This window comes from Meles meles, chromosome 19, assembly GCF_922984935.1.
Source record: "Meles meles chromosome 19, mMelMel3.1 paternal haplotype, whole genome shotgun sequence".
NCBI classification, from domain to species: Eukaryota; Metazoa; Chordata; class Mammalia; order Carnivora; family Mustelidae; genus Meles; species Meles meles.
Genome location: NC_060084.1, coordinates 44,264,688 through 44,404,192, shown reverse-complemented (window position 1 = coordinate 44,404,192; position 139,505 = coordinate 44,264,688). Strand labels below are relative to the sequence as shown.

Here is a 139,505-nt window from a genome sequence, read left to right as displayed (position 1 = left end):
CAGAGGTGCTGGTGTTTGATGCAACGCGCTCTCCTTGCACAGCCAAGTATCTGGTATGCACTTCGGTAAACTATGGGGATAGAGTAAGGTGTCTGGCCTATGGGCAGTCCCATTTGGGTATGGGCCTAGCAGGACTGATGTTCTGTGGGCATGACAGTGGCATTGTGAGAATCCTCTCCCACTATAGCTGTGCCCGAACAGAAAAGACTGTTCACTCTGGGGCAGTTTTGGCACTGTCTACCTTGGAAGGTCGCCAGGAAATCTCCTTACTCTGTTCCTATGGCATGGATGATACTATATACCTGACAGAAGCTGTGCTTCAGAAGAACAAGGTAGTCCTGCAGCCCATAAGCAAAATTCTCTGTGCTTGCCCCCTAACACACGTGATCCTCTTGCCAGGTTCTGTGGGTGCCATCACTGAGAACCACTGCTGGCATCTCTGGCACTACCAAGATTTTCCCAAATCCTTAGAAGCAAAACAAATGTCTGTGGGAGACAAAGGGACAAAATGCCTGCACCAGTGTGACATCACTTCATTTGATGTCTGCCTTTCCCTGAAACTTTTTGTCACAGGGGGCATTGATGGCTCAGTCCGGATCTGGGATTTCCATGGTAGACTCTTAACTGAGTTGGATTCAGCATTGCATTTTGGCCCACTCTGTTTTGCCAATAATCGGGGGTGACATGCTTTTGACCTTCAACCAGAGTCTTTATCTGGTATCCTGCTTAAAATTGCTTCCTCCTGCTCAGCTGATACACTTAGCTATCCTAAGCAATGTAGATGATATACAAGAAGTCCCTAAACCCTTCCTTCCTAGCTTCTTCTTTTCTTTTGAAAATGTATTTGTACCCAGATTTGTCTACCTTGGACAAGGGTTGAAGAAATTACAGGGGCTAGAGGTCCTTGTTAACAAACGGGTCATTGCCTTTGATAATACAGTGCCCCATGTTGTAGAGGAAGAGAGACATATGTCCGCTGTGATTCAAATGGGACCCAAATCACACTTTTTGGAGGACAAGGATGTTACTTTTGACCCCAAGCATAATCATCCCCGACCCATCGTTCCTGCTCAGTTACAGCTTGCTGGCTGGGATGGATTGAACGCCTACCATATATTATGTCACTTCTTTGGTAAAGGGCGGCAATGGCCCTTTGCTCCTGATGGCTACATCCCCAACTCAGTTATCCGGGCCCGCCTTTGGCCTGAAGGTACCCCAATCTTTTTACGCTATGATCTCTACCGAGATATAGACTGGGACATGACCAAACTTGTCAAACACCAGACACTATCACCTATGCCTCTACTAGAAGAGAACATCTCAATGAGAAGAGAGAGAGATAAATCCACGAAACGGAAAAGAAATTTCTGTGATGTTCTAGTAAGCCTGAAAAACCAAAATTGGACAGAAAGAAAATTTGATGAAGGAATTATAAATAACTTAATTGAGACCATCCTCAGCCTCACAATTTACTGTTCTGTAGACCAATATAAGACATACATTAGTGTCCTGGCACAAATTTTTGCCACATATCAAGTATCTCCAAGATATTGCTCTGAGGCTTCCTGTCGCCTGATGGAAGATATAGTTCATCCCAATCCATGCATCCGTGAGCTAGCCTGGGAGGGGCTGGAGAGGCTAGGTGTCCTAAGCCATCTCTTTGCTGTTCCACTGGCTATGGGATTGATGGACAGTGATGAAAGGGTGCGGGCTAAGGCCTTATATCTTCTAGTAAGAGTCACAGGCATCCAAACTAAGACTATGCTGGTAAGCCTGCTGAAGAAACAAGATACTTTAGAAGAAATGCAGTAAGTTGGTAGTGGCTTTCACCCTTTTGTTTCTTCTAGTTCCTAACCTTTTTTTCTTACTCTATTTTTATACAACTTATCCTCTTTCTTCACAATTCTCTTTCTATTCTTTTCCTCCCACTATGTTCTTTGTTTCTATTTGCTTTTTTCCCCCGGTGCTTGCCCCTCTCCTTCTAACCATTGATTAGCCTGACTGTCACTTCTTCACTTCCTTAAGGTCCACAAATCTTCCAACCAAAAAAGCATCTTGGGGGTACCTGGGTGGCTCAGTGGGTTAAAACCTCTGCCTTCAGCTCAGGTCATGATCCCAGGGTCCTGGGATCAAGCCCCACATCAGGCTCTCTGCTCGGCAGGGAGCTTGCATCCCCCCACCCTCTGCCTGCCTCTCTGCCTACTTGTGATTTCTGTCAAATAAACACATAAAATCTGCAAAAAATCGTCTTGTATCTGGCAGCTCTATTCCTTGATATTTTCGATTCTTTCTTCTTTACCCATCCTTTACTTCAGACTACTCTGTCCTAAATGGCTACTTTATCCCTGTCTCTTCAACTGGAATTTCTCCTCCTCCTCTTCCCTGTCTCTCTCCCTTCTTCACTCCTTATCTTCCTCCTCCTCCAAATCTTGTTTTGTCACTGGCTTGGTGTCATACTTCTTTTCTCTTGACTTTTATAGGCGGGAATTTATTGGAGAAACCTCTCTGGACCAGCTGCTGGGGATCCAAGCTAAAGATATCCAGTGCCTGCTTACTCAGGTGGAGCAGCAGCTAAATGAAAACCTGACCTTGTCATATAGAGACCAACAACCTACTTTTTATTTAGACATAGCAATGGATGGTAAACCTGAGACCCTTGTCAAACAAATAGTCATACCTGAAGAGATCACCAAAGAAAAGAAAAGAAAGACATATGTTCAAGCAAAGAGAAAAGAACTTAGTATGTATGGGGTATATTTGGGTCGCACCTCAGGGCACCAAAAGACAGGGTCAATAGGGCAGGGTATCTAAAATGACACTAGTGGGAACATAATTACATAGAGATATTGTTCCCAAAAACAACCCTTCTGGGAAAGAAACACATATATCACAACAAATACCAAGGTTTACTTCCTTAGGATATGGAAGCTGGGATGAAATGGCAAGAATTTCTGTACCATAAAGCCTCAGCCCCCTTTGCCTTTATACTTCTTATGGGTGTTCATTGGACTAGATAATAAAAAGGATATCACTCAGAACTTCTGTTTTTTCTTACCTATTTTTCTCCCAATGTCTCTGCAGTTAAAAATGACCTGAGAGTTTCCAGAAAGCCAAGACAGACAGAATCTATACAATTTAGCTCTATGTCGGTGCCTTCAAAGGATGAAGGTGAACAAAGAGAGGCCAGGAAATCAGAGCAGGTTGACACCCAGGATGTTGCCTTAGAGCCTGAACTGCCATTAAGTACTTTCAGCCCAGCCAAATCGCAAAAGGATCCTGAATCAGAGGAGGTTGTGATGGAAACCACAGAAGAAAGAGCCCACATGGAGGTGACAGAAGTTATGAAGGCCATAGGTCAACATGGCATGAAAGATTATGGAGAGGTGTTCCCTGAGGTGGAAAGACACAAACGTGTGAGTAGGCTTTGGAAAAGGGCACTGGAAAAAAGCCGTGAAAACGTAGCTGCAAAGTTGAAACAGGAGAAAGACTTGAAGGTCAATTTAAAGACAACTGTAGAAGAGCCCAAGGAAAAAGTCACACAGGTTACTGAACAAGAAAAAGATCCAAGGAAGAAACATGGAAAGAGTGGCCGAGGTTTGGCTGGTACACCTGGACGCACGGGTAGATCAGATACCAGATCTTGGAGGGATGATATTTGCTATCTTGTCACCTCAAGGATAGCAAGTTCCCATCCAGGAATGTTAAGGGATCTGGGACAAGAATTGGTCGACTTGGCTCAGATGATGCTTGCTCCCCGAAAGCCCAGTTGGGAACTCTTCCAAGAGATCTGCCCCCTTCTAAAAGACTCATCAGAATTGGATGAACAAGTAGTAGAAGAACCATCCATTATAACCGAAAAGGCAGATATAGATGTTGTCGAGGAAGAAGGGACAGAATTGAGAGGACAAAGGGGCAAAAAAGGATTAACAAAGTACAAGGCAAAGAAGAAAAAGAGAGTTTCTTTCTTAGATAAACTAGTCTTAGAGAAAAGGAAATTTAAAAAAGAAGCAAGGAAACTAACCAGGCAAGAAGGGAAAACAGCCAAGGAAAAAAGGAAACTGAGTACACCAGAGAAGAAATTAATGCAGGGAAAGGAGAAACTGACCCATCAGGAAGAAAAAATAGCGTGGGAGGAAAAAACAGTAGGTTCCCCACAAAACCAATTAACCCAGGAAGAGGAGAAGTTACTCTTAGGAGAAAAGAAAGGGACTAGAAAAGGGGGAAAACTAAGGAAAAGAAAAAGAGTGACGTGGGAGGCGAGGGAGGCAGGGGTAAGTGGGACTTGGAGAAGGGGTAAGTGGGATTTGGAGAGGATTATGACGGCCCACGAACAAGGCACGTGGCCCCAGGAAGAGGGATTGTCTATCTGGGGACAGAGGAAATTGTCCCAGGAAGAGGAAGAGCTGGATGAGGAAGAGGAGGGGCTGGGTGAGGAGGAGGAGGAGCTGGGTGAGGAAGAGGAGGAGCTGGGTGAGGAAGAGGAGGAACCTTGTGAGGAAGAGGAGGAGATGGGTGAGAAAGAAGAGGAACCTTGTGAGGAAGAGGAGGAGCTGGGTGAGAAAGAAGAGGAGCTGGGTGAAGAAGAGAAAGAGCTGGGTGAGAAACAGGAGCAGCTGGCAGAGGAAGAGGAGCAGCCAGGTGAAGAAGAGAAGGAACCAGGTATGGAAGAGGAGGAACTGGTCTGGGATGTAGAGGAACCAATACTGTACTTAAAGAAACAAGTTAAAGACAGGAAGAAGAAGTCCCACAAAGAGAAGAAATACATACAGGATATGGAGAAACATGTTGAGGAAAGGCGTAAATTGGCCCAGAAAGAAAAACATTTGTCTAGTGAAGAGGAGGGACTGTCTGTGGAAGAAGAAAAACGGGCATCAGGAAGGGGCAGCTTGGCAGAGCAAGAAATTAAAATGACTCCAGAAGAGAAGAAATGGTCAGAAAAGGAGAAAAAAGTGGCCTCTAAAAAGAAACAAATCCAAGAAAAGAAAAAACAAGTTGGGAAACAGGAGAAAGAAGATCAGACTAAGAAAGAAGAGGAAGAAGCCAAGGACAGACGGTTAGCCCAGAAAAGAAAGAAACTGGGCCTAGAAGAAGAAGAAAATCTCGTGGAAAAGGAGAGAAGGGCCCATAAAGAGGAGGAAACAACCAAGAAAAAGAGGCAATGGGCCTGGGGAAAGAAGAGAGCAGAATTAGGAGAGGAGGAAAAAGCTGGAGAAATGCAGAAGTGGTCCCCAGAAGAAAAGAAACAGGCCTGGAAAGACAAGAAACAGGAGGAGAAAGAGGAGAGATTGGCTCGAAAAGTGAAGAAACAGACTGAGGGAAAAAAACAACAGGCCAGAGAAAAAATGAAACTAATCCCAGAAGAGGAAAAAAAGATAGAGGAAATTGAGACAGTGTTCCTTGCCAAAGAGAAACAAGCTAAGAAAGAGGTGGAATGGGTTGGAAAAGATAAGAAATCCATTGGTGATAAAGACAAGACCCATGAAAAAGAGCAACTAGCCCTAGAAGAACAGAAACAGGCCCAGGAGGAGAGAATATGGGGTCAGAAAGAGGAGGAAGATAGTGATCAAAGAAAACAATCGGCCTGGGAAAAAGAGAAGTTGTCTGTAGAAGAGGAGGAACACACTAGTGAAATGCAGAAAACATCCCAGGAAAAAGAGGAAAAGGCACTGAAGAAAAGACTGACCCAGAAAGACAGTAAACCTACTAAAGAAGAGAGGTATGTTGATAAGAAAGAAAAGGCAGTAGCCAGGAAGGGAATCGGCATAACTAAGAGAAAGAAAAAAACTGAGGAAGAGAGGGAAATTATGAAAGAAGAGGAACTGTCCCAGGAAGAGAGGGTACCCACCTATGACATTAGGACCAAGGAGATGGGTGTTGCAAAGAAAAAAAGGAAACGAACCAAAGAGGAGAAAACACAGGCAATGAGGAAACTGGATGTGGAGAAAGGGATTCGTTCTGGAAAAAAAGAGGCTAGTTCCATGTTAAAAGATATAAGGAAGAGAGAGAGTTACCTGTTGAGGATCCTATCTAAAATGGTTAGAGAAAGCAGTATAGTACCCCTGGAAGAAACAGAAATATCTGAGGAAGAGAGATCTTCTATGATGGGGAAGAGTGGAGTGGATGGCCAGAAGTGGGAATTCTTTAAGGAACAGAGTGAAATAATGAAACAAGAGAAGGAGCTGGATCAGGAAGAGAGAAAAGTAGATGATGACAGACTGGCCACCAAAGAGAAAACACTGACTGATGGAGAGAGCTTAGAGGAGAACCAAAGGTTTTTAGAGAAAGTCCAGGAAAAGATACTATTAGATAAAGCCCAGATAGAGAATATATTAAAGGAAGTCCAGGAACAAAATCTGTTAGGAAAAAAGCAGCTTAAGAAACTTTTAAGGAGAATTAAGAGGGATAAACCAGAAAAAACTCAGCTAAAGTACTTATTAGAGGATATCAGAGATACTCTGTTTGAAGGCTTATCTGAGAGTTTGATTGAGGAAATAAAGGAAGGTTCAACAAAGAAGGGGAAAGAGGAGGAGAGCATCACTGAGGAAGGAGAAGAGGAAGAAATTTTGCCCAGGAGAGAGAAAGGGAAATATTTGATTAGGAAGAAGAAAAAGAAGGCAAGCCTGAGTGAAGATGAATTGGAGGAGAACTTGGCTAAGAAGCATAAGAAAGAGAGTTCAACCCAAAGAAGGAAAAAGGAAAAGAGGTTGACTCAAGAGAAAGAGAGGCTGAGTAAGAAGAAAAAGGAGAGCCCACATGAGGAGGAAGAGAGGCTGATGGAGGGGGAGGAGGAGGAGGAGGAGGAGAGGCTGAGTGAGGAGAAGAGACTGAGTGAGGGGGAGAGCCTGAGTGAGGGGGAAGAAGAAAGTCTAAGTGAGGAGGAGGAGGAGAGCCTGAATGAGGAGGAGGAGAGCCTGAGTGAGGAGGAGAGCCTGAGTGAGGAGGAGGAGGAGGAGAGCCTAAGTGAGGAGGAGGAGGAGGAGAGCCTAAGTGAGGAGGAGGAGGAGGAGAGCCTGAGTGAGGAAGAGGAGGAGAGCCTGAGTGAGGAAGAGGAAGAGAGGCTGAGTGAGGAGGAGGAGAGGCTGAGTGAGGAGGAGGAGGAGAGCCTGAGGGAGGAGGAGAAGGAGAGCCTGAGGGAGGAGAGCCTGAGGGAGGAGGAGAGCCTGAGGGAGGAGGAGGAGGAAAGCCTGAGGGAGGAGGAAGGAGAAGAGGAGGAAATGGAGAAGATAGAGAAAAGAGAGAAGGAGGAGGAGAAAAAGGAGGAAAGGCAGAAGGATGTGGAGAGCAGATATATGGAGGTGATATGCTCAGAAGAGAGAGTATTGAAAACGGAGCTCTCCAAGAAAGATGTGAGCTTATCAGAAGATAAGGCTCTTGTTGAGAAAAGGGAGGGTACAACGAGAAGGGAAATGCCTTTTAAGAAAGAAAGATTGCTTGATGGAAAGAGAGATCCCACACTTATGGATAAGGTCATGTGGCCAACAGTTCTGAAGAGTCCTTTCAAAATACCCCTTCCAGTACCATTGGAAAAAAAGAGAATGCCCCTGGAAGTGTTGGGGGTTCATATGGATTTGGAAGAACAGGAAAGTAAACATCTTGGAGCACATCCTATGACAAGTTCTTGGGGAAGACAAGAGAATGTGCTCTTGGAGAAAGCCAGAGGTATGGAAATAGGCTTAGAGATCCAGATCCCGGAAGGCCTCCGCAGGCCAGAGTCCCACTTACCTGATATTATCATGAAATCACAGAAACCAGAACGTTGGCCCAAAGGTGACAGGTGGAAGTGGTTCTTTAAGTATCAGGATACCCTAGTGAGTAAAACTGAGGGCCAGGCCCCAGGGCCAGTCCCAGCCCCATCCCTTACTTCTATACCAGCTGAAAGACCATGCTACTCAGAAGCGAGCTTCTCAGGTGAGGACTGGATTAACAATGCTTTAATAAGACTGGAAGCAGGAGAGAAGCTTTCCAGGGACAGTTTCCTTAGACTGCACCAGCTCCTCAGAGGCTTTACTGCAAAGGGATACTCGAAATGGATGCCTCTGTGCAATCTTAAAGCCATTGCTGAACACCTCAAGCAGAACCTCATGGTAAGTCACACAGACACACCACAACAACATAAGGATGTTTTGAGTCCAGTGCATTTAAAAGTGATCCCTCCAATTAGAAGAAAAGAAAAACACAGCCAGCTAGAGCCATTCCCTATCATTGAACCAGTGTTCCCATCAGCTACCAGGAGGTCTCAAACCCCAGCAGCTCTCAGTTGGCATCTCTTAGCAGAGTCCTATAGGAAGAAGCAGGCACAACAATTATCCTGTGCTGTTAAGGAGACACCGCACCTTTATCCAATCAGAAAGGATGTTCCCACAACTGTCTATCCCTCTGTCGATAAAAAATCCCTGGACTTGATACTCCAGAAGGAGTTCCAGGTCTTAAGCGGTAAGGAAGAACTTCCCAAATTTCACAAGGCAAAGAGGGAATTTTTGTCCCTCAAGGCACTGCCCATAACTTCACCAGTGTTGGCATCAACCACCAAGAGGACTGGAGTCCCAAAGGCTATAAAGTGGCATCTTTTAGGAGAACCTTACAGGAGTGCACGTGTACGGCAGCTATCCAACGCTCTCAAAGAGATGGACATGAAGCCCTTTTACCCTGCTGCCAGAGAGATTTTCACAGGTGCCCATGCCTCTGTGGACAAACAAACCCTAGCATTGATGTTCCAGAAGGACCTCAAGGCTTTAAAGAGAAAAGACAGGCCCCTCACAATGCCCAAGTTGAAGAAGGCACAGTCCATCCCTAAAAAAAAGGAAGAGGTGCCCCAATGGAAGACATTTGTGGCAGTGTATCATGTTTTGCGGATGTTGCAGCAACACTATGCAAAAGACAGCGCTACTTGGATGGAACAGTTTTACCAACTCATGGATCTGTACCAGTTTAAGTCCCCCCAAATCCAGAGGCTTCTACTAGAGTTGTTGCAGAGAGAGGAATTCCAGCCCCAAGAGACCATGTTCAAAAAGTCACTGAAAACTCAGGAGCTGGTACTTGGTGAACGGTTGTTCTGTGGCCTGTTTTGTGGTCATTCCCATGCCCCTGCAGGTCCTCTCAAGTTCCATAATGTTGTTCCTCTGCCTGGGAAGAGCAGGGTGCACACTATCCAACCTGCGGGCATCGCTCAGTATGGATTCCTAGAACTTGCCTGGAAAAACCTACCACAAGTCAATTCTTACATTGTTGAGGGGCAGCCCAACATTCCTACTCCTACTCTATGATTTGGCCTAACATTAGGACTTTGTGGTCGTGGTGGGAAATAAGCCTGGTCATGGATTTTAAGCCTCCTCTTAAGGAGGAGGTGGGGCTAGACAAGGACTTGTACCAATTCAGTTCCAGAAACCTGCTACCTTGTACTGAATAAAAAGACATTTCTCATTGGTAACAAATATTTTGGCTTAAATCTTTTCCTCCCCAACCCTAGAATCCCCGTTAAAAGTTGATAGAGAAAACAGATAACCTCTGTCCTAACAGGGCCAATTGTTTTTCCTTTTTTAAAAGATTTTGTCAGATTTTTATTTATTTGTGAGAGAGCACACAAGCAGGGGAAGCGGCAGGCAGAGCAGGCAGAGCTGGCAGAGGGAGAAGCAGTCTCCCCGCTGAGCAAGGAGCCCGATGCAGGGCTCGATTCCTGGGCCCTGGGATCATGACCTGAGCCAAAGGCAGCCGTTTAACTGATTGAGCTACTCAGGCTTCCCCCAGTTGTTTTTTCAGTCAGTGGGGTACATCCTTTGGATGGTAGGGGCCAGCATTTGATCAACTTTTGATAGAAAATCTGTCCTTGAGCTCTTTTTCTTAATAGTTCCTTCCTCAAAGGTTCCTAGGGGGAGAGTGGTGCAGTTGGGCTTTTATTTATTTAGCATTAATCTGAGAGGAAGCAGAGAAGTCCTGTAATTTTGCCCCTTCACAAACTTTGATCTGAAGTTCCTGGATGTCTCTAAACCTCAGTGTTCTCATCTACATAATGTGGAAAGAGAGGGAAAAGAGTGTGAGCTACTGGAGAAAAACGTCCCAGCTATGTATTCACAAGAAAAAGACTGCGCCCTGACTCAAACACGGATGATTTAATCTTGGACTTATCACTTAACCTCTTGGAACATTTTCCCCCATTTATAAAGTGGGAATAATAATAATCTCAGCCAGTTTTGCCTCTCAGGTAAAAGGGTTGGTAAACTATAAATGTTCACAAAACGGAGCAGTAAATTTAAAGCTATTTAAAAAAAAAAAAGAATGCCAACTTTGAATTTGGAAGAACTCTCATTCCTGTTCTTTTTTTCCTGCCATTTATTAGCTCCTTAACATCTTAGCTTTTGGTTTCCTCAAAGTCAAACGGTGATAATGGTGCCAATCTCAACAAAACACTTAACACAATTTCTGGAATATAGTTCTTTGTTTCTAATGGGTAGCTATTTTAAAGGGAGATCTTAAGTGTGTAGATGAAAATAAGAGGTCTAAGATTCAAGTAGGATTTGAATCCCTGCCTTTCAATTTGATATGTAATCTTGAGCCAGTGATTTCACTTCTCTAAGCCTCAGGTATTGTTTTGTTTTGTTAAATTTTCAATTGTTTATTCTAATCCTCAGCTTTATCATATGCAAAAGAGGCTCATTGAGAGGTCCAAATGAGATTTTGGGTATGCCTATTTTAGTGTACTGGGAACACAGGAAAGGAGCTGAAGTCTAGAGGAGGAATCTGGGACCTCAGGGGAGTTTGAGGGTACCTTGGGAGAGGGAACAGAGCTCAAGGAGAGAGTCTGCAAGAGCAAGAGAGGAGCTAGAGCTTGAAGGAGGTGTTTGGAAGCCCAAGAGAAGATCTTGGGCATCAGAAATCAAGACTCTTGAGGGAGGTGACAAATTCTGAAGAAAAAAAAGTTTGGTAGCCCAGGAGATCAGAAGCTTGGGAGTATTGAGAAGAAACCGGGGAGCAGGAGACAGATCTCAGGGGAGAGGTCTGAGAACCAAAGGGAACAGATGGAGTTGACAGTGTACAGAGGCTCATAAGTTCTGGGAACAAACCCCGTGCTCAACAAAGGCATAAGAGAGAAGAGCAGAAGAAGCAGACTTTGTAGTTAGAAGAGCCAGGGAGCCCTTGAAGGAGGAGCCAGAGCGTAGGGGAGATGGCTGTAAGCTTAAGACAGAAGCCTGAGTGCAAGCAGAAGGGTTTAGGAGAAAAGGGAAGAACCAAAACTTTGAGAAGCCTGTGAGCTTCCAGAGAAGGAGCTAGAACCCAAAGAAGCAGTCTGCAAGGTCAGAATAAGCTGAGTAAGTCTAAAGATTTCAAACATACACATATATGAGGTAATTCCCTCATGTAAAATCATAATACACACACACACACACACACACAGAGAGAGAGAGAGAGAGAGAGGCTGCCTCTGGTTCCTGCTAATATTTGGTCTTGGACCCTTTTTTCTGACACAGAACTCCTAAATCCCTTGGAATCTCCTGGGAGATAGAGTGTCTTTTGTTCTAATGTGGTGACTCTTGGTGGACTCCTAGAAAGGGGCTGGTCACTAGGACCAAGCCATGTATAAAGGCTTGGAACTTTCAGCCACAACTCCCATCCTCTAAATAAAGGCTGGAGATTGAGTTAATGATCAATCTACATGATGAAGCCTCCATCACGAAGCTCCATGATGAAGCATGGGGTGTGGGGAGCTTCCAAGTTGGTGAACACATTTGTGACAGAGGGTGGTGCACCCCAACTCCACGTGACATAAGCTCCTGCATTTAGGACCCTCCCACACCTCACCCTACCTATTTATCTGGCTGTTCATCTGTATGCTTTAAAATATCTTTTGTAATAAACCAGCGATAGTAAGTAAACTGTTTTCTTTTGTTGTATGAGCTGTTGTAGCATATTATTAAATCTGAGGAGGAGATTGTGGGAGCCGCCTGCAAATTTTATCCAAGTCAGACAGCTCTGGGTAACCTGGGTACCAAAGATCTCTGATTAGGGTCTGAAGTGGAGCACAGTCTTGTGGGACTGAACCCTTAACTGGTGAGATCTGTGCCCACTCTAGTGTCATAATTGAATCGAATTACAGGACACCAAGTTCATATTGGAGAATTAGTCTGTGTGTGGGGAAAACCCCACATATCTGATGTCAAATGTGTTGTGTGAGTAAAGGCAAACCAATGAGTTTTTCCTAGACAACACCCCTCCATCAACTAGCTCCTCAAATAGCCTATTTCCAGAAGAGGGAAAAACAAGATGAAAGGTATTAAATCATGTTTAGTTTGAGGAAAACTGTTAATAATTAGTTTACTATAAGGTCTGTTACAGCAGGAAGGTGAAGAAATTTGTTTTTCTTTAACACTAGGGAGTTTTGCCAAGCTTTTTACAATCCCAGAAACAAGAGAACTATAAAGAAGAAATGGAGCTTGACTTATTTACATCAACAGATACAATTTTTAAAAAATTATTTTTAAATGTGGTAAATGATACATACAAAATTTGTTATTTTGGCCACTTTTAAGTATACAGCTTAGCGCATTAAATATATTGACATTGTTGTACAACCATCACCAGCATCTGTCCAGAGAACATTTTTCATCTTGCAAAACTAAAAATCTGTTCCCATTATATAATAACTCTCCATTTTCTCTACCCCCAACTCCTGGCACCTACCATTCTATTTTCTGTCTCTATGAATCTAAGTACCTCATATGAGTGGAAACTTAAAGTATTTGTCCTTTCGTGGCTTATTTCACTTAGCATAATGTCTATGTCTTCAGCGTTCCACTATGTGTTAGATGTGTCAGAATGTACTTCCTTTTTAAGATGCAATAATATTCCACTTTATGTATATACCACATTTTATCTATCCATTTATCTGTTGACAGGCACTTAGGTTGCTTCCACCTTTTGGCTATTATGAGTAATGCTGTTATGAACATGGGTGTATAAATTTCTCTACAAAATCTTTTTTTTCTCTACAAAATCTTAACATTTTTGGTGTGTATGTTCAGAAGTGGAATTGCTGTCTCATATGGTACTTTTTTTTTTAAGGAATTGTCAGTTGGAATAATTTTAATAATACCATTTGGATTCATTCTACTGATCGTTTTCTGACTTTATACAGTAATCTAAATGTGTTTCACAAACTTTGAAATAAAGTAGGAGGCTCCTTATGTGTATTTTAAGTTTTTATTATTTCATTGAGGTGTAATTAACATGCAATAAAAGGTAAAGATATTAAACTTCCAGTTCACCAAGTTTTGACAGTTGTATACACCCCTGTAAGAACCACTCAGACCAAGGTAAAGCATTTCCATATGGGCCTTTCCAGTTCTTTTGTGCCCATTTCCAGTTTTTCTCCAACTCCCTCCTGTCTTTAGTTTTTCCTGTTCTTGTACTTCATATAAATGCAATCATGAAGTATGTAGACTCCTTTTTGGGACTTATTTTGCTCAACATGTTTTTTGAGATGCATCTGTATTGTGTTTATCAATAGTTTGTTCTTTAGTTATTGTATGAACATACCAGATTTGTATATTCTCATGTTGATGGATATTTGAATTATCTCCAGGTAGAGGTATTATGAATGAGGCTGTTATGAACATTCTTGGACAACACTGTGAATATGTTTTCATTTCTCTTGGTATGTATATACTTCAGGATGAAATTTAGGTTTGGTTTATTTTATTTTATTTTATTTTATTTTATTTGAGAGAGAGACAGTGAGAGAGAACATGAGAGGGGAGGAGGTCAGAGGGAGAAGCAGACTCCCCTTGGAGCTGGGAGCCTGATGTGGGACTCGATCCTGGGACTCTGGGATCATGACCTGAGCCGAAGGCAGTTGCTTAACCAACTGAGCCACTCAGGTGCCCCAGTTTGGTTTTGTTTTTTAAAGATTTTAGTCATTTGAGAGAAAGAGAGTGAGTGAGAGAGAGAAAGAGAGAGCACGAGAAGGGGCGGGGTCAGAGGGAGAAGCAAACTCCCACTGAGCAGGAAGCCCAACATGGGACTCAATCTGGGACTCTAGGATCATGATCTGAGCTGAAGGCAGCCACTTAACTGAGTCACAGAAGAACCCCAAGTAATCTAGGTTCTTAAGAATATTTTCCCAAATATTTTCCCTGGGTAGTTCAGTCAATTAAGCATCAGACTCTTGATTTCAGCTCAAGTCATGATCTCAGGGTCTTGGGATTGAGCTCTGAGTCAGATTCTGCACTCAGCGTGGAGTCTGCTTCTCTCCTTCTCCCTCTGCCCCTCCCCTCACTCTTTCTCTCAAATAAACAAATCTGTTTTTTAAAGGCATATTTTCCCAAAGAGATTGTAACACTTTATACTCCCACAAGCCATATATGAGCATTCTAGTTTTGCCATATATTTGTCAACATTTCACATTGTGTATTTCTAGTGGACATAGATAATTTTAGTGGACATAGGTATTTCATTGTGATTTAATGCTGAAAAATTGTGTTGACCCCTTTTCTAGTGCTTATTGGCCATTTATGTATCATTTGTGAAGTGTCCGAGTCATTTGTCCCACACTCCCTTTATTTTATTTCTTTAAGATTTATTTATTTGAGAAGGAGAATAAGAGAGAGCGCGCTCTCGCACGAGAGGGGCAAGGGCAGAGGGAGAAGCAGATCCCTTGCTGAGCAGGAAGCCTGAGGCAGAGCTCAATCCTGGAACTCCAGATCATGACCTAAGCTGAAGGCAGTCACTCAACCAACTCAGCCACCCAGGTGTCCCCCACCACTCCTTTTAAATTGGGTTGTCTTTTTGATTTACAGATGTTCTTGTCTATTACCAATGTTTTTTGATGAGCAGATATTTTATATTTTGATGAAGTTCAACATACCCTATCTTCCCCCCCTTTTTTTTCTTTCCCCCTTTTTAAAAGATTTTATTAATTTGTGTGTGTGTGTGAGAGAGAGAGAGAGAGAGAGAGAGCGCACAAGTAGGGTGAAGGGCAGAGGGAGAAGCAGACTCCCCACTGAGCAGGAAGCCCGGATGTGGGACTCAATCCTGAGACTCCAGGGAGCTGAGCTGAAGGCAGACACTTAACCAGCAGAGCCACCCAGGTGCCCTCATTTCTTGTTTTATGGCTAGTGCATATGGTTAGTGTGTCCTGGTCAAGAAAACTTTCCTTTCTCCAGCCAAAGTGATAAAGATATCTCTGTTTTCTTCTAGACACCTTACTATTCTAGGTTTAACATTTAGGTCTATGATCCATCTCAAATTAATTATTGTGTATAGTGGAAGTAGACATCAAGGTTCAATCTTTTTTCCACAGAAATAGCTAAACTGTTTCAATAACATTTGCTAAAACTTTCCTTTCTCATTTAATTGTACTGGTTCCTTCAAAAATTGATAATAATTATTTCAGGACTCTGTATTCTGGTTCCATCAATGTATTTGTCTGTCCTTACATCAATGGCACAATATCTTGATTACTGTAGAAAGTGGTAGGATCCGGTAATGTTCGCCAATTTTGCTTTTCTTTTAAATAATATTTTGTCTCTTCTAGATCCTTTGTATTTCCATATAAATGTTCAAAACAACTAGTAATTTCTTCAAGGAAAGCTGATGGACGTTTTGGAAGGGGCTGCATTAATTTTAGGGATTTAGAAAGAATGGACATTTTAAGAATTTTTTTTTAATGACTTGGTCTTTTTTTTTTTTAAGATTTTATCCATTTATTCAACAGAGATCACAAGTAGGCAGAGAGGCAGGCAGAGAAAGAGGGGGAAACAGGCTCCCTGCTCAGCAGAGAGCCTGATGTGGGGCTCGATCCCAGGACCCTGAGATCATGACCTGAGCCGAAGGCAGAGGCTTAACCCACTGAGCCACCCAGGCGCCCCCATTTTAAGAATTTTGAACCTACCAATGAACATGTCATCTCTCCACTTGTTTAGGTCTCCTTTAATTTATCTTAAGAATAGTCAATCAGGCAGATTTAATCCTAATAAATTGATGGCTTTGATGTCATGGTAAATGGTATTGTTCATTTTCCAATCCTTTGTTGGTAGAATATAGAAATTCAACAGAATTTTGTATATCAACCTTAAATACTGTGAAGTTATAAACTCACTAATATTATTCTAAAAATATTCCATAAAGGGGCACCTGGGTGGCTCAGTGGGTTAAAGCCTCTGCTTTTGGCTTGGATCATGATCCCAAGGTCCTAGGATGGAGCCCCGTATTGGGCTCTTGGCTCAGCAAGGAGTCTGCCTCCTCCCTCTTTCTCTGCCTGCCTCTCTGCCTACTTGTGATCTCTGTCTGTCAAATAAATAAATAAAATCTTTTTAAAAATTCCATAGAGTTCTCTTCAAATGCAAACATGTTATTTGCAAATAAAAATTTTATATACATAAGCAGAGGCACCTGCTGTCAGTCAAGGCAGAAAGACCAATTTGGAGATTTGTCTTATACCCTTGTCCTACTGGTTTTCTGTTTTTTACTTAGCTACTCAGCTTTTTAAGACTTAAATTCTTCAATTTGTAATTGCCTTAAAAACACTTTACTTCATATTTTCTCATATTTATTATATTAGTGTCACACTGACTAGGACTTTCAATACAATGCTGAATACAAGTGGTGAGAATGGGTATCCTTATCTTATTCCCAACCTCAGGAGACCTGTTCCAAAGTTCACCATTGAATATGATGTTAGCTGTATGTTTTTCCCGCATTTTTTTTTATCAAGCTGAGGAAATTCCTTTCTATTTTTAGTGTGCTGAAAACTTCTATTATGAGCAGGTTGAATTTTTGTTGGTAAACTTTAATAGAAAAGTTGTGAAAATAGCACAGATTTTTCCCATCAATCCCACAACAGGTTTCCCCTATTGTTATCTTACATTATTATGGTACACTGGTCACAATTAATGAACCAATGTTAATACACTATAAAGTATTAATCTGCTAACTTTATTCAGATTTACTTAGTTTTAATCTAATATCCTTTTTTTCTGTTCCAGGATCCCATCTAGGACTCCATGTTACATTTAGTTGTCATATTCCTATAGGTTCCTCTGGCTGTGACAGTTTATCAACCTTTCCTTGCTTCTGATGACATTGGAAGTTTTTAAGGAATACTAGTTAGGAATTTTGCAAAATGTCCCTCAAATGAGACTGATCTGACATTTTTCTCATAATTATGGGTTAATGGGTTTTTGGGAGGAAAACAAGCAAAGCACCATTTTCATCAAATCATGTCAAGTATAATACTACCAGGATAAATTTTCACTGATGAAGTTAACTTGATCACCTAGCTAGGGTAGTGTATATCAGATTTCTCCATTGTAAAGTTACTCTTTTTTCCTCTTTCCAGACTGTGTTCTTTGGAATGAAGTCATTATGCACAGTCCACATGCAAGGATCGGAGAGTTATAATGCACCTCTTTAGTGGTGGAGTATCTATACACATTACTTTGAATTCTACTGGATGGAATATTTGCTTATTCACCCCCATTTATTTATTTACTAAATCATTTATTTACATCATGTATTTCTGTATATTTATAAATTGGGTTATAATCCAACATGATATTATGTATTTTGTTGCTTCAATTGTTCAGTGCTAGCGACTGGGAGCTTTTTCAGTTGGGTTGTGTATCCTTTGACTCACCCCCATCATTGTGGGCTTTTTAAAAACTGAGATATAGGGACCCCTGGGTGATTCAGTTGGTTGGGCTTCCAACTCTTGGTTCAACTCACGTCGTGATCTCATAGGTCCTGAGATCAAGCCCCACACTGGGCTCCATGTTCTGCAGGGAACTTACTTGAAGATTCTCTCCCTCTGCCCCTTCCCCCATCTGTGCATGTGCTCTTAAATAAAATTTGAGGTGTAACTGACATATACCATTGTATTGGTTTCAGGTATACACACAATGATTTATCTATATAATATTGTGAAATCATTACCAAATCAGTGTAACTAATATCCATCACCACACATAATTACAAAATTTCTTCCAGTGATGAGAACTTTAAAGATTTATTCTCTTAGCAACTTTCAAATATACAACACAACAATGTCAACTATAGCTATCATGCTGCACATTATTTCCCCACAACTTACTTATAACTGAAAGTTTGTACCTTTTGACTACCTTCATCATTTCATCCACTCCTGACTCCTTGTCTTGGACATCCACCAATTTGTTCTCTGTAAGTTTCTTTTATTCCACATAAAGTAAAAACACACAGTATTTGTCTTTCTCTGACTTACTTAGCATAGTGCCCTCAAAGTCTATCCATGTTGTTGCACATGGCAGTATTTCCTTCTTTGTGACTAAATAAAATTCTTCCTGTCTTTGTGTGTGTAACATTTTCTTTATCCATTCGTCTGTGGATGGACATCTAGGTTGTTTCCATGTCTACTACTACTACTACTACAATAATACTGCAGTGACCATGGTAGCGCAGTTATCTTTTCAAGATAGTGACTTTGTTTCCTTTGGTTAAATACCCAAAATGGAACTGCTGGATGGTAGTTTTTAATTTTTTGAGGAACCTCTTTACTGTTTTCCACAGGGGCTTCACCAATTTACATTTCCAACAACAGTGTACAAACAGTCCACACTCATGGATATTTCCCCAACATTTGTTATTTCTTGTCTTCATAATAGCCATACTAACAGGTGTGAAATCTCATTATAGTTTTGATTTGCATTGACCTGATGATTCATGATGTTGAGCACCTTTCCATGCACTTATTGGCCAATTATGTATCTTCCTTAGAAAAATGTCTATTCAGTTCCTCTGTCCATTTTTTTTTAAACTGAATTTTTCCTATTGTGAGTTCTTTGCATAACTGGGATATTAAACTCTTACAGATACATAATTTGCAAATGTTTTCTCCCATTCTGTAGGTTACCTTTCCATTTTGTTGGTTTCCTTTGCTTTGCAGATTTTTTTGTTTGATGATCCCACTTGTTTAGTTCTGCTTTTGTTGTCTTTGTGTGTCAAATCCAAAAAATCGTGAAGGCTAATGTCAAGAAGCATATCTCCTGTTTTCTTCTAGGAGTTTTATGGTTTCAAGTCTTTTTTTTTTTTAAGATTTTTATTTATTTATTTGACAGAGAGAAATCACAAGAGAGGCAGGCAGAGAGAGAGGAAGGGAAGCAGGCTCTCCGCTGAGCAGAGAGCCCGATGTGGGACTCGATCCCAGGACCCTGAGATCATGACCTGAGCTGAAGGCAGCGGCTTAACCCACTGAGCCACCCAGGCGCCCTATGGTTTCAAGTCTTATGTCAAGTCTTTAAGCCATTTTGAGTTGATTCTTGTGTAGAGTATAAGATCAGTTTCATTCTTTAGCATTTGGCTGTGCAGCTTCCCCAGCATCATTTATTAAAGAAACCTTCTTTTCCCCATTGTACATTCTTGGCTCCTTTGTCATAAATTAATTGAAGATATAGCATGGGATTATTTCTGGGCTCCATTCCATTCATCTATGTGTCTATTTTAATACCAATACCATACTGTTTTGATGGCTATATCTTTGTAATACATTGAAATCAGGAAGTGTGATGCCTACAACTTTGTTCTTCTTTCTCAAGATTGCTTTGGCTATTCAGTCTCTCGTGATTCAATACACATTTTAGGATTCTTTGTTCTATTTCTTTGAGAAATGCTATTAAAAATTTTAAAAGGATTGCACTGAATCTATAGATTACCTTAGGTAGTATAGACATTTAAACAGTATTAATTCTTCCAACAAATGAGCACAGAATATCTTTCATTTGTGTCTTCAATTCTTTCATCACTGTTTTATACTTTACAATATACAGGTCTTTCAGCTCCTTGGTTAAATTTATTCTTAGGTATTTTCTTTTTCATGCAATTGCAAATGGGATTGTTTTCTTAATTCCTTTCAGTTCATTATTCATGTATACAAACACAACTGATTTTTGTACATTACTAATTTCATTTAATAGTTCTAACACATTTTTGGTGGAGTCTTTAGGGTTTACTATACATGTCAGTTCAAGTAGAGACAGTTTTACTTCCTCCTTCCCAATTTGATTTTTCTTTTTCTTGCTTAATGATTCTAGCTAGGACTTACAGCACTATGTTGAATTAAATGGTGAGTGTGGGCACCTTTGTCTTATTTCTGATCTTAGAAAAAAAGCTTTCAGCTTTTCACTATTTGGCACATGTTAACTGTGGGTTTGTCATATATGGCTTTTATTAAGTTGAGGTATATTCCCTATATACCTACTTTGTTCAGGATTTTTATCATGAATGAATATTGACCTTTGTCAAATGCTTTTTCTGAATCTACTGAGATGATCATATGATTTTTTATTCTTCATTTTGTTAGTGTGGTGTATGACATTGATTTGTAGATGGTGAAGCATCCTTCCAATCTGGAATAAATCCCACTTGATCACTGGGTATGATCCCTTCAATGTATTGTTGAATTTGATTTGCTAGTATTGTGTTGAGGATTTTTGCATCCATGTTCATTAGGGATATTTGCCTATAATTTTCTTTTCTGGTAGCATCCTTGTCTGGTTTTGGTATCAGGGTAACACTGGCCTTGTAAAATAAGCTTGGAAATATTCCCTCCCATGTTTTGGAAGAGTTTGAGAAGGTGTTAAGTCTTTAAATGTTTGGCAACAATTTTTTTTTATTATTGCATAATCTGAGGATTCGTATGTTTCTTTAGTAGGAGGAAATTCTCAAATGTTAACATTCTTCTTATCTCCTCTCCCTCATTGACTCTATTGATTCTCTGGAACTCTGATTACAAATAGGTTGGCACTTCTCATTCAATGGTACTGCCTCTTGGCCTCTCGTAGTTTCTATCTCTGTACATCTAAATTATCTTCTCTTTAATTTCCTCTAAATGTTAAATTACCCCACCCTACCCAGGTATATAAAATCAGTTAACTGCTTTAAGGTGTGTCGTTTTTCAAACCTGTCTAGTATGTGTGGGTTTTTTTTTTTTTTAAGATTTTATTTATTCATCTGAGAGAGAGTACACAGCAGGGGGAGGGACAGAGGGAAAGGGAGAAGCAGACTCCCTGCTGATCAGGAAGCCCAATGCAGGGTTCAGTCCCAGGAACCCTGAGATCATGACCTGAGCTGAAGTCAGACACTCAACTGCCACCCAGGTGACACACCGTCTAGTGTTTTTTGTTTGTTTTGTTTTTTTAAAGATTTTATTTATTTGACAGATAAGAGATCACAAGTAGGCAGAGAGGCAGGCAGAGAGAGAGGAGGAAGCAGGCTCCCCGCTGAGCAGAGAGCCCGATGTGGGGCTCCATCCCAGGTCCTGGGATCATGACCTGAGCCAAAGGCAGAGGCTTTAACCCACTGAGCCACCCAGGCACCCCTGGTCTAGTGTTTTTAATAGTATTTGCTTTCCCCATTTTTTTTAAACTATATATTTCAATTATCATCTTAACAATAGTTACAGTATAATCTCCAAGTAGTAGTTCTGTTTCCTGATAGGAGTAAGCATGACCTGGAAATATTGGGAAATGAATGGGTAACAAAGCTGTAAAAATGTGTGGATTTTGGCCCTGAGACCCAAGAGGGAGTGCCACTAACATTATATGCAGAGAGGTAAGAGCAAAAATTATACTTGGAATACCAAGGAAGTAAATTCAGTCTCTTGCTCAGTCAGACTAAGCTGTACTCAAGAAATTCCTGGTCCTGATGTGGATCCCCAGAATCTTTCCTTGTAAGGGAAGCTGTGGGTCTCCTCTGTTAAAATTTTGAGGGAGAATGAGTATGGCATATGTAGGAAGGAGAGAACAGGGCTAATTTCTGTCTCCACTTCAGAGACTGGAATCCCTGGTGTTGAAGGAAAGGGTGGCTGTTATCCAGACTTGTTTAACATATTTTGGACTATAGAGGGGCTTTTTCAGATAAGTCAGTTTGGGAGATAAAAGTAAAGATTATTCTCTCATGAACCTAAAAATGTATGTATTTTTCACATTATGCACTGCCGAGGTTTCTGAAGAGGCTGAGATTTTACCCTATGTGATGGCTATTGAGCTGTCCTATTACAGTTTCATGAAAGCTGGCAGAAGACACGAGATTTCTGGTTGAAAACAGGACTTTACTCACAGGACACCAAGAAACTTGAGCTTCTTGTTTGTGTCAGTTCTCCATGTCCCCAAAGTCCCAGAGGCATGAAGCAGGTGGGCCTAGACAGATGCCTACCCACAAGGTGGTGGGTTATGTTACAGGTGAGGAACACTGAACCTGAGGAGCATGCTACTTTCTAGTAGCCTATGAACAAATCTCTTTTTCTAGAGTGAGACATTTTCTTATGCCTCAGATTTGCTTGCTGCAAGCACAACCCTGAGAATGTCCTGATAAAAAGTAGTTAGAGATCTGTGGTTTTGGTATACCCAGTGTATTAGTTTGTTAGCACCGCCATAACAAAATATCACTGACCAGGTGGCTTAAACAACAGAAATCAATTTTCTCACAGTTCTGAAAACTAGAAGTCCAAGATCAAGGTGCCAGAGTTGATTTCCTCTGATGATGTACTCTCTCTGGCTTGCAAATGACTGCCTTCTTGCTGTGTATTCACATGATCATGTCTCTGTGTGTCCAAATATCTTGTTATAAAACATCAGAGATTGGGTTAGAGCTCACGCTAAGGGTCCTTATTTTAACTTAATCACCTATTTTTTTAAAGATTTTATTTATTTGAGAGACACAGGAAGAGAGAGGCAGAGGGAGAGGGGGAAGCAGGCTCCCTGATGAGCAGGGAGCCTGATTTGGGGCTCAATCTCAGTATCCTGGGATCATGACCTGAGCCAAAGGCAGACACTTAACCGGCTGAGCCATCCAGGCACCCCTTAATCACTTCTTCAAAGGCCTTATCTCCAAATACAGTCATATTCTAAGGTAGTGGGGGTTAGGGCATTGTGATTTTTAAAATTTCTTTGGCAGAGAGGGACCACAATTCAGTTCAAAATACTCAGCAATAATATGCAGAATTGTTCATGGTCCAAGACAGATTCTCACCCAACATGCACATATATGAGAACAGTGCAGTGAATTTTCCTAAGCTAAACAATCTTTTGTAACCAGCACCCAGATTAACATCATTACCAGCACGTTCAAGTTTCCCTTTCATGATTTCCTCCAGTCACTACCTTTGAATGAAATCTCTGTCCTAATTTATTAGAGCATAAATTAGTTTCCCAATCTGTACTGTTAAAAACATAATTGAAATTATATATGACATAGTCCTTGGTATCTGGTTTCTTTTTCTTAACAACATTCTTCTTTGAGAGATTCATATACATTGCTGACTATAGTTTTAGAGGATTCATTGTCATTGCTGTATATTATTCTATTGTGTAAATATACCAAAATTTATCCATTCTACTATTAATGAACATTCAGGTAGTTTCCAACTTTAGACTCTACTACTATGAATATTCTAGTAGATCACTTTTGATAAATATATGCATGCTTTCATGGACTTCTGCAACTTGTCTGCCCACCTCAGAGATCTGCACAAAAAAGGAACCTTAAGGAATGATAAGCTATGATGATTTTGAAAGCTATATATCAGGCAAATTACTGATTTTACTTTTGCAAATCTGCTATACTGATATTTTTCAAGGACTGGTGTTACGGATGGAATGTTTGTGTTCCCAGCCCCAAAGTCATATGTTTAAGCCCTTATCCCAATGTGATGATATTTGGAGATGGGGCCTTTGAGAGGTAATTAGAATTAGGAGGGGGTCATGAGGGTAGGGTCCTCATAATGAGACTAGTACCCTCACAAGAGACACCAGAGACCTTGCTCTCTCTGCCATGTCAGAACATAGCAAGAAAGTGGCCATCTGCAACCTAGGGAGAGAGTACTTACCAGAAACCAAATTCATTGGCACCTGATTATGGTCTTCTAGCATCCAATACTGAAAAAATGAATTTCTGTTGTTTCAAGCCAGTCCGTGGTATTTTGTTATAGTAGCTCAAGCAGACTAACATAAATAGGAACATTTATTTTCTTTCATGAGACTTCCTATTTCGCCTTGTTCCACAAAGTAATGAGTGGCTCCAACAAGACAGTCGTGCATTTCCCTATCACATAAAAGACTGGAGAAACTATATGAATATGGCAAATATGTGCATATATATGCAAGCAACAGCATAAAGAAAAAGAAGAAAAGGAGTAAAGGGTCTGAGCAAAATGCTTTCAAGAAAGTTACCAAGAAACTGCTAGAAAATTCCAGTGTCAGCCTGTTGATTATAATTTGTTCTGTGGTTACACCCAGCAGCAATAAATGAAGTCTCTAATCTGAATGGTCTTACACCAGTTAGCAACTGGAATATTAGCTTAAAAGAGGAATATAATGAATTCTGCACAGGTTATAAATAAGACTGCTTACTATGGGAGCCAAAGATATAGTTTTAAGTTCAGCTAAATGCAGTTAAGTACAGTGGGACTCACTGATTTCCTGGAGACCATTACTGGTAGAACGATTTATTGAATTCAACCAAGATCGTGGAACTGAAGACATACAGGTTCACTTCCAGAGCGTCTGAAAAAAACATAGTCATCTTCTATTTCCCTCCCCAATTTCACATCTCATCACACAAAACCCAAACTCTGGTTTTCTAATGTTGTTCTCTAGCATATGGAGAGAGGCTGGTTCCCTGTCTTAGGGCAAAATTGAAAGCAAACAGACAAAAGGACAGGTCTAAACATCCATTTTCAGAAAGATGTAATGCTTTCAAGTCAGTGTAATGGGACTGCTACAGGTGAAGTTCCATTTAAGTAAAAAATGGCAATATTTTATTCTTAAAGATTTTATTTATTTGAGAGGGAGAAAGAGAGAGAGAGAGAAGGAGAACAAGTAGGGTGGAGCAGAGGGAGAGGGAGAAGCAGACTCCCTACAAAGCAGGGACAACCATGTGGAGTCTGAACCCAGAACCCTGGGATTAGAACCCGAGTCAAAGGCAAAAACTTAACCAACTCAGCCACCCAGGCACCCCAACAATAATATTTTAATAATCAGGCATAAAATAATAATATTAAAATGAGATGGTTAGAGAAAAGTTAATATAAAAATGTACAAAACAGTTATGATATAAACATGTATAATAAGTTACATATATTGTACTACTCACATCAGTAAGTTAGAGTGGTTTTAAAATTTTTTTATTTTTATTTTTTAAAGATTTATTTATTTGACAGAGAGAGAGAGAGAGAGATCACAAGTAGGCAGAGAGGCAGGCAGAGAGGGAGGGAGAAGCAGGCTCCCTGCTGAGCAGAGAGCCCGATGCGGGGCTCGATCAGGACCCTGAGATCATGACCCGAGTGGAAGGCAAGAGGCTTAACCCACTGAGCCACCCAGGTGTCCCAATAAGTTAGAGTGTTAATACAAACATGTACTTTTTTGCTCTCATCAGTTAATATCCGAGGAGTGAATGCCCCAGACTGCAAGTTTAGTTTGGTTTTGTTTAGCTAAGAGACCTGATTAATTTTTTTTTTTTTTCTATTTATTTATTTTTTTTTCAGCGTAACAGTATTCATTCTTTTTGCACAACACCCAGTGCTCCATGCAAAACGTGCCCTCCCCATCACCCACCACCTGTTCCCCCAACCTCCCACCCCTGACCCTTCAAAACCCTCAGGTTGTTTTTCAGAGTCCATAGTCTCTTATGGTTCGCCTCCCCTCCCCAATGTCCATAGCCCCCTCCCCCTCTCCCAATCCCACCTCCCCCCAGCAACCCCCAGTTTGTTTTGTGAGATTAAGAGTCATTTATGGTTTGTCTCCCTCCCAATCCCATCTTGTTTCATTTATTCTTCTCCTATCCCCCTACCCCCCCATGTTGCTTCTCCATCAAAATCCTTGAGGAGAATGCAGGCAGCAACCTCTTCGACCTCAGCCGCAGCAACATCTTCCTAGGAACAACGGGAAAGGCAAGGGAAGCAAGGGCGAAAATGAACTATTGGGATTTCATCAAGATCAAAAGCTTTTGCACAGCAAAGGAAACAGTTAACAAAACCAAAAGACAGCTGACAGAATGGGAGAAGATATTTGCAAACGACATATCAGATAAAGGGCTAGTATCCAAAATCTATAAGGAACTTAGCAAACTCAACACCCAAAGAACAAACAATCCAATCAAGAAATGGGCAGAGGACATGAACAGACATTTCTGCAAAGAAGACATCCAGATGGCCAACAGACACATGAAAAAGTGCTCCACGTCACATGAAAAAGTGCTCCACGTCACTCGGCATCAGGGAAATACAAATCAAAACCACAATGAGATATCACCTCACACCAGTCAGAATGGCTAAAATTAACAAGTCAGGAAATGACAGATGCTGGCGAGGATGTGGAGAAAGGGGAACCCTCCTCCACTGTTGGTGGGAATGCAAGCTGGTGCAACCACTCTGGAAAACAGCATGGAGGTTCCTCAAAATGTTGAAAATAGAACTACCCTATGACCCAGCAATTGCACTACTGGGTATTTACCCTAAAGATACAAACATAGTGATCCGAAGGGGCACGTGTACCCGAATGTTTATAGCAGCAATGTCTACAATAGCCAGACTATGGAAAGAACCTAGATGTCCATCAACAGATGAATGGATCAAGAAGATGTGGTATATATACACAATGGAATACTATGCAGCCATCAAAAGAAATGAAATCTTGCCATTTGCGACGACGTGGATGGAACTAGAGCGTATCATGCTTACTGATTAATTTTTTAAAAGATTTTATTTATTTATTTGACAAAGATCACAAGTAGGCAGAGAGGCAAGCAAAGAGAGAGAAGGGGAAGCTGGCTCCCTGAAGAGCAGAGAGACCAATGTGGGGCTCAATCCCAGAACCCTGAGATCATGACCCAAGCTGAAGGCTGAGGCTTAACCCACTGAGCCACCCAGGCACCCTGAGACCTGATTAATTTTTTAAAGATTTATTTATTTATTTGAGAAAGAGAGAATATCTGAGTGAGGGGAAGACAGAGGGAGAGAAAGAATCTTGAGCAGCCTCCCCACTAAGCACAGAGCCCAACATGGGGTTTGATCCCATAACCCTGAGATCATGACCTGAGGTGAAACCAAGAGTTGGATGCTCAAGTGACTGAGCCACCCAGGCGTCCCTTGATTTTTTTTTTTTAAGGTAGACTGTATGCCTTAAATGGGACTTGAACTCATGACCCTGAGATCAAGAGTTGTATGTTCTACTGACTGAGCCAGCCAGATACCCCCTCATCAGTTGTCTGTTTAGAAGGTGGTGAAGATATCCATTTCTTTTTGTTAATCTGTGTAAATAGGGAGAGAAATATAGGAATTCCAAGCAAGCATGAAAGCAATAACAATTGTACTAAGGGAAAAACGGATCAGCACCAGTGACCATGCAGAATAACCACACAGAAGGAGGTCCAAAAGGTCATCAGTATGAGGCATATCACAAATAATAACCAAACAGAGGATTCAATACCATTCCAAAAAGAAAAAAAACTGCTGAACGTCCTTAAGAGAATATATAACAACTAAATCATTCATCTCTTAGGAGTTGAAATATCTATCAATTATTTTGAAAAGAACTATTACTTTTAATAAGAAGCAAAACATTTTTTTTTAAAGATTTATTTATTTGACAGATAGAGATTACAAGTAGGCAGAGAGGTAGGCAGAGAGAGAGAGAGGAGGAAGCAGGCTCCCAGCCAAGCAGAGAGCCCGACGTGGGGCTCGATCCCAGGACCCTGGGATCATGACCTGAGCCGAAGGCAGAGGCTTTAACCCGCTGAGCCATCCAGGCGCCCCGAAGCAAAACATTTTTAAAAGCAAGTTGGCATGTTTAATATACTACATTATAGTATATTACGGGAGAGAAGTCACACAAAATTTTAGTTAATAAGAACTGATTATGCCTTAAATATCCTATAAGTTAATCACTCAATATTTACTATTAAAAGATACCCAAACCTTAAGCTGGTATAAGTTCAAATTGGAATGTTATAATGTTATACGATGTTAAAAGTTATCTCCATGGTAATCACAGAGAAAATAGCTTTAGAATACAAACAAAAATAAGTGACAAGGGAATTAAAATACTTCATTGCAAAATATCAACTAAACACAAAAGATGACAATAATGCAGAAAATGAGGAACAAACAATAAGGCAAATAGAAAACAAATAGCAAAATGACACAAATAAGTCCTTTATCAGTTATTGGTTTGGCAAAATGGATAAAAAAATTAATGAACTATACATGCTGTTTTTGACAAGAGACTCACTTTAGACTTACTAGAGACACAAACAAGTTGAAAGTGAAAGGCTGGGGATAAAGTATTCCATGCGAACAGTAACCAAAAGAAAGCCGTGATGCTAGAAATCAACTAGTCATAAAAATACAAATAGTTTATGACTCTGTTTACCGAGAACTGTCAAATCTTAGAGACAGAAAGTAGAATAACAGCAGCCAAGGGTTAGGGGGAGGTGGGAATAAGAAGTTATTGTTTAACGGTTATAGTTTCAGTTTTGCATGATGATGAATTCCAGAGACAGATGGTGGTGATGACTATACGATATGAATGTACTTAATACCACTGAATTGTACACTTAAAAATTTATGTTGAGAGTAAATTTTATTGTCTTAACACAAATTTTATATTATGTGTACTTTACCATGATTTGAAAACGTGTTATTAGATTAAAAATGAAAAAAGACCTAAAAGAGTTCAGGATCATATTGATTCTGACCAGCCCCAATAATCTGACCATGAAACAAGTATGCTATCACTCAGATACTGCTACCTTCTTTGTCAGGTAAGAATACTGAAACTATAAACTATAAAACATTTCCCAAGGGGAAAAAAGACCAAGGAAGACAAATTGGGAAGTATTAGAGTATGACCAAAAATACATAGGAATAGAGTAAAAAATAATCAAATCCATGGCAATATGTTTGGAAACAAATCACTGTAAATTCATTGATAAGTTTTATGAATATTTCAATCTTTTGTGAACGTTGTTTCAACATTTACAGATCTGGGGCAATTTTAAAAAACATTAAATTTCTGATTTTTCAGCAGATGTTCAGAGAACTTATATTTGCAACTGATCACTATAAAATTAAAGACACTTCATTTGTTAAATCTTTAAGATTTGGTTTATTAGCAATATAAGTAGAGCAATCATTTAGAGAAATGCTGAATAATGCTTAATGAAATGCTGATAGATTAAAAGAGTAGAAATTAGTTTTAAACAAAGGCAAAGCCATTTCAGTGAATGTAAACAATCCATATAAATATTAAGAAAAGGAATTTTCATTTTGACTTTCAGGTAACTGATCATTCAGAAAAGTAAACAGTCTAATAAAATTCTGAATAGAAATAAGAATATTTGGTAGGTTACTAGCCCTTTGGCTAGTATCCAAAATCTATAAAGAACTTATAAACTCAACACCCGAAGAACAAATAATCCAATCAAGAAATGGGCAGAAGACATGAACAGACATTTCTGCAAAGACGACATCCAGATGGCCAACAGACACATGAAAAAGTGCTCAACGTCACGTGGCATCAGGGAAATACAAATCAAAACCACAATGAGATACCACCTCTCGCCAGTCAGAATGGCTAAAATTAACAAGTCAGGAAACGACAGATGTTGGTGAGGATGTGGAGAAAAGGAAACCCTTCTACACTGTTGATGGGAATGCAAGCTAGTACAGCCACTCTGGAAAACAGTATGGAAGCTCCTCAAAAAGTTGAAAATAGAGCTACCCTATGACCCAGCAATCACACTATTGGGTATTTACTCTAATGATACAAATGAAGTGATCCTAAGGGGCACATGCACCCAAATGTTTATAGCAGAAATGTCCACAATAGCCAAACTATGGAAAGAACTTAGATATCCATCAACAGATGAATGGATAAAGATGTGGTATATATACACAATGGAATACTATACAGCCATAAAAAGAATTGAAATTTTGCCATTTGCAATGACGTGGATAGAACTAGAGAGTATTATGCTGAGGGAAATAAGTCAATCAGAGAAAGACAATTATCATTTCTCTCTGATATAAGGAATTTGAGAGGCAGGGTGGGGGTTGTGGGGGGTAGAGAAGGAAAAAATGAAACAAGATGGGATCAGGAGGGAGACAAACCTTAAGAGACTCTTAATCTCACAAAACAAACTGAGAGTTGCTGAGGATAGGGTGGCTGGGTTATGGACAGTGGGGAGAGTATGTGTTATGGTGAGTGCTGTGAAATATGTAAGCCTGAGGATTCACAGACCTGTACCCCTGGGGCAAATAATACATTATATGTTAATAAAAAAATAAATTAAAAAAAAGAATATTTGGTAGGACCAAAAACTAACTATATCAAAATATAAAATATCTGTATGAGGGGTACATTTAACTTAGTAAGAAACAGCATAAATCAACATAAGTCTGGAAAAAAAGCAGAGGATTTATACACTTTTTTTTAAGGCATCTATAAGTCAGGAGAAAAAAAATGGGTAAAAGAACTAGAAAAATCACAGTAAGCAGCATGACTGGCCAATAAAAATATGTGGAAAATATTCAACTCACTAGTAGTTATTAAAACTAAAAACTGGGGCACATGGGTGGCTCAGATGGTAAGCGTCAGACTCTGGATTTTGGCTCAGGTCATGATCATGATGTCAGGGTTGTGGGACTGAGCCTGGCCTCAGGCTCAGCGCTCAGTGGGGATTCTGCTTAAGATTTTCTCCTTCTACTTCTGCTCCTCCCAACCCCCACTCCCCATGCTCTCTCTCTGTAAAATAAATAATCTTAAAAAGAACCTTGAAAACTAAACCACATACTAGAAGGAGAAACGTAAAACATATGTCATCTTTGACTGAGTTGTCAGATGTCAGACGTCAAAACTAAGTAAGTTAGCAATACATACCAAGGCTGAAAATGTCTGCAATGTATGCCTTAGTAAAACTAGTAATACTAGTATATAGGAGCAAAGCTATTTACTGTTCTTGCAATTGTGGGAAAACTGTCAACAACTGTATTATGGTCAAAAGACAAGATTTAAATTCATTGAGGTGTAAGTACATAAAGATTGAACTAAATGATATTTCAGATTGTAGAAAAATAGAGTGTACATTCAGAAAAAAACAAAGATAACTGTGGTTCATAATGTGAGCTGTCTGCCATCCAGTCATCACTAGTAACATGAAATAATGACTGATCATTCCAACCTTAGAGTCACTTCCCTCGGATTTGGCAACATTTCCTGGAAATGTTAATAGGCATCAGGAATGGGGATTCCTTGGTAACATTTTATTTATTTAAGACTTACTTATTTGAGAGAGAGAGAGAGAGAGAGGGTGCACTCGAGTACAAGTGTGGAGGAGGGTCAGAGGGAGAGAGAGAGCCAGCCAGATGTGGGGCTTGATCTTAGGACCCTGAGCTCAGAAACCAAGTCAGAAAATTGTCTGTGTCACCCAGGCACCCCACTGGTAACATTTTAACATGTTATTTACAACAGGTCTCTAATGTTTGGCTGATATAAGCTTCTCATTGTTCAAAGGTAGAGATTTAGTATTCAATATTTCATTAACTTATTTAAGTGCAATAACTTTTTTAAAAGTACTATGAAGAGGCACCTGGGTGGCTCAGTGGGTTAAGCCTCTGCCTTCAGCTCAGGTCCTGATCCCGGAGTCCTGGGATCGAGCCCAACATCAGGCTCTCCGCTCAGCGGGGAACCTGCTTCCTCTTCTCTCTCTCTCTGCCTGCCTCTGCCTACTTGTGAAATCTTGTCTGTCAAATAAATAAATAAAATCTTTAAAAAAAAAATACTATGAAGTACTAATGGTGTGCCTAGTGGCATAATTTTCAAAATGTTGGGTATGGGTGCCCAGGTGGCTCAGTGGAGCCACCTCTTAAGCCTCTGCCTTCCGCTCAGGTCATGATCTCAGGGTCTTGGGATCAAGCCCCGCATGGGGCTCTCTGCTCAGCAGGGAGCCTGCTTCTCCCTCTCTCTCTGCGTGCCTCTCTGCCTACTTGTGATCTCTCTCTGTCAAATAAATGAATAAAATCTTTTTAAAAAATATTGGGTAAAGGTATGTCTGTAAATTCAACATGCATATATAGTAATCTGGAGAAGTACCATGCTGCCCTATTGCAATGACATATTTACTATAGAACTCAAGTTATTGTCTTGTGTTATATTTAATTCTCAAACCTAAACTTATGTGGGACAATGGTGTTACCTGTCAGATGATGAATGACTGAATAGAATATTGGATTCCCTCCACGTCATTGCAAATGGCCAAGATTTCATTTCTTTTGATGGCTGCATAGTATTCCATCGTGGATGGAACTAGAGGGTATCATGCTTAGTGAAATAAGTCAATCGGAGAAAGACAACTATCATATGATCTCCCTGATATGAGGACATGGAGAAGCAACATGGGGGGTTAGGGGGATAGGAGAAGAATAAATGAAACAAGATGGGATTGGGAGGGAGACAAACCATAAATGACTCTTAATCTCACAAAACAAACTGGGGGTTTCTGGGGGGAGGTGGGGTTGGGAGAGGGGGAGGGGGTTATGGACATTGGGGAGGGTATGTGCTATCGTGAGTGCTGTGAAGTGTGTAAACCTGGCGATTTACAGACCTGTACCCCTGGGGATAAAAATACATTATATGTTTATAAAAAAAAAAATTGGAAGGGGAGGCGAACCATAAGAGACTATGGACTCTGAAAAATAACCTGAGGGTTTTGAAGGGTCAGGGGTGGGAGGTTGGGGGAACAGGCGGTGGGTAATAGGGAGGGCACGTTTTGCATGGAGCACTGGGTGTTGTGCAAAAACAATGAATACTGTTACGCTGAAAAAAAAAATAAATAAATAAAAATGATTAAAACGGCAAAAAAATAAAAAAGAATATTGGATTCCCCATCTGCAATAAATGGACATAGATGTATTTGTTAGAAGGAAAAATCACAGTGACATCATAGATGGTTAACTGACACTAGGTGTGATTTTCCATAATCATTATTTGAAAGGTACGGATTCTTTTACAGGATTGAATACTAATTGTGGAAGAACACAGTATTTCATCAAAACTTGTATGACTTGACGCTGGCACTTTCTTGACAGTGCCAGAAAATACAGAGTAAGTTATTTTAAATGACTAACTAAAGACATTTATCTGGCTGGAAGGAACCGAAAGTAGTTATCAATTGTAAATAGCATCCTGATGTAGAAAATGGTAAAATGTGGCAGTGGGGGGTGAGATTCCATTTAGCACTGAAGAAATCAGTTATCTACAATTCAAGTCATTCTTAAAGTTAAATAAAAACTAGCAAAACTAATGAACCTAGATCACAGGCTGGCCAACTGTTTCTTAAAAGGCCAGTAGTTAACAGTAAATAGTATTTTCAGCTTATGGGGCATACAGTCTATGTTACAACTAGTCAATTCTGGTGCTGAAACCAGAAAGCACCTTTAGATAATATGTAAATGATCAGGTATGGCTGTTTGAATAAAACTTTATTTAGAAAAACAGGTGGTTGGCACACAACCTCTCATCTGTTGCTTTCTAATCTTGAAAGTACCAGATCAACTGTTTTGTCATTCATCAATATTTATAATTAAAACAGAATAATTAACTCAGATATTCTAAATTAATGCTTTTTAGTTTCTGATTTCTTTTAGTAGATCCTTAGTTTTAACTGGTATGTAATGTATTCAGATTTTCTGTGCTTAATTTCACAGGGAAAACTCATTTTGTTTTCAATTTTTAGGACCTATTCTATTAGAGATCTGGCATAATTATGTAATCCATGTAGCAATGAAAAGAAAGAGCCAGAAAGACTCTGTTAGAAATAATTCCTCAACTCGTACCTGAATATGTGCCATAGTGCTGCTTTTAAAAGAAAAAGGTTGTTTTCATTTTTAAAAATTCAAATTAAAAAATGTCTGATATCATCTTAGGTTGATTTTGATACATCACATTTGTCCTAGGAACATAACACATTTTCTCTAGATTTCTAATTACACTGGCATAAACTCAAGTACTTTCTTATAATTAAAAATTCTTCCATATTTATGATTATATCCCCTTTCTTATTATTATAATCAGTCCTATTTTTGTCTTGACTAGATTTACCAAAGCCTATCTGATGTTAATATACTTCTAACAGAAAAAAATTTAAAGTTAAAAAACATTGTTTTAAGATTTCCATTTTATTTCTAAATCACTAACCTCTACTTCTAGATGTATTCATTGCTTTTCCCAGAAAAAAACCCAAAGCTGTTAGAATACTATTCGGATTAATAATCAATACCAGTAATTTTAGTTTTATTAGTTGTTTTCTTATATTGGCTTAGAATTTATGTCCTTTTATTTCTAGCTTTGTAGAATTCTTATTCATTACTTTATCAATTTTATCAATGCCTACTAGGTGGCAGACAAAGGATACGATCTGGGGATAAAGCTGCTAACAGGAAGTTCTGGTTTTCATTTTTAGTTTTCTACATGTATTGAAGAGTATTAAATTTCCAATGAGTACAACACTGATAACATCACAAAGTTCTGGTATATAAGCATTTCATTATCATTCCTTTCTGAATAGGACCTAATTTAATTTTCCATTTAATTCAGAACTTGTAATGAAATGATCAATTTACAAAAGGAGGTGATAAAAATATTACCATACAAATCAATAACTACAAAATGGATCTCTACAATGGAGAGATCTAGCAATCACCACTATAACCAGTGTTAACATCCAGCATCATTAATAGTGGGAAAACTCAACATTATATGCTTTTTAATGTTCACATCGACTCAATGAAACCTCTTCATTTAACTTTGAATTTACTAGAACTATTAGAGATAGAACAGGATAAATGATCCACAAGGAAGTAACTTAAAAACCCAGAAGGTGGGGCCATTCAGTAACTTTCCTGTACTCTTCAAAAATCCAAAGTAATGAAAAAATGGTGGTGATATTAGTCTAAAACAGGAACTGGCAAATTTTTTGTAAAGAACCAGACAGCAAATACTTCAGGCTTTGCGGGGCATACAGCATCTGTTTTAACTATTCAGTTCTGCCAGAGAAATATGAAAGCATCCACTTTCTTATGTATATAAATGAATGTGTCAGTCCTCCAATAAAACTATGTTTTAAATCCTCATGACTTTCATATTCTATTAGATTTTGTGCGGAAAAAAAATTCTTTAAAATTTAAAAATGCATAAGTAATTACATAAGTAATAAAGCTTTTCTAAGTTCGTTACAACCATATTGACTTGATCTCTTAATAGTTCACTAATAATACAAATAATAGTATTAAAAATAGTATCTAGTACTTATTAAACAGATACTATGTTTAAGGTGACTTTCCGAGTCTTCTACATTCCAAAAACAGCACTATAATCCAAGTACTATTATCACCATTTACAAATGACTCCCACAGAGATAAATATCTTGCCCATGCCATGCAGGCTGTGAAGAATCAAATGGAAACCCCTATGGTTCTTGCATATTTGTTAGGTCAAAGGGGTTTTTTGTGGTATAATTTCCCCAATTATAAGAATAATTGAACAGGGCTGGAAAGCTTTTATAAACAAAGCATAAAAAAACGAGGGCATTTCCACATTCTCTGAATTTTTCTCCATTATGAATATTCTGACAATCCATAAATAGAGAAATGCTAATAAAGGCTTCTCAATGTCATATAAAAATACATTATAAATTTCTTAATAAGAGCAGTATTTGAATCATAATGAAAAAATTAGTCTTTACATTTTGAGGAGTTCTCACCAGTATAATTTTTTTAATGCCTTATAAGAACTGAACCATATCCAAAAGCATTCACTGTTTCTCAGTGTTATAAAACTGATGCATTATATGTTCTCTACTGCACATATACACCTTTCCACGTCCTCATATTCATCAGGCTTCTCTCCAGTATGAATTCTCTCATGTACTTTAAGACCTGATCTAAGCCTAAAAGACTTCCCACATGTGTTATTACATTCAAAAGGTTTCTCGCCACTGTGCATACTCTGGTGTCAAGTAAGTCATCCATACACACTAAAACCCTTCCCACATTCCTTACACTCCTAAGGTTTCTCATCAGTATAAAATCTATGATGTAAAATTAGTTGATGGCCACTACTAAAAGTCTTCCCACACTCTTTACATGCATGGGGTTTCTCACCAGTATGAATTCTTTTTTTTTTTTTAAAGATTTTTATTTATTTGACAGAGAGAGATCACAAGTAGATAGAGAGGCAGGCAGAGAGAGAGAGAGAGAGAGGGAAGCAGGCTCCCTGCTGAGCAGAGAGCCCAACGCGGGACTCGATCCCAGGACCCCGGGATCATGACCTGAGCCGAAGGCAGCAGCTTAACCCACTAAGCCACCCAGGTGCCCACCAGTATGAATTCTATGATGCACTCTAAGGCTTTCAATACGACTAAAGGCCTTTCAACATTCCTTACATTCATATGGTTTTTTACCTGTATGAATTTTCTCATGCCTAACAAGGTTGAGGTGTGACTAAAGGCCTTCCCACATTCTTTACATTCATAGGGTTTCTCACCAGTATGAATTCTGTGATGCATTTTTAGGCTTCCACCATGGATAAAGGCCTTCCCACATTCTTTATATTTGTAGGGTTTCTCACTAGTTTGAATTCTCTCATTTGAATAAGTGCTGAAAGATGACTGAAGGCCTTCCCACATTCATTGCATTCATAGGGTTTTATGCCAATATGCAATCTCTGATGTGAAATGAGTTGGTAACCACGACTAGATGTCATCCCATATTCCTTACATTCACAGGGCTTCTCCCCAGTATGAATTCTCTCATGTTGTACAAAATTTGAGGCACGACTAAAGGCCTTCCCACATTCCTTACATTTGTAGGGTTTCTCCCCAGTATGAATTCTATGATGTACTCTAAGACCTATACCATGGCTAAAGGTCATCCCAGATTCGTGGCATTCATAGGGTTTTTCACCAGTATGAATTCTGTCATGTTGCACAAGATGAGAGGCTTGACTAAAAGCCTTCCCACATTCCTCACATTCATAGGGTTTCTCATCAGTATGTGTTCTCTGATGAACTCTAATGTCTATCCTACAACTAAATGTCGTTCCACATTCCTCACATTTATAAGGTTTTTCACCAGTATGAATTCTCTGATGTTGCAGAAGGTTGGATGCATGATTAGACTTTCCACATTGCTCACATTCATAGGGTTTTCTCACCAGTATGAAATCTCTGATGTACTGTAAGGTCTGTATGTCACATTCATAGGGTTTCTCTCCAGTATCAGTATGAATTTTCTGATGTACAGTAAAAGACAAATATTTTTTAAAAATGTGTACTTTGTCACAGCTGATTATTTCATATCTTGACTCCAAATCTAAGAGAAAGGAGAAAAACATTTTGTTTTCCTGGACAAAATAAGTGAACGTTTTATAGTAAATTTCTTTAAAAATTAAAAATATTTTAAAAATTAAAAATATGACCCATCAGAGACGAACATTTTAGAGAACTCTAAAATCAACTATACAGTTTGCAATAGTTAGTGTCTCCATAACTCATTACCTGTTACTATAATAATTTAATATACTCTCCCCAGTATCAGTTTCCATATAAAATATAAATATATTAAAAACAGCTTTTTATACTGGATCTTTTAATCTGCAATTAAAATTTCTCCCTAATGGGGTGCCTGGGTGGCACAGTTGTTAAGTGGCTGCCTTCGGCTCAGGTCACGATCCTGGAGTCCTGGGATGAAACCCCGCATCACGCTCTCTGCTCAGCGGGAAGCCTGCTTCTTCCTCTCCCACTCCCACTGCTTGTGTTCCCTCTCTTGCTGTCTCTCTCTGTCAAATAAAGAAAATCTTAAAAAAATTTTTTTAAATAAAATTTCTCCCTAAAATATAAATATTGTAGTAATTCCCTCCAGTGCATAGCTATATGAGTATTTCTTTGTTCTCATTTTAAGTAAAATAATGAGAGTTCTTGTTTGCTTATCCTCACTGAGTTTTTTCTTATTAAGTACACATTCTACAAATGTTCCATCTGTTTTATTCCTTCATATCTTTTCTCAGGTCCTCTCCACCTTCAGTAATGGATAGAAAAACCAGACAGAAGATCAAAAAGAAACAGAGGACTTGAACAACAGTCCAAAAAAACTGGACCCAAGAGACACACATGTTGTGTAAGCTACACACAACAGCAAAATACATGTTCTCTGCATGTACCCTGGAACATTCCCCAAGATAGACCACATTAGACTCAAATCAACTTTATCAATAAAATTTAAAATAATTAAAATGAGAGCGTCTTTTCCAATCACAAACAAAATTAGGAATCAGAAGCAGAAGGAAAACTAGAGAGTACACAAACGTGGGAACTAAACAACACACACTTAAATAACCAATGGGACAACAAAGAAATTACAAGGGAATCTAGAAAATATCTTGATAAATAAAAATGAAGACAGAACATGCCACACTCATGGATGCAGCAAAACCAGTGCTCTCAGTCTTTCACTACTGAGTATGATGTTAGCTGTGGACTAACAGATGACCTTATTATGTTGAGGTAGTTTCCTTCGATTCCTGGTTTCTTGAGTGTTTTGTCATGAGTAGTATTATGTTTTATTAAATGCTTTTTCTACATTGAGATAATCATGTGGTTCCCCCCTCTTCATTCTGTTAATGTATATTTACATTGCTTTTTATATATTGTATCATCCTCGGATCCCAGAAATAAATCCCACTTTGTCATGGTGTATAATCCTTTTCATGTGCTGTTGAATTCAGTTTGCTAGTATTTTTCTTGAGAACTTCTGCTTCAGTAAGCATCAGGAACATAATAATTTCATAATAATGAAAACCTTTGGCTTTCTCTTCTTGCACTGGATTTGTCTGGCTGTGGTATCAGGGTAATGCTGGCCTCAGAGTAAATTCGGGAGCGTTCCCTCCTTCCTCTTCAGTTGTTTGGAAAAGCTTGAGGGGAATTGTGTTAATTCTTTGTTTAAGAATGGTAGGTTGTTGTTTTTTTTTTCCCTTCCCGAGTTTTTATTTAAATTCCACTTATTTAGGGACGCCTGAGTGGCTCAGGCAGTCAAGCGACTGCCTTGGGCTCAGGTCATAATCCCAGGTTGGGATCATGTCCCGCATCGAGCTCCTTGCTCAGCAGGGTGCCTGCTTCTTCCTCTACCTCTATCTGCCATTCCCCTGCTTGTGCTCTCTGACAAATAAAATCTTTAAAAAATTCCATTTATTTAATGTACAGTGTGATAGTTTCAAGTGCATATTTTAGTGATTCAACACTTATATACAACACCCAGTGTTCAGCACAAGTGCCCTTGATACCCATCGCCTATTTAACCCAATCCCCAACCACCTCCCCTCCAGTAACCAAGTTTGTTCTCCATAGTTGAGACTGTTTTTTGGTTTTCCTTTCTTTTTGCCTCTATATTTGTTTGTTTTGTTTCTTAAATGCCACATATGAGTGAAATCATATGGTATGTCTTTCTCTGACTTATTTCACTTAACATAATAGTCTCCAGCTCCATCCACATCATTGCAAATGGCAAGGTGTCATTCTTTTTGATGGCTGAGTAATATTCCATTGTCTATATACACACATCTTCTTTATTCATTCATCAGTCAATGGACATTTGAGTTCTTTCCAAAATTTGGCTATCGTTGATAATGCTGTTATAAAAATCAGGTTGCATATATACATTCGAATTATTTTGTTTGTATCCTTTGGGTAAATACCTAGTAGTGCAATTTCTAGATGGTAGGGTAGTGCTATTTTTAACTTTTTGAGGAACCGCCATACTGTTTTCCACAGTGGCCGCACCAGTTTTCATTCCCACCAATAAGTTTAAAACGGTTCTCCTTTCTGCACATTCTTGCTAACACCTGCTGTTTCTTGTGTTAATTTTAGCGAACTGACAGATACGAGGTGATAACTCATTGCAGTTTTGTATTTCCCTGATGATGAGTGATGTTGAGCATTTCTGCATGTGTCTGTTCATTTTTTTTTTTGTAAAATTTTATTTATTTATTTGACAGACTGAGATCACAAGTTGGCAGAAAGGAAGGCAGAGAGAGAGGAGGAAGCAGGCTCTCTGTTGAGCAGAGAACCCAATGTGGGGCTTGATCCCAGGACCCTGAGATCATGACCTGAGTCAAAGGCAGAGGTTTTAACCCAGGCACCCAATGTCTGTTCATTTTTTTTCCTCCCCTGTTGACAAACTTATTCAACATAAAACAATTTCCAAACTTACTGAGTGGCTGACCATGTCCACAACCAAATCCACCTCTAAACTGGAACTCAGTTGCTGACCCAACCCCAGCTTCAGCTTTCTTGTTGGCACCACGGGGCACAGCACTGTGTCTGTAGGTGTCTCTGTTAGCTTCCCCTCATGTGAGTCTTGCAAGTCACTCTCCCTCCAGACCTTTGGGCTGTGGTCTGCCAGTCTCAGGGCGGCTGCAGCAGAAAGTGGTAGGCACAATCTCGGGGGGGCAGGTGGAGGTAATCTTGGAGATACTGGATACCCTCATTGGTAAGGTACTAATAGAAATGTGTCCAGGCAAACTGTCCCTTTATATAGTCTCATGATTTGAGAGACTGCATGGCCTTCATGATGGGAAGGCTGGGCACATTTCTGTCTACCAACTCAGGGTGTTTGGGCATGTGGACATCCTTTTTGACCACCATCACTCCCTCCTTGAAAAGGAGTTCATAAATTGCAATTTGGTTCTTCTTGGGCATCAACATCTTGGCAGCTGCTACATTCAGGGCAGGCACTGGAAAGTGTCTGTTTGTTTTTGATTAGTGATTCAATCTCTGTACTAGTATAAGTCTGTTTAGATTTTCTATTAGGTCAGGACCTCACTGGGTTTCCCAGTTTGTTGGCATACAATTGTTTACAGTCCCTTCTTTTGTTTCTGATTTTAGCTGACTCTTTTCTCCTTTTTTGGTCAATCTAGCTGAAAAGTTTTATCACTTTGGTTAATTTTTTTGAAGAACCAACTCTTGGTTTAATTGATTTTTTCCTATTGTTTTTCATTTACTACTATGTTTATCTCCACTCTATTCCTTATTATTTTCTTCCTTCTACTATCTCTGAGGTTCCTCAAATAGTTCCTTGAGGTATGAAGTTGGGTTGTTGATTTGAGAATTTTCTTTCTAATAAAAGCATTTAGAGCTATAAACCTCCTTCTTAGCACTGCTTTCAATGCATCCCCTACATTTTGGTATGTAGTAAGTTTTGAAATTGGAAAATACAAATCCCACTTTTTTCTTTTTCAAGATTTTTTTGAATATCCTGAATCCCTTGCATACCCACATGAGTTTTATGATCAGGATGTCAATTTCTACAAATAAGCTGATGGGATTTGGGGTAGTATTGCCATCTTAACAGTATTAAATGTTCTGATTTTAAGAAAATGAAATAAAAAAACAACATAAACAGAGTTAGAAAAACTCTGTTGTGTGTGTGTCTCCTCCTTGACCACGTAGCTTTTACCTATACAGCTATGTCCTCATAGTTTGACTTGCTCATCCTTACCTGTACACCATCTTCTTGTGTCTTCCCTCACAACCATCCAGGGATCTTTTCCTTGTTCCAATAACGTAATGACATCTGGCTTAGAAATGGAATGTCCTGCTTACAAAGAAAAAAAAAAGACACCTGATTAGAACAAAACGTTGCTTGGTTAAAATTACAATAATAAACTAAAGGTCAAAATGATATTGAATAAGATTTTTGAGAAGAGCAGCACCTGGGTGGCTCAGTCATTAAGCATCTGCCTTCAGCTCACGTCATGATCCCAGGGTCCTGGGATCAAGTCCTGCATCCAGCTCCCTGCTCAGCAGGAAGCCTGCTTCTCCCTCTCCCGCTTCCCCTACTTGTGTTTCTTCTCTTGCTGTCTCTCTCTCTGTCAAATAAATAAATAAAATCTTTTTTTAAAGATTTTATTTATTTACTAAGGGAGTGAGCAAGAGAGAGAGAAAAAGCACAAGAGCCAGGGGAGGGGAAGAGAAGCAGACTCCCCGCTGAGCAGGGAGCCCGATTCGGAACTTGATTCCAGGACTCTGGGATCATGTCCCAAGCCAAAGGCAGACACTTAACTGCCTGAGCCACCCAGGCGCCCAAATAAATAAAATCTTTAAAAAAGAAAAGCCAAAAACATTTTTTGAGAAGAGAGGGTAAAGGAATAAAGAACAAGAAATCAGGGGCACCTGGCAAAGTGGGTTAAAGGCTCTGCCTTCGGCTGAGGTCATGATCCCAGGGACCTGGGATGGAGCCCCACATTGGGCTCTCTGTTCAGCAGGGAGCCTGCTTCCCTTCCTCTCTCTCTGCCTGCTTCTTTGCCTGCTTGTGATCTCTGTCAAATAAATAAATAAAATCTTAATAAAACAAAGAAACAAACAAGAAATAAGATATAATAAGGGGTTTTTGGCTTTTGTTTTTAAAAATACCCTCATAAATCCTCTTTTTTCTTGAGAGTATGCATAATACCATAGGTTTTTCTTTTTAAGATTTTATTTATTTATTTGACATAAAGACATCACAAGTAGGCAGAGAGGCAGGCAGAGAGAGAGGGGAAACAGGCTCCCCACTGAGCAGAGAGCCCGATGCAGGGCTCGATCTCATGACCTGAGTGGAAGGTAAGGCTTAACCCACTGAGCTACCCAGGCGCCCCAATACCATAGTTTAAAATATAGAATCTGGAGCCTTGGTTCAATTCTTGTCTTTGACTTTCCAGCTATGTTGATTTTGGGAAAGCCACTTAAACCAAGTTCTTCAGTATTCTCACTTGTAGAATGTGAACAGGGCTGTTCGGAGGATCAAACAAGTTGATATATATATGTAAAGTGCTCAGAGCTTTGCCCATTATATATGGAAGAACAAAGCTAGCTATTAACATTACTACTGATACTGTTGTTTTACGAAGAGTACACAAGAAAAGCTATCTATAAGATATTCATTCCATTTTAATGTAATGTCCATAGATTACAATTTCCAATTACAAAACAGGATTTTGTGTGAAATAAAATGTGTATGCCTCAGTTTTCAATGAATTCTATTTAACTAATCCACCTCTATTTAAACTATACAGGCTCTTTAAGGGCAATAAGAGCAATTCAGGACCCTGTGTCAAGCTGATTAACCTGCAAGTAGATAATAAAATGGAGTATCTGTAGATGTTCTGAGCATAAATAAATAGGAAACATGTGTCCTTTAACAATGGTGGTATAGGGGTTCCTGGGTGGCTCAGTTGGTTGAGCCACTACCTTCAGCTCAGGTCATGATCCCGGAGTTCCGGGATCAAGTCCCACATCGGGCTCCCAGCTCCATGGGGAGTCTGCTTCTCCCTCTGACCTTCTCCCCTCTCATGCTCTCTCTCACTCTCAAATAAATAAATAAAATCTTTAAAAAAAAAAAAAGCAATGGGGGTGCCCGGGTAGCTCAGTGGGTTAAAGCCTCTGCCTTTCGCTCAGGTCATGATCCCAGGGTCCTTGGATCGAGCCCCGCATCGGGCTCTCTGCTTGGCAGGGAGCATGCTTCCTCCTCTCTCTGCCTGCCTCTCTCCCTACTTGTGATCTCTATCTGTCAAATAAATAAATAAATAAATCTTTTTAAAAAATGGTTATATAATAAACACCAGAGAATTCTGAACAAGACCCTATTCATGAAAAAAGGGAGGCAACTATAAGACCAGAGGGGGTATGAATATCACTGAAGGACAGGGAAGGCAGACCATTCCAAAATATGCTATTTTGGCATATTTCTTTTAGAGAGGGAGACAGAGTGAGCATGTGCGAGTGAGGGAGGGGCAGTAGGAGAGGGTGAGAAACTCAAGCAGACTCCCCAGTGAGCACAGAGCCTGACATGGGGCTCAATCTCATGACACTGAGATCATAAACCCAGCCAAATCCAAGAGTTGGGTGCTCAACTGACCGAGTCACCCCAGCACTGCTGCATGTTTATTATTATTTTTTAAAGATCTATTTGTTTATTTATTTGACAGACAGACAGCACACAAGCAGGGGGAGTGGGAGAGGGAGAAGAAGGTTCTCTGCCAAGCAGGGAGCCCAACATAGGGCTCGATCCCAGGACCCTGAGATCATAACCTGAGCTGAAGGCAGATTCTTAATTGATTGAGCCACCCAGGTGCCCCTTAATAGATTATTTTAAATTAAAAGTTCAGTGCAGGGGTGATTAGCTAGCTCAGCAGGTAGAACATTAGATGCTCAACCTCGGGGCCATGAGTCCAAGTCCAACACTGGGCATGTAATTTACTTTAAAAAATGAAAATTTAGGGGCACCTGGGTGGCTTGGTGGGTTGAGGCCTCTGCCTTCGGCTCGGGTCATGATCCCGGCGTCCTGGGATCGAGCCCCGCATCGGGCTCTCTGCTCGGTGGAGAGCCTGCTTCCCTTCCTCTATCTCTCTGCCTGCCTCTCTGCCTACTTGTGATCTCTGTCTGTCAAATAAATAAATAAAATCTTTAAAAAAAAATGAAAATTTAAATGTAAGAAGAACACTGCAAACCCTGCTTTGTCTTCAGAAAGCAGGAAATAAATATCCTAATGGAAGGTATCCTCCCTGTATCAGGAGATAAAGAGACATCCTTACAACAAATATACAGAATTTAAAGCTGAAAAGGCTGTGTTAACAACCCTTGTTACTTTTTACTAATTTACTACCCAGCCCAAATTCTATTTAAGATTATTTACTAGTTGAAATTCTGAATATAAGTTTTCTTTGCTCTGTCAATTCACAGATTTGTTGTCTCCTTGTCTAAAAAGTATAAAAATTCCCTGATTTCATCATTTTTGGGGGCCCCAGTTTCACTGGAGAACTCTGTGTACACATAAACTTTGTTTTTTTTCTCCTGTTAATCTGTCTCATGTCAATTTAATTCTTAGACCAGCTAGAAGAATTCTGAATTTAGGTAAAGTGAAATCTTTCCTCCCAAACAATATTTAATGGAGGAGCAACTTCCAAACTGACAAAGCTCAAACCATTTCTTCAGGACAAAATTAACAAAGAAATGTAACCAGTTTCCTAACAGCAGCCCTGAAAATCAGTGGAAAAAAATGCATATCTTTTTTTTATTTAATAAATTTTGAAGTCTTTTGTTGTTTTTTTTTTTAAAGATTTTATTTATTAGACAGACAGATATCACAAGTAGGCAGAGAGGCAGGCAGAGAGAGAGGAGGAAGCAGGCTCCCCGCTGAGCAGAGAGCCCGATGTGGGGCTCGATCCCAGGACCCTGAGATCATGACCTGAGCCGAAGGCAGAGGCTTTAACCCACTGAGCCACCCAGGTGCCCCCAAAAATGCATATCTTAAAGAATAGATTGCAAATTATCCTAAATCATTAGAGGCTGATAAAGATACCCAAGAGACCAAGTTATCATAGTTCTCCATCATCACATCCCAGTACAAGTTCTTCTGAACAGAGTCAAAATATTCCCACTCCTGCTGAGAGAAGTCTATGGCCACATCCCTGAATGTCATAGATCTCTGAAATGGCAAACCCATGCATTACTAGAGAAATCACAGAAATATTTTTTTGAAGATGGACGGAGAGGAGATAAAGACTGCACTGCAGAAAGCAAGCAATATAGCAAGTATGTAGGCTAAAAATCTCTAACACAGGAGGGGACTGAAACAGAATATATACATATTTTTGAAGAAGCCTGCTGGAACAGACAAAATATTCCTTAAATATTTGAATCATTTGAGACTTAATAAAATAATAACTCTACTGACTACTAAATAGTGAATTCAAGCGTAATATTTGTTATCTGTCACATAAACCCTCAGTAAACGTGGGCTGCTGAAGAAAATTTTTGCATTTTAGAAAAGAAAATTTAATCAAATACTTTCTAAAATATAGTAGGAAGTCTCAATTTTAGAAACTAAGGTTTGTATAAAATTAAGAATTCCCTCAAGCATTAAATACTTCGTTACATCAGATCTTACCATACATATTTTTTCTTGTTTTGACAAACCCAGGTACTTTCTGGCACATGGCATAATTTATGGATATTGGATTTAATAATTTATACAGATAGGATGTACCGTATTTGTAAGGTCTTCCCCAATTCTGTGATTCTGTGTTCAGAATTGGGTTACCAATGATCATCTTCTGGTATTTATGCCCTTGAGTACTCTCCTTCACGTGTGTGAGCCGAACTGAGTGACTTGCTTTTAATAAATAGAATATGACAGAAGTGATGAAATGTTACTTCTGACAGATTATGAGACTATGATTCCCACATCACTTGCCCTCTTTGGATGTCTCACTTGCTTAACCAAGAGTGGCCTCCAGTCAATAGCCCATGAGCAACTGGATCCTGTCAAAACCCAGGGGAATGAGCTCAGAAAGAGATACACCCACTGTTGGCCTTCAGATGACTTCAGCCCTCACCAAGACCTTGATAGCCTTGTAAAAGATCCAGACAGGAGAGAAACCTACACCATGCCCGGATTTCCAAACCACTGAAGCTGTGAGATAAATGTTTACTGCTTTGAGCTACTAAGTGTTGGGGTGATCTGTTATATAACAATAGATAACTAATATATCGAGTTAAAGAATACTGAGGAAGGATGATGAATTATGCAGATTATCACCTAAATTTAGTATGTCTCATCCAACAACAGAATACTTTTCATATTTATCTCTCGGAGATTTCCTGCCAAAGTCTATGTCTCAGTTTGCAAATCACAATTATATAGTAATTGACACAGACTATGAGATTTTACTCTACACTGAGACTTAAGTCATTCAATACCAAATTTCTACCCTATCTACCTATAAATCTCAAGTCTGGAAAATTTCCAGGTCTTCTCATGGATGATTGGATACAACCATTATATCTATCTATCCACACTATGGAACAACCTCAGATAACATAAATCTTTACTTTAAAAGATAATCTCCTCCACTACTCCATCACTGCCCTTGATAAAAGAATGCAGACTTCAGACATGCTGAATAATTTCACAGTAATAACATAAACACTAGTTAGTTTACAACAGGTCACATAGCGAGTATGCTGGGTAATCTGGTATTATATTTCACTGGAACAAAAGATGAGAAGATGATTATTGGATGGGACTTCTGCTGGTAGAAACTTTAGAAAAATTAATGAAAACACTCACATGACCTAAAACACACACACACACACACACACACACACACACACATATTTCAAGGAGGAGAGAAACACCAACTTACATGGGCCATGGTTTTAGACCTGCAAGAGCGGATCAGTCCTCACAATTCCTCTAACAGAAAAGCACAGATCAAGAAAGCCAGAGCTGGGAGAAGAGAAAGACCTCAAGACTGATTTTGCTTTAGTGTTCCCAACAGGATATAAATTAATGTTAGGATCTTCCACTCCAGGTTCCAAACCTATTATCCATCACACATAATTTAGGGAGATTAAGATTCTAAATAAAGCCATCTCCTTCCCCAAATTCCAGGGGTCTCTGAAGAACAAAGTCATAGAACAGAAACATATCTGCATTAAAATCAGACCTACATAAGTCTTTACAAGTTCTCTGGCCACTGTATCACTTTGGTGAGGCAGACCCAAGAATGGGCAGTGCAGTCTTATTTCAATCCTCTTCCTTTTATTCTCATCTTCTGAGACTGAAAAGAGCCTACATCATCTTAATGAGAACCTCTTTTGTGGCTATGGAACTGAGTGAAATCGGTAAAGACATTGGAGATGGAACATCAGTACATTAAGCCTAGAAAGCTTACAAGTTAAATATATGACAAACCATCACTGTACTACAATACAAAGTAGATATCAAATGTGAAGTTGGGAAAAATATTTAAGGATATGAGAAATATTCCAGATACACTGTCAAAAATAATTAGATTGACCATTATAATTATTATTTTTTTTAAAACCTAAGAATATATCAATCAGCATAGAGAAACAGACAATTGAAATCAGTAGATAAAAAAGTCTGGAAGGTTATGGGACCATTCTTTAACAGTGCTTTTCTTTTCCTTTTGATCTTGATTTTTCTTTTGTTTTTTTTTTATTAAGATTTATTTATTTGAGAGAGGAAAAAAAGAGTAGGTACATAGTGGGAAGGGGCAGAGGGAGAGAGAAAATCTCAAGCAGACATCCTGCTGAGCCCAACTCAGGGCTTGATCTCAAGACCCTGAGATTATGACCTGAGCTGAAATGAAATCAAGAGTCAGGGGGAGGGTATGTGCTATGGTGAGTGCTGTGAAGTGTGTAAGCCTGACGATTCACAGACCTGTACCCCTGGGGCTAATAATACATTATATGTTAATAAAAAAAATATATGAGAAAAAAAATTAAGTGTTGGACACTTAACTGACTGAGGCACCGAGGTGCCCCTTTCTTGATTTTTTCTTTTTAAAGCTTACTTTATATTACTATAACAATGACCATAGGTTAACTTGAAATATATGTCTGTTTTTTCTTTATTTGTTAACAGGAAGATATCCGAAAAGGAGAATTCAAGAAAGTCCTTTGTTAACTAAAGTTAGTTTTACCGAACAGCTTTGTTCGGAAACAGTCTGTTTCCTTTGGATCCCATATCTGAACTCATGTTATTATTTCTTCTCAGGTATGATGGAGTTCTGTCTAGAAGAAACAGGAAGCGGTCTTTGTGTAATCTCTTGTATAAACTGATGATGCTCTCGTACAGCTTTATTTCAAGTCTTCTTGACAGAACGGTTTATTTGGTTTCTAAACCTGTCAGCTAAGCCATCATGTCCCCCAGACAGCAACTGAATTGATACCCTATTAGTTTTACTTTACCTCTAACAAAATTAGAAGGAGAACTGTGAGTATAAAAGTTATAGCACAGGCGCCTGGGTGGTTCAGTGGGTTAAGCCTCTGCTTTTGGCTCAAGTCATGATCTCAGGGTACAGGGATAGAGCCCCTCATCGGGCTCTCTGCTCAGCAGGGAGCCTGTTTCCCCCCCCCCACTCTCTCTCTGCCTGCCTCTGCCTACTTGTGATATCTCTGTCTCCAATAAATAAATAAAATCATTAAAAAAAAGGTCACAGCACAAAATCCACTTATTACCATAGATATTCCATAGAACTGGTATATTTTGTTTATATCCTGACTGTTGCTGTAGATACACTGGTGTGTCTTTCCTGTATTCACAAAGTAGGTCACCTAAATCTTTCCAGTGGTCTTCACCACACACTGCCTTACAATTATTTCTATTCAGATTTTACCTCATTTTAGATAATAAGCATTTTAAAGGAAGCAACTATGGCTATCCAGGATTTTAATACTCCAAAGCCCAAAATTTCTGGGTCTAGCATATTGTAGGCACTTAATCAGTCTGATTTTTTTAACCACAAAATTCCATTTCTAGGAAATTTTTTAAGGAAATAACTATAGAAGTATGTAGGGCATGTGCACAAGGATGTTCATCAGAGAAAAATTTTTGATACCAAAACTTAAAAACGTAACTTTCTCACAGAAGCCAACAGGTTAAAATATTATGGTCTGCAATATGGTGACATACTGTGGCTTCAATAATAATCCACATAAAGGGGTGCCTGAGTGGCTCAGTGGGTTAAAGCCTCTGCCTTCAGCTCACGTCATGATCCCTGGGTCCTGGGAATGAGCCCTGAATCGGGCTCTCTGCTCGGCAGGGAGCCTGCTTCCCTTCCTCTCTCTCTGCCTGCCTGTCTACTTGTGATCTCGGTCTGTCAAATAAATAAATAAAATCTTAAAAAAAATTAATCCATATGAAATGCTGGAAAACAATATTAACTTGGGGCACCTTGGTGGCTCAGTGGGTTAAAGCCTCTGCCTTCGGCTCAGGTCATGATCCCAGGGTCCTGGGATCGAGCCTCGCATCGCGTTCTCTGCTCAGCGGGGAACATGTGTCCCCCCACCCCCCCACCCGCCTCTCTGCCTACTTGTGATCTCTGTCTGTCAAATAAGTAAATAAATAAATCTTTAAAAAAGAAAGAAAGAGGGGCGCCTGGGTGGCTCAGTGGGTTAAAGCCTCTGCCTTCAGCTCAGGTCATGATCTTAGGGTCCTGGCATCCAGCCCCGCATCGGGCTCTCTGCTCAGCGGGGAGCCTGCTTCCCTTCCTCCCTCTCTGCCTGCCTCTCTGCCTACTTGTGATCTCTGTCAAATAAATAAAATCTTTAAAAAAAATAAAAAAGAAAGAAAGAAAGAAAGAAAGACAGACAATATTAACTCAGTAAGACAGCTTTTAAAAGGTATGCATAATGTAGGGAGGTGATACTCTGTTGAAATTAAGAATACAGGCTCTATTGTCTGACTTCTAGGAACTGAAAATGAGCTTTAAGCTGTGAGGGTTAATAATAATACCTCAGTGCCTCTGTTTATTACAAAATGAGCAAAGAAAGTTTAAGAATATCACCTACTACATATGACTGTTTTTGTTTTTTTTTTAAGATTTATTTATTTATTTATTTGACAGACAGAGATTACAAGTAGACAGAGAGGCAGGTAGAGAGAGAGGGGAGGAAGCAGGCTCCCCGCTGAGCAGAGAGCCCGATGCAGTGCTCCATCCCAGGACCCTGGGATCATGACCTGAGCCGAAGGCAGAGGCTTTAACCCACTGAGCCACCCAGGCGCCCCTACATATGACTGTTTTGAAGAATAAACAAGACAATCTAAGGGTGCCTGTGTGGCTCAGTTCGTTGAAGTGTCTGCCTTTGCCTCAGGTCATGATTCTGGGGTCCTGGGATTGAGTTCCGTGTCGGGCTCCCTGCTCAGCAGAAAGCCTGCTTCTCCCTCTTCCTCAGCCTGCTGCTCAGCCTACTTGTGTTCTCTGTCAAATAAATAAATAAAATCTTAAAAAAATAAACAAGACAATCCATATAAACACTAAAAAGTATAAGATGGCTGATATAAATTATCACTACTGAAAACAAAAGTCATTACGTGACCCTTAATCCATTATTACACATGGAATTTAATTCTCCTGCATTAGGCTTTTCTCATAGAAAATTTGTGCTCCTTGAGCTTTCTCTTTACTTTTAAAAATTTCAGTTCCTGGGGCGCCTGGGTGGCTCAGTGGGTTAAACCTCTGCCTTCTGCTCAGGTCACGATCTCAGGGTCCTGGGATCAAGCCCTGCATCGGCTCTCTGCTCAGCGGGGAGCCTGCTTCCTCCTCTCTCTCTGCCTGCCTCTCTGCCTACTTGTGATCTCTGTCAAAAAAAAAAAAAAAAAATTCAGTTCCTACCTTTGAGAAAATTTAATTTTTCTTAAAGAAGACTTCACATGATTCTCCTGTCTCAGCCTCCCAAGTAGCTGTGACTACAGGCATGTGCCACTGCCTAAATTATTAATTATGAAAGGTTGTATTATTTAATAATTTGGTGCCACAATAAGATTTTGAACAACATTCCTAATATCTAAGATGTGAAAATTAAGTGTTCTTCAAAGAAGAAGATCCCTGGCATTTCCTCCTCCCTAACAAACAGAGGTACAAGGAAACCCATGATTGGGCTAGATTTCTTTTTCAAACTAAGAGTAGAATTCTGTCTCTCTTATTTCACCAATTATGTTTTGCCAAAACAAAGCCACAAAGAAATGTTCACACATAAACTAGAAAGACATACACCAAAATATTAAAAGTGATTATTTTAAAATCTTTTTTTAAAAAAGATTTTATTTATTTATTTGACAGAGATTACAAGTAGGCAGAGAGGCAGGCAGAGAGGAAGAAGCAGGCTCCCTGCCGAGCAGAGAGCCCGATGTGGGGCTCGATCGCAGGACCCTGGGATCCGCTGAGCCACCCAGGCACCCCAAAAGTGATTATTTTAGACAGTGAGATTTTCTTTTTAAATTTCTTAGGACATTAGGGGTGCCTGGGTGGCTCAGTCATTAAGCATCTGCCTTTGGCTCAGGTCATGATCCCAGGGTTCTGGGATAGAGCCGGCTCCCTGCATAGCAGAAAGCCTGCTTCTCCCTTTCCCACTCCCTCTGCTTGTATTCCCTCTCTCACTGTCTCTCTCTGTGTCAAATTAAAAAAAAAAAAAAAAAAACCTTAAAACAAACAAACAAACAACTTCTTGGGACATTAATTTCTTTTGCAATAAGTCTGCATTATTTTTATTATAATAAATGCAACATAAAGATATTCAAAAGTATTTAAAATATTTTAAGTCACTGTTACGGCAGAGGCTATATTTTCATCATTAAAAAAAATCTAGGGGCGCCTGGGTGGCTCAGTGGGTTAAAGCCTCTGCCTTTGGCTCAGGTCATGATCTCAGGATCCTGGGTTCAAGCCCCCCATTGGGCTCTCTGCTCAGCAGGGAGCCTGCTTCCTTCCTCTCTCCTGCCTGCCTCTCTGCTTACTTGTGATCTCTGTCTGTCAAATAAATAAAATCTAAAAAACAAAAATAAATCTGTACTGGGATACCTGGGTGGCTGGCTCAGTCAAGTGTCTGCCTTTGGCCCAGGTCATGATCCCAGGGTCCTGGGATTGAGTCATGCATAGGGCTCCGAGCTCAGCAGGTAGCCTGCTTCTCCCTCTCCCTGCCACCCCCACCCCTCACTTGTACTCTCTCTCTCTCTCTGACAAATAAGTAAAAAAAATTAAAAAAAAATTAAAAACATCTGTACATACTAGGCCTGCCATGAACAATCAGTGATTGAAACAACTACTACTTACCTGTTCTTTAACAGCCTTTAGTTGTACTACATGAATATAATCAGATACATTTCACTATAAACATTTTTCCATTAACAGAAGGGAAATGGCCTTTGCAGATTAACAACAATATGTACGTAAAATAGGCAGGAGAGTCTTTTGAGTACACAGACGCTGTCCCATAAATATGACTACATACCTTCCATCCTCTCTGAATAACCAATTAAAATATCATTTTGGATATAATCCTCCCAAAAAGGTTTTACAAAATTCTATTTTTAAATATGTACTTCATATATAATTTTAATTTCTCTTTTTCTAGATTTTGTTTATTTATTTGAGAGAAACAGCACACATGCACACCAAGTGGTGGGGCAGAGGGAAAGGAAGAAGCAGAGACCCTCTGCTGAGCCGGAAGCCGGACATGGGGCTCATTCTCAGGACCTTGAGATCATGACCTGAGCTGAAGGCAGACACTTAATCAACTGAGCCACCCAGGCACCCCTAAAATTTTCTTGACTACTATATCCACAAATATAACGATGATTTCATTAGATAAGTCTCTTTCCTTATAATAACTAATTTGTATAAACAGAAACTATATCACCTGCATAATATTCTCTCATTGATGTCATGGGTTTTCTCAACTATCCCCATCACCCTGATCACTAATTTTGTGCAAAATCGTTTCAACGTATAGCAATTTTTGTTTCTAGATAAAACCAGGTGTAAATTTTTTGAATTATGTACATCCTTGGAAAATTAAAGTTTCCAAATATACGCAGCAATTATCTACACAATTTCAGGGAGCTGTGGTTCCCTCTACACCTATAAATACAAAGGACCCCTGTTAAGAAATCCTGGTCTTGGTCACCCGAATTCTGGCTCAGTCCCTTAACTTGTAAACACACGTCACAAACTCATGTTTTCACTGCTTAACTACAGAAACCTGAACGGGAATAATCAGATTCACCACAGTACTGAGCATTTATGTTCTACTCTCCATGGCTACCACCGCTGTGACCTCAGACGTATTAACCAGAATGAAGCAAGACTGTTCACACGTGTTCTTCCCAGGGCTCAAAGAATGCTGACAGTCTCAGGTATGTAAACGGACCCCAGAAAACTCCCAAGGACAGTCCCGGAAGGAATACTATTCTTGGAGTCTCTCTATCCACACGTTCCTAGAAGCCAGTGTCGGGATAATTCATGATCTAAAATTCCCGTCCTAAGAGCTGGTCTCAGTATATGGTTTCCCGCCAGCCGTCACTTCTCTGGAGTAGTCATATGTGGCTGACAGGAAGGTGGAGGGAGCGGCAGCGGACCCAGAGCCAGCGCTCCCAGGGCCACTCACCACAGAGCTACCACAACACAAGCTCAGATGAAGGACACGCACCTTACGTCTCCATCACACGACGGCAACCACGCATCTCTCCTAGTCTTACAACTGCACCCTAGCTCCGCCTCCCACAAATACACACCCTTTGTCCTTCTCACAGGGGCACAAGCACCCTCCTCTGCGGCTGGAGCACCCACAGGCCTGAGGGGACCGGCACTGGCGTTGCCGGCTCCCACTCTCACCGCCACACGAGCTCCACGCTGCGTCCGCACAGCCTTTTCCGCGGCGACCCACAATAAAAGGGCGTCTTCCTCACACCAGGGCCACTCACGCGAGGCGCCCAACATGGGACACGCAGAAAGAGCCCGAGGTCCCAGTCACGACGCACACCGTGGGACACAGAGCGTGGGGGCGTAAAAGTCCTGAAGTAAAGCGGCACGCCCTGCGTGGGAGCCCGGGAGACTTCTGGGAGTGGCCGCGCGGCCTGGGCGTGCGCAAGCGCACATCACCGACCTGCTGGAGGCCAAGACCTGAGGCGAAAGGTTCGTGCAGCGGTGGTGCTTTCCTGGAGGAGGCGAGTCTGGCTGATACCTGACCAGGGAGCTCTGAGAAGGGGACTGCGGAGCTCTTCTCTTCGAAGGCCTCAGCCGTGTGTGTGAGGGTCCGCCCTGTTGTGAGGGTCAGTGATGTGGCCCCGAGGATCATGGTGTGCTTGCCAGCGTGTGAGCATCTGAATGTGGGATGCTGAGTTTGTTGTGTCCCCTGAAATAAAGACAACCTGTTCACTAATGTATGTAAATGTCAACTTTTGTACTACAGGGAAAGGTCTAGCGTGTCCAATGAAGGGTTAAGGAAATGACTAATGTATAAAGGTGACGTGACATTCTTCATTCCATTGCATTCTTCATCCTTAGAAACATTAAAGATGGACTGAATTAATTAGAAATGGCAAAAAAAAATTGGAAGAAATATCTTGTAAATATTTTTATTATTTTGGTTTAGGCTACAGATTTTCTAAACATAAGCAAGGGGAGGAATCCAGAGAGAGAATTTTCACATAATCGTTATTTGTAAATCTTAATGGTTATTTATAAATACCCAAAATATTTGAATAGTATAGGTAAATAAAGCAAAACGAAAACAACATCTATGAATTTGGGGGAAATATTTATAACAGATTAAGTGGACAAATAAGTATTAATTTAATGTCTGTCACTTAAAATATTGGTCAATACCCTGAAGAGAAAAAGGAACAAAGACTAAAAAATTAATCATTCACAAATACCAATAAAGTAGTCAAAACACATAGTGAAGCCACAACCTAAGGACTTCTTGATTATGTAGGGGTGGAAAAGTAATTTTCCTTCTACACTTCTGAGCAGCTGGCTGAGACCCCTATAATAAAAGACAAAATTAACAGCAGAAAAACAGCTTATCAAGATGGGCAGCAGGTATCACCTAGGAGAAATCTAAAACAAAAACAGCTCAAATAGGTGGCTTAGAATTCCAGATTTTTTTTCTTTTTTTGTTTTTTAAGATTTTATTTATTTACTTGACAGAGAGAGATCACAAGCAGACAGAGAGGCAGGCAGAGAGAGAGAGAGGGAAGCAGGCTCCCCGCTGAGCAGAGAGCCCGATGCGGGACTCGATCCTAGGACCCTGAGATCATGACCTGAGCCGAAGGCAGCGGCCCAACCCACTGAGCCACCCAGGCGCCCCTAGAATTCCAGATTTTATAGCATCTTCAACAAAGAATAAGTTTATAGAAAATGACAGGACAAAGAAAGCAGTTTTAGGCTTCCAACAGCAGCAAACTGTGGGAAGGTAAGTATCAAGAGGAAACAAATGGAGTAGGGTTTGTTTGCAGATTCCTCTGATGCCCTCTCTGGGGTGAGTAGAGTCTGTCTCCTGCAAAATAATTTTTTTGCCTTTAGGCAGAAAATGGGGAGTTCTTTTTGGGTTTGTATCTTTTTTTTTTTTTAAGATTTAATTAATTTATTTGATAGAGGTCACAAGTAGTCAGAGAGGCAGGCAGAGAGACAGAAGGAAGCATGCTCCCTGCTGAGCAGAGAGCCCAATGCGGGGCTTGATCCCAGGACCCTGAGACCATGAGACCATGACGTGAGCCGAAGGCAAAGGCTTTAACTCACTCAGGCACCCCTGGTTTTGTATCTTTTTAATTGCCTTCAGCTCACAGTAACTTTTATGTCAAGGAGGCATATTTAGAGGTGACATATTCTGGTTTCCTTCGGTCGCTTCTCTCTTCCATTAAATCAGTTCTTAGATGTTTTGCTCACGAATCTCCTGAGTAATCCTATACACCTACCATTTCTAAAACTGTCCTTAGCAGGCTCTTTTCATTTTCTTTATATTTTTTTCATAGGCTACCACGTTCTTTTCATTAGCATCATTGGTCTCTTCCTTATATATCAGAAAAATATCATGATACATTACCTACTAGGTTTTCCCTGGAACTCTTGCTGGTCCTCAATAACTCTCCTCAACTAGGCAATAGGCCAGGAGGCATTTCCATCCTCTTGGTCAGGTATAGAAGAAAGAGAGAAACAAAAATCAAAACTCTTAAATTTCACAATTGGGGACTAGCTGAAAGCCTACAAATATTATGCTCCCCTTAAGAACATTTAAAGTTATTTGACTTTCTGGAAGTTCTTTTTTTTTTTTTTTAAAGATTTTATTTATTTATTTGACAGAGAGGGAGATCACAAGTAGGCAGAGAGGCAGGCAGGGGGAAAGGGGGAAGCAGGCTCCCCGCTAAGCAGAGAGCCGGATGTGGGGCTTGATCCCAGGACCCTGAGATCATGACCTGAGCCAAAGGCAGAGGCTTAACCCACTGAGCCACCCAGGTGCCCCATCATAGCAACTTTTAAGGGAGGGTTGAAGTGGAAGCATTGTTTTAAAATTCATTCATTGGTGTTTGAGATCTGCTTAATGTAGACACTCAAGGCCTGGGCAGAGTGGGGAGTGGCCAGGAACTGGACAGTCAGGCAAGGTGCGTGGTCACACACCCATACCTGCCCCCAGGTATGGTGGGGGTGGGCCCAGGCACCCCAAGGGGAATACCAGAAGGGTGGCCCAGGCAGACAGACCTACTAGGGGAACTGTCGGCCCAGACTTGAGAAGGTATCTAAGTCAGGTGCTGAGTACTCATGGCCAAAGCCGAGCCCAGGGCGGAAGGATTGGGTCCTGGTTGGGCGCTAGAGGAGCCTAGGGTCCTTCCTGAGCTGGACTGGAACTCAAGACATGTCTGTCAGTTGGACTCAGGCAGCTCCTGGAGACAGATGTGGAGGTAGAGGTTTTCTTCCAGGTGGTCCAGACATGAGCTGATCTGGTCCAACACAAAGCTGATGGCAGCATCTTCTGCTTCCCTGAAGCCATCATCCTCACCTTTCCCTCTCACCTGCACGGGCTTGCCCAGATCCAGGTTGGGGTGACAACTGGCTGGGGAGCCAACAGGGCCTCACAATACCAAAACCTGGCAGTAGGTGGAGATGCCAGGATGAAATCAAAGCTCCTTCTTTTTTTTTTTAAAGATTTTATTTATTTGACAGACAGAGATCACAAGTATGCAGAGAGGCAGGCAGAGAAAGAGGAGGAAGCAGGCTCCCTGGCTGAGCAGACAGCCTGATGTGGAGCTCAATCCCAGAACCCTGGGATCATGACCAGAGCCGAAGGCAGAGGCTTTAACCACTGAGCCACCCAGGCACCCCTCAAAGCTCCTTCTTTTAGAGAGAAAGAATGCACATGTGGGTATGGGGTAGGGGGAGCACAGAGTGTAAGGGAGAGAGAATCTTAAGCAGGCTCCACACCCAAGGAGGAACCCCACTTTAGGCTCTCATCTCAGGACCCTCAGATCATGATCTGAACCAAAACCAAGAGTCCAGCTTAACAACCAGAGCCAGCTAGGTGCCCTCGAAATTGAAGAATTCTAACAAATGTCAGGTGTGTGGAAAACTGTATCAATTAAATTTGGACTTTAAGTTAAAATCCTTGTTTTATTTCTATATTAACAGCTTATAGAATCAAACAAGAGTGAAAAATTTCCAAAGTGATAAAAGAAAAAAAAAAGATAAATGTAAAAGAAAGTAAGAGAAAAATGTAGAAAGAATATTAGGCAACTAAAAATGATTCATGTTTGTCAATAATCACTGGTAATTTAAATGGATTAATTCCATTAAACATCAACTTAAAAATTAAGGACATCTCAATTTCATTATTGAGCCTCCAGTGCACAAAATAAAACTGGGTATTTTTTTCCTCCTGTTAGAAAAATAAAAACAGGGGCATCTGGCTGGCTTAGTAGGTGGATCATGCCACTCTTGATCTTGGGGTTGTGGATTCAAGCCCCACTTTGGGTGTGGAAATTACTAAAAAATATAATCTTTTAAAAAAATAAATAAAAATGTGGCTGTAGGTGTTAAAAGGGTCACATCTAAAGCTTAAGGAGAGGTAGCAATGAAAAAGATGATAAAAAGTTAAGTACTTATAAAAGAAAGTTAATATAATTTTGGAGCATGGGACGTCTGGGTGGCTCAGTTGGTTAGGAGTCCGCCTTTGGCTGAGTCATGATCCCAGGATCCCAGGATCCTCGGATGGAGTCCCGCATCAGGCTCCTTTCTCAGTGGGAAGCCTGCTTCTCCCTCTGCCTGCCACTCCTGCTTGTGCTCTCTCTCTTCTGGCAAAAATAAATAAATAAATAAATAAATAAAATCTTTTAGAAATATATACATAATTTTGGAGCAGACAAGATTAATTTGAAAGGATGACTATAGACTAAAAATACACTATATGTTGATAAAAGTTTAATTCTCTAAGATGTAACTTCTAAAATTTTATTTTATTGTTTTTTGTATTGTATTTTTATTGTATCTTATTTTATATTCCAGTGACATATAAATAAAAAATGGGTAAATCTATGAGGATCAATGGACAGTTTTTATATACAATCATATTTTTAAATCAGATCTTGCTCAGTCATTACAAGCTTAAACTGGCAAAAGTAAGTAATAATAGGGAAACTTTAATAAGACACTGAAAAGTACAAAACAAAAAATGGATAACATTACTTTTTGAAAAAAGATTTGTTGGGACACCTGAGTGGCTCAATGGGTTTAGCGTCTGCCTTTGGCTTGGGTCATGATCCCAGGGTCCTGGGATGCAGTCCCAAGTCCGGCACCTTGCTCAGTGGGAAGCCTACTTCCCCCTCTTCCCCCTGCCCACCCTGCTTGTGCATGCACTTGCTCTCTCTCTGACAAATAAAATATTTATTTATTTATTTATTTGAGAGAGAGTGGGCAGGGGAAGGGCAGAGGGGGAGGGAAAGGGAAGGAAGAGGGAGAGAGAATCTCAAGCAAAGTCCACAATAAGCACAGAGCCCTGACATAGGGCTCGATCCCATGACCCTGAGATCTGGCCGGAGGTGAAACCAAGAGCTGGACTCTTGACTGAGCCACCCAGGTGCCTGAACTTAATGAATTCTCTGGATATAATTTCCAACTTATAGGAAAAATGAGGGACAGATCAACAAATCATATCAGGGGGAAATAAATCAGAATGTGAGCATTCTAGACATGTTACATAAAAATCAATGACATAGAGGAGCTTGGGTGGCTCAGTCCATTAAGTGTCTGCCTTCAGCTCAGGTCATGATTCCAGGGTCCTGGGATCAAGCCCCACATCAGAATCCTGCTCAGTGGGGAGCCTGCTTTTCCCTCTCCCACTGCCCCTGCTTGTTCTCTGTCAAATAAAAGAAAAACCTCTTAAAAAAAAATCAAAGACATAAAAAAAGTACTACCTTAGAAAAAAAGCCCAAATGCAATGTATTAACCTAGACTAGATACTGATTAGCAAAGAAATATTTACATTACAAATTTAGGAAAAATCTCCAAAAGAACGATTTACTTTTTACTAGCCCATTATTAATTCCTACCTAATCTTAAATTGTGAATGGAGAATATGAATTGTTGCTATTATCATAATCTCTACACACCCTAAATCATGTACTTATTTCCAAAATTATGTAAAATTTAATGAGTGGCTTGAAGAAGCTGTCTGAAATTAATTAAACTTAAAATCTTACTCATAAAAACTATCAGCAACAGAAGTAGTGATGAGAGTACCAGCTCATATTTATTGAACACGGGTTATAGACCAGATAATCTCCCAAGGTTTTACAAGTATGACTTCAATTAATCTCCATAATAAAACTATTATGTGTTCCTGATTAGCATTTAGCAAATGATGCCATGATAGGTGGTAAGTATCTTGGCCGATAATACACGGTCCATAAGTTGGTAGAATGGCAACGATGACAGGTAAGGTATGTGCTGCGGCTTAAAGGATTACTGTGAACATGAAACAAACATGTTTATTATCAATTTTTGAGAGTTTAACAATAATTGAGCAGTGTAGGCAGGTGTGGTGATTTAAAAATGTCTCCAAATGGGGCACCTGGATGACTCAGCGGGTTAAAGCTTCTGCCTTTGGCTCAGTCCATGATCCCGGGGTCCTGGGATTGAGCCCCGCATCGGGCTCTCTGCTCAGTGGGGAGCCTACTTCCCGCTCTCTCTCTGCCTGCTTCTGCCTATTTGTGACCTCTGTCAAATAAATAAATATTTTTAAAATGTCTGCAAATGTTTTGACACTTCCCCTTTCAAAAGGTGAAGCTGGATCTCTCTCCTGGTGAATGTGGGCTGGACTTGACCTACCCACTGCTAATAAGGAAGATGAGGCAGAAGTGACTGCCAAAGCTAGATTATAGCAAGGATCAGTTCTGAGAAAAGCCAATTATCCTGTCACAAGGACACTCAAGTAGCACATGGAAGGGTCCTGCTGGAGAGGAAATAACTTGCCAGGATGAACTTATCAGCCACAAAACTAAGTCATCTTTGAAAGCAGATCATCCAACCCCCATCAATCCCTTCCAGATCTTCAATCCATGAGATACATGGTGCCAGAACGCCTTTGCATATCTGCTCCCAAATTCCTGACCCATAGAAACTGTGAGAAGCAGACATACTTACTCAGATTTTTCTGGTTGCTTGGAATGCAGCAAGAGGGAGGCTTCAGTTTTGAAGGGTGCAGTTTCAGAGAATTTGTGGATATATATTTTTTAAAAACACAACGATTAGTTGTCTCAGTATAAATTGTTTACATTCTTACCACATGCAAAATATACTCAAGAAGTGCCAGTGCTTTAAGTCACTCACTTAAAGCATCAACTTCAAGTCCAGGATTTCCTCATGTAAATCAGGTCCACTGTGGACAAGGATGGATTTCTGACACACTCTCTCTGTACCAGCAGCCAATGTGAGCGAGCCACCTGGACCCAATATTCCAGATGACTAAAATCTCAGGAAAAACCCAGTCCAGAAGCACTCAGCCAAGTTACTTCTGAATTTCTGATCCACAGAATCTGTGAGAGTTGTTGTGATAAGCCAGTAAGATTTGGGGAAATCTGTGACACAGCCATTGATTATTACGGAAGCCTTTTAGCCATTCATTAAATTGACAAATTGTTTAAAAGATTTTATTTTACTTATTTGACAGAGAGAGAGGAAGTACAAGCAGGGGGAGCAGCAGGGGGAGAGGTAGAAGCAGGCTCCCTACCGAGCAGGGAGCCAGATGTAGGACTCTATCCCAGGACCCTGGTCTCATGACCTGAGCCAAAGGCTGACGCTTCACCAACTGAGCCACCCAGGCGCCCTTAAATTTAACAAATTTAATTGAAAATTCCATGCACACCATAGGCATGAAAAATTTGAGATTCCCATTTTTTCTTAATTTGTCATTATTTTCTAAAAATTAATTCCAGTATAGTCAACATACAGTGTTATATTAGCTTCAGGTGTACAACATAGTGATTCAACAATTCTACACACGACTCAGTGCTCATCATGAAAAGTATCCTCTTAATCCCCTTTACCTATTTCACTAATCCCACCCCCTCCCCAAGCCCTCAGAAGGGTAACCATCAGTTTGTTCTCTATAGTTAAGGGTCTGTTTGTTGTTGTTGTTTTGGTTTGTCTATTTTTTCCGCTGTTCATTTGTTTTGTTTCTTAAATTCTACATATGAGTGAAATCATATGGTATTTGTCTTTCTCTGACTGACTTACTTCACTTAGCATTATGCCCTCTAATTCTGTTTTCGCAAATGGCATTTCATTCTTCTTTATTCATTCATTTTTTTAAAAGATGTTATTTATTTGACAGACAGAGATCACGAGTAGGCAGAGAGGCAGGCAGAGAGAGGGGAGGGGAAGCAGACTCCCTGCAGAGCAGAGAGCCCGATGCTGGGCTCGAGCCCAGGACCCTGGGATCATGACCTGAGCTGAAGGCAGAGGCTTTAATCCACTGAACCACCCAGGTGCCCCATCCAAATAAATTCATTTATTGATGGACATTTTGACTGGTTCCATAACTTGGCTATTATAAATAATGCTCCAATAAATATAGGGGTGCACACATCTTTTCAAATTAGTTTTTGTATTCTCTGGGTAAATATCCAGTAATGGAATTACTGGATCCTGTGGTTATTCTATTTTTAGTTTTTTTAGGAATCTCCATACTGTTTTCTTCAGTGGGTGCACCAGTTTGCATTCATACCAACAGTGCAAAAGGGTTCCTTTTTCTCCATATCCTTGCCAACACTGTTTCTTGTATTGTTGATTTTAGTCATTCTGACAGGTGTGAGGTGATACCCCATTGTGGTTTTGATTTGCATTTCCCCAATGATGAGTGATGTTAAGCATCTTTTTATGTGTCGGTTGGCCATCTTATGTCTTCTTTGGAGAATATTTGTTCTTATCTTCTGCTCAATTTAATACTGGATTGTTTTTTGTGTTGAGTTGTGTAAGCTTTTTATATTTTTGGACACTAAACCTTTACTGAATTTGTCATTTGCAAATATATTCTCTAATTCTGTAAATTGTTTTTTAGTTTTGCTAATTGTTTCCTTCACTATGCAGTAGCTTTTTATTTTGATGTTGTCCCAGTACTTTACTTTTGCTTTTGTTTCCCTTCCCTCAGGGGACCTATCTAGAAAAATGTTGCTATGGCCGACTTCAGAGAAATTACTGCCTGCATTCTCTTCTAGGATTTTTATGGCTTTGGGTCTCACATTTAGGTCTTTAATCCATTTTGAGTTTATTTTTAGTGTATGGTGTAAGATAGTGGTCCCGTTTTCCCAACATCATTTGTTGAAGAGACATATTTTTGCCTCCTCTGTTGAAGATTAATTGACCATCTAGTTGTGGATGATTTCTGGGCTCTCTATTCTGTTCCACTGATCCTTGTGCCCATTTTTACACCAGTACCACACTGTTTTAATTACTACAGCTTTGTAGTAGATCTTGAAATCTGGGATCATGATACCCCCAGTTCTAATCTTCTTTTTCAAGATTGCTTTGGCTATTCAGGGTTTAATTTGCTATTGTTTAGTCAAACATTCATTAAAATGGGAGTGACACTGTAATCTTTATAAAGTGATAAGAACTACATAATGAATTCTCTCTTTTGGTGAAGACATACCTATAAAGACTAACATTCAATAATTTCTCACCAGTGTGAACTGCCTGATGTTTAAAAGGTCTGGGCCATGCCTAAAAGCATTATCACATTCCTTATGTTCTTAAAGTTTCAGATCTGTATGTATTCCCTGATGTACTTTAAGGGCAGAACCATACCTGAAGGCTTTCCCACACTTCTTACACACATAGGGCTTTTCACCAGTATGAATTCTCTCATGTTGAACAAGGTTTGAAGCACGACGAAAGGCCTTCCCACATTCCTTACAGTTGTGGCGTTTCCCACCAGTATGAATTTTCTGATGTTGTGTAAGGTATCCAAATGTTTTAAAGGACTTCCTACATTTCATACATTCAAAGGGTTTCTTATCAGCATGAACACTCTGATGTGCGGTAAGGTGTGAACTGCGTCTAAAGGTCTTCCCACATTCCTTACATTTGAAAGGTTTCTCGTCAGTATGAATACTCTGATGTAGGGTAAGGTTTCTATAGAAAGTAAAGGTTTTCCTACATATCATACACTCATAGGGTTTCACACCAGTATGGATTTTCTGATGTTGTTTAAGATATCCATGCAAGCTAAAGGTCTTTCCACAGTCTTTGCATTCATAGGGTTTCTCACCGGTATGAGTTTTCTGATGTTGCACAAGGTTTGAGGCAGTAGTATAGGCCTTCCCACATTCCTTACATTCAAAAAGTTTCTTACCAGTATGTATACTCTGATGTCGAATAAGATTTCTATACAAAGTAAAGGTTTTTTTACACTGCTTACATTCAAAATGTTTCATACCAGTATGAATCTTCTGATGTTGATGAAGATATCCATATAAGCTAAAGGCCTTTCCACATTCCTTACATTCAAAGGGCTTCTCACCAGTGTGAATTTTCTGATGTTGAAAAAGCTTTGAGCCAGTAGTATAGGCCTTCCCACATTGCTTACATTCAAAAAGTTTCTCACCAGTGTGAATTTGCTGATGTCGAGTAAGATTTCTATACAAGGTAAAGGTTTTCTTACATTCCTTACATTCATATGGTTTCCCACCTTTATGAATTCTCTGATGTAGAATAAGGTATGAGGCAGTGGTATAGCCTTTTCCACATTCTTTACAATCATATGGTTTTTTACCAGTATGAACACTCTGATGTATGGTAAGTTGATGACCTCTTTTAAAGGCCTTCCCACACTTCTCACATATGTAAAGTTTCCCATCAGTATGGATCTGCCCATGTTCAATGAGGTTTGAGCGCCTACTAAAAGCCTTCCCACATTCTTGACATTTATAGGGTTTCTCACCAGTATGAATTCTTTGATGAATTTTAAGGTGTCCACCTTGATTAAAGGCCTTCCCACATTCCCGACATTCATAAGGCCTCCCTCCAGTGTGGATTCTCTCATGCTGAACAATGTGTGAAGCATAAATAAAGGCCTTCCCACAGTCCTTACATTCATAGGTTTTCTCACCAGTATGAAATTTCTGATGTACAGTAAGTTGATAACCACTTTTAAAGTTCTTCCTGCACTCTGTACATTCATAAGATTTCTCACCAGTATGCAATCTCTGATGTAGGGTAAGTTGATAGCCACTACGAAAGGTCTTCCCACAGTCCTTGCATTCATAGGGTCTTCTGCCAATATGAAACCTGTGATGTAGAATAAATTGAGAGCCACTACTAAATTTCTTCTGACATTTGTAGAATTTCTTGTTGTTCCATGTGCTCTGATGTTGTGTAGAAGATATATCTTTTTCGTAAGTGGGCATTTCTACATGGCTGATTACCTCACAGTGTAAATCCAAATCTGAAACAAAAGAAGAAAACAAAAGGAAATTGTATTTCTTATACTAGAGAACATGGAACTTCTATGAAAGAAATAGGAACCAACACTCATAATAAGTGAAGGACTTACTGAATAGTAAAATATAGTTAGGAAAATTTTGAAAGGCCAAGGGTTCAGAGATGTATATAAGTTATGTGAGATAGTGAAGTTACTGAAATTTAGGTGTGGGCCAGAATCTTTGGCAAGCTTGTTGTAAATCTGATATCCTGGTTCTGTCACAGACCAAGTAAGTTAGAATTAAGAGGGAAAAAAACCTTGGCATCTTTATTTTAAATATTTCTACCACTGATTTAAATGCAGATCAAAGGTTAAGAATTTATCCTAAGTTTCTCTAGTGTTTCTCTTTACTCTTGGAATGTCCAAACACTGCCTTCTTTGCCCCTATCTCCTTTCACATTCTCTCTCTCTCTTTTTAAAGACTTTATTTATTTGACAGAGAGTGACAGCACAAGCAGGGGGAACAACAGAGGGAGAGGGAGAAAAAGGCTCCCTGCTGAGAAGGAAGCCCGATATGGGACTCAAAATCCCAGGACCCTGAGATCATGACCTGAGCTGAAGGCAGACGTTTAACCATCTGAGCCACCCAGGTGGACCATTTCACATTCTCTCTTCCCATCACTTAGGATATGGTACAACCTCTATACTTTATGCTTTCCAAATACTGTTTTGTCTGACAAGACTTCTTGGGCCTGGGCACTTTATAAGCTGATCCTTCTCATCCCTTAGAAAGGGGACACCTGCTAACTCTAAGTATATCCATGTCTGTCTTTTTATGTTCTAGCACTTCATTCCTTCCACCATCCCTTTATTTCCAATTATGATAACATTAGTTTCCTTATCTGATATTCTATTTACATTTCCCCAAACTTTCCCAAGAGCAGACATAATCCTTCCTCTTTTTCATCACTGATTTACAAGGTTCTGATATATCACAGGTGTTAAATAATTGTTTTTACTTATCTTCAGTTGAGTTTTATTATTCCTTCTCCATTCTAAATATGCTAAATCTGGGTTGTTTATATCATTTTTCACATCCTCTCTTCCTTTTATTTTCAAGGCCAGCCATCCTTGTACTTCCCAGTATTTTGGTGCCTTTTCAGACAATTCACATACATACTTGAATGAAATAACACATTCCTTACTTGGAGATGCTGGAGAGAATCAAGAAATTAAAATGTGAAGGAAAATCCCGGGATACCAGAGTGCCTGGGACTGTTAAAAGGAAATGTCAGATATAAGTTGGAAGATGGCAATCCAGATTCAGGAAAAGACTCAGGAGTATCAGTGCAGAACGAGGGGGCATGAGTCAAGGGCAGAGTATGTGACTCCATTGTGGGATGTGTGTAACAGGTGACAGGATACATTCTCTGACCTCAAAAAATAACACTGAAAATAACAAAAAGCACTTCATCTAAAAAATTAAAGGCTCTCTGCTAATTAAATGCTAGGTCAATAAATGTAGTGGACAACCAGCAGAGGCTGGATGCATAGCCACACAAACTATGACTTAGATGTCAAGGCTAATGATGATACATATACATCAGGAAGGTGTGAAAAGACTTACTACTTGTATGATACGGCTTCCTAGAAAGACCAGAGTGGTCCACAGATAGGTTTGAAAAGGAGTTGAGAGATTTCAAAGCGAATAACTGGGGGGCCGGGGGGGTTGGTAATTAGAGTGTGGGTTCCTGAGGGTTCCTGGGCATGGAGTTTGCATGGTTTGAACTTTACACAGGCACCAAAGCAGGGAGCTCTCAGGCTTTTTATCTGCTTGCCCAAAAGTGGGGCAGAAAGGTGGGACTTGAAAATTGCCAGCAGTCTGAAATCAAATATAGAATCGGTATCTTTATTATACTGAGGAAACAAACAGTGAAACTAGAGAACTATAACCAGACAAAAAATGAAAATAGTACATTTCAGAATAGTACATTTCAGAAGATACAATATCCACCCATAGTGCCCAGAGAAAAGTTGTTGCCTCAACACAAATTAAATAAACAACATATGAAAATGTTTAGAAAAAACATCAAAGCAAATCAAAGGAAAGCAGAAAGTATAAAGATAAAAAACCCAGAATGTAATGAGTTTAGAAAAAGAAAATCAACACATAAACTCAAAAAGGTATCTCTTGGGGGCACCTGGGTGGCTCAGTTGGTTAGTGTCCAACTCTTTATATCAGCTCAGGTCATGATCTAAGGGTTGTAAGACCACGCCCTGCGTTGGGCTCAGAGCTGGGCCTGGAGCCTGATTCTCTCTCCTGCTCCCTGTTCCCCCCCACCTCCACTCTGTAAGAAAACAAAAAAACCCAAAAAACAAAACAAACAAAAAGGTGTCTCTTGGAAAAAAAAATCAATGTATGATGGTACACTAAACTAATCAAGAAAGGCGGGGAGAACAAACAAAAAATTAAGGTATTATAAAAAAGTCAAAGACAAACATAGTTAAATATTGATCAAAAACAATCCTACAAAGGACAAAAATCTGAAACAGATTAATTTTCAGGAAATAGAAAAAAATGTCAAAAAGACTAACAGCAATAAGCACCCTGATCATTTACATTGCCATCTCTAAATATCAATTATTATGATCAGGGAACCCTTAAAGAAACGTTTAATTCCAAGAATGGAACAGGCAAGATACAAGATAATTCTCACAAATGTTGGGCCAAACATAAGGAAAGTTTAAAAGATTGAAGGTTTCATTAAAAAACATATGCTTCTAAGTATGAAATTGTGTTTGGCCAATATTGTGAAAAGAAAAAGCAGAAAAAATGATTATGTTGATTAAACATATTAAGTAAATGAAAATAGATAACGGAGGAATCAAACTGTTAGGTTAATCAAGTTTTAACAGTCCAAAACTAATTGTAAAATTCAATACATGTCGTATCTCTTGAAAGAATAAACATAATCACCTATGTGATATACTTCTCCCACAAATATTTAATGTGAATCCCTTGGGACAGAAAATAATTTCCAATCTACAAAAATGTACAAAGAGTAGAGAATAAACAAATTGTATCATGGACAGTAGTGAGACACGTTCAAAAGATAGCAAATTTTGCAATTTAAGAAGACTTGTCTCTTCAAAAGTGTTAGTATCATAAAGGGAATTGTTAAATTAAAAGGGATTTCAGTGTATAATAACCAAATGGAATGCACAGTCTTACATTGGGATACTGATTTGAACAAATCAAATTGGGCTAAATGGGGTAATAAGAATAGAACTTGGGTTTTAAAGATGCAGTAAAATAAAAATGTAATAGAAATATAAATTAGAAGAATCACTGATAAAGAAATCAGGTTATAAAACAGTAAGAATATATGTCCCTTTGGTAAAAAGAAAAACAGGTATAGGCATGTGTGCATTTTATCCACTAACGTGTTACAGTGGTAGGAATCAGATATTTTAATATTTAAAAATTTTTTTACCTATCTCTATGTTCTAATTTTCTGCAATCCACATGGAAGATTGCTTAATAAGGGTTATTAATTTGTGTTCACCTATTAACACAGCATGAAATAAGCCAAATATTGACACAATCCAAAGTCTGAGAGGAACATTTAATAAACAAAGATCTAGAACTTTGTGGCCATAAGGCTCATATTGCAGAATTCAGTTCCTTTTCAGTCACAGACAAATTACTTATAAAAACAGAACATAGGGATGCTTGGGTGGCTCAGTGGGTTAAAGCCACTGCCTTCAGCTCAGGTCATGATCCCAGGGTCCTGGGATCGAGCCCCTCATCAGGCTCTCTGCTCAGTGGGGAACCTGCTTCCTTCTCTCTCTCTGCCTGCCTCTTTGCCTACTTGTGATCTCTGTCAAATAAATAAATAAAATCTTAAAAAAAAAAAAACAACAGAACATAAACTGGGCTATAAAGCAAGTCTCAACACATATTTCAAAGGATCAAAATCATACAGATTTTGTTGTCCGATCACAAGTATGCTAGAAATCAGTATTACAAAACCAACTAGATTATTAACATACATTGGGAAATTAAAATGTGCTTGTAGTTGATCAACACACTAGACAAACTGTGCCCTATGATATAACAATAATTACAAACTTTAGTAAACAATCTTTTGACTGAAAATTAACGGCAAAAGGAACTACACATAAGCACTACCAAGTTAGTAAATTTGTTTCTCATGGGGATGGATGATGGATGGTGGGAGCCAGTTTTCTCACTGAGAAAAAAGTTACAAATAAACAAGACAAGAAGGCTAGAATGCACCCGGAAATACTGGATGGGAGTTGGAGATATCAGTATGAGCTCATGTTTAGCTTAATGTAGATATAGACAGATAATACAACAATTACACCTATATGTCAGTATACATGTATACATACATTTACAGCCTGGCTAGGTCCTGTAGAGGGAATAGAGGCGGTGGCATTCCAACAGCAATGAGTACACCTAGCACCCCAATCTTTGTTTCTTATTTATTTATTTAAAATTTTTTTTTGATTTTTATTTTTAAAGATTTTGTTTATTTGACAGAGATCACAAGTAGGCAGAGAGGCAGGCAGAGAGGGAGGGGGAAGCAGGCTCCCTGCTGCGCAGAGAGCCCAATGCAGGGCTTGATCCCAGGACTCTGGGATCATAACCCAAGCCGAAGGCAGAGGCTTTAACCCACTGAGCACCCCCAATCTTGGTTTCTAAATACTATTTTTCAATAAAAGGAAATAGGGCTCATAGGAGAAATGGCTGATTCTAGTACCAGGAAAGAAGCAAAAAACCAAAATGAATCTGAAAATCGTATCAGGAAAGAAATCCTCAAAAAACAAAAAGAATGGGGATATTAATGACACAGGAATCAAACTAAAAGAGTATCAGTGCCCAAAGGAAAAGAAAGAATGTAACATATAATTAGAACTCCAAGTGTAAAATAAATATGAATGAGTCCACAGTAAAATAAAGGGGGAAGAGACAAGTCTTTTATATAGAATTCCAGAAAAAATATATAGATTTTCGGGGTGCCTGTGTGGCTCAATGGGTTAAGCCTCTGCTTCGGCTCAGGTCATGATCTCAGGGTTCTCGGATCAAGCCCCGAATTGGGTTCTCTGCTCAGCAGGGAGCCTGCTTCCTCCTCTCTCTCTGCCTGTCTCTCTACTTACTTGTGATCTCTCTCACTGTCAAATAAATTATATATATATATATTTTTTTTTTCTACCCTACGTAAGCTTAATTTCCAACCCGCACCCCTCTTCACATGGTGAGCTACACTAGTGGCCTGCTCTGAAGAGTAAAGTATGGAAAAGGAAAAAGAGTAACTTCGGAGTGGAGAAAAGTCAACATCACCAGTGACGTCACACGGATATCATGTATCCCTCATGATGTGATGAAAAGGACATTTCACTTCTGTTGCAGTCTTTTTAAAATAAAAAACCCTATCTCCAGTCTACTCATGAGAAAAACAACAAACCCAGATTGGGGGGTATTCTGAAAGACACCTGACTGTTAAGACAGTCAAATTCCAGAAAGACAAAGAAAACTTGAAAAACTGTCATAAACCAGGAGAGACCGGGAGACATGACAAATTAATACAATGTGCTACCTTGAATGGAAGGATCCTGGAACAGAAAAACGACATTAACAGAAAAACTGGTGAAATATACAAATGGAGCCTAGAGTTTGGTTAATACCAATATCATTTTCTTAGTTTTGACAAATGCATCTTAATGATATAAGATGTTAACAGTGGCAGAAATCAGGAGAAGTACAGACAGGAAATCTCTCTACTATCTTAGTAATTTTCCATAAATCTAGAATCAACCTAAAATAAAGTTTACCAAAAAAATTACACACCACCTCTGGGCAAAATGTTTAACCTAATGCTAATGATAAGAGGAAAACTTCAAACCAGAACACAGACATTCCATCAGAAAACTAAACTGGACACTAAAAAGTAATCAAACTTAAAAGTGAAAAAAAAAAAAAGGTAGGATAACAGTAAGATAAAAAGCCTAACACCCAAATGGAGTACAGTGTACGAATCTGGAATGGATTATTGAAATAAATTTTATGAATGGTATTTTTGGGAAAAAGCTAAAAAATTAAAATATGGACTCTCTATTAGATGACAAGGCTGAATTGCTATGATAGTCGTAGTGTGACTATATAGAAGAAAGACTTTATTCTTAGGAGAGGCACAAAGAACTGTTTGAGAGGTGAAATGTAATGATTAACTGCTACTTACCATCAAATAAGCCAAGAAGAAAGGTGCATATATAGAGAGAAAAAGGCGAAATGTTAATAACCAAAGTTAAATCTATGTGAAGGGTAATTAGCTACATATATATTTTTAATATTTGCACTTGGCTTGATAATTTTTAAAAACAAAAAGTTGGGAGAAAAAGAAAATAGTTTATCTAAGGTAGTATTTTCTAAATTTCCATATAGAAATTATTTTGAACCAAATTATAACATCTGCATCCATTTACATATAATGTAGTTAAAGTAGAAAAAATTATATAACAGATTTAAATACATATGAGAAAAGAAAACCTGAACATTGATGATCTAAACATTTATTGTAAGAAGCTAGAAAAAGAACGAAATGAAAATAAATTAGAAAGATAAAAGTACTTTTACAAAATAGTACCCACAAATAACACGGAAAATCCATAATACCACATTTCATTTTAAAGCAATGTTACAAAAGTAATAAAGGAAAAGGAGATGGCAACAATATCCAATGCAGGAATGCCAGCTAACAGGGACATCGTTTATGGGCCATCCACACCTCACAAATGCAGTAAAATGACATCATGAAACAACCTTTTTATGTTAATAACCTGGATGAAACACATAAATGTCTTTGTAGAGGAAACAGCCTCTACAAAATCAATAGACAGAAAACTTCAATAATTCTAGCATTACATAATCTGAGTAAGTTTTACTTTTTAAAAAAAAACTTTGTTTTTAAAGTAATCTCTACCCCCAATGTGGGCCTCAAATCCATGACCCTGAGATCAAGAGTCACATGCTCTACTCACTGAGCCAGTGAGGAACCCCAATCCAAGTAAATTTTAAAAATCATCTACAGGGGCACCTGCGTGGCTCAGTCGGTTAAGCATCTGACTTCAGCTCAGCTCATGATCTTGGGGTCCTGGGACTGAGCCCCACATTGGGCTCCCCACTCAATGGGGAGTCTGCTTGTCCTTCTACCCTTACCCCTGCTTGTGCTCTCTCTCTCTCAAATAAATCAATAAAATCTTTTTAAAAAAAAAGTGTCTGATTCTTGATTTCGGCTCAGGTCATGATCTCAGGGTTGTGAGATTGAGCTCTGTATAGGGCCCCTACCCTTCGAGGTCCAAAGACAAACAAACATACAAACAAACAAACAAACTACAATAGTAGCTGAAGGCTTAGATGGTTTTTCTGGCATATTTCTTCAAACATTCCAAAAGGGGTAGAAAGCACACATTCCCCTCAACACACTCATAAAGTGAATGTAATTGTTCTATCCAACCTTAAAAAGGATAATAAAAAAAGGAAGAATACAGGCTAATTTCATCATGAAACCTGAAGAAAAAAAATGTTTTAAAGTTTTATTTTTTTATTTTTTTTTTATTTATTTGACAGCGAGAGAGAGAGCACAAGCAGGGGTAGTGGCAGGCAGAGGGAGAGGAAGAAGCAGACTCCCTGCTGAGCAGGGAGCCCGATGCCGGGCTTGATCCCAGAGTCTTGGGCTGAGCTGACCTGAGCTGAAGGCAGATACTTAATCAGCTGAGCTACCCAGGCACTCCAAAACCTAAGTAAAATATTAAAAATTCCAACCTAACAATATTGAAAAGGGATAATGTATCAACACATCATAACTGGAACTAGACTCCAGAATTCAGTCAGTCAATAAACAGAATTCAACCCACTAACAGAACAATGGAGGAGAAAAATCATATGATTATGTCAATAAATGCAGAAAGAATAATTCATGAGAAAAATTTTAGCAATTATGTAAAACAGAACTGCCTCTCTGTGAAAAATATTTATATAAACTTTTAAAAACACACTTAAAAAAAAAGATTTTATTTATTGAGAGAGAGCGAGAGCAAGCAGGAGGGAGAGGGACCAGCAGACTCTGCACTGAGTGCTGAGCCCAACGGGGGGCTGGATCTCGGGACCTCAAGACCATAAGCTGCAATCCAGAGTCTGACACTCAACTGGCTGTGCCACCCAGGTGACCCCAAAACACACCCTTGGGGAGCACGGCTGGCTTAGTTGAAAGATCATGCAACTCTTTTTTTTTTTTTTTTTTTTTTTTTTTTTTAGATTTTGTTTGTTTGAGAGAGAGATCACAAGTAGACAGGGAAGCAGGCAGAGAGAGAGGGAGAAGGAGGCTCCCCGCTGAGCAGAGAGCCTGATGTGGGGCTCGATCCCAGCACCCCAAAACCATGAACTGAGCTGCAGGCAGAGGCTTAACCCACTGAGCCACCTAGGCGCCCCAGAACATGCAACTCTTAATTCTGGTTCACGAGTTTGAGCCCCACACTGGGTGTAGAGATTACATACGTACATACATACTACATACATAAACTTTTAAAAAAAATTTAAAAACATACTCTTATTTAAGTGGAAATATCCTTATTCTTAGGAGACATATGCTGAATGATTCACAGGTACAGTCATTATACCTAAAACATGCATTCTAATACCTCCATAAGCATAGTATAGAGAGAAATAAAGTAGATATGGCAAAATCTTATCAGCTGGTGATCTATGTAAATATCATTTTCATTGTAAGGCTCTTTCAACAGTAATGAATTTTACTTTTTTTTTTTTTTAAAGTAGGCTCCATGCCCAACATGGGCTTGAACTCAAGACCCTGAGATCAAGAGTTTCGTGCTCTACCAACAGAGTCAGCCAGGTGCTCCTAATTTTACTTTTTTTTTTAAAAAAGATTTTATTTATTTATTTGACAAAGAGAGAGATCACAAGTAGGCAGAGAGGCAGGCAGAAGCAGGCTCCCTGCTGATCAGAAAGCCTGATGCGGGGGCTCGATCCCAGGACCCTGAGATCATGACCTGAGCTGAAGGCAGAGGCTTAAACCCATTGAGCCACCAGGCGCCCCCTAATTTTACTATTAAAGAGCAAGAAGAACCAACTGCCTTTACTGGGCGAGTGTCCTGGGGTTTTTAAATTTAGTCTTTTTCTTATAGATATAAGGAAATTTTGGTATCTTGCCTTTAAGATATGCTAGGATGTGGATTTTGCCTAGATTTACTACTTTTTCATTCCTTTGTCCTTTTTGGAGGAAATATTGAGAAACAAGTCACAGAAGGTCATAACTGCTTTTACCCGTAGAGCTAATAATGCTCCATAAGCTATTCTAGGTCATTGAGAACAAAGGAAAACTTTCCAATTCTCTTGTAATTTTTATGAAAAAAAAATTAAAATCTAAACCTGATAAGAGACATTAAAAGAAAATATGGGCCCAAATAACTTATGAATAACAAGAGAAAACATATAAAATATTAGCAGAAGAATCCAAGCAAACAGGAGCTCAGGGATACTTCCACAACACAAAACACACACACACACACACACACACACACACACACACACATCCTTAGTTCCAAAGCTGGTTTATCCAGACATCTCTGCTGAGATCAAGAACAAATCAAGGGACTCAACTGTCCCTGCAACTATTCAAGACTGTAGTAAAGATATCAGCCATTCAATTAGACAAGATAAATCAGAGGTAAAAAGGAGGTAAAGAAGAAATAAAATTATCCAAAAAAAGGAAATAAAATTATCACTATATCACAGATGGCATAGTAGTATACCAGGATATAAAGTCAACTTACTAAAATCAAGGGAAGCAATCTAAAACCAAAATTAAAGATTTTTTTAAATTTATTTATTTGACAGACAGAGATCACAAGTAGGCAGAGAGAGAGGAGGAAGCAGGCTCCCCGCCCAGCAGAGAGCCCGATGTGGGGCTCGATCCCAGGACCGTGGGATCACGACCTGAGCCGAAGGCAGAGGAAAGAAATGCCACCTACAATGATGTCAAAAAGAATAAAATACATAGGAATAAACGGAACAGAAAAAGCCTGAGATCTATACACTGACAACTTCAAAATATTGTGGAAAGAAATTAAATACCTAAATAACAGGAGAGACCTCTCAGGTTCATGAAGGGCAATGCTGTTAAGATTGTAATGTTTCACAGACTGATCAACAGATGCAGTGCGATCCATACCAAAATGGCAACTGCTTTTGTTGCTGAAAATGACAAGTCTGATCATTATGGAAATATAGGAGACTCCAAAAGGCCAAAATGATCTTGGGAAAAAAAAAAAAAGAAAACAACAAAGTAACAGTACCCACAATTCCTGATTTCAAAACTTACTACTATGCTACAATAAATCAAGACAGTGTGGTGCTGGCATAAAGACAGATATATAGATCAATGGAATAGAATTCAGAGTCTGGAAATAAAATCTCCATTTATGATCAATTCATTACTGAAAAGGGAGCCAACAAAATTCAGTGAAGTCTTTATGGCAACAATGAAGGAGTAAGTGGATATTCATGTACAAAAGAATGAAGTTGGAACTTGACACCCTATAGCACATATGAAAATTAACTCAAAATGGATCAAAGGCCTAAATGTCAGAGCTAAAATAGTAACTTCTTAGAAAAATACACAGCAGTAAATTTTTGAGACCCTGGATTACACAATGATTTCCTAAGTCTGATACCAAAATCAAAGCAAAAATAATAATGGAATAGAATATTATTCAGCCAGAATAAAAGAACGAAGTTGATATTACATTGATGAATCTCAAAAGCATTATGAGAGAAGCCATTCACAAAAGTCTTCATGTTGTATGATTCCATGTAAATAAAATACTCCTGATAGTCAAATCTACAGTCAGAAAGTAGACTATAAGATTAGGGTAGACTAGGGCGCCTGGGTGGCTCAGTGGGTTAAGCTGCTGCCTTCGGCTCAGGTCATGATCTCGGGGTCCTGGGATCGAGTCCCACATCGGGCTCTCTGCTCAGTGGAGAGCCTGCTTCCCTTCCTCTCTCTCTGCCTGCCTCTCTTGTGATTTCTCTCTGTCAAATAAATAAATAAAATCTTTAAAAAAAAAAAAAGATTAGGGTAGACTATGAGTAGGATATACAGAGTGACTGCTAATGGGTATCAGATTTCTTTTTGGGGTGATGGAATTACATACTGGTGATGATTGCACAAAACTGTGATTGTATTAAAACACTGACTTGTTCACTTTATTTTTTTAAAGATTTATGTATGTATGTATGTATTTATTTATTTCAGAGAGAGAGGAAAAAAAGAGAGAGTGCCATGAGCAGGGGGAGGGGCAGAGGAAAAGAATCTCAAGCAGACTCCCTGCTGAGGTGGAGCCCCATACAGGGCTGGATCTCGTGTTGAGATCATAACTTGAGCCAATATCAAGAGTTGGATGGACGCTCAACCAACTAAGCCACCCAGGTGCCCCTGACTTGTTCAATTTAAAAGAATGATTTTATATTATACAAGTTATATACCAATAAACCTGTTGAAAAAATTAAGTCTTCCTATTGTAAAACCATAACCAGGTAAAGGACAAAACAGTAGATAAAATGTGATTTATTACAGTAAAGAACAAGATTAGATATTTAGGAAAAAAATTAGTAAGAAATATGTAAAACCCATTTCAGAAAAATTTTAAACACTCCTGAAAGACATACAAGTAGCCTCAAACACATGGAGAAACAACGCCTCTTCTTGGATTGGAAGACTTAATATTATAAATTAAGAGACTTCTGCCTTCAGCTCAGGTCATGATCCCAAGGGTCCTGGGATCGAGCCCTGCATCGGGCTCTCTGCTTGGCTGGGAGCCTGCTTCCTCCTCTCTCTCTCTCTGCCTGCCTCTCTGCCTACTTGTGATCTCTATCTGTCAAATAAATAAATCTTTAAAAAAAAAATAAAAATAAATAAATTAAGAGACTTAACAGCTATAAATTAAGAACTTAAGAGTTCCTAAATTAATTTGTAAAAGTAATGCAATTCAAATAAGATACCAATAAGCTTTCCATGGAGTTAGAAAAGTTAATAATCAAGTTCACATGGAAAAACAAACATTGAAAAATTAGAAAAGAAAAACATTGAAAATCTAAAAGGGGGGACGGGACTAGCCATAACATACATTAAAAATGCGCTACAATGTAACCATAATAAAAGCAATGTGTTAGTTATGGATGAATATAGAAATAAAAGAGTAGAACAGAACAGAAATCCCAGAAGTAGACCCAAGAATGTATGGAAATTTATTATATGATGAAGGTAGCATTTCAAATGAAGGGAGCAAAGATGGATGTTTAAATGAATGGTGTTGGGACAACTGGGGTAGCCATGTGGGAAAAGATTTCATTAGATCCATACCTTTATATACAAGAACAAACTCCAAATGGATTAGGGATTTAAATGTAAAAAATAAAATCATACATGTGATAGAAGAAAAGATGTATATTTATCTTTAACCTTGCAATAGCTTCTAACCAAGACACAAAATTCAGAGATAATAAGAATGATGAATTTGACTATATTAAAAAATAAATAAACTGCCATAATCAAAGTAACAACAACAACAAGAAGAACAATTGAGAAACTGGGAGAAAATATTTGCAACATACACTTCAGACAAACGGCTAATACTCCTAATATGTAAAAACACCCTTAAAAATTGAGGGACAGGGGCACCTAGGTGGCTCAGTGGGTTAAGCCTCTGCCTTCGGCTCAGGTCATGATCCTAGGGTCCTGGGATCGAGCCCCACATCTGGTTCTCTGCTCGGCAGGGAGCCTGCTTCCCTGCCTCTCTGCCTACTTGTGATCTGTGTCTGTCCAATAAATAAATAAAATCTTTAAAAAAAAATTGAGGGACAAATGATAAAAAGCCAGATAGAAGAATGGGGGAGAGACACAACCCCAAAAACTCATGAAATAGAAAGGAATGGCTGTTAAACATATGAAAAAAAATTTCACTCACTCATAAAGAAAATGCAAATTGAAATGAGATATCACTTCTCACCTATTAGGTTTGTAAAAAATTGAAAGTATAACAATACATCTAGCTGTTGAGTTTCTATTGAAGAGTATTTCTTTTTTAAAAAAAATACTTTATTTATTTATTTGACAGAAAGAGAGAGCGTGCACAGCAGAGGGAGAGGGAGAAGCTGACTCCCCGCTGAGCAAGGAGTCTAATGCGGACTGGAACACAGGACACTGGGATCATGACCTGAGCTGAAGAGAGAGGCTTAACTGACTCAGCCACCCAGATGTCCCTATTTTCAAAGATTTTATTTATTTATTTGACAGAGAGAGAGAAACAACTAGCAGGGGGGAGTGGCAAACGGAAAGGGAGAGCAGGGGGTCTGACACAGGGCTTGATCCCAGGACCCTGAATCAAAGACAGATGCTTAACCAACTGAGCCTCCCAGATGTCCCCCAAGCCTCAAAATTCTTACCTAATTTCCACGAATTTTCCACTGTTGTATCTTGATCTTTACCCAATCCTAATCACATTGAAAGACAGGCCTTAAACCAAACTTTCAATTGTCAATAACATCCATCCTTGCATTTCCCCCTTTGAGACACTACCAAAGCTATTTATTTATTTATTTATTTATTTATCTATTTATCTATAAAGATTTTATTTATTTACTTGATGGACATCACAAGTAGGCAGAGAGGCAGGCAGAGAGAGAGGGGGAAGCCGGTTCCCCGACAAGCAGAGAGCCCGATGCAGGGCTCGATCCCAGGATCCCAGAACCATGAAGTGAGCTGAAGGCAGAGGCTTTAACCCACTGAGCCACCCAGGCACCCCTATTTTTTTTTTTTAAAGATTTTATTTGTTTATTAGACAGAGAGATCACAAGTAGGCAGAGAGGCAGGCAGAGTGAGGGGGAAGCAGGTTTGGCACTGAGCAGAGAGCCCGACATGGGGCTCGATCCCAGGACCCTGGGATCATGACCTCAGCCAAAGGCAAACGCTTAACGACTGAGCCACTCAGGCGCTCCTCTCATTACGATTCTTTTTTTTTTTTTTTTAACATTTATTTGACAGATAGAGATCACAAGTAGATAGAGAGGCAGGCAGAGAGAGAGAGAGAGGGAAGCAGGCTCCCTGCTGAGCAGAGAGCCCCATGCGGGACTTGATCCCAGGACCCCGAGATCATGACCTGAGCCGGAGGCAGCGGCTTAACCCACTGAGCCACCCAGGCGCCCCTCATTACGATTCTTGATCCCACTACTTAGTTAGAGGATACAGAGAGGTCAGAGAACATGTTTAAGTAAATCTCAAAATGGCATCAGCAAAACAGAATGGAAGATGTTCCTTCAGCAAGTAAATGGTTAGGAACAAAAGAGATGGAGAGGAAACTTAAGAGGTTAAAGATTTTAAAAGCATATAGAGAAATTAGAGGGAGAAAAAAGGGAAGGAACTGATCGCCATTAAAATCAGAAGAGTGGTTACACTTAGCAGGGGGAGAAGATTGTGACTGGGTGTGGACAGGTGAAGGCCTTCAGTGTGGACCAGGAAAGCTTTCCTCGTTTGGAAAGACTGGCTGAAAGGTATAAAAGAATCTTTTGTACTATTATTGCAATCTTTCTGTGACTTGAAATTATTTCAAAATAAGTCAAGAGAAAAAAAAGTTTTATTTTCTGACTTGGGTGTTTACCATATTTAACTCATTGAGTTAGACATTTGTTTAATGTGGTTCTCCACATTTGACTAACATTTAAAAAAATGGTTTAAAATTAAAAATTTAAAAACAAATTACATATTGATTCTAATACTTATTATTCCTAACAGTTCAAATTTAATAAAGTCTTGTAGGAGCAGACTTCTAACAGTGTGGTCTCGTTACTTAATCCTCTCTCCTTAGGCCTTCTAATCTGGTCTACAATGCTGCTCCTCAAACCCTCCAAGCTCTCTCTGGCCCTCTTTCCACTAGTCTCCTTATCCCTTTCCCCCTCTTCCCCAGACATCTTCTGAGTCTTCCAAGAAACTCATTTAGGATGGAACATTCTTCCCAGACAAACACATGCCCTTATTTCAGGTCTCCTCTCAAATGTTACCTGCTCAGAAAAGTCATCTGCAACCATCTTATTTAAAATGGCCCAATTTCTGCTTATTTTCCATCATTCTTTTCCCAACATTATTTATCTATTTAGCTGTTTACTGTTATCCTCACCCTAGCACAATGTAAATTCCACGAGAGCAGGGACTTTATAAGTCTTGTTCACTATCACTGCATTGATACGTGTGTGTGCGTGCGTGTGTGTGTTGTGCAAAAAGGGAGATAGAGAGCAGTAGAATCCCATGTATAGATAAAATATTGCATGAATTAAAAAATGAGATTCCCTGTCACTGAAAATGAGTTCAAAATATAAGAGAAGTAAGACGAATGGTAAATGGCATGAAGTTGAAGTTTCTTCGGTAGCTCATGTTCAGACTTTGATTTTCTTCCCAGGTCACAAGCCCATGGTCCACAAGTCTAGGAGAGCTTTACAAATACCACAGGGATGTACTCCTTCCCCTTACCACATAGGCTGCCATCAACCTTGATGGCTTTCCTTTGCCTTCCTTCCACTCCTTACCTGTGTACTGTCTTTGTGTTTCTTCCCTCAAAATCATCCAGGGCTCTTTTCCTTGCTCCAATAAGTCAACCACATCAGGCTTAGAAACAGAATGCCCTGCTTACAAGTTAAAAAAAAAAAAAAAAAGCCACATGGTACAGAAATAAAAGCAGAACTCACAAAATCTTTAGCTTTACTTAAATTTATAATGAAACAAGGTTAATTGTTACTGATACAGACTTCAGATACTAGAAGGATGAGATGATTTAAGAAACCAGGTTGGTATGATAAAATTTTATTTTAATTTAAACTCATGCAGATTCTTCTTCTTAAGAGAAAATTGAACAAAGTGATTGAAAAGGTTAACAATGATGAGGACACTCGTTGGAGCTAAGGGCCTATGCACCAATTCTTTTTCCTCTAATATCTACCAACCTTGTGACTTTGAGGACGTCATTTCAACACTCTTCCCCAATGTTGGCAAGTAAAATGGGTATGATACTACTATTATTGTGTGGTTGTTTGATGATTAAATTTGTATGCATGTATACATACTCCTCTCCCCCTACCCCTCAGGAAGAGTGTCGTAATTGGGAAATGATGCCAATTATAATTATTTCATTTCCTTAAGAGGAAAACGAGAAGCATCCTGATTCACTTAAAAATATTCATTCAATTACAGATTTCATGCTCACAAATTGTTACTTTCAACCATAAATCATACAAAATTGGTTGCAGGAAATGAAATGTGTACTCTTCAGTTTTAAATGAATACTGTTTATCCAGTCCACGACTACAGAAGCTACAGAGCTCTTCTCATAGCTATAGTCAATCACAAGTCTACGTCTAATTATTGACCGTAAGTGGATCAGAGGATGACACAGCAAATCAGCCTGAACACAATGGTAAGCCAGGCTTCCTGGACAAAAGCTATATATGGAATAAATAAAAGGAATTTTTGTCCAGCCCCATAGGAAGTAGGGAAGGGCCAGAGGGAGATGTGAGTGTCACTAAAAGAGGAAATGACCATGGTTGGTGGCAGAGGGCCTGACAAACAGACAGACTTCAAACCTTCCTCTGGGAACAAGGAAAATAAATTCAGCTTACATCTTGGAAAGACAGCTTTGAAATTCCCTGTGTTGAAAGTCAACATACCACAGAGCGCATTCTAAATTTCTTGTGGCAAACGAACTTACCCAATGAGACCAAGTTTCTATAGTTCTCCAACATCACATCCCTGTACAAGTCCCTCTGAATAGGGTCCAGGCACTCCCACTCCTGCCGAGAGAAGTCTACGGCCACATCCCTGAATGTCATTAATTCCTGAAACTGCAAACCCATGTAGTATGAAATTGAAAACACATTTTCGAGATGGTAAAGACAGGAGATTACAGGAGTGAATTAAAGAAAGGGAGTTATATAGTACAAGTGGGCTAGAAAATCAAAGCCCAAGATCCACATATTCCTGAAGAATCCTATTACAGACAAATCTTTATAGGTTGTGAGCTATCACAAAAACTCAGACCTATTGGGAAATGGATGCAATTAAAGGTTTTGGGGTGCCTGGGTGGCTCAGTGGATTAGGCCGCTGCCTTTGGCTCAGGTCATGATCTCAGGGTCCTGGGATCGAGCCCCGCATCGGGCTCTCTGCTCCGCAGGAAGCCTGCTTCCTCCTCTCTCTCTGCCTGCCTCTCTGCCTACTTGTGATCTCTCTCTCTGTCAAATAAATAAATAGAATCTTAAAAAAAAAAAAAAAAGAAATTAAAGGTTTTTTTCCCATTCAGTAAAGTATACTACACAATCATGTAGTCAGCCAGTTGCATGATGTACACATTTTCGAAAACTGTGGTTCTACATTATTTTCCCTTCAGAGTTAAACAAAGATGGGATTTCCCTCCCATACTGAATATAAAAATTTCTGTATTAAGTAAAAGCTTTTGAAAAAAGTCTGACAGTTCTACAAGCACTGAGTTCATCCTTTGTCAGGACTTATCATAAGCATTCTTCTTTGTTTTTGACAATAAATTTTGGCTGTGTCACAATGTTTTATTATAGATATCTCAGACTTAATCCATTCCTGACATGGATATACTTCGGTTGGACAAAATTTCAAAGGTCTTCATCAATTCTGGAAATCAACACATTTGCACTCCTTAGGATAATATTCTCATTCATAGTCATCTTTCATTCATTACTCAACATTTTTCTAACTGTATACTGATGAAGATGAGCCATAATCAAAGAGATGTCACCCAAATTCAATAGATCACATTCAACCACAAAATAGATATATTTGTCTCTCAATAATTGCTCAGCAAGATGCATGACATAAATGTTTCCAATCATTCTACAATGCTTAAGAACATGAGATACCATCAAATACTAAGACTGAGACCAACTGATACCAATATTCATATCTCATCTGCCTAGAAAATTCTCTGGAGAATTTGAAAGTCTACCTGTGGTAATTAAATGGGACCAACACCACTAATTCATCAAACCAGAGACCAAAAAAGGAAATTCAAATATTTCCTTCATGGGACTTCAATCCTTTACTGATCCGTCATAGCCTTTGATTGAAGAATAAGTATAGAAGTGGATTGAGTAAATTGAATAATAAATACAAAAACTGGACAACAAACATCCATTGGGAGGAAATTGAGCTATTTGCTATCATTTTTTTTAAATTTTAGGACAAACTGTAGAGCAGATAACTGAATGAGGCCCTTTTAAGAAGGAAGCTTTGGCTTAACTAATCAAAAACCCATATAGACTAAATTCATAATATTGCAAGAAGACAGAAATAACCAACTTACACAGGTCATGGTTTTAGAAATGTCAGACCTGATCAGTGCTCCTTGGTGTTCCTCCATTGAAAAATATTCAAATTCCAAAAAATCGAGACCTGAGAGAAGAAAAAAAAGTTTTAGTGTTCCCAATATGACTTAATTCAATAAAATGTTTTTGTTCCCCCATTCTTCTAAAATTAGCCCCCACTACTGCACATACAATTTAGGGAAAAATAGAAGATGATCTAAGGTCTCCCCCAAGTCCCAGGACACCAGACTACGCAAAGGTAGTTATAAAGTCATTTCTGGCATTGAAGCCAGACCCAAATACAGGAGCAGGAGACCGACTGGACAAGATCCCACGGTGGGAAAGCTTATTTAGTCCTGAGGTTGAGCTGCTCAGTCTTTCCATGGGTGGATTCACCTGCCTTCACTTCCACCTTCCAAGGCTGAAAGAGGCCTCATCATCCAAACCAGAGATGCTTTTATGGCCTCAGGGTTCACTGAAGTTGGTCAATACACGGGAAATGAACACAAAGAAGGAACTGCTTAGGCCTACATTCTGTGTTTTGAGTCCAGCCAAGCTGACTACATAAATACTAAATATTCAGGCAACAGACTACAAAGCAGCCATTAAATGCTAAATAGGAAAACATATTTAAGGACATGGAAAATATTACAGATATACTATTGATAGAAAAATAAGATAAAAAAACAGGAGTACAACATGATTAGATCATTAAAAAAAGAGACATTAAGGGACAGGGAATAGGATATCGATTGAAACGTTTGGTAATTTATCCATTTTATTATATTGTATGATTCTATGTTACCATCACTTTTTTTTTCATAGGTGTAATCTTGGTGTTCTTTTTAAATATACTTCATAATTATTTTAACAGTAGCCATACATTAAATTAAAAAGCTATACATACATAAATGTGTTAGAAGCTATTCTCCAAAAAGTAGAGACTTTGCTTAATTTAATTTTTTAAAAAGATTTTCTTTATTTATTTGACAGAGAGAGAGAGAGATAAAGAGAGAGCACAAGCAGAGTGGTGGACAGAAGGAGAGGGAGAAGCAGGCTCTCCGCTGAGCAGAGAGCCCAATGTAGAACTCAATCCCAGGATCCTGGGATCATAACCTGAGCCAAAGGCAGATGCTTAACCGACTGAACCACCCAGGTGCTTCAAAACTTCATTTTTTTTGAAGATTTTATTTATTTATCAGAGAGAGAGGGAGAGAGAGGGAGCAAGCACTGGCAGACAGAGTGGCAGGCAGAGGCAGAGGGAGAAGCAGGCTCCCTGCTGAGCAAGGAGCCCGATGTGGGACTCAATCCCAGGATGCTGGGATCATGACCTGAGCCGAAGGCAGCCGCTAAACCAAATGAGCCACCCAGGCGTCCCAAAACTTCATTTAATTTTAAAACACTCTCTTCTTGAGCTTGAAAAAAAGCTCTGAGTTCTCTAAAGTCTTCTTGACCCCAGGGAGTTTTTTCTTGACATTTAGCCACAATGTCTTCCAGACAAATGCCCAATCAACTTACCATATTAGTCTCATGTTGCATCTAAACATCAGTTGAGAAAAAAAAATCAGAAGGCAAAAGCTCATACAATAAATCCCACTTCTCTCCAGAGAGATTCCATGGGCTCAGTATAACTTGTTCATACTTTAGATTAATGGCCAGAATCCAACCAATGTCACTTTCCTATGAATTCCCAAAGTAGGTCACCTGACTTTCTTTAGTGGTCTTTACTATACAGATTTATACTTAACTCCTATTCATAGTTTATATCCCGCTGGATTATTGGCATTTAAAAGTAACAGCAAAAGGGGCACCCAGGTGGCCTAGTAGGTTAAGTGTCTGACTCTAAATTTCAGGTCACATCATGATCTCCAGGTCATGAGATTGAGCTCTGTGTCACAGGCTCTGTGCTGAGTGTGGAGCCTGCTTAAGATTCTCTCTCTTCCTATGTCCCTCTCACCCTCACCCCCACTCAGTACATTTGTTCTATTAAAAAAAAGGTGGGGGGGGGCACCTGGGTGGCTCAGTAGGTCAAGTGGCTGCCTTCGGCTCTGAGGTCCTGGGATCGAGTCCCATATCAGCTCCCTGCTCAGCAGAGAGCCTGCTTCTCCCTCTCTCTCTGCCTGCCACTCTGCCTACTTGTGCTCTCTGTCTCTCTGTCAAATAAATAAATAAAATCTTTTTTTTTAAAGATTTTATTTATTTGACATAGAGATCACAAGTAGGCAGAGAGGCAGGCGGGGGGGTGGGGTGGGGAAGTAGGCTCCCCGCCAAGCAGAGAGTCCAATGCAGGGCTCCATCCTAGGACCCCGAGATCATGACCTAAGCTGAAGGCAGAGGCTTAACCCACTGAGCCACCCAGGTGCCCCAATTAATAAAATCTTAAAAAAAAAAAAAGGAAGGGATAAATACATTTGGTCATTTAATCAATCCAAATGCTAATATCACAGGGTCAGAAGACAACATTGTAGGTCCTTAAAATGTCTGATTTCTTATATGAAAGTCCACTATTAAAAATTTACCTTGAGGAAATAAAAATAGAGGTACCCAAGTTATATGCAGAAGAATGTTTTTCAGAGAATTTTTTATAACAAAAAAACGAGGAAAACATGTAACAGTAGGCAACATGTTAAAAAAAATTATGTTGGGGATATCTGGGTGATTTAGTCTATTAAAAAACAGACTCTTGATTTCCACTCAGGTCATGATCTCATATATTTGCAAGTTCTAAATCACATGTCTATTCAATTTTAAAGGCCTCACAAAGCATTAATCTCAAACTACACTAAGAAAGAGACCATTTATTACCAGGTTTTATCACCTGTACCTAGAAAACTCCCTGCCTATGAGAATGTCAGAATCTTTCCATGTTTGGCCAAATGGGATCCTCATCTCTAATTCATCAGCTACAATCCTGACATGGGAAGCTCAAATCATTTTTTTTTTTAAAGATTTTATTTATTTATTTGACAGAGAGAGAGATCACAAGTAGGCAGAGAGGCAGGCAGAGAGAGGAGGAAGCAGGCTCCCTGCGGAGCAGAGAGCCCGACGCGGGGCTCGATCCCAGGACCCTGAGATCATGACCTGAGCCGAAGGCAGTGGCCCAATCCACTGAGCCACCCAGGCGCCCCTCAAATCATTTCTTTACAGGACTTTTTTTCATTCTTCCATCCCTGCTCTTAAAATATGTTGGGCTCGTAAGAGATAATGAATATTCTAGCCAGTATATACATAAACCAAATAAAGGTTGGAAAAGATTGGTCACAGAAGGAGAACATGAGGTTATCTGCAACAATTGTTCACTGGTATAGAGAACCAATAATTGATCAATAATTGATTGGGGTGTTTTCTGGTAGGAAGTTTCCAGATAATTAAGGAAAACATTTATATCACAGGAATGAAATGAAATGAAATATAATGTAATGAAATGAAATGTAATGAAAACATTTATTTCAACAAGAAGGGAACACCTTCTTATATTATGTCATAGTTTGATATCTGCAAAAACTGATGAAAAAAGTCCTCCTTGGGGTTTCTCTACTGGAGAAAAATAGAGAATCCAAAACTGGGAAGGAAAAAGACACCTGTGAGAGTAAGCATGCTTTAGTATTACTACATAAGAAATTAAATTTTTTTTTTTAGAAATTAAATGCTTTGCTTCTACATTTCATTTTACTTTATACCTCCGACCATACAAACACACCCAACTGCAAAAGATTAGAAGGATTTTAGATAAATTGAAACTCTTCCCCTAATCCCCAGGAAATGCAGATACTTCAGCAGTTTTCTGGCCAGTCCTCCCTTTTGTTGAAGCTGCTCACATCTGAGACTGGGCTGCTCCTCCTCCCTTCATTCACATCTTTCAGGATTGGAAAGGACCTACACCATCCAAACCACACCTTACTTCCTGACTTTGGGGTCAGTGAGGATGAATAGGTTAGAAAGGGTGTACAGGTTAGGGGCACCTGCGTGGCTCAGTCAGTTGGGCGTCAGGCTCTTGATTTCAGCTCAGGTCATGATTTTGGGGTCCTGGGAGTGAGCCCTGTGTCCAGCTCCCTGCTCAGTGTGGTCTGCTTGTCTCCCTCTCCCTTTGCGCCTCCCTCTCCTCTTTCTCTCTCTCTCAAATAGACAAATCTTTTTAAAAATTAAGTAAAAGACCTGTACCCCTGGGGATAAAAATACATTATATGTTTATTTTAAAAATTTAAAAATAAATAAATAATAAAAATAAAAATTAAGTAATTGAAAAGAAAGGTTATACAGATTAGAAAAGCCATAGAATTGGTCAGGTGGGGTCCAACATTCTGATTTCAGAAAAACTGACTGCTGAAATACATTATGAAATAACATTACATACAAAATGTGAAAGGAATGTAAAGAAAACAATGGAAAATATTCCAGAAATACTGTCAGAAAAATCATATTATGAAACCGCATTTACACTATACTATTTGCAAGATACATGCCTATTTAAATATTGAAAGGCTGACAGATCATTAGGTTCCAGTAGATAGAAAAAGTCCAGAAAGCTATACACTCATACATCAGCAGTACCTGTCTTTTTCTCTTGATTTTTTTTTCTTGCAAAGTAATAATAATTGCCTACATACAAGAGATAGGTTTCTTTGCTGTTTCAATGACCTAGACATTGAAGAAAAGATATCCTTTGACATAGGCATTTCATAGTACTGATGAATATAAAAGAAAGGTGAAACTCACATGGTTAATCTTAGCCAGTGTGTATGTGTGTGCGTCCCAGAATACTGTTATGCAATCTGAGTTATAAAATCTCAAAATTTCACCAGGGATCAAGTAATTAGATATTTAAAAGCTAACAGAAAATACCTAAAGCAACCTCAAGAAGGTCATGCCTCAATAACCAGTTTTTAGAGATAATATACTGTTGTATTAGACTTGAACCTAAAACTTACATATTTCTTTGAGATATAATTGACATATAACATTAGTTTCAGTTATATAGCATGATTCCATATTTGTATATATTGCAAGATGATCACCACAGTTAAATCTAGTTAATATCCATCATCATTTATAGTTACATTTTTTTTCTTGTGATGAAAACTTGGAAGATCTACTTTCTTAGCAACTTTCAAATATATGATATAGTAGTATTAATAATAGCACTACGCTGGACATTACATACCCATGACTCATTTATAACTGAACATTTGTACTTTTTGCCCATCTAAATGCATTTCTCCCACCCACCCCCACCCCAACCATCTCTGGCAACTACCAATCTTTTCTCCGTATCTGAGTTCAACTTTTTTTAAAAAATATTTTATTTATTTATTTGAGAGACAGTGAGAGTGACAGAGAGAGAAAGCATGAGCACAGAGGGAGAGGGAGAAGCAAACTCCTTGCTGAGTGGAGATCTTGATACAGGGCTCGATCCTAGGACCCTGAGACCATGACCTGAGTGAGCCAAAGGCAGCACTTAACCAACTGAGCCACCCAGGTGCTCCAGCTTTTTTTTTTTTTTTTTTTTGAGGGGTTGGAGGATTAAATTCTGCGTATAAATTGCTACTTGCCTTTCTCTAACATATCATTTAGGGTAACACACCCATGTTGTTGCAAATAGCAAAATCTTCTTTTGAATGGCTGAATATTTCCCTGTGTATCGATCATATATTTTTTTTGATCTTTTTTTTTTTTAATATATTTATTTATTTATTTATTTATTTGACAGAGAGAGATCACAAGTAGGCAGAGAGGCAGGCAGAGAGAGAGAGAGAGAGGGAAGCAGGCTCCCTGCTGAGCAGAGAGCCCGATGCGGGGCTCGATCCCAGGACCCTGAGATCATGACCTGAGCCGAAGGCAGCGGCTTAACCCACTGAGCCACCCAGGCGCCCCTTTTTTTTAAATATTTTTTTTTATTTATTTATTTGACAGAGAGAGATCACAAGTAGGCAGAGAGGCAGGCAGAGAGAGAGAGAGAGAGAGAGGGAATTTTTTTTGATCTTGATAAGAATTTAAGCATATGAAGTTATTGATTCAATGACCATGTTGTAAATTAAAATGTATATGCATATGAACATTTGTTATTTTTTTTTAAAGATTTTATTTATTTATTTGACAGAGAGAGATCACAAGTAGATAGAGAGGCAGGCAGAGAGAGAGAGAGGGAAGCAGGCTCCCTGCTGAGCAGAGAGCCCGATGCAGGGCTCGATCCCAGGACCCTGAGATCATGACCTGAACCGAAGGCAGCGGCTTAACCCACTGAGCCACCCAGGCGCCCCAAACATTTGTTATGTTTTGAGTGGAAACTGCTTTCCAAAATGTGCACAGTTCATTCTTTTACTATTTTTTTTTTAAGATTTTATTTATTTGACACAGAGAAAGAGATCACAAGTAGGCAGAGAGGCAGGCAGAGAGAGAGGGGGAAGCATGCTCGACGCTGAGCAGAGATCCCGATGCAGGGCTCGATCCCAGGACCCTGAGATCATGACCTGAGCCGAATGCAGAGGCTTAACCCTCTGAGCCACCCAGGTGCCTCCAGTTCATTCTTTTAAACAGTATTTACTTGGCCTTGGAGAAGTACATTAAATTTGGATTGTTTTGCTAAACAGTTCTTATTTTCTTCAGCTAGCAGTAATACAACATTCTCTGAATTTTAAGTATGCTCATTACTAGATTACTGCCTAAAAAATGGGTAAATTCTCTGAGAATAGTCTTACAATATTGATGCTGATTTCACTGCTATATCCTTTTGCAAGTTTTCTTCAAAGAGCTATTTCCCACCCTGTTAGTCACATCCTCCAGGAAGCTGCTGAATTAGTCTATTAGTTTTACTTACATCAACATCATAAGAATAAAACCGGTAATGTAGGAGTTACCATGTGATCCAGCAATTCTACCCGTACATATGCATTTCAGGAGAGAAAATACACATTCACCCCCCCCCAAAATCCAAAACAACTTGTACACAAATGTTTGTATTATAACAGCTCCAAAGTGGAAGAAACCCCAGTGTCCATAAACAGAAAATGTGGTATATGCATGCAAGGGAATATTATCCAGCCATAAAAATGAGGGTTATTTTGATTCAAGTTAAAATGTGGAGGAATCTTGAAGACATTATGCTAAGTGAAATCAGCTAGTCACAAAAGGACAAATAGTGTATGATTCCTCTTATCTGAGATTCTTAGAATAATCAAATTCATAGAGACAGAAAGTGGGTGCCAGGGACGGGGAGGGAGGGGGAGGGGGATGGGAAGTGTTTAATGGGTAGAGTTTCAGTTGGAGAAGATGAAGTTCTGAAGATGAATGGTGGTGATGGTGGCAGAAAAATATACTTAATGAATATACTTAATGCTACTTAACTATGCACTTAAAAAATGGTTAAAATATTGGGGCACCGGGGCGCCTGGGTGGCTCAGTGGGTTAAAGCCTCTGCCTTCAGCTCAGGTCATGATCCCAGGGTCCTGGGATCAAGCCCCGCATCGGGCTCTCTGCTCAGCGGGGGGCCTGCTTCCTCCTCTCTCTCTGCCTGCTTCTCTGTGATCTCTGTCTAATAAATAAATAAAATCTTTTAAAAAAAAAATGTTGGGCACCTGGGTGACTCAGTTGGCTAAGCTTCTGACTGTTGATTTCAGCTTAGGTCATGATCTCAGGGTTGTGAGATGAAGCCCCACAGCAGACTCCGTGGTGGGCGAGGAACCTGCTTAAGATCCTCTCTCCCTCCTCACCCCTCTTAAAAAAAGGGTTAAAACGTCAAATTTTGTTATGCATACTTTACCACGTTAAAAACACAAATGAAGTACTTATACATAATTAATGGTGGTGCTTTGATAGGGGTACTGGTTATACAACCTTGTGACTACATTAAAAGTTACTAAATTATATACTTTAAAAAGATGTATTTTATTTTATTTTTTAAAGATTTTATTTATTTATTTGACAGAGAGATCACAAGTAGGCAGACAGGCAGGCAGCAAGAGAGGGGGAAGCAGGTTCCCTGCTGAGCAGACAGCCCAATGTGGGGCTCGATCCCAGGACCCTGAGATCATGACCTGAGCCAAAGGCAGAGGTTTAACCCGCTGAGCCACCCAGGCGCCCCCCTAAAACGATGTATTTTTATAGTAAAGAATTGTATTAATAAAGAAGGTAAAAATTTACACATAAATTCCTTGCCATCACAGCGCTTTTTTAGGTCAGCATAATTTGATAGTAAGGTGACAGCTACTGTCAGAATAACATCACTCCCTTCTGAAACCCCACATCACATTATCTGAATCTCTCTAGTAGCCTCTAATCCATTTATTTCCATTCAGTGTTCACTTCACTTACTGAAAGAAACATAAAGGTAGTAACCATGTCATTTGGGTCTTCTTACCAACCCAAATACTAAGATTGTATGGTTAGGCATATCATAAGCACTCAGTAAGAGTCTGGGTGTTTCATCCCAAATTCTACTCCTAGGAATTTATATTAATTAAATAGCTACACAAAAATCTTACAGTAGGTAACAGGTTAATTAATTCAGTTCTACTGTATGATGGCATATATACCATTATTAATTGTGATAATGCTGGTCCAGGCTAATAAATATACATAATGTAGGAATGGCATCCTGTTGAATTTAATCTGTATTTAGATTTTCTAAATGTGGAAATGTTCTTATAGAGTCCATGAGATTTGACTACCTTAGTTTTTCAACAGTAAAATCCAGAGTATGAATATTTTGGAGAAAGATAATCTCTATAAAAACTTAATAGTATGCTGTAATACTATATTAATATGTTAGTTATTTTACTGATTTCATTTTCTCTAATTTCTCGTTTTTCTCTAATTGATTATTACAAAAGAAACAATTCTAAAATCTCCTTTTTAAAGTTGTGCTTCTCAGTTCCACTCCTATAACACTCACACAAAAAAATCGAGGATGTTGGTTCAAGACTGTATTTCTTATTAATAAAATACTAAGAGTATCTAGGAAAGAGGAAGAGGAAATTTGCCTCCTCCCGATTGCAGCAGCAAAAAAAAAAAGACATTTTTGAAACACAATTCTTTCAAAAAATCTAATCTAATCAGGTCTCATAAAGTGAGAACATTAATGAGAGGTTCAATACTTTTAATCTGTGAAAGAAATGTGAATAAGTAAAATTATCAGTTCTTTTCTCCTATTACAGACCATACTTGGAAATGTTATTTGGAAAATATTTATTTGAAAAATATTTGGAAAAATCAGTTGTTATTGGAAAGTTTTGTAAAACCAATCTTAAATCTCTTTTTAAAACTCTAACTCTGGGGGCGCTTGGCTGGCTCAGCTGGTAGTGCACAGAACTTTTTATTTTACTTTTTTTTAAGAGAAAGAGAGAGAGGAGAGAGGAGAGAGCAGAAACTGGGGTAGGGACAGAGGGAGAGAATCCCAAGCAGATTCCACACTCAGCGAGAAGCCCTATGAAGAGCTTGATCCCACAACCCTGAGTACATGACCTGAGCTGAAATCAATAGTCTGATGCTTAGCTGAGCCACCCAGGCACCCCAAGTATGAGACTCTTGATCTCAGGGTTGAGTTGGAGCCCATGTTGGGTGTAGAGATTTCTTAAAAGTTAAAAAAAAAAAAATCTTTAAAGAAAAATCTAACTCTGAAAGACTGTCTATTTGATACTTGCTGCCCTGGTAATTAATGTAATGGTTATTTCTATTATCTAAAAGATAAAATTTCTGGAAAGTTTTTCAAACCAGAAATTGTTACTTTTCTCTTCCACTCACATGCACATGTAATAAAACTCATGGACTCTTTTTTCAAACTCAGATTCTTATTTCTTTATGGTTTGACTCAGACTTAGTTAATATGATCATACTCTTCAAAACAATATACATATACTAAATGGAAAAAAATGTCAATAGCTTATCTCTGCATAGTGGGAATAAGAGTATTTTATATTTCTTTATCAGAAGTTCCTTAGGATACTGCATGTTTTACAAGCCTTCATTAATGCCATCACCACAATATAAGGTATTTCAAAATATTTCAAAGACATTTCAACATATGACAAATGTTAAAATAGAGCCTGGCTCAGTCAGTTGAGCAAATGACTCTTGATTTCAGCTCTGGTCCTGATCCCAAGTCATAAGATCAAGCCCTGGGTAGGGCGCTGCCTTCAATGCAGAATCTGCTTGAGATTCTCTCTCTCCCTCTCATTCTTTCAATAAATAAATAAAACCTTAAAAAAATCATAGAGAAAAAATAACAGGTTGTTCATTTTTGTATTTATGAAACCTGAACTCTATGCATGATGTGAGAAAGTATTACAAGGGAAACAAATTACACCTACAATCTTTGGATAGCCTTTGGTTATAGCTACCCAACACTTTCATCACCAAGATCCTACTGAAAATGAACACAATACAAGTAAGTGGTACTTGCAGATTGCATCACAGAATGTAATAAAGGTACAAGAGTGTTTGGTACACAACAGATGCTTGATAAATGTAGCTACACCACTACTCTTCCTCAATAAACACTAAAATATTACTTCATGACGCACTTCTTGAAAACTTCTCATAGTAATACCTTCTTAAGTGGGATTCATATATAATTAAATTTTTTCCAGGGTATTACGGTTGATAGATATGAGTATTACTTAACATTATAGAGTGTACATTTTCCTGAAGTCTAACTCTGTATAAACATAATCCTTTTTTTTTTTTTAAGATTTATTTTAGAGAGAGACCATGCACATGATGGGGGAGGGACAGAGGGAAAGGAAGAGAATCCCAAGCAGAATCCCTGCTGAGTGGGGAGCTGTACTAGGGGCTCCATCTTACCATTCCCAGATCATGACCTGATCCAAAACCAAGAGTGGGACCCTTAACCAAAGGAGCCACCCAGGTGCCCCTGTATAAACATTATCTTATCAGCTGCATAACATTCAATCATATGGGTTAATCATTAAACATTTCCATAACCCTCAACATTAATTTTTCATATCATCAAAAACAGGAAAATGTCCTTGATTCTAGACCCCCAAAAATCTGAACCTTTCCGGGTTCTAACAGAATACACAGGAGGATGTGAATGACAAACCAACGAACATGACAATGTTAATGAGGTTTACCGTAATAGTACCCAACATCTACTGGGAAGAAAGCAGATCGGGATTACGACATTTCAAAGTAAAGCATACCCTAAACCCAATAATTTTATGAAAGAAAAACTAGCCCAAACGCTGATTTGGGGGTGATGTAACAATTTTCCTTATCAGGTTCCTTCTTTCGGGGAATGGCAGGACCAGTTAGGGAGTCATAGGACGCTGGGTTTTTCTTGGAACACAGACTGACTTCGTTGTACAACATTCTCTAGGTCCACACCCGCCCTGGTCACACACATAAACAGATGGAAGTAGAGCAGCGTGTAATCTGTGTAAGGTTTACAGCAAGTTCCTGCGGTCAGATCTCTGGGAACGCCGTGGTTCTGAAACACGTGGCTGCCCCTCAGAGCTCCCAAGTAAAGAATTGCCAAGGCTTTCCCAACCTCCAACTTCGTTTTTTAAAGCCGTTCCTCTGTGGCAGCCACAAGTAGCTGAGAGGAGAGAAGACGAAGGACGCAGCAGGCAACCTAGAGCCAGGGAACAATGACACAACAGAGCCACAGCAATCGCCGCACACGTAAAAGACATGTAACCAAATGCATATTACATGTGCACATGTCTCACGCGCACTTGTCTCACCCGCATTTCACAATCGCGCCGCACCCACTGTAACGGAGGTACATCTCGGCGCGCGCGCGCGCTTCTCCCCCACTCCCCATCAGTCTCTACAGACACCCACCACCCTCCTCTATGGTGCTTGAACCGCAGGCCTGAGATCACGGTAACAACTGGTCGCCCCTACTACCGGCTTCCACGCTTTGAACGCTTCTTCCCCCACCCCCGAGCAACCGAGCAACTTGGTTGTCCAGAGCCCAGCCTATCGGCACCCCGCGCCGCTTACATCCCGAGATGAGCTCAACTCACCGTGCGCAGCGCGAGAACAGCGCGAAAATGGAAGGGAAGCCAAAGATCCGCTGTGACCGCTGCCCTCTGGGAAATGTAGTTCGAGCCTGAAGGTCCGTGGCCGCGGTGGCTTGTGGGAAAAGTAGCCCGAATCCCAGAAGCCTCTCTAGAGCGCTAGTTGGCCGCCAGGACGTCCCTCCGCGGACGCCCGAGAGTTGTCGCTCTGAGGAGTACGCCACGCGAGGGGTGGTAACGGTGGAGGGGAAACAGAAGAGGGTGCGGTGCGCGCGTCCTGGTGGTCCAGATGAGGCTAGAAGGCAGGAAAGGGCGGTCCGGAACTGGCGGCTGTCCAAAGCCTCAGGCCTGTGGCTGCCAGCCGCAAGGTAGGGTCGGTCACTGGTGCGGCCCCAGGGCCATGGCGGGGGCTCTGGTGCTGTGTTTCCTAAGGTAGCTGCAGCCTGGTGATAACATACGGGAGAGTAACTTTTGGTACTGCCGGGAATGGGCTGGTTTTCTCAATACACTGTGTTAGCTACATTTAGTAATGGTGAGTGGGAGTGAAGTAATATTAACTTAATACTTTACACTAGGATATATTCGGCGCTAATTAAATGTAAAAGTGATCCGGTGATAATATTGTATATGTTAGGAATAGGTTCCCAAGCATAACCAAAGAGGCAAATGTTATATAAAGATTTGAATGGATGATTCTCAGACACCCGACTTAGTTCTTCAATATTGTGTTGGGTATTCTCGTCTTTTGCCTCTCCATACAGGCTTTAGTATCAGTCTGTCGATATCCACAAAACAACTAGCAAGGATTTTAATGTTTTTATGATGAAAGGGCTTTGACTTTGACTTTTGCTACATAATTTTCTGATCTATTAAGATGATCGTGGGTTTTTTGTTTTGTTTTGTTTTGGTTTTTTTTTTTCAGCTCTAACCCTGTTTTTATACAAGAATCCTGTTGATGTAGAGGAGATGTAGGAGTGGTGAAGAATTTTAGGTCTTAGTCTCTCAGTTTGCCTTCGACCCTGAGCTGTGACCTGCACAAGTTCTTCTCAGGTCCTTTCCTCCTTCAACTAGTTGGGTGACACAGGAGGGCTAGAGGGGGCTGGGAATTTCCCTTCCTCGACATTGATTAGTCTCTGGTAAATTAGTTTCGCTTGACGGCAGGTGGATAACAGAATATGTAAAATATTTCAAAATGGGTATTTCCCCCTCCCCCTGCTAAAAGTGTGAGGGGAGTTTCTTCTGGTCTTCCATTCTGAGAAAGTGGTGATGTTCTTAGAGGTCAAACTCAAGAAAGTGGGGCCCTATAGGAGTTTTTAACTGTCAAGCTGGTCGGCACTCAGTTTCTAGCAGTTCATCAGTTGCTACCAGTCCCTGGCTATAGCAGCTTCTCCTTCAGGTTCTCTGTAATTTTCTTTGCCTGTTTCTCCAGTTCTCAGACCATTTGTTTGCCCTGTGACCTCAATTCTCTGAGGGAAATAAGAATTATTAATTTTCAGTTAGCTTACCTTCTTCCTTGCTGTGAGGACAGTAGTGATCACTTACAAGCTTTTTCCATTTTGGAGCAAAAAAGCAGAAGCCCTCCTGATTTTTTAATAGTAACTTCTTTGATATATAACATACATACCTAAAAGCACATATAGCCTAAGTACTGCTGGATGGATTTTCAGAAACCGAACACATCCATTTATTTAACTGCTATCCAGATCAAGGAACAGGACATTACCAGCATCCCAAAGTATGTCTTCATGTTCTCTTCTGTTTTCTTTCTCATTCACCAAGAATGATCACTGTCCAAATCTCTTAACAACAAAGATTGGTTTGGCAATTTTTAAATTTTATATCAGTGGAATTACACAGTATATACTCTTGCGTCTGAATTGTCTTGACCAACATTGTTTGTGTGATTCACTGATTGCATGTTGTTTTATGTAGTTCTGGGTTATTTATTGATGTAGGAAATGTTGGAGTTTGGAGCTGATGGCCAAGAAAGAATTCTTGAGATATCTTTGGTGTAAAAAGATGGTTTTATTAAAGCATGGGGACCCATGGGCAGAAAAAGCTGCACTGGGGTTATGAGGAATGACTGATTATATGCTTTCAAGTTGGGAAGGAGTTAGGGATAGCATAAGTCTCTAAGGAATTTTGGAAGCAAGGTTTCCAGAATTTTTTTTTGAAGATTTTATTTATATGACACAGAGATCACAAGTAGGCAGAGAGGCAGACAGAGAGAGGGGGAAGCAGAGAGCCTGATGTGGGGCTTGATCCCAGGACCCTGAGATCATGACCTGAGCCGAAGGCAGAGGCTTAACCCACTAAGCCACCCAGGCGCCCCAAGGTTTCCAGAATCTTGAGGAGGCTGGCTATTGTTAGGAAAAGGTCATTTATTATTATCTAATAAAATCTTAGTCATAAGACCCTTCAGATGTATATCAGTGGGCCATATGCTTTGATGATGATTTCCAGGGGCGGGTAAGAGATAAAAGAAGTTACCAAAGGAATTTTTATATGTTAAATAAGACAGGATTCTGGGGCATTGAACTAAGATTGCCTTTTGGCCTTAGCAAAGTGTCAACATCGAGGCAGCTGAGCTCCTAGAGGAAGATCATTCAACCTGTTTCAAGGTCTTGTCAATGGACTGTAGGCAGTAAGAAATTTAACTTTTTCTTTTGCCTTTGCTTCCCACATCATTTATTACTCATTTTTGTGTGAAAATGCTACATTTATTTTGCCTTGCATAAATATGCCACACTTAGTTTTCCATATTCGTCAGATGAACAGAGACAGAGTGAGAGAGAAAACAAGTTAGGAATGAAAATTGGGTCACTCTGAATCCTGCAGACATTAAAAAGATAATGAAAGGTTTTCATACAGAGTTTATACCAATACATTTGAAAATTGATATTAAACAGACAAATTCCTAGTAATACACAATAAATCAGTTTTGCTGGGGGATAACAGGCAATGTGAAGCGCCCTATACCTAGTAATGAAATTGAATCTATTACTATAAGCCTTTACAATAGACAGTTCAGTCTCATGTGACTTCATTCTACCAATGATTTAAGGAGAAAACCCTACTCATACAGTCTCAAGAGAATTGGTAAATGTTGGAACACACTCCAATTTATTTTATGAAGTGAAGCAAACATGGATACTGAAACTTTATAAGGACATGCAAGAGAAAGGAAATGTATAGGTCTCTCTCTGATGAAAACAAATATACAAAACAATATAATAGTAAATCTTGCAGTATATGAAAAGGATAATATATCATGACTTAATTTGAGATATTGTCAGAATGCAGGTAGGTTTAACATTTGAAAATCAGTGTAATTCACATTAATGTAATGAAGTAGAATCATCATATATTCTCACATGAATAGATGGAGAAAAGACATTTCATAGCATCTCTTTCAGCAAAGACAAAAAATGGGAACTTCCCTCAGTCACATAAAGGTATGTATAAAGTTCCTAGAGAAAACAGCCTTCTTAATGGTGAAACCTTTCCGTTGGTATCTAAGAATGAGACAAAGATATTTTTCTTAATAGAATCTTTTTTAAAAAATTTATTTGACAGGGGCGCCTGGGTGGCTCAGTGGGTTAAAGCCTCTGCCTTCGGCTCAGGTCATGATCCCAGAGTCCTGGGATCGAGCCCCGCATCGGGCTCTCTGGTCAGCGGAGAGCCTGCTTCCTCCTCTCTCTCTGTCTGCCTCTCTGCCTGCTTGTGATCTCTGTCTGTCAAATAAATAAATAAAATCTTTAAAAAAAAATTTATTTGACAGACAGAAGTCACAAGTAGGCAGAGAGGCAGGCAGAGAGAGACAAGGGGAAGCAGGCTCCCTGCTGAGCATAGAGCCTGATGTGGGCCTCAATCCCAGGACCCTGAGATCATGACCTGAGCTGAAGGCAGAGGCTTTAACCGACTGAGCCACCCAGAAGTCTGAGACAAAGATACTTGTTATCAAAATTTGTTATTTTAATTGAGATTCTTACTAATTCAATAGGGCAAGAAAGAAAAAGGTGCAGTGATTTGAAAGAAGAAAGTGTCATTATTTATAGATATGATTGTGTTCATAGAAAATCCTAAAGAAAATATAACTTACCAATTCTTTTTTCCTCCATCTTTTTTCATTATTTCCCCCAGAAGCCTTTTAAGATATTTTGCCCCTGATCATTAGTCGTATCCCTATGAAATAAAACAGATACATATCTTTGTATGTACTATGCTGCTTTGAAGGGCCACAACCAGAAGCCATCTTGAGATTTTTTTTTTAATCCTCCAAGAACCAATTTTTGCCCCATTAGGAGTATTGTCACACTGTTGGGAATGCATGAAATAATTAATAATTATCAGAGAGGACTGATTGATAGCCTTCTACAATTAAATAATCAACTTTTCACCTGAGGGCAGGTCCTAGGCAGTGCCATATAAGTCAGCTAAAAATCAGCAGTTATAACCAGTTTGAAGAACTACAGGCTGTCCTTCAGCAGGACTGCAATAGCAGGAAAATAGGGGGGAGAAAAAGGGAAAGAACTCTTCAAAGGAGAAAGAGCAGGGCCAAATTCTTTGTAGAAACTGTCCAAATCTCTGAATGACTCCTGAACTATATATGTGTGGGGCTGACTCTTCATAGCTCGGCTAATGCTAAAAGAGGATTCAGATTCTTAGACTAAGGAGAGAATTTGAGTTCAAGTCCCACAAAGTTGTACAAGCAAATAAAAAAATTCAACATCCTTCGATGATTATAGCAAAATCCAGAGTCTTTAAAACATCATTTACAATGTCAAGGATATAATGCAAAATTGTGACATAAAATTGAAACAGAAAGATGATGCCCATGCTTAAAGGAAAAGGAAATTGTTGGAGACCAACCCCAAAGGCCCAGTTGGTAGAATTAGCAGACCTATGCTCAATTACAGAGTGTTTAAAGGCTTTTTAAAACACCCATTATATTTATGCTCAAGGATGTAAAATATGGTTATAATGAATGAACAGATAGGGTAGAAAGAGAATGGATTCAAAGGAACCTAATAAACCTCTAGAGCAAAAAATAGCATATTTGAGGGGCGCCTGGGTGGCTCAGTGGTTTAAGCCTCTGCCTTCGGCTCAGGTCATGATCTCAGGGTCCTGGGATCGAGCCCAGCATCGGGCTCTCGGCTCGGTGAGGAGCCTGTTTCTCCCTCTCTCTCTGCCTGCCTCTCTGACTGCTTGTGACTTCTCTCTCTCTGTCAAATAAATAAAATATTAAAAAAATAGCATATTTGAAAATATATCATTGAATGGGCTTGCCAGCAGATGGGCTTTGCCAGGAAAAGACAAAAGAAAGTCAGTGAACTTATGGATCAGTATAAGTTGTCTAAACTGAAGAACAGAGAAAAAAGATTTTTTAAAAAGAGAATGCTCTCCTCAGTTACCTGTAGGATAATGTAAAACATTTTTTGAAGTAATAATGGGTGAAATTTTACAGATCTGTATGAAAATTGTTAAGAGGTGAGAACACAAATTTTATAGATTCAAGAATCCCAAGAAACCCAAGTGGAAAAAAAAATGCCTAGGTTCATCATAGTCAAACTACTGAAAACTAAGGACAAATACAGGTGAAAGGGCAATCATTGGGGAAAAAGTGTATTCCCCCTTTTGCAAATGTGAGAAAATATAAGCAAAGAAAAGCACACAAAGTGTAGGTGGTTATAAGTTAGGATCCAACCTGAAAAGATACCACATTTTCCCCTATAACTCAGATCTTTCCAGCATAGGCCTTGGGACTTTGAGGGGGAGATTTCAGATATTTGAAAGGTGTTGACTCCTCACTGATGTATTGGGGTATTATCTGCAATGGCTCTTACTCCTGTGATTATGATTTCATCCACTGAGAGATATCCTTTTGTTCTCCCCCAGTCCCTCATAGTTTCTCATGACTCATTCCTTAGCTCTGTAGAGATTATGTCTGACTTAGAAAGGTCTACTTATGAGTAAAAAAAATAGTATATGGTATAGGTATTCTAGAAGTCAAGTCCAATTCCTTAGCAGGGAAGCTGCAGGAATGACAAACAATGTGATGGTTTGAAGGACAGAGAAGACAAAATCTAACTGCTCCCCTATCAACAAGGAGTAGAAATTAAATAACTAGAACTGTATATGAGAGGAGGCGATGATTTCAGAGGGCAAATTCTAAATTACTTGCAGGAAGATAACCTTACACAGAGAGACCAGTTGCTATATTTCTCTAACAGCACATCTCTAGAAATTCTTCTGATTATGAGACCTGAATCCATAAAACTTCTAAAACAAAACATAGGTGGTAATCTCTTAGACATCAACCTTAGCAACATGTTTATGGCTATGTCCTCGGGCAAGGGAAATGAAAGCAAAATAAACTATTAAGACTACACCAAAATAAAAAGCTGTTGCACAGCAAAGGAACCATAAACAAAACAAAAAGGCAACCCAGTGAATGGGAGAAGATATTTGCAAGTGATATATCTGATAAAGGGTTAATATCTAGAATATATAAAGAAGTTTTATAGTTCACCAAAAAACAATCTGATTAAAGAATAGGCAGAGGACCTGAATAGACATTTTTTCCAAAGAAGATAAATAGATGGATAACAGACACATGAAAAGATGTATCATCAGGGAAATGTGACTGAAAACTACAATGAGGTGTCACCTCATACTAGTCAGAATGTCTTATATCAAGAAGACAAGAAATAACAAGTGTTGGGGAGGATGTCAAGAAAAGGGAGCCCTTGTTGGGAATGTAAATTGGTGTAATCACTGTGGAAAACAATATAGAATTTCCTAAAAAAGTGAAAAATACAAATACCATGTTACCCAGTAATTCCACTACTGGGTATTTACCCAAAGAATATGAAAACACTAATTCAAAAAGATAGATGTACCCCTATGTTTATTGCAGCATGCTTTACAGTAGCCAGGATATGGAAGCAACCCAAGTATCCACTGATGGATGAATGGCTGAAGAAGAGGTGGTATGGATATGTACACAATGGAATATTACTCAGCCATACAAAAGAATGAGATCTTGTCATTTGCAACAACATGAATGGACCTAATATTAATTAGAGGGTATAATATTAAAGGAAATAAGTCAGAGAAAGACAGATACCATGTGATTTCACTTACATGTAGAATCTAAAAAAAACCAACCAACCAACCAACCAACCAGATTTTTAAACACAGAGAACAGACTGGTAGTTGCCAAAGGGGGCGTGGGGGGGGTGTGAAATAGAAAAAGGGGATTAAGAGGTAGACTTACAGTTGTAAAATGAATAAGGCACACAGATAAAAAGTACAGCTTAGGGAACAGTAATACTGTAATAATGTGTGGTGACAGATGGTGACTACACTTGTGGTAAGCACAGAGTGATGTACAGAATTGTCAAATCAATATGTTGTATACCTGAAACTGATATAATGTGTGGTAATTATACCTCAGTAAAAAACATTCTTCTGATTAGATAAACTCCAGTTTATCACTGAGTAAGTGATTCCTCATAGGAGATTATGTCCCCTTCTAGGGAGGATTTGGAAGTGTGTGGGAAAGGCGCTAATAGAATTTAATATCCAAGAACCATCTACATGAGGTAAAATAAGTTAAAATGACTCTTAGTTTGTGTGTAGGGCAGGTAGAGGAGGAGTCCTTGATCATTAAGATTAGCTAATGATGTTGGTAATCAGCAGTGCTAGAAGGAGACAGTTACTGTGGATTGTAGTCATTCTATTAAAGGCCTGACATGTGGACTTTCAGGAAGAGGAGGTAAGCTTAGGCCTCAACTAGCTGCTGTAATTTAAAACTGACTGTCCTGGATTTGTTGTTGTTGGTTGGTTGGTTGTTTTTTAAGATGATGTTTTGGGTAGCTTGTTACATAGAAGTAAACAGCAATGCATTATAAACATGCCATTTTCCAGAATGTAATGGAACATAGCATGGGTTCTCAGAATTGATATTAATTATAGTCATATCTTTTTAAGTAATCTCTCCTCCCAACATGGACCTGGAACTCATGATCCTGAGATCAGACGTTGCATGCTGTACTAACTGAGCCAGCCAGGCCCCCCGATTATAGTCATAACCTTAATGTAATTCAAATGATTGTATTAAAGTACTGCCTTCATTGTTCTGTTTCACAGATGGAAGCAGAACACGTTATTGTTTTAATAGTAATAAATATTAAAATAGTACAATCATCACGATAGGAGTAATCTAATTGAGCTCATTTCACAAAGGGGGAAAAACTTCACCTCTAGAGGTGGCACTATCATTGTGTTAATATAGTGCAAACACCACTGACCTGAAGGTGCCTGAAAGAAGGTATACAGGCTTTCTTAGCATCAGTTTGTATTATTCATGATATATAATTCATGATATATATAATAATTAGGCATAGTATAATAATATAAATGTATATTTAAATATAACAAATTTTTATATAAATTAATTATTCTTGAATATTAGAATCAGTATATTTATGGAATTAAGTAAAATGGTTAATAACTGGTATGGTATTGTGTATGGTATGGTATGAAATATGGCATGGGAAGTGGGGTGGGGTATGGTAGGGTATAATATAGATAATAGTCACACCAGCACCAGTACCCCAACTGATGGCTGAGGGTGGAGGGTTCAGCCTATCCTGCTATTAGGGCAAGTGCCCATGACAATCACAGTTTTAACCTGACTTTGCCATAGGGTCAACAGCTGCCACATTGTGTTATATTTATTGTCCAGTGAGGTACCTGGGGCTGGGAAGCCTCAGCCCTGCCACCTTCCTCTTGTCCCCAGGATATCATATCTGCTGGTGGTTCTTCTGGTGGAGGAGGCAGGGCAGACCATATGGAATGATGGGATACAGAAGTGCTGGGGTGGATGTTGACAGCATGGCCCCTGCCTGTCGTTCCCTGCTATTGTCCCTCCCCATTCTACATGGCCTGCCCATTGCAACCAGGAGGCTGAGTAGGGAGACACAGCCTTGACCTTGAGGATGCTGGGGAAGGATATAGGTCAGATATACTGGGGAGGGTAAGAATGGGGTAGTTGAGGTTGGGTGAGGAAGGGTTAGGGCTTAGATGTGCTGAGGTGTGGGAAGGGGCATTAAACCTTGAATTTGAGGACAGGTAACCAACCTACCCTTCCTCCCTCACCCTCCTCCCCCAGCCATGACTTTAGTTCATTTGGTGTGGGGCACTTGGTCAACCTTGGTGCTATTACTATCATTCATTCTTCTATTTAACAAACTTAAACAGAGGGATGCCTGGGTGGCTCAGTTGGTTGAGCATCTGACTCTTGGTTTCCCCTCATGATGTGGTGGATCATGGGATTAAGCCCCACCTCAGGCTCCATGCTCAGCAGGGAGTCTGCTTAAATAGTTTCTCTCTTTTTTCCTCCCCCAACTCAAGCAAGCTCTCTCCCTCTCTCAAATGAATGAACAGATCTTTAAAAAAATCTTATACAGAGTATATTCTTCGTGCTAGTGCTCTACTGGCTGCCTTGGACACAGTAGGAACATGACAAAGTCTGGGCATCATGAAGTTGAAAGTCCAGTGGGGAGGGGTGAACAAAAAACCCATTTGGTATCAGGTCAGATGGTGGTACTTGCAACACAAATAGAGTACAAAACACAAAGTGATCACAAGAAGTATTACTTCACATAAAATTGTCGAGGGATGGTGTCAGGAGGTTCTCACTGGAGAAGCAGAGTACTCTCAGAGAACACAGCTGGGGAAAGTCGAGCAAGCTTCCTTGATGTTAAGAAAAGCCAGTGCTGAGCTGTTGACAAATAATAAAAATATAGACCAGCTACAAATGCAGGCTCTTCAGACCATATGCTCCCTTTTATTACAGTTATAATTCTGCACTATAAACATTAAATGTAAACATGTAAAAATGTAAATAACTTAAGTATTATATGAGTTTGATATATTATAAAAATTACATAATCCAATAATCATAAAATAAATTTTATTATAAGGAATATACAATAAATATTATTGCTATATATCATAAATATACAGTATTACTATAGTATGTAATGATATGCACATATAAAATCATAAACCTATTTATATTTATAATCTAATATCTAATCTTTTATCAAATATAATTTAAATTATCACGTGGTAAAACATAATACTTTTGAGATTCATCCACATTGTAGCTTGTGTCAATAAATCATTCCCTTTAGTGGGTAAGTAGTATCCCACTGTATAGATGTCCTACAATTTGTGGAATTACTCACCCACTGATGATATTTGGGTTGTTTCTAATCTTTTGGCAATTGAATTTTTTTTTTTTAAAGATTTTATTTACTTGACAGAGATAGAGCACAAGTAGGCAGAGGGCAGGCAGAGGGAGAGGGAGAAGCAGGTTCTCCACTGAGCAGGGAGCCCAATGCGGGGCTCGATCCCAGGACCCTGGAATCATGACTTAAGGCAGCTGCTTAACTGACTGAGCCACCCAGGCACCCCTGAATATAGTTTCTGCGAACATTTCAGTCCACATGTAATTTTTCATTTCTATATGTTAAATACCGAGGAGTGGGTTTTCTGGGTCATAGGGTTAGTATATGGTTAATTTTATAAGAACTTACCAAATTTTGGTTCAGAGTAGATAAACCACTTTCCCTTTCCAGCAGCAATGCATGAAAGTTTCTATTGCTTTGCATCCTTGACAACTTTTGGTACTATTTAAAAAATTTTTTCAAGCCATTCTAGTGTGTAGTGGTATCTCATCATGGTCTTAATTTACATCTTCCTAATGATGTTGAGCATCTTCTCGTACCTTATTTTCCATCTGTATCTCATACAACCATGTGGGTGAATCTCAAATACATCATAAAATGAGATGTCAACTCAAAAGGAGATACAAACATATGTATATATCTATGTATGGATACACATATATTTTTATCCCACGGTAGAAAAAGGAAAAACTATAGAGACAAGAAACAGATCAAATTAGTGACTGCAAGAGGCTGGAAATAGGGAGAGAAACTGCCCAAAAAGGGATAGGAAGGAATTTGGGGGAGTGAAGGAAATGTTCTCTGTCTTAATTATGGTGTTGATTACATAAATGCATGCATTTGTCAAAATTAAGAATTGTACACTAAAAAGGGTGAATATTATCTTATATAAATACCTCAATAAATTTGACTTTAAAAATACCTCAGTACTACAGTATCATAATACATATAAAAGAGAAATAACTGAAAGTAACTTATAATAAAATGTTTCCCTCTGTGAGGTTTGGATACAGCCATGCAGATGTTGGTCCGATGCTTGTGTCAATATATAACTAGTAATGTTATTAACAATAACAGGATACCCTCATTGGTCTCCACTAGCCCTGCTCCTTTAATAAGCCCTGACTTACATTAAGTTACTTAATTCTCCATAATTACATTTTATAGGTGAGGCGATTGAGGCCCAGGGGGAAAGTTTGCTGGGTTGGCCCAGAATCCCTCAGTGGATCAGTGTTGGCAGCAGGATTTGGATCCACATCCATAGCCCTCTCTATTCTAGTTGCATCAGGGGAAGATCAGCTTGTGGTCTCCTGCCCTTAGATCCTCTCTAGCCCACTCTGGGCCATTAATTCCCCAGAGGGATATATGAAGCTAGGATCTCATCCTCAACCCTTCTCCTGTCCATGCAAACAGTGGGGATGTGGAGAAGTAATGCTGAAGAACTTGCAGTAGCCACTCAGGGCCCTCATGAAGCAATGGGGAATCAGCATATGTTAGTGGGGACCAATAGGGGAAAAGCAACTACTACTAGGATTTAATGGAGGGGTCATAGATACTGTGTTACTGGGTAATGGACATCAGTAGATTTTTTGCTGGTTTTCAGTGGAGGTCCTACAGAGAGGGGGGATAGCGGAGGCTCCAAAGTGCAGATGAAAAGGTGGAGTTTATGGTGATTTATCAGTCACTGCCCTTACTTGTAGCAATCATTACAGACACTGCTAGGTGGGGAAATGGGAAATAGTCACCATTGTTGTGATGGACAAGTAATGGAGGGAGATCACAAACCATCCTACTAGAAGTACAGAGAAAGTATCAGGAGATACTGTTAATAGTTGGATGGTGGGGGGGGGGGGTGGTATATCACAGGTCCCTATTCTGAGGACCTGTAGAGTAAGTGGCTACTTACTCTACACTATAACCACTTACATGAAAGTAGGAATAAATGGGGAGTATGGAAGTTACTAGACTTTGTCATATATGAAGTAACAGACATTATGCTGGAGGTAATTTTGGAGGAGGTAAAAAGAAAATCTCCAGATGCTATTTCCTGGAATTAAGGAGGGCTGATAAACATAGTGAAGTAAAAGAGGGATAATGGGTGTCCAGATGCTGTGCTGGGTAGGATAAGAGGGTCTCCAGATACTATCTTGAGGGCTCAGTAAACACTGTCCTACATTGAGGCAGAATTGTGGGTTGCAAGACTTAGAGAAGCCCCAGATAACAGTACGGGATAAGGTAGAGTGAGTTAACAGTGGGTTGTCCACCATACGTTGTTCGAAGACAGAGAAAGGCATATGGTGGATCATCAGATATTGTGAAAGGGTAAAGTGAAGGGGAGCTAAAGATGAATCAGACACTGATCTAAGGTGAAGTAATGGGATGTGTCACTAAGCACTACGAAATGTAGGTAAGGAGGTTAAAGGGCTTTCCCCCTTGACCAGGTTCTGTCCCGATCCTCAGTCACTATTCTGTTCACAAAGGCAAGAGCATCTCTACACAACCGTACTACTTCTCACTCCCAGTTGTTACCAGTGGGCTGACCTGGAGGAACCATTCTGCTGGTTCAGTTTGGCTACCCAGCAGCTAAGTGTTCAATCAGACCCTCTGCCTGCATTTGAGAGGCCACTGCTGCCAGTCTTGGGTTGGACACCTAACTTCCAAGGATGGTCTGCCCTTTGGCTTTCAGCCCCTTCATACTATTAGCTTTGGGCCTGTCAGAGTATGAGGAGTAGGTATGCAGTAAGGGTCTGGGGTGGGGTAAGGTTGTGCATTCTAGGACAAAGTGAGGCTCTTCTGCAATGATTTTGGAGCTCACTGTGAGCTTTCTGAAACATGGTAAGAAATCTCAGAACACCAAGCATCTATGTGGGAATTCCACCATATCAGTTCTCCCTTCTTTAAAGTGGCTGGCATCAAGCCAAAAGGTTTAAGGTGATGTTTCAGCTTTAGGGCCAGGAAGGAGGCACAGCCCAGGTAAAAGCTAGAGATGAAAAAGCCTGGTATTTTAGACAAGTTGGTTCTCCCCAGTGGAGTACCCTATGCTGCAGTATAGAAAAGATAAAAGGGAAGCTGTGATGAATAGGGTCATAACTCCACAATGTGAATTTATGTAATGCTTGTTGTCATCAGGCACAGGTCAAGGCTCACAGTGGAGAACAAAACAAGGAAAAACATTCTAGTTTGGGAGCCACAGACAAGTAAAATATACAGGGTATCATGACAATAAGTGCTACGGAGAAGGAAGGAGGATAGAGGGGGAGGGGCCAAAATTTTAAACCAGTCAGGAAAGCATAGGGCCCTCTGTGAAAAGGTACCATTGGAAGATATGAAGGAGCTAACCAAATGGATATGATGAACTTTGTTCTTCAGAGAGTACAAAGGCCCTGAGGCAGGACCCCAACTGATGTGTTTGAGGCACATGGGGAGAAGGTGCTTGTGGAGCCCATGGCATGAAGATGGACACACAGAAGACATGAACAAATGTTGAGGTTTTTAAAATATGAGTTACTGACTTGTTATTATAAATGTCAGCTCATTAAGGAAGGCAAATTAGCTGGAAGAACTATGATAGCAGAAGGAAGACTGGATGGAAAGCTGACCAGAATGACCCAAAAATTCTATCTCAGAAACTTTCTGAGAGTAGTGGAAGTTCCCAAAACACTATGCTGGGAGCTAAATGAGATAATGGCAGTCAGCAGACACAGTGTTTAGTGCTAATGCACTTATGGGTGTCAGAAGATGATGTGCTAAGGATTAATAAGGGTCAAAGACACTCCACTGGTAGATGCTAAAGGGTGTTAATAGTCAGGATGCTAGAGGATAATGGGTCAACATATACTCTCAGGTTTGTGTCCTTATACATAAAGAACTTTTTTACTGAGTATCTCTTTCTTGATGGAAATACTCAATGGGGGTTGGATACCCACACCATGTTAGATTCAACAGAAGAATGAAAACACACCTGAAACTGTTAGACAATGTGTTCTGCAGCAAACACATCACAGAACTTAGGGTTTGTCACTATTGTATATATTACATTGTTCTACCATTCAACTTGTTGGCACTTTACCTATTCCACAGTAAACAGGATTATCATTAAGACAACATAACATAAACTTTCCTCTACAGAAATTGGTAACAGTGTTCCATCATATATATATTTAAGTAGGCTCCATGCCCAGTGCAGAGCCCAATGCAGGGCTCAAACTCACAACCATGGGATCAAGACCTGAGCCAAGAGCAAAAACTGGATGCTCGCTCAATTGAACCACCCAGGTGCCCCATTCCATCATATTTTTCAGGAGAAGCCTTCTTCTAATCTGCCAATTGACAAAATTACTTTTCTTCCTGTATGACTGCCTCAAGGCTTAATGAAGATGGCGACAATGTGTGAACGACCCCCTTCATTCAGGGCCCTCTTCTATATAGTAATGTGTGACATTTTGATGGGGTATTTCTACTTATTATAATATGCGTATTTTTCTGAACAAATTCAACGATGAACAATCAGACCTGATCTCACTGAGGTTTTCTCATACTGTTCCTCTCAAGTGTGAATACTCTGATGGACACTGAGCACAGATTTCTGGACGAAGCCTTTTCCACAGACTACACACTTATACGGTTTGTCTCCAGTGTGCGTTGTCTGGTGTTTATTCAAATTTGACCTATCTGTGAAAGCCTTTCCACACTCAGCACACACATAAGGCTTTTCCCCTGTGTGAATTCGCTGATGCACTTGGAGTTGTGATTTCTTAGTGAAAGATTTGCCACAGTCATTGCATTCATAAGGTTTCTCTCCAGTGTGAATTCTGTGATGTATAATCAATTCTGACTTCTGTCTAAAGGTCTTCCCACATTCAGAACAGATGTAGGGCTTTTCTCCAGTATGAGTTTTCTGGTGTTTACTGAGATTTGACCTGCCACTAAAGGCTTTCCCACACACAGCACACACATATGGTTTTTCTCCTGTGTGAATTGGTTGATGCACCAGGAGCTGAGACTTCGAGGTGAAGGATTTCCCACAATCATTGCATTCATAAGGTTTCTCTCCAGTATGAATTCTCTGATGAGTAATGAAGTTTGATTTCCGGATGAAAGCTCTTCCACACTCACCACATACATAAGGTTTCTCTCCTGTATGAATTTTCTGATGCACAATGAGTATTGACTTCTGGTTGAAGGCTTTCCCACATTCATGGCATTCATACTGTCTTTCTCCAGTATGAATTTTTTGGTGTATGTTGAGGTGTGACTTTTGAGTAAAGGCTTTTCCACAGGTAACACATTCGTAAGGTTTCTCTCCAGTATGAATTCTCTGATGTGTAATCAAGTCTGACCTTTGTGTGAAGGCCTTTCCACATTTAGGACATATATAGGATTTCTCTCCTGTATGAGTTTTCTGATGTGTAATAAGATTTGACCTGTTGGTGAATGCCTTCCCACATTTAGTGCACGTATAAGGTTTTTCTCCTGTGTGAATTCGTTTATGTACATGGAGTTGTGACTTGGAAGTAAAGGATTTCCCACAGTGGCCACATTTATAAGGTTTCTCTCCTGTGTGAATTATTTGATGTGCAATCAAGTGAGCCTTCTGGATGAAGGCCAATCCACATTTCATGCACACATAAGATTTTTCTCCTGTATGGATTCTCTGATGCACCGTGAGTGCTGACTTCTGAGTAAAGGCTTTTCCACATTCACTGCATTCATACGGTTTTTCCCCAGTGTGAATTCTCTGGTGTATAATCAGTTCTGACCTGTATGTAAAGGCCTTACCACATTCCAAACATATGGAAGATTTCTCTCTAATTTGAACTTTCTTGTGTGTGATGAGGTTGGAACTACTGTTGAACATCTTTCCATATTCAGTATATATAAAGGGCTTCATTTTTGTGTGAATTCGTTGATGTACCTGTAGTTGTGACTTAGAAATGAAGGACTTACCACAGTTACTGCATTCATATGGTTTTTCTCCAGTATGAATTCTTTGGTGTGCAATCAAGTGTGTCTTCTGGATGAAGGCCTGTCCACATTCAATACATATATAGGATCGCTCACCTGTATGAATCTTCTGATGCATCTTGAGCGTGGACTTTTGCGTGAATGCTTTGCCACACTCTGTGCATTCATGGTGTCTCTCTCCAGTATGAATTTTTTGATGTATACTGAGATCGGAGTTATAAGAGAATCCTTTTCCACACTCACTGCATTCATAAAGTTTTTCTCCAGTATGAATTCTCTGGTGCCTTAAGAGAGAAGATACTTGGAAAAAAGCTTTTCCACATTCACTGCACTTATACGGCTTCTCTCTAGTATGGGTTCTCTGATGTGTAATGAATTCTGGCTTCTTTACAAAAGCCTTCCCACAGTCAATGCACACATAGAGTTTTTCTCCTGTATGAACTTTCAGATGTACCCTGAGCTGTGACTTCTGGGTGAAGATCTTTCCAAATTCAGCATATTCATAAGATTTTTCCCCAGTATGAATTTTCTGATGTTGAGAGGGTACTTGTTTATAGCTGAGGATTTTCCCACATTGATTATGGTCCCATAACTTCTCTCCTGGTGGAGAACACTCAGGGTCAGTATAGGAAGAAATTTTAATATGTTCAGTAATCTTATTTATGTTCTTTGATGCACTGTTTCTGTAATGACTGTGTAAATCTAAATTATACTTCAAAGCATTTCCAAATGAGTCACACTGGTGGGGTCTTTTTGGTGAAAGAATGTTTTGGCTCACATGAATTATTTTTCTAATGTCCTTATATTCATAATCCTTCTTTGTAGTCAAAATTTTCTCGATGAAAGCAACATCTCTTAAAGATTTGTTTTCTCTTTGCTGATTGCTCTCTATCTGGTCACCAATCTGCCACAATTCTTCTAGAATGAAATATAACAAAATTTCACTTGTAGCATCACCTTCCTTCTCAATGTAGAAAGCAGCTTTTTCTGCTGTAACATTTGAAACCTAAACTCTTCTCAAAGGAGAATGATGTTTTAGCTCAAAGACCAGTTAGCAGAGGCTAGAGGGGAAGGGTCAAACGGCTCATCCATGTTGAACACAGAGAAAAGGGTGAGGGTGATTCATTTGTTGAAGAGGCTAGTGACAGTGATGAAAGGAAATATTCTAGGATATAATTCACTGGTCAAAGTAAATAAACATTATGAACAAAACCCACCATGGACAAAAGTGGAAAAAGTAAGGCAAAGAACAAGATATATAGCACAGCAACATTTATATAAATTAATAAGACCCCAAGTCACTTTAAATTTTAAAATAGGCATGCATTAAAAAATATGTTTCTATCACATAAAACAACTGCCTATGGTGAGAAGTGAGATGGGTGTGGGGAAAAAGAAATGATAATAAATCAAAAATTAAGATACAGGAGTTCCTCCCATTATCTGAAGGGGACCTGATTTTTTTTTTTTTTTCTTATTCAGTCAAGGACTTTCAACTTTTCACTTAAAGGAAGCACTTTATGGCTTCTCTTTGGCATATTGGAATTGCCACCTTCATTACTCTTGTGCTCTAGGGCCACTGTTAAGTAAAATAAGGTTTACTTTAACAGAAGCACTACATTATCATGAGAGTCCATCTGAAAACCAAGATGGCTACTGACTGACTAATAGTCAGGTAGCATTTATAGCATGGATATGCTGGACAAAGGGATGATTCAACTCCTAGGCTGGATGGAGTGGGACGGCAAGAGATTTCATCATGCTACTCAGAAAGGCACACACTTTAAAACTTACGAATTGTTTATTTTTGGAGTTTTCCATTTAGTATTTTTAGACTATGGGTGACTGAGACTGCAGAAAGTGAAATTGCAGATAAGGGCCAACTACTAAAATAAAGAATCTTTACCTAGACTGATGATGACAGTGTGCCCTGAATGAAGACCATGATTAAACTCAATCATGTGAAGTACAGAAATAAAACAATTACAAAAATCAGCCAACGAGCCAGAGAGACATCAGTCACTGTGAAGTCAACCAGCATTGCAAGGAAATAACAGGAAAGTACTCCTAAAGGTTAAGAGACAAAGTCATGAGTTGGGTGAAAGGCATGGGGAATGAGAAAATAAGAAATCTTATGTCAGTGCCTGTGGAGAAAAAAGGGAGAGAGGCTGGTTGGAGTTAATGTTCTGAAGCATCCCATAGTGGAAAGAAAAATGACAGGACTACCAGGAATGGAAGTGTGTAATCTACTTTGAAAGAAAGCAGATCCATGAATGCCTGAATGCATAAAGAACCTTGGACAATGGGGAAGGCAGAAAGAAAAAGAATGTTTGAGAAAAGGAGCATAACCAAGAAAAAAAAAGAAAACCCTGAATGAGGCAGATTGGCATGTGATCCAGATTCCAAAAAGCCAAAGAAAATGATGATTAGACATGATGAAGGCATTTAGTCATCTGAGAGGCCAATGTCAAGGGTCTTCAGGCAAGGCAACGAAAAGTTAAAGCCTCCCCAAAGAGTCATCTTAATAGCATTTCAAAGATGCCAGTCTTTCTCAAGACAGCTGAGATTTGCTCCCCTTTCTCCCATCTGTCTGGGTCACACTCACTCACCTGGACAGCTCTGATGTGGATCACCCTGCAATGCCCATGGCTCCTGTCCTTGCTCCAACATGAAAACTTCTGGTTGGGGAACTTCATACCCTGTTCATAAGAAATGATAAAGGACTGGATCCAGCTAATTGTGTTTCAAAGCACAATCAATAAAGTCTTGTTCAATGAAGTTTTTTTCTTCAGGAATGGAAGAACCATATATTTCTGGGAACAGAGTAATATTCAGAATGCCCAAAGGGATAAAGAATCCTAGATAAATCAAGGACAGAACCATAATACTTCAGATGTCTTATAGCATTCAGCAACTGAGAATGGAAAAACTGTGTGGAAGTGACTATGCTTACCCACAGAAAGCAGGTGACTGTAGGTCTCCAGCATCACATCCCGGTATAGGTTTCTCTGAGCAAGGTCTAGATGCTGCCATTCCTCTCTGCTGAAATCTACAGCCACATCCCTGAAGGACACGGATCCCTGTAAGGGCACATTCCTGTTCAATGTGAATAGTTAGCTTTGGAGGATGGAGAGACGATACTTAGGAATATGGAATGTTGGTTTGTTGTTAATTTACTTCCTCCTTTTTCCCCCCTAATTTTAAAAGATTTTATTTTAGAGAGAGAGCCAGAGTGGGAGGGGCAGAGGGAAAGAGGGAGAGAATCTCAAGTAGACTCCACACTGAGTGCAGAGCCCAACATGGGGCTCGATCTCAAGACCTCATTCATGACCTGAGCCAACACCAAGCGTCAGACGCCCAAATGAATGCACCATCCAAGCAGGTTCCTCTTTTTAAAAACTCACCTCCCATTTCCCTTTTATTTTATTATGGAAAATTTTGAACATACAGAATATTTAAAAGAACCTACACAGTGAAAACCTGTATACCCACCACTCAGGATCTATCATTAGCATTTTAGTCTTTTTGTGTTATCACATCTATCCGTCCTTTTATCCATTCATCAATCCATCTTACTTCTGTGCAGTTCAGAGTTAACTATAAATGCCAGTACACTTTGTACTAAATACTTGAAAATGCAAATCATTAACCAGAGTATAATATTTGTCTACCTTTCTTAAGGTAAAATATACTCACAAAGAAATGTACAAATCCACGATGTATCATCTGAAGTTTTGATAAATACATACATTACACCTGTGTAATACAGGAACTTTAAAAAATGATATTTCATATAGGGTACCTATTCAATACCTATTTTTCACAATATTTTGTGGAAGAAAGAAATCCAATTAAGAACTTCTTCCATCTATTCTATACTACAGTCAGTTAATTATATTTCAAAGCTGAAGAATGAAATAGGCTCTCTTTTAGTCTTCTAGCAAGTAGATGAATGATCTGTGAAATAGCTTCTGAGCAATTTAGGACCAGCCATTATGCTAGTCCTAGGAACAAAGAAACCAATTATTTATGTTTCTAATCTCTTAGCAACTTAAAAGACCTAAGATTTAAAAGAAGGAAAAAAGAAGACACATATTCACTAAAGTGTCAAAAAGTAAATCTGTTATGTAGAACACACTGAGAACCCAAAAAAGGAAAAGGTGTATTTGACATTGGGCAGTAAGTTTTTAATTAGTTAAATTTAAGTTGAAAGAGGAGTATAGGGGGCCTGGGTGGCTCAGTTGGTTAAAATGTCTGGCTTTGGTTTGGGTCATGATCCTGGGGACCTGGGAGCGAGTCCTGTATTGTGCTCCCTGCTCAGCAGGGAGTCTGCTTCTCCCTCTGCCCCCCACAACTAGTGTGCACTCTCTCACTCGCAAAAATAAATAAAATCTTTAAAACGACAAGAAGGGCGCCTGGGTGGCTCAGTGGGTTAAGCCACTGCCTTCGGCTCAGGTCATGATCTCAGGGTCCTGGGATCGAGTCCCGCATCGGGCTCTCTGCTTGGCAGGGAGCCTGCTTCTCTCTCTCTCTCTCTCTCTCTCTGACTGCCTCTCTGCCTACTTGTGATCTCTCTATGTCAAATAAATAAATAAAATCTTTAAAAAAAAAAAAATAAAACGACAAGAAAAAAGAAAGATAAGTATAGTACAAAATGGAGGGTAGGGAAGGTCATTTCCCAGAAAAGGCAAGTAAAGGTGAGGAGATAGGAAAATACATGATGAGTTTGAGGAACACTCAATAGCTCTGTATAATAGAAGTCTGCATGATATGTCAGGAAGGTGGTTACAGAATAAAACAGTTTGATCACAGAACAAGGATCTTTACTTTTAGTAAAGGTAATTAGATTTGTATTAATTTTTTTCATATAAGATCTCTATTGCAGGATAACCAAATAAATATGAGGAAAAGTTTCTTATAGAATGAGGCTAGCTAATAAATGAGGAAGTTAGGATAGAATTAGAACATGATACTTTTGCAATTCCTATGAAATAATGAATTTATTCAGTAATCGTTAATGGGTGCTTAACTGTTTCAGATGAAGGGCTGAAGTTTACAAAAGATGGACCAGCTAATAACATCTACATCCAATGATCAATTTTAACATTAAAAAAAGAGAGATAACCAAAAATTATGTCCTCCTAACATGCTATAATTAATTTCATTATACCATCCATTAAGTAATCTTATCAAAAAAATCCAATCTGAATTTTTTAAGCCTCCAGATCTAAAAAATCATCCATAGATAAAAGTGAAAGAAAGAGGAACATATTGAACAATATTAAGACTGAATCGTCAGCTAAATCCAGAAGGCAGCAAATGGCCCATTTCTTCAAAAAATAAATTACAATGGAAAAAATAGTAGAAGGGAATCTTTTCTTTATTAAAAGAGACTTAAGGGGGTGCCTGGCTGGCTTATCTGGTAAAGCAGGTGACACTGGGTGTGGAGATTACTTAAAAATAGTATCTTAAAAAAGAGAGAGAGACTTAAGAGCCATACTAACCAAATGCAACTTGTAGACTTTGGCCCTTCACTAAAACAAACCAACATTAAAAAGACATTTATCACATGTTTAAAAAAACTCAAACAATAATCAGGTTATTAGATGATATCTAGGAATTAATGTTATTTTCGGTGTGATAAGGACTTACTGGTTATGTTAAGCAAAAAGAAAGAAAAAAGAACTCTCATCTCTTAGAGATACATGTCAAAGAATTTACAGATAAGACAGGTGTTTGGGATTTGCTTTAAAATAATCCAGCAGCTAAGGGGGCAGCAGGGTGGTTTTAGATGGGAGTTAGAATGCCAGAATATTAACGACTACTAAAGCTAGGTGGTAAGCACAACAGGTACAAGGGCTCCTTAAACTACTCTCTCTACCTCTGTATACATTTACTATTTTTTTAACAAAGTATTTTTTAAAAACCTGATTCTCCTATTAAACATTTTTAAAATCTGTAAATGCATAATCGAAGGAATGGGTATTTCTACCTGGCATAATCTTTTTTTTTTTTTTTAAAGGATTATAGGAGGGGCACCTGGGTGGGCTGAATGTCAGACTCTTGGTTTCAGCTCACATCATGATCTTATAGGTCATGAGATGGAGCCCCATGTTGGCTCCACGCTCAGTGGGGAGTCTACTTGGGGGTTCTCTCCCTCTGCACCTCCCCCCACTCACCCACAGTCTCTCTCTTGCTCTAAAATAAATAAATCTTTAAAAAGGATTATAGGGACTTGAATACCCACACTCAGCAATTTATAGAAACAATAGATAGGAAATTAGGATCTATTAAATAATAGGATCTATTAGATATTTATAGAATACTCCAACTAACAACAGTGAAGTACACATTCTTTTCAAGCACCCACAGAACAATGACTAAGATAGAAGATAATATAGGCTGTGAAACAAATTGCAACAAATTGAAAAGAACTGAAATAATACATAGCATTTCTGACCATAATGAAATCAAACTAAAAATTAGTAACAAAGACAACAGAAAAAAGTGCAAAGGAATTATATTACAAAATAACAAAAACTGTCTGGAAAGGCACAAAATATTTGGAAATTAAACAACACATTTCTAAATAACCTGTATGTCAAAGAGGAATTTTCAAAGAAATTTTAAAAATACACAGAACTGGAAGAAAGTGCAAATACAATGTGTCAAAACCTGTGGGATGCAGATAAAGCGATACTGAAAGAGAAATTATAGTACTAAATGCTTACATTAGAAAAGGGGAAACAATCCAATTAAAAAATGGGCAGAAAATCTGAACAGACATTTTTTCAAAAACATATGGAAGACCAACAGGTACATGAAAAGGTGCTCAATATCACTAATCGTTAGGGAAATGCATATCAAAACCATAATGAGATACCTTACACTTGTTAGAATGACTATTATCAAAACAAAACAAAACAAAACAAAATTACTAATGAAGATGTAGAGAAAAGGGAAGCCTTGTGCACTGTAGGTAAAAGCATAAATGGTGGGGGTGGGAAGCAGCGCCTGGGTGACTGGGTTGGTTAAGCGGCCAACTCTTGACCTCAGCTCAGGTCTTCATTGCATGGTCATGAGTTCAAGCCCCATATTGGGCTCCATAACATGGAGCCTACTTAAAAAAAAAAAGTAAATTGGTACAACAGCTATAGAAAACAGTATAGAGGCTTCTCAAAAAACTAAAACTAAAATTACCATAATGATCCAGCAATTCCATGTCTGGGTATTTATCCAAAGGAAATGAAAACAAACTCAAAAAGATATATGCAGGGATGCCTGGATGGTAGTCAGTTAAGCATCTGACTCTTGGTTTTGGCTCAGGTCATGATCTCATGGGTTATGAGATCAAGCCCTGTATCAGGCTCTGCACTCAGCATGGAATCTGCTTAGAATACTCTCTCTCCCTCTGTCCCTCCCTCCATTCATGCATGCACACACACAAAGTCTCTCAAATACGTCTTTTTTTTTTTTCTTTTTAAGAGTTTATTTATTTGACAAAGAAAGAACACAAGCAGGGGGAGTACCAGGTAGAGGGAGAAGCAGGCTCCTCCTGAGCAAGAAGCCCAATGCGGAACTCAGTCCCAAGACTTTAGGATCATGACCTGAGCCAAAGGCAGACACTTAACCAACTGAGCCACCCAGGCATCCCTCAAATAAAAAAATCTTTTAAAAAAAGATATATGCACCCCCCATGTTTACTGCAGCACTATTTATAGTAGCCAAGACATGGAAGCAACCTGTGTCCATCAATGGATGAACAGATAAAAATGTGATACACACACACACACACACAAACACACACACACAGAATATTATTCAGCCATAAAAAGGAAAGTAGTGTTGCCATTTTTGACAGCATGGATGGACCTTGAGGATATTATGCCAAGAGAAGTAAGTCAGACAGAAATACAATTACCATATGATCTCATTTATATATAAATCTCAAAATGAAACAGAACAAAATAAAAAACAAAAGTCACAGAGAACAGATTAATGGTTACCAGAGGTGGGGGATGGGTAGTTGGCCAAATGGGTGAAGGCAGTCAAAAGGTAAACTTGCAGTTGTAAAATAAATACGTCATGGGATTGTAATGTTACAGCATGGTGACTATACTTAGTAGTATAGTAATGTATAAAGCTGCCAAAAGTAAATCTTAAAAAAAAGTTTTCATCACACAAAAAATTACAAACATATGTGGTGATGAATATTAATTAGACTTAATGTGGTGATCATTTCACACATATACAAATACCATATTTACATAATAACATATTATGTTATATACCTGAAACTAACACAATGTTATATGACAAGCAAAAATCAAGAAAAAGGAAAGGGGAAAATTGATAAAATACTAAATTCCTACCTTAAGAAACTAGAAAAAGAGCAAAATAGACTCAAAACAAGCAGAAAAAAGAATTTAATAAAGAGCAGGTATCATTGAAATTGAAAACAAAATTTTTAAAAACACACAAAGGGTGCATGGGTGGCTCAGTCAGTTAAGGGTCTGCCTTCGGCTCAAGTCATGATCCCAGAGTCCTGCGATCAAGCCCTGTGTCAGTTTCCCTGCTTAGCAGGGAGTCTGCTTTTCCCTCTCCCTGCCACTCTACTTTGTTCTGTCTCTCTCTCTGCCAAATAAATAAATAAAATCTTAAAACAAACAAAAAACCACACAAGAATAATCAATAAAACACAATCCAGTTGTTTGAAAAAATTCAATAAAATTGATAAGCTTTGTTGACTGATCTAGTAGTCAACAGACTGGCAAAGATAAAAAGATACAAATCACCAATATCAATAATGAAATAGGAAATATCAGTACAGATCCAAGGGTGCCTGGGTGGCTCAGTGGTTAAGCATCCGACTCTTGGCTTCAGCTCAGGTCATGATCTCAGGGTCCTGGGATCAAGCCCTGTGTGAGTCTGCTTGTCCCTCTCTCCCCTTCTGCTCTTCTCCCAACTCATGCTCCCTCTTTCAAATAAATAAAATCTTAAAAAAAAAAAAAAACAATCCAGCAGCCATTTAAAGGAAAATAAGAGACTATAAAAACTTTATGCAAATAGATGCAAAAACTTAGAAGAAATGTACCACTTCTTCAAAACTGCAAGCTCCCAGAAGTCAGCTACAATGGAATAGAAAAGATGATGATCCTATAACCATTAAATTAAATTCTTAATTTAAAAGTTCCTGGAAGGTGTGCCTGGGTGGCTCAGTGGGTTAAAGCCTCTGCCTTCGGCTCAGGTCATGGTCCCAGGGTCCTAGGATCGAGTCCCGCATCGGGCTCTCTGCTCGGCAGGGAACCTGCTTCCCCCTCTCTCTTTGCCTGCCTTTCTGCAGGCAGATAAATAAATAAATAAAATCTTAAATAAAATAAAATAAAAGTTCCTGGAAAAAGAAATCTCCGGTCCCAGAGAGTTCTACTAGAGTCTACTACTAAATATTTAAAGAAGAGTTAGTCTCCCCCTTCTCTCTTAGGCTGCCTCTCTGCCTACTTGTGATCTCTGTCAAATGAATAAATAAAAATATTTAAAGAAGAGTTAGTCTCATCCAGAAAATAAGAGAGAACACTTCCCAACTATTTTTGTGAGGCCAGCATTACCCTGATACCAAATTAGACAAAGACAGCACAAAATAAATACAACAGGACAATATATCTCATGAACTTATGTGCAGACATCCTCAAAAAAACATTAACAATCAGTAATGAAAAAAATTGTCATGAACCACCACTGTACTATATTTTGCAATGCCCTATGAGGATCTAGAACTATGTCAAAATAAATAAAAATACATTGAAGAAGGTGTATTCTCAAAACAGAACATTTTGGAATAGGTAAAACTGGAAAATCAGTCTTGAGACCCCCGCATAATTCATGTAAGACAATACAAATTTCTTACTTACCTAAAGTTAAGGCTGGAGTAGTAAAGCTACAGACAGGATTGATATTGAGGAGATGAAATTGATATCAGGTGTGAAGGTAAGAAAAAGGGACTCAAATAATTATCAGTTATTAGTTCAGTGCAACTGCTGACTTATACATATTGAAATTTAGGTGATAAGACACATACAAGGATGTACACTAAGCAGTTGAATAGAGAACTAGTATGGAGATGAAGATTCAGGAGTTGTATATACAGAGGAGGCCACTGAATTCAGGGGAGGGAAAGAGCATACAGGAAGGACAAGGACAGAAGAAAGTTCATCTGTATCTGTGGAATATATATCTTAGAAATTTGTGGTTTTTAATGTCTAAATCATGATTTTTTTTCTTCATTTAATTGTGGTCAGAGACTATAGTTTGCTTCTTTGTGATGTGCTGATTCTATTTATGGGGCTTAAAACATTGTCATTTCTTTACAAATGTTCCCTATAGGGGCGCCTGAGTGGCTCAGAAGCCTCTACCTTCGGCTCAGGTCATGATCTCAGGATCCTCGAATCAAGCCCCACATAGGGCTCTCTGCTTAGTGGGGAGCCTGTTTCCCCCCACCCCGGCTCTCTCTGCCTGCCTTTCTGCCTACTTGTGATCCCTGTCAAATAAATAAAATCTTTCAAAAAAAATGTTCCCTATGTATTTGTAAAGAATACACGTGTTCCAGTTTTTCTTTTTCACACATTTGCATACTGATACCCTACATACACCGAAACCTCAGCCCCCAGACCCAGTGTCACCAGAATTTAGTGGGGAGTAAAGAAGATGTCATATTAGCTTTGACTCCTTACCAAATGAGCTTCTTATAAAAAGTTTGTCCAGGAAAAAAATCTCCTCATTCAAAGATAACAATAAATATCTCCTGATGTACAAAGATACTACAGCAAAAGGAATAAGAGAAAAAAAAGAAGAAATTAAAAGGAACATGCTAGAAATAAAATGCCACAATATAGAAGAAAATACATTCACCATGATTTCAAGGAATTCACTAAAATAGTTAACTGCCTAAAATGTACAGGAATCTAAGATGCCAAGGAAGAAATAATGGACAAACAAGCTAAAGAAAATGGTTATGTAAATTTTTAAAAAATAAACTGGAAGAACTCTGTAAAGAAGTGAAAATGAAAAAGCAACACAGCAATGGGAGGTCTCTCTAAAAGCACTAAAACACCATGTGAAAACACAAAAAGTAGCAAGGAGCAGATTAAGAGAAGTGAACAACATGAAATGGAAATAAGGACTTTTAAAGGAAAACAGAAAAAAAAGAGTTCAATAAAAAACATCTAACAAACAAAAGAATCCTTGAAGTGAAAGCATAGAACTTTTATCATTAGTCACAATATAAATTTAATAGATACTGTTTAAAACAAAAGATTAAAAGATTTAGTTAAAAAAAAAAAGGGATGCAAAATAAGAGACTCTTAACTAAAGAGAACAAACTGAGGGTTGCTGGAGGGGAAGGGGGCAAGGGATGGGCTAGGTGGGTGATGGGAATTAAGGAGGCACTTGTGATGAGCACTGGGTGTTATATGTAAGTGATGAATCACTACATTCTGCTCCTGAAACTAATATTACACTATATGTTAACTAACTAAAATTTAAATAAAAACTTGAAATGTTAAAAAAAAAAAAAAGATTGGGTTCAAGATGTTAATGTGACAAAAGATCATATTAAAAGAACCAACTATACAGAAAAGAATCCAAACCTTCCAACTTACCAGAATGGACAGAGAACCAAAGCAAGAATACAGAGTTTAAGGTTAAAGATATATAAAAGGAGTATCTTAGGGTGCCTGGGTGGCTCAGTGGGTTAAAGCCTCTGCCTTTGGCTCGGGTCATGGTCTCAAGGTCCTGGGATCGAGCCCCACATGGGGCTCTCTGCTCGGCAGGGAACCTGCTTCCTCCCTTCTCTCTCTCTGCCTGCCTCTCTGCCTACTTGTGATCTGTCAAATAAATAAATAAAATCTTTAAAAAAAAAAAGTATTTTTATCAGAACTGTACTTAAAATAACATCTTTCCAAACTGCCATACAGAAAAAGGGCACAAGGACTCTGAAGGATGACAGTAAAATGATAAGCAAAAGACATATCTGGAAAAGCCAACAGAAAGGAAACAAGAACCTCCATCTTAATGTCAGATAGGGCTGAATTCTAGGAAAAAAAATATTAAACATAACGAGGACACAATCCAAAATTAATTTCAGATGCCATTATTATCACTACACCAAACTTCATAGCATTGAAGTTTATGAACAGAAACTACAGACAAATATAGACAAATATATTTGTGGTAGGATAGCTCCAACTATCCTAGTAGCTCCAACAGATAAAGTAAAAACAAAATAAAACACACTATAAAAACCTCATAACTATGTAAGATGGCTTACTGATAAGACAGCAAATTCTGTATCTTGAAACATTCATGTGCCTATATAACATTCAGAAGTATTAAACATAAAATATGCATGCATCCACAGTTTACACAAAACATTGCAAGAAGTAGAATAAAATCAGTGTAAATAAATCTCTCCAAAGCTGTAATCCTAATTTTATTAAAAGCAGAATGAGCTTAAATAAAAATCTTAATACCTTAAAGTGAAAATGTAAATAGTAATTAAAAATTTTAATTAATTTTTAAAATTAATTGGGGCACCTGGGTGGCTCAGTGGGTTAAAGCCTCTACCTTTGGCTCAGGTCATGAACCCAGGGTCCCGGGATCGAGCCCCGCATCGGGCTCTCTGCTCAGAGGGGAACCTGCTTCCCCCCATCTCTGCCTGCCTCTCTGCCTACTTGTGATCTCTGTCAAATAAATAAATAAAATCTTTAAAAAAAAATTTATGAGAAATTTAGTAAGTTTCTAGAAATTCATCCACTCCATCTAGATTTTTGTACTTATTTGCATAAGACAAATTATTTTCCTAAATTATTTCTGAACATTGTTTTACTGTATCTTATCTTTTGATATATAGCATTATTATTTTTGAGATATTTTATTATTTTAACTTTGGAGTGGACTGCTAAGTGAGAAAATGTCTGTTTCACATGTATCCCTATGATAAACCCTATTGGGCTACTGTTTTCATGTATTCTTGGATTCAGTTAGTTAATACATTTATGACTACTGAATTTATGTTCATAATTTCCAGTTCTTTTACTGTTCTTGACTAGTTTGATCATCAAGATTAACACAGTAAATACAATAAAACAAACACAACAACCAAGGTTGGGCATAATTTTAGGTATCATCTTTAGGCAAAACTTTTGCATAAAGATCAACTATTAATCCACATGATGTTTTCCACCATTTCTGACTGTGTAGGAAATGTTTGATAAACATTTTACTTTCTTCAGGGGCTTCTGTATTTATCAATTTTGACATTTATTTTTTGTAAAACTGTATCCCTTTTGTTTAGGTTTTCATAGTTTTGTATGATTTTGTGTAATATTCATTTGAGACTGTTTTAATCTTTGATAATGCTGTAACTATCTCTCCTGGTTTTGTTACATACTTTCAGTGTATCTTTACTCCCTGTTCTTGATCACCACATTCAGAAGCCACTTATGCTTCTGTCAGACATGTTCAATTATGTTTGTTCTCTACTTGACTAATTTCTTCCCTTATCTTATTTTTTTGTTATTTTCTAGCCCATATTTTTATTTTATATTCATTAAATTCTTTTTCTAACTTCTTCAGTTGTAACTGTTAATCATTCCTTAGGTCTCCCCACCCCCACCCCCAAAAAACCTTTCAGGATTCCTTAAAAAGGTATTTAAATCTCTATTTTTTCCCCTCTATCTATAGTTTAGCCTTGCCACACAAACTTTAAAATGTAGTTCTTTTAAAAAAAATTTTTTAAATTAATATATAATGTATTATTTGTTTCAGGGGTAAAATGTTCTTTATTTAACTGATATTAAACACAAGGAATTTTCTAAGATCCTTTATGGTTTTCCCTTTAAAGAATATTTATGTAGAAAAAAATCCAAAGTTTTCAGATATGAGGGTTTCTTTTGTTAGTCTTTTACTTTTTTTAAAACTTTTTAAAAAGTTGTAAAATACACATAAAATTTACCATTTTAAAATGTATAGTTCAGATATTAAATATTTTCCCAAAGCTGTGCAAAAGTCTTTTATTTCATATTTCTAATTTAATGCTCTTGGTTAGAGAGTAAAATCAACATTATAGCAAAGTTTCATATTTTCTGTCTGCTTGGATTAATGTTTTTGGGAGTAGTTAATAAAATAGATCAGTGGAGAACCAACATCTAAAAAGCAAATTTTAAAAAAGAACAGAGAAATATTTATGTGAGGAGAAACAGTTTAAGAAGAAATAGAGAAATACTTTCAGAATTGCACACAAAAATGATTTCTAATCAGGAATCTCATCCACAGCCAAAGATCAACATAGCACTAAGGACAAAATAAAAGCAGTTTTTGACATTCCACCTCTCCACTGTCATACAGTTGGCCTCTAGATGTGGAGACAACCATGTGTTGCTCATTCTTGACAGAAAGATCAAGATTTGCTTCAGGGAAGTAAAAGTCTGGTTGCTTCCTGTGACCCATCTGCCCCTGCCCAGAGGCTCTGGTGACATATCAGAGGTATCTCTGAATCCCTACCCCCTGGGATTCTTCCTTCTCACCTCATATGAATTATCACGTTCCTCTGGAATCAGGACCAGTGATTTCTGGGAAGAGGTCCAATTAGCTGACATGGTCATGGTAGGTCTCAAACTTTATTCTCTCAGGAGTCTAAAGCTTTGTAGACATCTGTAAACTCAAGCAGAGCTGCTGGAGAGAGGCAGGCTGGAGTCTGGAGAAAGATCTAACCCAGGGGCTCCCTAGAGACACCAAAAAAAACCTAGAACGACAATGTCCACATGGTCAGATACTAGATATTCATCTCACAAACCTTTCCTATGAATACCACGGTGAAGTTCCCTGAGCTAGACACACAGAGCAGAGGCTCTTAAACTTGAGTGTGCTTTCAAAACACTTGGAGGACTTCTTACAATACAGTTAAAAATCCTCAACCTCACTCTCAGTTTCTGATCTAATAGGCCGAGGGTAGCAAATGTTTTAGTCTAGTCAGGCTGCTGTAATAAAATACCACAGACTGGGTAGCTTATAACAAAAGAAATTTATTGCTCACAGTTCTGGAGGCTGGAAAGTTCAAGATCAAGGAGACAGTATGGTCTCCGATTTTAGTCAGGGGGTCTCCTCCTGGTTCATAACAATACCTTCTCACTGTGTCTTCACATGGTAAAAGGGGTTCAGGAGCTACGTGGGATGTTTTATAACAGCACTAATCATTTGTAAGTGCCCACCTCCGAGACCTAATCAGTTCCCAAAGGCCTCACCAACTAATACAATATTTCTGGAGATTAGGATTTCAACCTAAAAATTCTGGGAGAACACAAATATTCAGACCATAGCAGGGCCCAAGAATCTGTATTTCTAAGTAGTGCCCAGGTGCTGGTCCAGGGACCACACTTTGAGAACCAGTGCTGTGGAGAATATAAAGTTTAATGAAACTTGTGATGTGTATTAGTCATGAGAAATGGAGAATATACTTAAGATTTGAACTGTAGCTCAGCTAGCTCTGAGAATATGAAGAAGTTCCTTCCATTTTAGTTTCAAAAATGAGGATGAAAGTACCTATTTCACAGAGTTATAAAAATTAAATGAGATGATGCTCATAAAGTATTCAACATCTCCCTGGCACACAAGAAGCATCTGACAAATCTCAGCAATTACCATTCTCTATTAGATATTAAAACTTAATATAAAAACGATGTAATCAAACAGAGAAAACAGCTCAGACAATACTGACTTATATAGGTAACAAAAATGGCATTCAACTGAGTGTGCACAGGACATTTATTGTGTAAGCAGCACTGACATAACTGACCATCCACCTGGAAAAAAATAAACTATATCCCCATCATACGTTATACATTAGGTTGAATTCCAGCAGGACTAAACATTTAAGTATATGTATTTTACAAACCCCAAAAGATACTTTTAAAAATTTTAGTAGTATTTGTTTGTATGAACATTGTAGTGGGGTGGCAGAGAGCCCTTATTACATATATGAGAAAACCCAGAGGTTATAAAAGAAAAAAATAGATATTCCTAGTTAGATGAAATTTCTGTTATATATTAGAATACACTTTAAAAGCAAAGATGAATAAATATATACACAAAATTTCAATATGTAACTATAAGTTATCTCTAAATTTAAAAAAAAAATCTAGCAATCAATATGGAGAAAAAAAAATCCCAGAAAAAAAAAAATCTGAACACAGGATATGAATATTCACAGAAAGGAAATTTAAATAGTAATTAACCAAAAATATGCCAATTTTAATAACAGGAAAGTGCATTAGAGCAATTAGATATAATTCTTCCTAAGAATAGTAAAAACTTTTTAATTTTATTTTTTAAGTAGGCTCCACGTCCAGCGTGAAGCCCAACGTGGGGGGGGGGGGTTGAGCTCACCACCCCAAGATCAAGACCTGAGCCAAGATCAAGAGTTGGTCGACCAAGCCCCCAACGTGCCCAGTAAAAACTTACTTTAAAAAATCCAATGCTGGAAAGCATTTGGGGAAATGACCCATTTTATAAATTATTGGTGGGAGCTTGAATGTTACGGTATCTTTTGAATTACTTAGTCATATCTATTATTAAAAATAAGCAACTCTTCCTAATAGTTTCAAATACACAAAGCAGATACTGACAGAAGGAAGGACAAGTGGACAAATCACCACTCACTAGAGCAGGCAAAATAAACAATATATATGAAGCAACACACATTGTTTTGATGTAATAGATGTGACATTTATGAAAACCGACCAAGAACTAGACGGTAAAGCAATTTTTAAACTCGAGCATTACACAGAGGCATTATATGAAATAGACAACGCACTTCTAAATAACTCATGGGTGAAAGAAAAAAAAATAACTAAAATTTTAAAAGCCAGTACTTCGATTTGAACGATAAAATGCTACACATCGTAACTTACGAATGTTTAGAAAGCAAGCTCATCATAGACCCCACCAACCCCCATAACTGATTCCACCGCTCACTGACCACTGACTCCCATCACTGAGCCCACGAATCCCACATTCATCTCAAAAACCCCCATCACTGACCCAAGAGACTCCCAACACTGCTCTCAACAGCAACAGACGCCACAAACTCTTCACCACTGAGCCCAGAAACCACCATCACTCACTCTACGAAGAACACCCCGATCATCGACCCACAAAATCCCTAATCAAGACCAACCAAAATCACCTCAGAGACCTCTCAGAATTAAAATGCGGAGAAACTCCTGACACCAGCGGCCAAAAAGCTTTCGAGGACCACTTCCGCTTCCGGTCTAGCCTTTAGCATCTCCTCTCAGGAACTGTTGCTAGTGCTCATGCTCTGAGTTACCTTGGAAGCCGCACATGCCAACAGTTAACATGGCGCAGGTCCGGTAAGAGACGCTGTCGGACCGAGAACATGGTCTCGCCCGATGGTGTTTCTGTGCGCGAGGCGCCATCTTTGAGGTGCGTCCGTTCCGTACAGCGGAGGAATAGGCCTCCCGCCGGTTTTCAGAGAGCGAGGCCAGGATTGCCACATAGATTGCAGGGGTGAGGCCCTGGCCGAGGTAGGCTTCTGAAAAGGGGATGGGGTCTGGTACTCTGTGTTATATTTAGAAAAGCTAATTTCTCTCTAAGGATATGAAGCTCTGCTGAGAGCCATTATCTACTGGGAGAAACCACCAGGGATGAGGGGAGCTAGGAAGGAAAAATCACTAAGGGAGAAGGACAGACGTCTTATATGTTATGGTTGAATCCTGGGAGGAGTCATCGGCGGATGAGGGGAGAAATCAAGACAGTACAGTCTACTCTTTGGAGAAACCGCTCAGGGAGAATGTGGAGACGTCAGAATAGGAGCCCCACCCTGGACGAAACCACCCGGCAAGACAGATGTCAGAATGGGCAGTCGGCTACAGGAAGGGTCGTTTAGCCTTTATGGGAGGAACCACCTGGGGAAATAGGGTACAAGTTGAGGTGGTCCAGACCTCTCCTGAGGGATACCACCAGGGCAAGAAGGCACTTTCTGAAGGGCCGGTGGAGGGAAATGGAGCCTTGAATTCCCATCAATCTCCGTTAGTAGACAACAATTATAAAAATAATAATGGTTTTTAATATGGTCAACATGTGACAAAAAGCACCTAAGGAAAAAATGCTATTTTTGTTTTAATTTACAAATTCAATTTGTAAATTAAAATCTAGGTAATAATAATGTCCTTGGGATATAAATGAAGCCTAAAGTCCAAGGGGCAAGGTGCTGGGCCGAGGAAAGGAGGTTGTGCTGTGAAGTCATAATTCCTTTCATCTGGTGAACTCCTAAACATTCTTCAAAACCCCACCAAATATTGTGTCTGCCAGAAAGTTCTGCCTGACAGTGGTAGGAGGTTCTATGACCTTCTGAAAATCTATGTCATCCCAGAAGTCGGGAAAGTGTTTTGAGGGAACTAGACCTAGGCTCTGGTGTGGGCCCACTGGGTACCTTCAGGCTAGTTACGTCCCTCTCTGGGATTCAGCTTAAAAATAGGGCCAGTTAGAGGATTGGACTATGCTTACACCAGGTTCTCCTTCTTCTCCCAAAGCCTGGTTGAAGGAATAAAATCTGTGGAAGTCTATTAGTGAACACACATTTTTACCAGAGGTCTAAGAATTACTGTTAATTTTGTCGGTAATGTGATTATGTTAGAAGACTTACCTTTTAGAGATTTTATAGAAATACTAAGGAGCAAGACGATAGCTTAAAAAACATCACTGAGGATGGGTAGATGGATCAAACAAAAATAACAGAACATTGGTAAATGTTGAAAGCAGGTGATAGGTACATTATGTTCATTATGATGTTTTCTTCAGTAATTGTGTGAAAATTTCACAGTAAAAATTTAACATAAAAGGAATGTAAACATAATTTACAAGGGAATATTATCAAGAAGAAAGCAGGTGTGTTGACAGTATTCGATTATGCAGATTCCAAAGCAAACAATATTAACAGAGATGTTCCATATTTTAATAAGATGGCACTACCAACAGCACACAACACTAGTAACATTTATCCAACCATAGCTCTGAAATATATAAAGCAAAAAGTGGTAAAATAGGGAAATTTTGAGGAACTAACAATCATAGTAATAAATTAATGTAACTTTCAGAAATAGGTCAAAGAGAAGAAAGGTAGGTATAAGTATATATTGGAATAACATAAGTAATTTGCTTGATATATGTCTACATTTTCTTTTATTTTTAACCAGAAAAAGAACATTTTTTTCAAATATACATAGAACAGTCCTAAAAATTTCCAAAACATAGGACATAAAAGACATTAGAAAGCCCTCAAACTGGTATCACATATGCCATACTCTCAGACTACATAAAAATGAAAATGAGGGGGCACCTGGGTGGCTCAGTGGGTTAAGCCTCTGCCTTCGGCTCAGGTCATGATCTCAGGGTCTTGGGATCGAGTCCTACATCGGGATCTCTGCTGAGCAGGGAGCCTGCTTCCCCCTCACCCTCTGCTCCTCCCCCCTCCCTCTGCTGCTCCCCTGCTTGTGCTCTCTCTCCTTCTATCACTCTCTGTCTGTCAAATAAATTCTTAAAAAAGAAAATAGGAACCAACAACAGACAATAAAATATATAAAGTGTTCCAAATGCATGTACATTAAAATACACATATCTGGGGCGCCTGGGTGGCTCAGTGGGTTAAGCCTCTGCCTTTGGCCCAGGTCATGATCTCGGGGTCCTGGGATCAAGCTCCACATCAGGCTCTTTGCTTCCCCCTCTCTCTGTCTGCCTCTCTGCCTACTTGTGATCTCTGTGTCATATAAATAAATAAAATCTTAAAAAAAAATTTTTTTAATGAAAATAAAAATAAACTACATACATCTGAATAATCCTGGGGTTAAGGACAACATAACACTGGCTATTGCAAACTATTTAAATGAAGAGGAAAATGATAGATAGTACTTCCGTATGAAAACTCCAAGAGATGGGCCACAGTGTGATACCCAGAAGAAAATCTCATCTAAAATTAGGATATTAGGAAGAGTGAAAACAAATTAATTAATCTTTAATCCCATTCTACCAAAGTCCTAATAAATACTCCCAGTAAAACTAGAAATAAGGAATTGATATAAACAAATGTTAATTAAGTAGGAACAAAATCCTAGTAGAGATAATTAATAAATCCATGAGCTGTTTCTCTGTAAAAGAGTGCAGTCAGGGGCGCCTGGGTGGCTCAGTGGGTTAAAGCCTCTGCCTTTGGCTCAGGTCATGATCCCAGGGTCCTGGGATCGAGCCCCACGTCCGGCTCTCTGCTCCGCAGGGAGCCTGCTTCCTCCTCTCTTTCTGCCTGCCTCTCTGCCTAGTTGTGATTTCTCTAAAAAAAAAAAGTGCAGTCATTTTTTTTAAAGACTTTATTTTAGGGGCACCTGGGTGGCTCAGTCATTAACCATCTGCCTTCCGCTCAGGTCATGAACCCAGGGTCCTGAGATTGAGCCCAGGACCTCCTGCTAGGCAGGAGGCCTACTTCTCCCTCTTCCACTCCCCCTGCTTGTGTTCCCTCTTCCCACTGCCTGTGTCCCCTCTCTCACTGTATCTCTCTCTGTCAAATAGGGGACGGAGAGAGATACAGTGAGAGAGGGAACACAAGCAGAGGGAGTGAGAGAGGGAAAAGCAGGCTACCCACCAAGCAGGGTTTGATCCTAGGACCCTGGGATCATGACCTCAGCCGACGACAGACACTTAACGACTGAGCTACCCAGGCGCCCCAAAGGGGTAGCCACTTTTTAAGAAGATTAAAAGAAGATAGAGAAGATACACATAAACAACATTAGAAAGAAAATGGGACAAAATAAAATTTGAAACTCAAGAGATTTCTATGGTTATTTTGAGTAATGTGTTTGAAAGCCTTAACAAAATGAATAATGTGTTTGAAAGCCTTTCTAAGAAGACCTAAAGGAAGAAATTGCCACACGAAGAAAAGCTGGATAGGCCAAAAACCACAAAGGAAATGGAATTGGCACCACATACAAAAACCAACCCTAGAAAGATTAATGATTCATATGTCAAAACATAACTTTAATAAAACTGTTAGTAAAAAAATATATCAGGAAATATATTCTAGACTTCATGGTAAAAGATTTCTTAAACAGAACCCAAAAGAAATATAAAAGAGTGATACATTTGGCTGTATTAAAATTAGCACTTTTGTTCATCAAATGACAGTAAAAAAAATGAAAAGATAAGTTATAAACTAGAACAGATAAACAAAACATGAGCCTACAGGAGACTGGTAGCAGGAACAACTCTAAATCATTAGGTAAAGTGTAATAGGGGCACCTGGGTGGCTCAGTGGGTTAAGGCCTCTGCCTTCGGCTCAGGTCATCATCCCAGGGTCCTGGGATCGAGCCCCGCATCGGGCTCTCTGCTCAGCAGGGAGCCTGCTTCCCTCTCTGCCTGCCTCTCTGCCTACTTGTGATCTCTGTCCGTCAAATAAATAAATACAATCTTAAAAAAAATAAAGCATAACAACCCCATACATATATGACAAGAGATACAAAGAGGCATTTCAGAGAAGAGGAAACTCATGGAGCCAATAACATGAATATTATAAAATATGAATATTATATGAGTAACATGAATGTTTAGGGAGAGAGGGCCCAGAAAGAAGGAACCGCAGATGCAAAGACTTTTAGGGATATCAGAGAATCCAGTGGAGTGTGGGAGTAGAGTGAGCCAAGATAAAAATGATAAGGAGATGAGGTCAAAGAGGTGATCAGGGGGCCAGGCTGCAGACCTTGGAGACCATTCTAAAGACATCAGCTTTTACTGTGTGAGAGTTATGGAAGGATTTTAAGAAACAGGAGTGACATCATCTGATTTATTTTTTAACAGGACCCCCTTTGCTGCTTTTTGAGAACTGGTGGGAGGAAGGCAAAGGAAAAAGCATGAAGATCATTTGGGAAGATTCTGCAGTAGCCCACTTTGTGGCTGCCTCTACCTCCATTGTGCACAGGTACCACAGTTTGTACTGCTAACAGAGTTATGGTACATAGCAATCAGGACCATGGCCCCTAGTGCATCTCTTTGATACTGATCAGAATCAATTCCATGTATGTCTTATTCTCCACATCACTCTTCTCTGAGTCAAGGGTACCTTACTTTGAGGGGAGTTTCTACTTAGGAACCTTGGGCTCCATAATGTAGCAAATCTGTGGATATAGGGTGGGCAGAATATGCCAGGAAGCCAGAAAGCATGGGAAATACCCACTACAATCCATCCCTTGTTGCCCAGCATCAGCATGTACTCTCCTTACCAACATAAAACAAACAAACAAGCAGATAGCCAAAAATGCTCCCTCATATAATGCAACTGTAACCTGTACAAGTCAAAATATGCAGTCTCCACAAGAGTGAATCCAAGGTAACATTAGCGAACGCATCCAACTTCACATTTAGAATGTCTAGGTGATGTTCATTCATTTTCTGGTTCTGTCACAATCCTATCTTGATTTCCTGTATCTTGTGGAATAATTGGCAGAGATATCTATGAACATTATGCCCCTTAGAAAATAACAGAGGGATGGGTGACAGGGAATAAAAAATGTTCTAATAGATTATGAATAAATAAGACAAAGTAAGAAAGAAAATATAGGTAGCCAACAACCTTTTAAAAACTCCTCCTGGGGCACCTGGGTGACTCAGTCTGTTGGGCAACTGATTCTTGGTTGCAGCTCAGGTGGTGTTCTCAGGGTCCTGGGATCGAGCCCTCAGCTTGGGCTCCTCATTCAGCTGAGAGTCTACTTGAGATTTTTTTCTCCCTCTCCCTCTGCTTCTGCCCACCCCCTCAAATAAATTAGTGAAATCTTCTAAAAAATAAAAATAAATTAAACTCCACCTGGAAAATCTGTTACCTGCCTTGTGAGTAGCAGGAACCTTATTTCCTTGTGCAAATCAGAATTTATCATTAAACACAAAACCCTCTTTATATCACGTTATTCAGTGATCTGAGGAATAACAAAATGGCTATATGGTACTCGCAATTTCTAATTCAATGGAAAGAATCTGATGGAATAGTTTCTCCATCAACATTAAGACCTCCAAACCAGTAACGCTCAGAGATGGTAATTTTTTAAATAAGAGGGAACAAATAGTTTGGTAGTAGATCATTAGGTGTAATACTAATATGTGCTATCCCAGTCTCCATTTTGGGTATCCAGACCCTAAAAAACTACCATATATTGGTTCTGATGAGACCATGTACTAGATGTGAGGACAATACCAAACTTTATAAAGTATGGTCTTGTAGATGGCACTCTCATTTAGTTTTTAAGTTTTAGAATACTGTAGAATTCTAAAATGTCTGAACTTCGTGGGTGATGAGGTATAGAATAAAACAAGCAAATCTCAAGAGCATCAACCCAAATCAAAAGTAAAGCAAAAGTAAATTGCTTTACTTTTTTCACTATAAAAGAAGTCCTTTGGTCTAAAGCAATGTTATGTGGGAAGTGTGATTATGAATAAAGAGTTCCTAATATCCATAGCTGGTACTGTTGCCATAAGCATGTCAGGTAAATTTAATCCCATGGAGTATCTATCCCAATAAATTAAAAAAAAAAAAGTATTACCTCTCTCATAACGGAAGAAATCTAGCTAACTGGTCAACCTGGTGATGGCACAATCCTGTTGCTCACGGTTGGATACTGTGGTAAACTGCTTGGGTACCAACAATTGTGAAGCAATCCCTAGTGAGGGTAAATCCCCATTGTTAATACTGTGAATAACTACATGGTTCATGAGCCAGTGAACAAGCATTGGGTGGCTGGATGAAGCTAATATCCATGGAGCTTGTCATCTTGACCTCTGAATCTCAAAGTACTTCTAGAGGGGTAAGACAAAGAGAATAGGTACAAATATTCTCACTCTCTGGATACATTTCAAGGGCTCCTTCTACATACTTCTTTCCAGGCCTACTTGCTATCAATACTCCATGTGTACCATTTTCAAATCACTGTCCCTCAGTGCTAACCACTGGATAAGAATCAGTGTAGATATCTTGTGCTATCTTTCTTAACATAGAGCATGCATGAGATTTAGATCTTAAAGTTCTGGCCACTGGGTGAATTTTCCTTCCCGATCATAAAGACCCCTGTGAGAGGTTATAAAGATCCCAGAGTCCTGTGATGGAGTCCTGCATCAGGCTTCCTGCTCAGCCGGGAGCCTGCTTCTCCCTCTCCCTCTGTCTACTGCTCCCCCTGCTTGTGTTCTCTCTCTCTCTGTCAAATAAATAAATAAATAAATTTAAAAATTAAAAAAAAATTACAAATGGTAAAGGATTATACTACCTGTATACTTAATTTTAGGAAATCGAGAGTTGTAATAAAATATTTGTTGTGAAAAGGAGACATTGTGTCTAATATGACTGAGAATCTGTACTTGAAATAATCAGTAGCTTCTAAAGGAGTAGATTTTTAGGGAACCCTGGGTGGCTCAGTTGGTTGAGCATCTTGCCTTCAGCTCCAGTCATGATCCCAGGGTCCTGAGATTGAGTCCCAAGTCAGGCTCCTTGCTTGGCAAGGAGCCCACTTCTCCCTCTGCCTGCTGCTCCCCCTGCTTGTTCTCTCTCTATGACAAGTAAATAAATAAAATATTTTTTTAAAGGAGTCGATTTTTAAAAGGGTACGAGAGAAAATATTATCAACTCATAAAAGACAAGAAGAGAACAAATGAAACAAAAAAAGGTGTTAAAGGGAAAACAAAAAAGATGACAGAAATAATTCAAATATCAATAATTATAAGAAATATAAAAAGAATAAACACATTTTTTAAAAAAAGATTTTATTTATTTGACAGAGAGAGAGAGAGACAGCAAAAGAGGGAACACAAGCAGGGGGAGTGGAAGAGGAAGAAGCAGGCTCCCTGTTGAGCAGGGAGCCCGATGCAGATCGTGATGCCAGGACCCTGGGATTATGACCTGAGCTGAAAGCAAATGATTAATGACTGAGGCACCCAGGCACCCCACTTAATCTCACATATTAAAAGACAAGAGATTATAGAATGGATGACAAAACAAAATCTAGGTATATGGTGCTTATAAGAGATAAACCTTAAGAAAGGACTGAAAAAAAAAGGACTGAAAATAAAGGAAAAAATGTCTCATGCAAACTCTTCACAAAATCAAGTAAATACGGCAGTGTTAATACCACTCAAAATAGTACATTACACCAAGCACATTTATAAGAATGAAGAATGAATACTAAATAATAATGATAAAAAATACGCCATGAAGATTGAACAGTGAAGAATCTTTATGGCTCTAATAATATAGTCTCAAAATATGTAAGTTACAACTTGAGAAGGAATTATAAGGAAAAGTTAACAAATCTATAATCATAGATTTTTTTAACATAACAGTGCATAAATTGATACATTAATTAGTTGGAAACAGTAAGAATATATCAAAATTTAATAACACAATTATCTTGACTTAGAAGGTGTATTTTTTTTTTAAGATTTTATTTATTTATTTGACAGAGAGAGAGATCACAAGTAGGCAGAGAGGCAGACAGAGAGAGTGAGAGGGAAGCAGGCTCACCGCTGAGCAGAGAGCCCGATGTGGGACTCGATCCCAGGACCCTGAGATCATGACCTGAGCCGAAGGCAGCAGCTTAAACCACTGAGCCACCCAGGCGCCCCAGAAGGTGGTTTTTTTTTTTCCCCCTAAGATTTATGTATTTATTTGACACAGAGAGAGATCACAAGTAGGCACAGAGGCAGGTGGGGGGAGGGAGCAGGCCCCCTGCTGAGCAGAGAGCCCCATACAGGGCTCCACCCCAGGACCCTGAGATCATGACCCCAGCCAAAGGCAGAGGCTTAACCCACTGAGCCGCCCAGGTGCCCCTATAAGGTGTATTTTGAAAGCTTCTCTGCAAAAATACTTTTTTTATACTTCTTTGCAAGCACAAACAGAATATTTCCTTGAAATTGCCCATACTTCAAAGACTGAATATCCTATAGTCCACCTGCTAGACTACAAAGTAATTAAATTACAAGCAACAAAGGAAGGAAGAAAGGAAGGGAGAGAGGAAGGGAGGGAGGAAGGAAGGAAGGAAGGAAGGAAATCAAAGGGTGTTTGGAGACCCCAAACAATCTTAAAGTTTTTATAGGTCAAAAAGCAATTATGGGGGCGCCTGGGTGGCTCAGTGGGTTAAGCCTCTGCCTTGGGCTCAGGTCATGATCTCAGGGTCCTGGAATCAAGCCCCGCATCGGCTCTCTGCTCAGCGGGGAGCCTGCTTCCCCCTCTCTGCCTACTTGTGATCTCTCTCTGTCAAATAAATAAAATCTTTTTAAAAAGCAGTTATAATGGAAATCAGGAAACATTCAAAACTAAAAAATAAGGAACTTTATATCAAAATGGGGATCTAAAATTAATAGCTTTAAATGCATTAACTAAAAGAAAAATTGAAAATACAGCAGTTTTCCATTCAAATGATTTCAAAAAATAAACTCAAAGAAAGAAAAAATAAAATAAACATCAGGCTTTTTAAAAAAGATTTATTTATTTATTTATTTATTTGACACAGAGAGAGATCACAAGTAGGCAGAGAGGCAGGCAGAGAGAGAGGGAGAAGCAGGCTCCCTGCTGAGCAGAGAGCCCCATTCGGGGCTCGATTCCAGGACCCTGAGATTGCCACCTCAGCCAAAGGCAGAAGCTTAACCCACTGAGCCACCCAGGTGCCCCTAAACATCAGACTTTAATGAAATAAGCAGCAAGCAAAAATACCAAAGATACATTTATAACAGTGAAAACTTGTTTGGGGGAGAAACAAAGTAAAACTTTTTTAAAAAGATTTTGTTTATTTATCTGAGAGAGAGAGAGAAAAAAATGAGCTTTAGTGAGGGGCCTGGCAGGGGGAGAGAGAAGAAGATGCCCCACTGAGCAAGGAGCCTGATGTAGGACTCTATCCCAGGACCCTGAGATCATAACCTGAGCCAAAGACCGAACAGTTAACCCAGGTGCCCCTGAACAAAACTTTAATATAATCCATCAAGAAAAAGGAAATGTATAAAATTAGGAACATTAGAAATTTAACTTTAGATACAGGAGGCATTAAAAATCAGTAAATAGATTTAATGCTAACATTTAAAATACTTAAATTATCAACGTTTTCAAATTAACAAAATTTCTTTGAAAAGAAACAGGAAATCTCAATAGACCATTAGCCATTTAAGAAAAGTAATAATAGGGGTGCCTGGGTGGCTCAGGCCATTAAGTGTCTGCCTTTAGCTCAGGTCATGATCCCAAGGTCCTGGGATCAAGCCCCATGTTGGGCTCCCTGCTCAGCGGGGAGTCTGCTTCTCCCTCTGCCTCTGTCCCTTCCCCCTTCTCCTTCTCTCCCTCTCTCTCAGATAAATAAAATCTTTTAAAAAATGTATTAATAGTCTAAGAACTCTCCAGCCAAAAGACACTTTGAACAAATAATTAAAAGTTTTTTTTTTAAGATT

General features: G+C 39.2%; 2 protein-coding genes and 1 pseudogene across 12 annotated transcripts; all 3 read right to left on the bottom strand.

Annotated features, from left to right (window-relative positions):
• Positions 1-36,578: 36,578 nt before the first annotated feature.
• Positions 36,579-40,767, bottom strand: LOC123930534 (annotated as a pseudogene).
• A 22,515-nt stretch (positions 40,768-63,282) lies between these two features.
• Positions 63,283-95,807, bottom strand: LOC123931795 (zinc finger protein 573). Of its 6 annotated transcripts, none has more exons than XM_045989370.1 (5): positions 95,770-95,807; positions 83,788-83,876; positions 82,168-82,300; positions 80,993-81,091; positions 63,283-65,337 (listed from the first exon to the last, which is right to left on the bottom strand). In XM_045989370.1, the coding sequence occupies exons 2-5, from the start codon at positions 83,842-83,844 to the stop codon at positions 63,644-63,646; spliced, it is 1,983 nt and encodes a 660-aa protein (XP_045845326.1). In that variant the 5' UTR covers positions 83,845-83,876; positions 95,770-95,807; the 3' UTR covers positions 63,283-63,643. The 6 variants fall into 6 exon arrangements, with proteins under 6 accessions (XP_045845326.1, XP_045845327.1, XP_045845328.1 ...); XM_045989371.1 differs by having other exon boundaries at positions 80,993-81,088; XM_045989372.1 differs by lacking the exon at positions 95,770-95,807 and having other exon boundaries at positions 82,168-82,277; positions 83,788-83,867.
• Positions 95,808-106,183: 10,376 nt separating this feature from the next.
• On the bottom strand, positions 106,184-129,302 carry LOC123931144 (zinc finger protein 585A). 6 transcript variants are annotated; one of them, XM_045987961.1, is made up of 5 exons: positions 129,226-129,302; positions 126,569-126,786; positions 114,943-115,069; positions 114,599-114,688; positions 106,184-112,907 (listed from the first exon to the last, which is right to left on the bottom strand). In XM_045987961.1, exons 2-5 carry the CDS (start codon positions 126,644-126,646, stop codon positions 110,572-110,574), a joined length of 2,631 nt encoding a protein of 876 aa, XP_045843917.1. In that variant the 5' UTR covers positions 126,647-126,786; positions 129,226-129,302; the 3' UTR covers positions 106,184-110,571. The 6 variants fall into 6 exon arrangements, with proteins under 6 accessions (XP_045843917.1, XP_045843919.1, XP_045843916.1 ...); XM_045987963.1 differs by having other exon boundaries at positions 114,943-115,085; positions 129,235-129,281; XM_045987960.1 differs by having other exon boundaries at positions 129,235-129,281.
• Positions 129,303-139,505: the final 10,203 nt, after the last annotated feature.

Coding starts and splice junctions, on each gene's coding strand:
- LOC123931144 (XM_045987961.1), bottom strand. CDS start 126,646: ATGACCATGTCAGCTAATTGGACCTCTTCCCAGAAATCACTGGTCCTG. Junction 114,689..114,942: donor CAGTCACCTGCTTTCTGTGG/GTAAGCATAGTC, acceptor TCTTATGAACAG/GGTATGAAGTTCCCCAACCA. Junction 112,908..114,598: donor TCCACATCAGAGCTGTCCAG/GTGAGTGAGTGT, acceptor ATTTCATTCTAG/AAGAATTGTGGCAGATTGGT.
- LOC123931795 (XM_045989370.1), bottom strand. CDS start 83,844: ATGGAGGAACACCAAGGAGCACTGATCAGGTCTGACATTTCTAAAACC. Junction 82,301..83,787: donor TTTCTAAAACCATGACCTGT/GTAAGTTGGTTA, acceptor ATGGGTTTGCAG/TTTCAGGAATTAATGACATT. Junction 65,338..80,992: donor AACACAAAGACAGTACACAG/GTAAGGAGTGGA, acceptor CTTTTGTTTCAG/ATTTGGATTTACACTGTGAG.